This window comes from Falco cherrug, chromosome 15 (assembly GCF_023634085.1).
Source record: "Falco cherrug isolate bFalChe1 chromosome 15, bFalChe1.pri, whole genome shotgun sequence".
NCBI lineage: Eukaryota > Metazoa > Chordata > Aves > Falconiformes > Falconidae > Falco > Falco cherrug.
The window spans coordinates 15,672,622-15,804,206 of NC_073711.1; the positions used below are offsets into that span (position 1 = coordinate 15,672,622).

At 47.3% G+C, this 131,585-nt stretch overlaps 4 protein-coding genes across 12 annotated transcripts; 3 read left to right on the forward strand and 1 right to left on the reverse strand.

Annotated features, from left to right (window-relative positions):
* Window positions 1-461: 461 nt before the first annotated feature.
* On the forward strand, window positions 462-42,312 carry LOC102045848 (integrator complex subunit 6-like). 6 transcript variants are annotated; one of them, XR_008735204.1, is made up of 19 exons: window positions 464-722; window positions 819-896; window positions 19,729-19,878; window positions 20,395-20,484; window positions 20,792-20,975; window positions 21,828-21,956; window positions 23,960-24,123; window positions 25,234-25,386; window positions 26,990-27,122; window positions 32,996-33,090; window positions 33,837-33,947; window positions 35,629-35,844; window positions 36,329-36,452; window positions 37,025-37,167; window positions 37,530-37,761; window positions 38,530-38,922; window positions 40,785-40,878; window positions 41,298-41,675; window positions 42,038-42,312. XR_008735204.1 is itself a non-coding variant. In XM_055727235.1 (18 exons), exons 1-18 carry the CDS (start codon window positions 612-614, stop codon window positions 41,395-41,397), a joined length of 2,700 nt encoding a protein of 899 aa, XP_055583210.1. In that variant the 5' UTR covers window positions 464-611; the 3' UTR covers window positions 41,398-42,312. The 6 variants fall into 6 exon arrangements, 4 of the variants coding, with proteins under 4 accessions (XP_055583213.1, XP_055583214.1, XP_055583210.1 ...); XR_008735203.1 differs by having other exon boundaries at window positions 41,298-41,599; XM_055727235.1 differs by having other exon boundaries at window positions 41,298-42,312.
* A 10,216-nt stretch (window positions 42,313-52,528) lies between these two features.
* On the reverse strand, window positions 52,529-57,507 carry MMGT1 (membrane magnesium transporter 1). The gene is made up of 4 exons (XM_055727302.1): window positions 57,352-57,507; window positions 56,824-56,876; window positions 55,772-55,875; window positions 52,529-54,822 (listed from the first exon to the last, which is right to left on the reverse strand). The coding sequence occupies exons 1-4, from the start codon at window positions 57,431-57,433 to the stop codon at window positions 54,660-54,662; spliced, it is 402 nt and encodes a 133-aa protein (XP_055583277.1). The 5' UTR covers window positions 57,434-57,507; the 3' UTR covers window positions 52,529-54,659.
* Window positions 57,508-58,647: 1,140 nt separating this feature from the next.
* Window positions 58,648-83,732, forward strand: SLC9A6 (solute carrier family 9 member A6). Its single transcript, XM_055727303.1, has 16 exons — window positions 58,648-58,924; window positions 66,092-66,291; window positions 66,687-66,764; window positions 67,431-67,507; window positions 68,421-68,533; window positions 70,886-70,991; window positions 74,490-74,631; window positions 74,865-74,970; window positions 75,198-75,286; window positions 75,498-75,611; window positions 77,160-77,271; window positions 77,699-77,852; window positions 78,031-78,061; window positions 79,283-79,362; window positions 79,999-80,104; window positions 80,379-83,732. Exons 1-16 carry the CDS (start codon window positions 58,663-58,665, stop codon window positions 80,652-80,654), a joined length of 2,046 nt encoding a protein of 681 aa, XP_055583278.1. The 5' UTR covers window positions 58,648-58,662; the 3' UTR covers window positions 80,655-83,732.
* Window positions 83,733-98,027: 14,295 nt separating this feature from the next.
* Window positions 98,028-131,066, forward strand: FHL1 (four and a half LIM domains 1). Of its 4 annotated transcripts, none has more exons than XM_027800876.2 (6): window positions 98,028-98,250; window positions 126,885-127,066; window positions 127,763-127,940; window positions 128,397-128,566; window positions 129,141-129,327; window positions 130,084-130,947. In XM_027800876.2, the coding sequence occupies exons 2-6, from the start codon at window positions 126,911-126,913 to the stop codon at window positions 130,239-130,241; spliced, it is 849 nt and encodes a 282-aa protein (XP_027656677.1). In that variant the 5' UTR covers window positions 98,028-98,250; window positions 126,885-126,910; the 3' UTR covers window positions 130,242-130,947. The 4 variants fall into 4 exon arrangements, with proteins under 4 accessions (XP_027656677.1, XP_055583193.1, XP_005436092.1 ...); XM_055727218.1 differs by having other exon boundaries at window positions 98,074-98,250; window positions 130,087-131,066; XM_005436035.3 differs by lacking the exon at window positions 98,028-98,250 and adding an exon at window positions 118,512-118,619.
* The last annotated feature ends 519 nt before the right edge of the window (window positions 131,067-131,585 follow it).

Consider the following 131,585-nt stretch of genomic DNA (forward strand, 5'->3'; position numbering starts at 1 on the left):
ACAGCAGGGCTCCCCGGTCGTCGAGGGCTGTGCGGGCGGCGATGCCGGGCCGCGGCGGGCAGGTGTGAGGCATCGGCCCGGCCAGAGGGCGGCCGCGCGGTGACTCAGCCGCAGGGACCGGCCGGTCACCTGGGCGGGCGGGGGGCGGGGGTCTGTGGGGAGGCGGCGGTGCCGCCGACCGCCGTGGGCAGCCCGCGGGGCGGGGCGCCCCTGGGGCGAGGGGCGGGGAGCCCCGCAGAGGGGCGGGGCGGGGTGACAGGTGCGGCGCGCGCGCGCGCGCAGGGGTCCGGTGGCGGCGCCTCCCGCGTCCCTCGTCACCCCGCCGCCTCCCCGCTCCCCCGCTCCGCCATGAATATGCAAATGTCGGTATAATTGGCAGCCAATGGCGTGCGCGCTGGTCACATGGTGCTGGTGGAAGCTCAGGGAAGAGAAGTTGAGTCTCGGCGAACACAGGCAGCTCAGTACCGAGCCGCAGCGGCCGCAGCCGGAGCCGAGCCGGGGAGGGCGGGCGGACGGACAGGCGGCCGGCCGGCCAGGGGGAGCGAGTGAGCCGCTCCCCCCCCTCCCTCCTCCCCGCGGGGTGCCCGGCGGGCCGGGGCTCTGCCTGGACCATGCCGATCCTCCTCTTCCTCATAGACACGTCCGCCTCCATGAACCAGCGGGCGTATCTGGGCACCAGCTACCTGGACATCGCCAAGGGCGCCGTGGAGATCTTCATGAAGGTGAGTGCGTGGCCGGGGGGGGCCGCCGCCGCCGCCGCCCCCGCCCCGGTCGCCCCCTTCGCCCGCTCACGCCGCTTCTCTCCGCTCTCTCCGCAGCTGCGGGCCCGGGACCCGGCCAGCCGCGGCGACAGGTACATGCTGGTTACCTTCGACGAGCCGCCCTATTGCATCAAGGTAATAACCCCCCCGCGGCCACCCCGGAACCCCCGCGGCCGCCCCGGCCCCGCCGCGGGGCCGCCCTTGGCGTGGCGGCGGCGCGGCGCAGCCCCGTCCGGCCCGGCGGCGGCAGCAGCAGCCTGTGAAGATGGCGGACATTTTGCTTTTGTATGGAGGAGAGAGGCTGAGGGCGCTGCTGAGATGGAGGAGGGGGGGGGAGGAGACGGACGGGAGCGTGATTCACCGCCCCGGCGTGGCGAGGGAGGCGGGCGGCCGGCCCCGCTCCGCCTTCCCGGCCGTTTCTCGACCGCCTCCCGTGAGGCGGTGGCTCCGGCGGGGGCCGCGCCTCGCCTCGGGCCTCTGCCGCGGGTCCCGGCCCTCTCGCAGCCGTTGGGTGGGGGTGTCCCGGCCGGGCTGCGGGGGCACGGCGGGAGGTAGCGCCCTCCTGACATCCGCGGGACCTCCCGCCGCTCCGCCCGCGGGACGGAGGCGCCCGGCGCCGTTTGCCGCCTGTGCGCGGCGAGGAGAAGCGGCGACGCTGGGGCTGCCCCCTCCCTCCTGCACCGGTTTGGCGTGAGGGGCCCGTGGCCGCGGCTCGGGTGGGCACCTCGCTGCGGGGCCGTGGCGGCCCGGCGGGCCCGGGCTGGCTTCTCCCGCCTCGGCCCTGAGGCAGGCAGGCCCATGCCATTTGTCACGGCCACTGCGCCACAGGTTATGCCAAGAGCAGAAAAACATCGGGGCGCTGTGTCCCTTATACCGTAGCCTTCAACTTGCTGGTAGAAACGTTCATCTAAAACATTCAAATAAAGTGTGCCACAGGAAACATCATCGCTGTGGGAGCTTTAGAACCTTCCTGAACACTCCTGGGTTAGGGCTGTGTTTGCCACGACTAAGACAGTAGTTGTTGTAACCGCTGGGCCTTGTGCCCGTACTGCCAGGGCCGAAGAGTTTTGTGTAAAAAAAATTCCTTGCTGGTCATCCCAGAGAAGAAAAGAGAACCCTCTGTAGATCCCCCAGCTAAAACTTATGGAAGAGAAGAACTTTTAAAAGTAAGTGTGCTGACTGCTGCTGTCTATTGACATCTTTGATAATGAGGAAACTTAATTATCAGGAACTATGAATCTTGGCTCCTTTCATCAGCAATATATTTACAGAGCTAAAATGTACAGCCTGCTTTCCAAAGTGACAGGAGTGATTTAGTGAGTCAGTATTTACTGTTTGCTACTGCAACTTTTGTTTCCTTGGTAGAAGGTGTGGAAGTAATCTTATTTCTGTGAGCTGAAACCATCCTTCTTGAGTTACAGAAACCTGCTGTCTGTCAAAAAGCCTAGGTCTGCCTAGGAGAGAGGTTTTTTAGACATAATACACGCATCCTTTCCCCCATCCATGTTTCTGGCTGGATGCAAAACCCAAATCTTTGTTATCCCAGTGTGAACTGTACATTTGTAAGGGGTTTTTCTCCTAGTTTTGTGTTGGGTATTTTGCAAGTATACCTGTATTACATTTGAGAAGGAAACCTTTCCACTGCAGTGACAGCAAGCATACTGGTGATTTAATAAAAAAAACCCCAAACTCTTCTGCTGGCAGTGTGTGTGGTAATGCTACAGGTTATTACCACATACGTACTCAGATTTGCTGAGGAAGATCCTTACGTTTAATGAGCATCTGTGTACGTTCTAATGTACTAATGAGCATCTGACTGTGTTCCCAGTTTTAGTAAATAGTAATTGAAATAAATGGGACTGTGTGATACCCATCAAAGTATTCAATCTTGTTTAACATACAGTAAATGGTCAAGGGGGAAAAAAAAAAAAAGTATTGTAGTTCTTGTAACTTGCTAGCATCATTTCTTATGAATTTATTTTTCGATCTTTAGCATACCGATTTTTTTAAATCTGACCTTAAACAGTCTTAAAATATTTTTTCAAAACTTAGTAACTTGTGTAGGAACAGGCTGCGGCTCCAACAAATAAATTTATAATAATTATGATTACAACTCCAGTTGAACTATTATGTAAAGACTTCATGGCTTAAACTAGTGTGGTTAGGCTGTCATCGTGTCTCTTACTAGAGCAGACAAAGCTTTACAGCAACAGCATGATTTCTTCCCCTGTTTGAAGACATGTTCTCAAGACCTTTTACTGGTATTTTTGATGCTCCTCGTGTGTTTTCTAACAACCACAGTTAGGCCAGGAAAACTTTCTGATCTAGGCTATATTCTGTATGTTTTACAAAAGATGCTTGTAAAATAAATAAAGTTTAGTTTCTTTGCTAACGCTGCTATAGTCAGACACTTAATCTCTCTTGATTGATTTAGAGAAGGAGAAAAGAAACTTGACAAGTGAATGTTTTGCAAATCTGCTTTCCAAGTAAGTGCAGTAAGGTTTTGGTTAGTGGCTGCTTTAATGTCTTTTTTTCTTCATGATTTACACTAATTAAATTATATAACCTCACAGATAGTTCTTTAGGTTACCAGTGAAGCAACTGAGGGTAATAATCTTGTATGGAGTTGAGACTTCCTGGGAGGTAGAGGTATTATGGGAACTTCAGCTTGGATCAGGAGTAACTGTGAGACGAGTGAATTTTTTTTTTGTTTCAGAATTTGTTTACGTGTAGCCTTAAAGTGTTTTAAATTAACAGCACTGGTGCACTTTTGATGAGCAAGACTATCTCAAGAAAACAACATGCATATGGTAGTATTGTGCTAAGTGAAAGGATCCCGCTGTTGCACAAATGATTTCCTAAAAATACATGCAAGGTGATGTTTTTGGAACTCTCCTTAGTATAGAGGGTTTGAAATTATTTAGGAGACCTGTTGCTTGTGTTTTAATTAACTATAGCTTTCTGTTTGTGCTGCTTTTTAAAAATGGGACTATTTAGTCTCTGAGTTTGTAGTGTGGCTCTGCAAGGAACTGGTGCCATGTGTCTAAAGAGGAGGCAGGGTGCTGCCCTGGGGAGGTGGGGACAGGGAGATGGGGATGGTAGGAATCTCGGTTCCACTCCCGCAGCAAATGCCTCTGGAACCTTGTCAGCTGTTTTGCTCCTGGTTGTTACGTAATGTATAGATAATGATTTGTGACAGTAATTATGATGCAGCCATTTATAACTCTTAATTTGCTTCCAAAATACACTCCGATAAGAGACAAATATTTAATATTTTAAAAGCATGTTATGAAACATATAAATCTGTAGTTGTCAAATGATGTGATCCTGTATAGGTCAATGGAAAGATAATGTAATTTCTGCTGAATGTTGGGTCAGACTCTCACTTTATGGAATAGGAAGGAAAAATAATATGTTAACTCATGAGGAATGCTCAGCCTAATGTTTATAGTGTGTTTTTCTTCCACTGTGTTTGGATTAAAATTGTAATACGATGCTGTCAAATGAGTCTGTCACAGGCTAGTGGCATGTTAGCAACAATGAAGTGAGCCAGTCTGTTCTGATTTTGGTTATGTGGCACACTTGGGAGGCTAATGATACCTATAGTAAAACTCCTTTGTAACCAGTAGCATGTGGCAGGTGTCTAATACAATTAAAGCACTAGAGCTTAAATGTAGGTATTGAAGGAATCTATTCTGTGTGTATCCAGTTCTCTTGGGTGAGAAAAATGGGTTGCTTGCTGTCTGGCACAGTATTTGAAATTCTTGGCCTTCTAGCTGAGATAAATGCATTATCTGATTCAATTAATACGGTACCTGGTATGTCCTTGTTTTGAAGACTTCACATACAGGGACTGCTAGAACTCGGAGCTTGCTCCATCCCATCTGTGCTTTGACCTGGTATTGTGGTACCTCCAAGCCCTGTGTGCTGGTCCCACCCTTGTCATCCCTTGCTGTAAAACATAGCTGATTCCGACTGCCTAGGAAGGAGGGTGAAAACAGGCCAAGCGCATTACTGAGAGTTCTGCAGAGCACTTTCCCAGGCTCCCACAGTTTGTGGTTCAGAGACCCTTGCTGAGGGGTGGTATGTCAGTAAGGGCCTTCTGTGGCTTCTTCTATGTATTCACCCAGTTGCTTTTTTTGAAGTCATGTAAACTTTTAGCATTCTTAGCTGCATTTTTTTCCCTTTATCAAAAATACGTGTTTCTCTACACCGAAGCATATGCTACAGTATAAATGGACAGAATCTTAAGGCATTTAATGTTATCTTTTTTTCCCTGAAGTTGTGGTGCTACAGCAGAAATACAGGGAGAAGAGAAGAGTCTTCTCATCTGCCCCCTCGCCCCAAGCTTTTCCTGTTTTCCAGTGATGCAGAAAAGGCGGAGTGAGCTTTCAGCAGGATCTACCTAGATTTCTTTGTAAATGGAGCTTATTCCAAAAATCTCTACTTAAAAGGATTTTTTAAAAAGGAAAGCAAGGTTTGGCGCCTTTTTTTTTTTTTTTTTTACTTCTTGATTTTTGTTAAACCTCACATCCTCCAGTTTGTGGTCTGCTTGTGGATTTGTGCTGCAAATGGCTAGTTCAGGCCCAGGCGAAAAAGCAACAATGGTAGTCTCGTGTGCAGTTATTGATTAACTGGACTGCCCTGTTCACTTGTGACTGATACCTGACTGTTGGCAGTGACATGGCCTTTCCTCAGTGCTTGAGGAATATTATTTATGGTAGGATCACAGAAATAAGGCTTTTGTTCTATGTTTTTGTGAGATTCTGTAGTATGATCTTCATAAATGATCTGACCACGAGTCAGACTTAAAGAACTTAACTTACTCTGCTGAATCTGAAATGACATGTCTTTTCCTCTTTCTGTGATGTGTTATACTGAATTCAAGAGTCACTTGTGACTACACTATAAAAATAGGGTCCCTGAATTTGAGTGCAGAAATATGTACGTAGCTGTCTGAAAAGTAGCTCAAAATACTTAATACAGTTTGTGTGAAACACTTCACTGTTTGAGAAATGCAAGCTGGGGCTGATAGATAGGATGCCTTCCAGTTCTGTTGCTGTTCCCTGCTAGTCTGAACCTATGTTTCAGTGCTAAAGAGCTGTCTTGTGGAAGCAGCCCTTTGTGATGGGCTCTGAGCAACCTCTTCTGTTTTCCTAAAATTCTCATAAGGCGTAGCAGCTCAATGACGTTTGATTTTGGTGTTGGATTGGGATACTTTAGACACTGGAATAGGCATTTGTAGAAGGTTCTTTTAAGCATCTGTCAAAGAGTACTTAATATGAGGATAACCTGTTCATTTATGGTACTAAAATAGTGCTTCAAAACTGGGAGTCCATAAGGTCAAACTCGGTGAGAGACTACTACCTTTTCTTTTTAGTGGCACAAAAGCTTTTGCCTGCATTGTTTAATTCTGCTTTCACATAGAAGCTGTGCTGGTGTAGAATGTACCCAGTTACCACTGACTCTGCAAAGGGAGGTGGCAAATGAATGGACTGTGCTGCAAAACAGAGATGTGAGATCTATTTGTCTGTTTCTTCCAGAAATTAGTTTGGAGCTTCTGACCCTGAGCTGCAGGGAGAAAGAGAAACCCAACTGTGAAACCTGTTGAGTTTGAGGCAGAGATCATGTAGGCTGCCTGAGGTGATAGGAAATGCATTTGTGTGTGTTCTAACTTCTGTCAAGGAAGAAAACCGGAGGAATACCTAAGCTAACCTGTAGCAAATCCAGGAGTAATTTAAACTTTTACAGGAACCTTGAGACACCAAAAAACCCATCGGTTTTATATGCAAAAGGTCTGGCTTTTGGCAAATGCAAGTACTTGGTGGTCTGACCTACGCTGTGGAAAAGGATGTATGAACAGCTGGAAATACGGTTGGAGGTTTACAAGTTGGTAGTGAGTTATGCAGGCAGAATTGTTTGGTGCGAGGTAGATAACAGCTGCAGGGGCAGGAGGGAAGCTGTTATCAGAGAGGTGCAAAAGGGAAAGAAAGCTGAGGTAAATGGGAGAGGCCTGTCTTTCTCTTCAGATACGCTGTAAATAGTGTACAAACTAAGTGAACCCACTAGCCAAGCATTGTTGGAAGGACACTCCCCCACCCCCCCCACCCCAAACAAACTAAAAAAACCCTGCAGCATATAGTACTGAAGAAGTGGATTTAAGTGTAGATAGGATACACAGTGTCTATTCTTGATAACTAATTCAGGAGGCTATGTTCTGTATTTCTTTAGTAGAAGGAGCAAGCCATTACTGTTTTACCACTGTACAGATTTTGAGACAGTAATAGCAATGTTTTTGTTTTTCTGAACACTTAACAGCTTCCATTGCCTGTAAGTACTAAGCACACCTCTCCTCCAGTCCTGCAGTAACATCTTCCACTGTGCTTGGTTTGCGCTTTGTCATGGAATTTGTGCATTTTGGGAAGCCTGACTTTCAGCATAAGCTACTGGCAGGTTAAAGCCAACAATTGCTCTTCCTCTACTAAACACAATGAATTTAAGACAAGAAACAGAAGTCACTTAATTGTTTAAGAAGCACTCATGCAAGTCCTAATTGTCTAGTTCTTTTTTTACGACAAAATAAAATGCATTTAATACTGTTCAAGAATCCCCCACCAAACATATTTTACGTGCTCTTTTCTATTTAACTGCCTTATCACTTAAGTTTTTGAATGGTGTGTGCTCTGTGTGCATGCATGCAAAAAGATTTTTTTTTTTCCCATTAAGCATCTATTTTTGAGTTGGACAGGCAAGGCCAGATAGTTAAACGGTTCTTGTTGATGCATGTGGTAGGTTTTATTTTATATACTGTAGCGCATGTCTCGTAATCTGAAAAAAAAACCCTATTTTACTACAGACTTGAGAATTATCGGTTGGCATCCCTGTAGCAAGCATGCAATACAGTATTGTAGCTCCTTTTAGCTTATAAAGGTACTAAAAGAATTCCAATAGAGAGCATCCTTTAAAAAGCATGTTGCCTTTCTTGAGAGACAACATATTGAGTAAGTGCAAAGCATGTTAAAATGCTTTTAAACATTCATAAGCATGCTAGTCTTACTTTCTCCCTGTCCTGAGTGACTGCTGCTTGCTGTCCGCCTTTTGTTTGTGAGTTGTAGTAAATGGCCTTTTGCAGCCAGGGGTGTGATGAGGAGAAAGCGCTATAGTGAGAGATTTTGTACATGGTAATGTACCTTTCTCTTTAAAAATTGCAAAAAGGTGATTAAGGTTCTGAAAGGAATCTATTTTAAATGGAAGGGCAGTTCAGAAATTAACTTAATCATAAATGTGATCAGCTGAACTCTGGTTGACTGTCACTTTTATCATTGGTTTTTGAAGTTAGTTAAATACTTGAACTTGTGCTTTCACCTGCAACCTGTCTTCATGGGAAGGGAGAGTCTGTGTTGCTAGGCTAATTCTTAATGAAGATATTTTAACTTGCTCTGTTTCTACAGGAACCTACAAACTAAAAGCTTGCTTTTTCATCTGAAGTGGGTTGCTGCTTTGTACTATTGATGAGATGCCAGAGGCTTTGAATGGAAACCAGTATCTGTTGTTCATAGCCATTTGTTGTGGCCATTTTATTTTTTTCATCTTTTTATTTGGTTCTTTATTTGATCTTGGACACATTCAAAGATGTAAGCCCTTAAGACTACAGGATAAACTAGACAAAAGTAGATATGTTTGCACTAAGAGGCTTAACTCATCCTCAGTGCAAAGGTCGCTTTTATTTTAAAAATAGAAGCTTAAAATGTGGAATTAAACAGTTGGGCTGGATCCTCCCTGGTTGTATTTTTGTAGTGAGATGTTCCATAAGAAGAAAGGTGCTTTGTGAAGTTGGTGGTTCCTGTCATGTATAATCTTTATTGGCTGCCTCCTCCCCTTTTGTGCGTTTACTATTTGAGTTTCACATGTTTGTTGGTTTTTTTTTTTTTAAAGGCTTCTTTTTTGTTGATATTTACAGAAGGCCTAGGCCTTGTAACCTGGTTTTGTGGTGTAGCTAAAAATATGCCCAAAATATTTCTGTGATATCTTGAAAATGGGCATTTATTCTTTTTAAGCTTTGTGAAAAACTAACATCGTATTAAGTGCAGATTGTCTCACACTGGAACAATGGAAAAAGGTGCTGAAGGTTGCAGACACTTCTACAATGTTCACACTTGCGTATTTTTCAAAACAGCTTGCCAGAAATACCTGATTTGCTGCAATGGTGCAAGAGTGGTGTTCTGAGCTTATTGTGAACAAGGAAGGACAAAACTTTGTGCTGTCTCCTACAGTGTTTTCATACTTCAGACTGTTGGAATTAAATGGGAGAAAGTAATTTCTGTACTGTGTGACTTGTCTTCTGGAGATCAGTGCTTTTGGAGGGAAGAGCAGTGCCAAGTCCAAGGGCCCTGTGAGAAGATTCTGGATGTCTCTAGTCTTCAGTGACTCTCTTCTTCGCTTGCTATATTTTGAATGCTTGTATCCCTGATTTTATTTAATAACGTAGACTACAAAAAAAATCAATTGAAAGAACAGTTGCTGCTGTTCTGAATTTAAATGCAGATTGTTAAGTAATTCACTCTTGTGAATGTAGAGTCTTGGCATTTTTTTCTTCCTTCTTGAATTTTATTCTTAGTGTACCACGTAGTATGTAACTCTTACATTTCTGCCCCCTCCAAAAAAAGTATAGCAAGTACTAATTTAAAGAAATCTACTAATTTAAAGAAATCTTTTGCTTTGCATTTTTCTTGCTAATTTTAGAATAGTCAGAAAGTAGCTGTGTACTAATTGACATCAGCTGTAAGGAGCATGTTGTAGGGTTAAGATTTTAGTAAGGTGCCCATAGACTTGCATTGGTCTATATATTCACTCTGCAGAGTATTTGAAAGACATGGTTTCTTTTCATGTAGGATCTGGCATTTACAAGAATCTCTGAAACTTGAGAACTACTTACTACCAGATGAGTAAACCAGAGCCTTATTTTCTTTTAAATAGCTTTTTCCCCCCCCCCTTACTCTATATTCCTTTTTGCAACTAAAGGGCCAATCTCACATTTTACCCTGTTATTATGAGTCTTTGCTTGGGCTCCTATGCAGACTCTCCAGCAAAAGCATCACTAGATGTGTTAAATAATTATCCTAGGCTACAAAATCAACACTCCAGAACACCTTAATTTTGCTTTTTAAAGATGAAGATGATTGTTGATTTGCTTGTGTTTTCATAGATGTTTTTAAACTCTTTGAAGTGTAAAATAGCATTTAAAAAAATACACATTTTCATAAGGTGGATGTTGTTGAACAACTAATTTGACCGAAAACAAAGATCTACAGTGTAGTTAAGCTGGTGTTGCTATGCTTTGCTTGTAAGTGGGAATAATGCATTAGTATTGGTCTTCATAGCATGTTAGTGGTAGAGCTAATAAGTTTTTGTTAACAAAAAGAAAAGAGAAGGGGTGAAAAAAAAAAAAGTTAGACTGCTTTGTGGGAAAATCTACATCTGTTGAACCAGAACACTTGGTGCCCTTTGCTGCTGCCAAGTGTCGTGATGGTGTTGCTCACCGGCTGGGGACGTGGTGGGCAGCCTGGGCTGGAGCAGGGCTGGTCCTGCTGGGCGGCAGGCAGCCAGCAAGCTCTGGGGATGCGCATGGGCACTGTCTTGGGCCAGCATGAAGAAGGATGCAGGATGCTGTGGGGTAGAGTGAGGCAGTGGGTGTCTCCTTAATCAAAAGAGCTGAAGCTCAGAATCGTCATTTTTGAACGGGCCAGCTCTAGAGGAAAGATGTGACTTACCCTCCTCTAAAAATGCAAAACTGACTACAGCTATGGTACCAACTCCGCCAACATATTTTTGCTGTATCAGGTTTGAAGGTGAAATGGATGTTATTTGCTAGGCTAAATAATAATATAAATAAAAAAAATTTCTCAATTTGTGTTCCTTCAGTGAGTATTTGAATTTGTGCTCTGAAGTCTGTCATATTTTTTTTTTCTTTTCCCCTCCAGCAGTTCCTTGGATAGCATTTCAGACATGAATTAAGGACATTGGTTGATTAGATGACCCCCTCTAGATTCGTTACGTTCTTGAGATTCAAAGTAAACTTGTAATATATGTAGTGCTTTGGTGCGCTGCACTAGTTGTGTGATGTGCTTTTGGAAGGAGCAGGGAGGAATGTGACAGTTTTCAAAATGAGTGTGGATCATGCTGTGTCATCTCAGCTCTGGGCTGTAAAGCAAAGAGATCATCAATAATTCTCTTCCACTCAATTCCCAAAAATGTGCCATGAAGAATACCTTGTCCTGATAGCCCAAATTTTGTAACCTCTTAGGTCTTGCCTTTATTTCTTGCAATTTTTTCAGCTGTGCTGAGAGTAGGAAGGGACCAGGCAAAGGACAGAGCTGGGGGCTGAATGGCATTGGGAGCATGTTTGATAGTCTGGAAGAGCAATGGGTGCTGTGGGTAAATGTGGATTTTTTTGATTGAAACCTCCATGTTTCAATGGTTGTCCTCTCTACAGTGTTTGTTTTAGATGCGCCTGTGATGGTATTTCTAAAATGACTGCTATGTTTCTGAACAGAAGCCCATAGCCTCTTGTTTTGCTTGCTGTACTAGAGCTTGTAGGATTGTATGATTACATCTGTGTTGCCTCTCCATTAAGCTATTCTGTGAAACATAGTTTGTTCTACTTCAACTCTGTACTGAAATACTCTAGTTTGTTGAGTGCTTCTCAGAAATAGGTGTTTTTTTAACTGGATAGTGTTCCTTTATTTTAATAAAAAATGCTTTTTGGATCAAGGTGATAAAGTGATCTCTTTGGCATTTATACTTCCCTTTCTTCATGTGTAGTTCTTTCATCTTTGTGCAGCAAGAAGTGTGGTGAGAGTAGCTGTCAAAACACATGAAATATTGTTGACCAAAAAGCTAAATCCAGAGACTGATTAAAGGAGGAGCAGCAGGTAATAAATAAAAAGGTAGAGTAGGCTTTTTTCTTCCTTGCTTGGCATTGATTATTATTATCACTTGATGCCAAGCACAGTTTCCAGCTTTGAGTTGTTCATGCAGCATCTGTTAGACGTCTCTAACAGGAGAAGGTACTGCTTCTGTATAAATGCTAATACTAACAGGAGGCCTCAGTACTACTTTCATAACTGGAGTTAAAGAACCTCTCTACTAGTGTTTTGCATGGATACCGTGAGTTGTTCCTACAGGAACATCTTGAATTCTTCTTGATGAAAAAGCATTTCTGTATCTTTTTTTAATGTTGAATTTATCTTAAAAGGACAGTGAATCACATGATGTGGTTTGACCAAGGTTGTTTCTTAAGTGTGTGATTTTTTTGTTTGTTCTTTGAGGTATCATGGGGAAATACTTCTTTTCTATACAAGGTAATTGATGTAACTGATGGCCTGTCCGTAACAACTGGCACATAATGGACTAGAATGCAGTTCTGATCTTGGTCACTAATACATGCTTTAGAAAACAAGCTGGTCTAGTCTATTTTTCATTTATAATGAAATAATCTTTGGTGCACCTACAGGAGAGTTCAGCTTAGAAATGGGCAGTTGAAGGGGCTCTCCTGTGCACCTGAGTTCACCCTGCAGACCTGCCTTGGAGTGTCAGAACTGGATTGCTTTCAGATGAAGTAAAAGTGGAAGAAGCGCCCCAGCTGCAGTGCTGAGTCTACAGGACTATAGAACAGTTCTTGTGAAGTAAACCCCCTGAAATGCCGCCATATGGAAATGCAGCTGTATGGCTGTCATCTCCTCAGAAACAACTGCCTTGTTTGTTCTGTACTGCTTGCTGGCCTAAAGGTAGCCAGTGCATGACACATTTTTCCTTGCACTAAAGCCGTTTCCAGTTGCGTAGGGAAATATAATGTGGGTGAGGGGAGGAGGGATTCTGTGTTTGTTACCGAGGTACGTACTCTGTCCCAGAGAAAAGGGAAGAATTGTGGTGCTTGGAAGTAGATGGAGATGGTGGACAAGCAAAGTAACAGCTTTCTGGTAAAATCTGGTGTCAAAATATATCAGCTGTGTGGGATTAAAGGAACAATCTACTCAATGTCTTTATTTTTAAAAAAAGATGTATTTTTTCTAAAGATGTATTAAAGCAGTTTATGCTTCTCTGTTCTCTTGGAGATGTTTTACATATATTAAACTTACGTAACTTTATGTGACTAGGACTTAAGCAAGTGTTTTTTAAAAAATTAATATTTTTTTTATTAAGAAGTCCACGCTGGATTTAAAGCAGTGCTTGACCACTAGGTTTTGGTTTATGCATCCTACAAACCCAGCAGAAATAACTTCACAGGAAGAAACACTTAGCTTGCTGTTCACAACCCTTTAGCCTTAAAATGGTAGTCTGTTGGTCGCTAGCTGTAATGTAAGGAGGACCAAGAGATGCTTTTGTAGACTCTTCAGTGTACTTGAAAGCTGTGTGGGCTTATTTAGGAAACCTGTGAGTTGACTCTCCATTAAAATACTCCTCAGATGAGAGAACTGAGAAGGTGGGTTTTTGTGAGGCTGGTCTCATAGTAAATAGCAGTGTATAGGTATACGCTGCTTGAGCGATCAGGGCTTGTTTTTGTTGTGCCTGCAGCAGGTTCATGTCTTAATTTTTACCCTGAAACTCTGTTCCCTGTTCTGGAAAATGAGATTTCTATGTGAAAGTCTAAAGATAGTCTACCCTGGCTTGCTAACGAAGATGTATTTGTCTTTTCATCCATCCTTGCCCTTTGCCAAAAAGATTGCCAAAACAATCTTGCTTTGTTCCAGTGAAGTATAGAGGTAGAAGCTGTCTGTGATTCAAACCCTTATCTAAGGCAAGAGGAGGCTGGAAGAGTGGGGAATAGAACTAATAGAAATGATTTACAGTGTGCTGGAGAGCCTAACACAGTGATAGCAATTGCACGCAGCAGGCTTGGTCCCATCAAACCTTCCTCCTCTTCCTGCAAGCTTTGCATCAGACCATTAAGATCTGCTGATGTGCCCCCACCAGCACTAGTCCTCCAAATCCAGGACAGTACAGCCTGGATGCGAGCTGGCTCATTGTGTTCAGTACTGCCCCGATGATAAGCTGATTTCAGGCTTGTGTGCCAGTATCATTCTGTGCTGAAGGTATGCTAATCTCCTATCTCAGAGGTGGGTGTTGTGATGCTGTCCTGTGCCAAGAACAAAAAAGAATTGATCTTGCGAGTTTCTTTACTAAAGGCTGTTTGATATTGTGCAGTGACAGGGCTGGTATGTTGCATAAAAGTAACTAGAGAGCATAGGTACTGAAATGAGAGAAGAGTTACTCTGCAGCTGAGCTACAGGCAGAACCTGAGAGCTCTGTTGCCTCAAAAGTGGCATTCATGAGGATGTGGAAGGGAGTCAGTATCTGTAGGTATCTCTTAGAGCTATTCCTTCTGCCCCATTTGCACAGTGCAGACAAAAATTTGTGAGGGTAAATTAGTAGGTGATACAGGTTGTATGATGTTGAATTATTTTAGGACTTCTAAGTGTTAAATAAAAATGTACACAATGTTTATAGCATAGTCAGTACCTTTCTTCTACTGTGTGTTATTTCCAACTACTAAATCTCTGAACATCAAATAAAACATGAGGGTAGAGTGGGCACTGGCTGTTCTGTACTGCCAAGCAGCGTTATCCCATCCTTTATGGGGCAGGGAGACACGTGGTCCCAGGACCTCTCCTCCTCTCCCCTTTGCTAAGTTTTGCCATAACAAAACTGGGGTGATCAAGATAGTCTTTGTGTTTGCTAGAATTCCTCTTCCAAAGTTGCTGAAGCTGGGGTAGGGGAAGCTCTTAAGTTACATAGCAGGTATTCCCTGCTGCAGAACCCACTGAGCAATGCTGGGGCTGCGTTCAGGAGATTGCAGAGGGGGTGAAGGTATTTTGGTATTTGAGAAGCAGCCTCTTGCAATGTAGGGAGTCCAAAAGAATAATACAACGTAAAAATTATCTGTTCTGATTATTTGGAAGGCAAAATGCTCTGCTGGTTTCACTGTCTTCCCACAGTACTTGGAAATTCCATAGCAGGAACAGTTTCAGATTTCAGCAGCTGGATTTTTTTCTTGCCTTATTTTTTCCAAACGGATGTCACTGACAACCTAGGATGCCACAGGCATGTTATCCTGAACTAGTCTCAACTTTGCAAAGATGGGTGCATTTAATAATGGCTTGAATTATTGAGCAACTTAAATACTTCAATGAAATTGTAATTTCTGAAATGCAGTTCTTCTTTTTAGGGAGACATTAGCAGAACTTTAAAAATCTGTATGTTTAAATAAATACCGAGTGCTTACTGTAATAAAGGCTGTTGTGATTGGCATGCTAGATTGCAGGTTGTCTTCTTACTTGGAAGATTATTTTTAGTAATGTTACACTTTTTGAATCCGATCTGTAAGCAATCCATTGGACATTAAACTGCACAGTTTTGGCATTGCCTGGCATTTGCCAATAAGCTCCATCTTTGGGCATTGCCTGTAGAAGCACTGAAGATGAAGACTTGCAGTCTCAAAAGCACCAGCTCCCTGGATTTCATGGAGCTGGTGAAACCTGGAGACTCTGCTTTGGACCTTGTGCTCTCATGCCCAGCCTCTGGGTCTGCCCCTGTAGGCTAAGAAATAGCTGGAAACAACCATGCTGCCCAGAAATGTATAGTTTAAAAAAACCAAACAACAAACCAACAACTGACCAACCAAAAAAACTACAATAAAACCAGTAAATATGACAGTTAAGCCAGTGTAGCTGAGATTACAACACGTTTGTTACACATACGTAAAACTTGGTAATGTTTTACTTGTAGTTTGATATTGCTGTCTTTTGTGTGATAAAGGTAGTGTGGGCTGTGTTTGGTGTTATGTTGTGTGTCCCCTCCCCAAGCATTTTACAAGGTTCTTTTTCCTGTCTCCTTGCAACTGATATCTCCTGTTGTTTTTCTTAAATCTTGAAGGTCGTCTTAAGCTGATTCTGAATTGAGACTTTCTTTTGCTGCTCAGCTCTGTTCCTTTTGATGTTCAGTTAATCCTGGTTCTGGTTGGTGTAAATAAGACCTCTTCTTCACTAGATTTTTCACCTTGGTGTTTGTCTGAATGCTACATAATCTGGGCCTATTTTGCTGCCAAAATCAGCTATTTTGACTGTGCCTGCTTCTTGAAGCAGCTGAAGTGTTTCTGTAGCTGTATGGTGAAATAGAGCAGGGCATGGATTTGTCTAATCAGAAAAAGAAACGTTACTTTTTAAGTACATAATTTTTTTCAGTATGATTTGCTTGCAAAGCTGAAGCCAGGAGCTGGAAGGTGGTATGCTGCTTCCAGATCTCAGGGTTTCATAGGATTGTATCCAAAGCTTGCAGTTGTCAACACAGGCGGCTAAATGACAGTGCATTTTTGCCTGTTCTTGGCACAAGCAAACAGGGTGAGATTTTTGCTTATAATACTTGTTTTTTTCCCCCGCTACGTTTGAAGGTCTTTTGGTATGTGGATACAGACTAAAATTACTTGTTCATACAAATTGCCAAAGGAGACGCTAGTAACATAATGGCAAGGTAAAGGCTGCTCAGATTTGCTATTAATAAATTCTGGGCATAAAAGTGAGTAAGTAGGAATGCAATATTGAAGATTATGAGAAATTAATCTCAATGTTATAATTGGTTCATAATGTTTACTTCTGACTTACTAATTACTGACCTGTAGAGAATACATGTTTTTGCAGAATATGTTTGTATTTGGTCCTCTAAGGTTGTGGGGTTTTGGTTGGGTTTTTTTGGTTGGTGGGGTTTTTTGGTCGTTACTGTTTCTGCTGGCAAGTGGAAGCAGTGCTACATTAAAGCAGTGCTTTTTCTAAGCAGCGTTAGTGGCAATATTTGAATTTAGGAAGGATAATTATTTAATCACTTTAAAGTGCTTTGTTGAACTCATGAATATGCTCTGTGTTACATACTTGATTCTTTTTATTTTGCTCTAAGAACGATCCTACTGTATGTATGGAGAGGAGAATATACAGAGTTCTTTGGGGCTGGAGTTTCTGTCCCTGAAATACATGTTGAATTATGTACATTGGCTTGAGTCTTTCTGGAAAAAACATTTTATGGAAGTAGATCTTCTTGTCATTGATTTCGGTATTTTTAATTCAAGAAGGTTGTTTTGAGTATAAGGTAGAGAATGTAGTACATCAGCTAATTGTACCTTCCTTTAAAACTGGGTATGGAATTAGGAAATCTTGCATTTGCTGCTGCTGTTCTCTAACGAGTTGTTCTTCAGTGTTAAGTCTGTTTGTTTAAAAGGTGCGGCTCTCCTCAGGGTTTATCTGTAGAGATCCTGTGAGAGGCTGGAAGATGAAAAGTAGTTTTCTTAGAAGGCCAGATCAGTGGTGATCAGCTGCTCCTCATACCTTCAGCTTGCTTAGTTTTATGCATGGGAAAAATGGCAACATGTTTTGCAGGCAGTTGACCACACTGCAGCTAGATCAAACACAGTAGGAGTTGGAAGCTGAGCAAACATTGTTAGATGGGAGAGCACCAGAATCTCCAAATATCAGTGAAGACTGTTGCTGGTTATTTTACAAAGAAATACTCTTAAATTCGTTAGAATTCAAATCAAGAGTTGTAGGCTGGGAATAGAGTTTCCTTTGTAAATGTTTTATTTCCCCATGTGCTTTTCCAACAAAGTGACTGAAACAGCAGTCTTTGCTGGAAAACACCATTTGAACTGTAGCCTGGCTATTCCCAAGGAGCTGAACTCATTTGATAGGTGTTTTTACCAGACAAAATGAAGCAGTTTTACCTACATCTAGGGGTTCATAGAATTCATGCAAAAACATCTTTTGCAGTTGTTCACTTAAATTGTTTTAAGACAGACTTTTTCAGGATAACACAGATGATCTTGTTGGGATTTGGTGGGTTTTTTTCTCTGAAAAAAGATCATTAAATCACTTTGACTTCAAAACAATGACCCTGCGTTTGCACTTTGTTCTTGCCTTAGGCTGAAAGCACATGTGGGGAGTTGTCTGTGGCTCAGCTGATGAGATGCTGTATTTTGTTAAGCTGTCATTGTGAGTGGGTGTTGATGGTGTTTTATTAAGAATTACCGGGCTGATCGAACTACACTGTTCCTTTTGAGCTTCAAGGGCAGTTTGATGATACAGCTAAGCCAGACCTGCTGAAAGTGTTCGTTCTTTACTCCATTGCAGAGTTTTCTGTCTCTCTTGTGCTAATCTAAAGCCTGAGGAACTAGTCCAGGGAGCTAAACTTGACCAAAACCTGGGGTTTTTTTGTACCTGTTTATAATAATTCCTCATTCTGAAAAACTCAGGCTTGAGAACTCAGCAGCAGATATTGATCATCTCATGTCCTTCCTTTCTATTCCTTTCCTGTATTCATTTAGGGCTCTAAACTTGTCTACCCTGTGACCACCTGCACAGTCCACAGTGTGTGTACTGAAGTGGGATATAGTGATTTAAAAAGTACAGGAAAATCTGTCCTTTCAGGTCCTTGAACAGCATGGCATAGTCAGCGGGTGATTGCTACTGAACCCAGTGCTCCAGGGAGGAGAGAGTCTGCTTCACCCTGGAGGATGTATTGCTCAGAGATTGTCCCAGCAAAAGTCAGACTGTCTGAAATGATTCTCTCTGCATGTGTGTAATTAGGATTCCTCGTGGAGCCTGGGTGTATTCACTGCTCGCTTACTGCAAGAATGGTTTGGAGAGTATGATGTGATAGCAAGGCTGATAATGGAGTGAAGAGCTGGGATTTTCAAGCTTTGTTTCTCTTAGTTGAGGCAGCTTAAGTCCTCTTCCAATTTCCTGTGAGCTAGTGTTTTCTAAAATAGCTTCCTGACCCTGCACTGTACCACTTTTAAGAGAAATGTGAATCACAGCTGATGCTGATGTGTGTAAGCCCTGCTTGCCATAGGATCCAGAGTGCTTGGTAGGACTGATCCATCTTCATCGCTTTTTGCTGTTCCTTTGAACGGTCTGCGGGCTTTGTCAGCAATAACTTTTTTCAAGACCTCCAAAATTTCAAGCTGTGGTACTGAGACACTAAACAGTGATTTGGTTCTGCGTTACGTGGGGTGTTTGTGACTACTCCATAGAAAATGTTATGTTGGGAAGTAAGGACAGAAGGGTGTGGTTAGAAGGCTGGCAGTTGAAATACCGAGGTAGGAGAAAGGCAGGGGAGTTGTAATGCAGAAGTGACAGAGGTTGCTTGATACAGCGCATTAAAAGGCATGAACTGAGCCTGCAGGGCTGGGATGGGGGGAAGTACAAGAAAAAAGAAAAGTTGAGCAAGAGTCGTGTAATACTAAAAATAGCTGATTATGGTTTTTTTTTTTTGGTTGTGGTGTTTATTGTTTTTATATTCCTTCTACTAAATTCATATGCTTGCGTGCTTCCCACTTAGGGAAATTGTGAGAAGGGGAGGCTGTGACAAGGGGGCAAAGGTGACCGTCACTGTTGCTACTGCTGCTTTACCTTTCTTCTTTTTAACAGTTAAATTTCTAAGTCCTGCATTAGTACATGTTGCAAATACATCCTTTCTTTCCCTCTAGCCTCAATTTATGGAGGAGAGGATGAAAGGGGAATGGGTGTTTATTTGAAGAAGCAGCAACATTGTGCTGCTTGTATCTTAGCTATTACTTTGGCAGCTGCATTTCTGATTTCTAGATTTGACACTTTCTTCTAAAATATTCACATGCCAAATCCAAATACTTCTATTAATTGCATCACCTCTACGGCAGTTTTCAATGTAAGAGATAGGTATTTGCAGATTTGTTCAATTGCTCGACAGTGAGTGTTCTGCAAGCCTCCCGTTATAGGCTTAACTGTATATTTCACATCAAGTTGTGCATGTGTGGATTAGGTGCGTGTAGCATGTGAATGATGTAGTGTATCCATTAATCAGGAATACAATTTTTGATGGGGAAATAACTTGCAGTTGATTTCAGCTTGTTGCTAGAATAACTAATAAGGTTTTTTTGTTTTATGTATAGGCTGGATGGAAGGAAAACCACGCAACGTTTATGAATGAACTGAAAAATCTGCAGGCTTCAGGACTGACAACCCTTGGTCAGGCACTCAGGTCATCATTTGACTTGCTAAATCTCAATAGATTAGTGTCTGGAATAGACAACTATGGACAGGTAATAAATCTGTTTGTAGTCTTCAGTCTTTTACTTTTTCTATGTTTCTTGAAATTCTAGTGGGAGAGGGGGTTTGGTGGTTCAAGTTTGTTTTTGAGTTTTTTTTTTTTTTTTCTTAAATGTTGGATTTTTACATTATCTGTAGTTAAATGCCCTGGCTTCCCCCCCTCTCACGTTTGAAGGGTCCAGTTCTTTTGCTTTTGCCCCACTGTCATCATGAGTTTCTGAGTTCTCTGTATTACTACCAATTTATAGGCCACTTTTGTGAGCTGGAGGGGTTTCATACTGTTACTGGAGGAAAAAAGACTCGTAATTCTACAAATGTCTTTAGGATGGGTGTGTGAGTGCAGAGTAGCACATCTTGTACAGTTCTGTTTGGCTCCACACATGAAAAGAAAATTCCAGGGTTATTTTGAAAGATTGTTCATATTACTATTTATTTTATAATGACAAAAATACAAGTCTATAGCGGAGCATTAAAGTTACTCTTAGCATTCCTGTGCTTTTTGTCTCTAGGGAAGGAATCCATTCTTTTTGGAGCCATCTATTTTGATTACCATCACAGACGGAAACAAACTGACAAATACGGCTGGAGTTCAAGAGGAGGTAAACTTGCATTACATTCTTTCAAGTTATGATCTTGCAAGTTGGTGCTATGCTGAGATGAATATTAATTGTTTTTTCCTGCTAATTGTACTTCTGCTTCATCAGCCTGTTTTATGGAGAACAGAAACTAGCTATGCTGTCATTACCCAGTGCTTAAATTCATAGCCCATGTGGGTTTCCAGACTTCAGATAAAGTAGTGGATAGGAGAGAAATTGGGTCCTTTACAGAGGAATGAATGAATTTGGGTATTACGTTTTTACATAGTTTGCAAATACTTGAAAATATTCTTAAATCTTCTTTTATCAGCTTCATCTTCCCTTGAATTCTCCTTTGCCTGGAAGTGAACTAACCAAAGAACCATTTCGTTGGGATCAAAGGCTGTTTGCTCTAGTGCTGCGTTTGCCAGGAGCTGCATCTGCTGAACCAGAGCAGCTTGGGAGTGTGCCTACTGATGAATCTGCCATCACACAGATGTGTGAAGTTACAGGAGGTAACTGGGTGTTCCTTTGTTTTGGTTAATATTTGGCATTTGCCTTAAAATGTTTCTTTTCCTTTGATTCAAATTCACCTATGCCTGTTTTCTCCATCTGAATTGCTCAGTGTCCATGTGAATCTGTGTGGTGCTTTTTGAGCTTGGTTTCCAACATCACAAGATAACTTTAAAATAAAACAGTATTTCTGTTTCAGAGCTTATAAATGTGAGAGCATTTTATTAATGCACCAGTAGGAGGGACTGGAAAATCTCTTAGATTGTCCTTCCAGTGGCTGGCTTTGCTCAGTCACAAGATTTTTTTATTTAAATGTTGAACTGACTGGGACAAGTATTACTGAGATGTTAATTCTGCTACAGGGCTAATAGGCTGAATTTCATTTTAAAAGAACTAATTCTGGAGCCTGTTCCTTGATGTGTTGATCAGTTGGTTTTGTTTTTTTTTTAATTGGTGCTTGAGAAAAAATGTTGCTTGGCAGGGGGAAGTTTGGGCATGTATAGGAGTTGGTAAGGTTTGGGTAGACAAAATCAGATATATGACATAGACTTGGTGAAATTGGATGTTCTTAAGTACCTTTATAGAGTTGGCCTTGAACCAACCTGATTTAGCCTTAATGGCGCCTTTTATTAATGAATGAAAGCTCAGCAGGTTTGTGTTTTTTTTTTCTTGGTTATATTGCATTTGAGAAGTATGTTGCCTTTTATATAAAACTTACACAAAGTTTATTGCTATTATTTTGGATAAAACTGAAAGCCTTGGCAGTGTGACTTACGTAATAAAACATCTTCCTTTATTAAGATTACTCAAAACTTGCTTTTGTATTTTCCCTGTGTAATTTATCTCTTGCATAGGTCGTTCTTACTGTGTTCGGACACAAAGAATGTTGAATCAATGTTTAGAATCTCTAGTTCAAAAAGTCCAAAGTGGAGTTGTTATTAACTTTGAAAAGTCAGGACCAGATCCAGCTCCTATTGGAGAAGGTATAGTAACTGGGTTTTCTTTCCCCCTGGTGTTCAAGAAGAAATGTTTTGTATGCATGCAAATGTCCTTAAGTGTCTTCAGTGTCCTTCCTACCAGCTTCTCACTGTAGTGTACAGGATGCATCAGATGCTTAATACATTCTAATAAGAAATGCTTCAGTGGTAGTGTTCTGGTATCTAAATACCCCACATCATAATGGATGTGCTGTTCATAGCTTTTGAGTAGTTCTGTGTTGTTTGTTTATGTTTAGTCTCATCTTCGTTATATTTTTAAAAGTGTTAGTTTGATCCTTGATAAGTTAAATGGTGTCATAAGTTTGCACATACTTGTATGGATGATCTACCTGCTTGCTAGCTCACCTGTCACTCTTCCTACCTCTCTTCGGGGGTGGGGCTGAGGAAAGTGAATGTTTGCAGGAGGCAGTAAAGTTTGAATTACGGTATTGTCAAAACTTGGTTTTAAAATAATTAAATCCAGGACCAGTGTATTTAAATGCTTAAACAACTCTAAAGTAATCTCAATGCTTAATTTTCTGTATGCTTTCATTCTGCTAATTGATCACAACACAGTAAACTTCAATTGAATGTTAGCCACAAGTGAAAAACTGCGTGGAAAGAACAAGGAATTATTATGCTAGCTGTAAGTAAAGTGCATAACAGGGAAAAGGAAAATGCACTCTTAATGTGGAGCAGTTTTTATGATTTGCAGACATCATGCTTGAAAGGAAGGAGAGGGAGCTGACCAGTTCATATTTAGGAAATGAAGATGTTCCTGGAATGTCAGAAACATAATGGCTTTTAGGACCCCCTGACCATCCTAGCATAGCCAGCTTTATTCCCACTTCCATTTTTGAATCACCTTTTTCTTACTTGTATATATTTTTTCTCCTTTTGCTTATTTAAGTGTTGTTTTATTGGAAGGCTTTCCTATAACATGGTGCACGACAGCACCTCAGCAAATTCGTGTGTCTCTGTTGGCCTAAATGCACTCCTGTGTGGCAAAATGATTGGTGACATTTGTTGTTTCTTTTATTTTATTTATTTTTGTCACATTTAAGTGGTGATGCACTGTGGAAGTGCATCTATAAAAACACTGAGAGACTTTCCATCTTTACGGTAATTGAGAAAGTCCTAAAATAGAGAGAAATACGATGGGCTTTACCAAAGCTATAAAAATCATTGTGGATATAATGCAGAGAAACCAAACTGATGCGTAACAGAAAGGTGTTTTCCACAGTATTATTGACCAGTTGCCTAAAGCAAGGAAAAACAGTAATATAAAATCTTTTCAAAATGAAGATTGTTTAAATAGGTGATCTCTGCTGTGATGTTTGCTCTGAAGAGCAATCTTTGGAAACTACTGGTCAGAATCTGTACTACAAAATTCTTTGTCAGTGGGGAGTCTGTGCTGCAGTGGGCTGGGAGAAAATGCTGGTTGGTTCCAGTAGGTGGTGGTTTTTAAGTGATATTTGAATTCTTCCTGATCAAAAATGTGACAAAAGCTGCTCCTGCAAGATGCATCTGACTTCTCCATGAAACTTTTCTCCACTTTGTTTCCACTAATGGCAGCATCAGTCCGTGAGCTTTGCATCTGATGTAGAAAGACTGTAAATGCACGTGACCAGTCTCCACAGGTGCAGCAGAACTAAACCCGATAGGCTTGCTGTCGCCTATTAGATCTATGTCAAAGTACTAAGCTTAAGTAAATAGCGTTTTCTATAATACGTGAGTATACCTTGCTGCACTAATTATCTCATGTCTGTGCCACAGGAGCAGAAGGATAGATACGGGCAAATGTTAGCATTGTTTCTCAGATGACGCTGTTCTACACTTGGATGTATAGTTTTTTTCAGCCACTGATGTAAAGATCTGTATGTCTTTGAAACAATTGTAATGAAACACCTTATTAGTTGCTAATACAGAAATTTTGCTAGGAGACAAATGCATGCATGTAGCTTTTTTTTTTTCCTTTTTGTTGTTATTTTGCTTTGTTTAAATTTTAGATGGACTTGTTGATTCATCCAGGCCCATCAATTCATTTGCTTCTCAACCGTGGCATAGTTGTCATAAACTCATTTATGTACGGCCTAACCCTAAAACGGGTGTTCCTGTTGGGCACTGGCCAATCCCAGAATCTTTTTGGCCTGATCAGAATTCACCAACACTGGTAAGTAAAATAAGAACTGAAAAAAGGATGCTACACCTAATTAAACAGACTGAAAACGAATACTACATTAGTTTTTTTACTTTCTGCGTTTACTAATATGATCTGACTTTGCTTTAAAAGGGTAGTTAAAACTGTTTTTAACACAAAATGGTATAATCTAATGTTGATACTGTATGCTGTGTTTTTTCAATTTTTTCTTCTCATCTGGAAGGTTTTCTTCCATGTATGTGGTTAGTTAGTTTGGTAAATGGTTTTAAAAGATCATAAAACATAACTATAAATTACTTCACATGACAAATCATAGCCTATTAAATTTTAATCAAAGCTTTATAAAATGCATTTGTATAGAAAAAGGAGTATTTGGTTTTGACAGAAGATCAACCATGTTTTCTCTGCTTAGTATTAACTTCATATGTGGACTCTTCCTTCAATAGCAGGAAGAATTAAAACTGAAAGAGAAGGGCTACCCCCTTCAGAAAGCGGGGAGAAAACAGCATTCGTTTCTCCTTTTCGTACTGAAATACTCGTACATTTGGCATGCCTTACTAGCCTTTCTAAACATCTCTGCCTTGCTAGGCATGTTCTGTTTCTGTACTTTGCAAATGCTCAAGGTACTGTTTATCCATTCCCCCCTACCCCCACCCCTCGACTGAAGAGTAAAAAAAAAAATCAGACTTGCAGGGAATATCTGGGGAGATCTTTTGTGGAGTGCAGTTTCACATCTGTAATTCTGAACATCAAGCTGGGAAGCAGAGTTGGAGTTTTCTTTAAACCTGCCTGTGTTATAGGTTGATTGACATGGAGGCTTTTAAATACCACGATAAAGAGTTGAATATTAACCATGTTTTTCTCTTGGTGGGAAGAATGTGTGTATCAGTGTGTGGCTTTTTGGTTTGGGTTTGTGGTTTGGTTTTTTTTTAAGTTGGAGAAAAATATTGGTTATTCTGTATTCTATTGTGGAAGCTCGTTATGTTTTCTAAATAAAATTGTGGAAATGGAGAGTTTAAGCCCATAGGATGGTAGAATTTCTGCTTATGAATCTTTTTAAGAGAATTGATTTGTTTACCATAAATATGAGACAATTGATATGCTTTCCCCCCTTCCTTTTAGCCTCCACGCACAGCTCACCCTGTTGTGAGGTTCTCCTGTGTAGATTGTGAGCCAATGGTAATAGACAAGCTTCCTTTCGACAAGTATGAGCTTGAGCCTTCACCTTTAACACAGTACATCTTGGAACGAAAGTCTCCGCATACCTGCTGGCAGGTATTTGCCCTTTATTTGATTCTAGAAATGTAATGGGTATCTTAAGGTACTTCAGTCTTCATAAGCCTGGAAAATTGGGGTCTGGTTGCAGACTCTGCAGTTGATGATAAGAAACATGTCAAGGTTTCAGTTACCTCCTTTCTAATAGAATTATCAGGAGTCAGAATAAGTGTTTCCTCTACAGGCTTGGTAATCTCATTTAATTCTGTTTCTAGGTCCATCTCATTTTGCTAAGAAATGTGTCCCTCAGGTTCCATTTTTGGCTAAATTGAAATCCTCTGTAGGCTTCCATTTGCTTACAGGGAAAACCTAGCACTAGTTTCCATTATGCTACCTAATCAACAGCTGCAAATAATTTCCACTAGATGGTTGAAGCTGCTAATGGGAATTGAATGGAAGCTGTTGATCTTGTTGACTAGATTGGCCTTGAAGAGGTCAAAGTTCTGTTGCTGAATTCCTTTGTCACATGCTCCTTTTGTCAGTTTTTTAAGTGACTTGTTTCTGCATCCCCTGTAAAATAAGGCTTTTAATTCCCTTCTCAGTGGTGTTTTTGTAAAGAATAGCTTAATATGTACACCAGGCGTTCACTTAGTGTGACAGTTTAGCTGGAAAGATGAGTTTGGAGATGTCTTTTTCATGTTTCTGTTTTCCTAATAAACACTACAACTTAACTGAAAATATAATGTGCAGATTCAGAAGAAAAATGGAAGTTACTTTTAATAAAATTTCAGAAATGTCCTTTAAACATTCATAGATACATTATTTGCCTGTTAGTAAAATGACTGCTGTTTCTCAAAAACTGCTTTTCTTCTCCCAGCTACATAGCAGACCCTTAAAAACTAGAGAAATAGGCTCACTCTGATAGAAACTGTGTAACAAACCCTGTTTCTTATGCCCTGAAAAAATAGAGGAAACCCACTTCCTTTTTACTTCGAGGTTTACTTCTTTTTTGAGAGCTGTTTTTGGTTAGATGTGGGTTATTTTGACTGTCTCAATAAGAATACATACCGTCTTTATCCTGTTGAAATAGTTGTTTGTCTGTATTGCTTTTCAAGGCTAATACCCCCATATATATGTATTACATATTTTTAAAAAAGACAATTTTAAGAGTGTTGGTGCTTGGCATAATTAAAATATGTTTGTTGAATTTTTTTTTTGTTTTGCTTAATTGCTTAACTTTAAAATTTTATATTTCTCTTATCAGTGTTTTAAATTTTAGTCGGCTATTTTATGTTGGAAGAGTAATTTCAAATAGATTGTTTCTTAACATACCTTCAACAGATGTCCCCTAACCTATTTTAAATAATTTCAAAAACTTTTTAGAGCATCACTTCAAGGTAGTTTCACTAAAGCACTAAAGATGGTACTGCGAAGAGAATTTCCACACTGACTGGGGGTACACTAAATGTTGCAAGTCTCAGTTTTGTGACTGGGAGATGTAGGTGCATACTCATCCTGATGTGTGCAACCTCAAGCTTGGCTGTTCTTGACAATTTGCCATCTTAAATGCAGTTGGATTCAGATGGATTTTAATTTTTAAATGCCCTATGCTTAATATTCTTAATGTTCTTCTAATACAGTGATATCTCTTATTCTTTGTCAGGTATTTGTGAGTAGCAGTGGAAAATACAGCGAACTTGGCCATCCGTTTGGGTATTTAAAAGCAAGCACTACTTTAACCTGTGTAAACCTCTTTGTGATGCCTTACAACTACCCTGTTTTACTTCCGTTGTTAGGTAGGTAATAAATTTACATTGGACTGCCAGTGCAGCTACGTCAAAGTAAAAGCAAAACAATAATGATTGGTGTTCTGCCTTAGTTTGAGACATTATAAAATAATGGAGATCAGAGAGTAGAGAATGTTGCAAACTCTTTAACATAATTTGGGAGGAGAGGATTTTCATACCCCCTCTCCCTTTTTTTCTCTCCAGCAGAGGAGGAGAGCTACCTGCTTCCAGTGCATGTTTGATGCTGTTCACCTCCTAGACACGTAGCCTCTTCCTTAACCTGGAGTAAGCTTCAACCTCCATTCTTTTCCCTCATTTAGGGTGTGGTGTATCCAGGTTTTGCAGTTGCTCTTGTAGCAGCTAATTTTTTACTGGAAGATCAGATGCAGTGTTTGTCATGGGTGTTGGGAAGAGGGAATTCCCTGATGCAGTTTAGAGCAGTAAGGAGGAGTTAAGCAGTGAAACAGTCTACATTTCTTCCCTGCCCAAAGGACCAGTGTTTTTTTCACCCCCATAATGAAATTACTTTCTACAGGAAAGACGGTATGAAAAGGTGCTGTGTGTGAATAACTGCCACAATTATTGTGGTTATTAGGGTTCCGGTATAAAGGTAATGGCAGAAAGAAGAATTTCCTGGGTGCTACTAACCCTTTTAGTTGCAGATGCTGTAAGGCTTTGTCTTGTTCTGGTTTTTGTGGGTGTGTTTAGTGATACAGAGTAACAGTGGAGATCAAGAGAATTAACATTGACTCTGACTGTCTTACACAGATTTTTCCATTCATTTCTAGAAAAAAGAAGCCCCACAACACAGTTCAGGAATGCTTTTTCATAATGCTGGTCATAACAAAAAAAAGAAATTTGTGCTTGCTGATAATTTGCATGTGTCTTATATAGTTACCCGTGTAGCCTAATAACGGTCCCACAGGGTGCAAGTAGGATACTTCTAGACTAAATCAGCGTTTCTGCAAGTTTGTGGCTACTGAATTACTGCAGCAGATCTGCTAGCTGAAAAGCCATCACTGATACTAAATGAATTTCCCTATTCACTTTGATGTTGACATTTGCAGTTCTGCTGTGTCTTCCCTCGCAGCTCTTGTCTTCCCCCTGCCTTTTTTGCAGGGGTGTAAAGCTCTTCCTACTCTTTGGAGAAAGGCATTTTTCAGTATGTGTAGTGCTATTCTGCAGCTCAGTCACCTGGTGTCTCCCATCTTAAATTCCTGAAGGCTTAAAGGAAAATGCAGAGCTTCAATGTTGCTTGAGTTATAAAGGGGGTGCTTTCTTTAGGATGCAAATACTGTGCGTTCCGTATAGTTAACACAAACACATACACAAAGTGTTACATTCAGATCTTGTTCCAGGACTTTGTTTATCCTTGGTGTCTAAGGCACGGTGGAATTGAATTCTACAGAATATACATAAAACACAAAAGCAGATCTGGCCCCTTTTCTACTTAGCAGTGCAGAAAACAACAAAGGTGATAAACCAGTCTTTGATGACTCTCACCTGGATTAAAAAGGATGTGAGAAATTCCAAGCCCAGGAGAAGCCTGCTCTATTCGGCCACTGCCACCCATACTGCTGCATCAGTGTGGTTCTGGTGGCTACTACCTTACTGGTAGAACATTGTGTTGGAGGATTGGGACTTGTCTTGGGATAGTACATGGATAATCTCTCTCTGTTCCTTCTAGTGGCTCTTTCAGACCAAGCCGAAACCGCTTCACAACGGTATTATTTGCACTGTCTTATCAAGTGGCTTATATGTGTTCAACCTTACAAAACAGCTAGTAAGATGCTTAAGAATATTTTTTTCTTGCATTTTCGTTTTCCTTCTGCATTTTGAGCAGGGGAAGTTTTATTTCTGTTTTTGGAAAATTATGTAAGAGCCCTAAAGGACGAGTAAAATAGGTATGCGTGAGTAAGCTTGCAGATGATACTTGAGCAAACTGAAACAAGATGTAGTGGTCTGCGACTGAAAGAGGTAAATTGTACCACATCCTTCAGATCTGGTGATTTTATATCTCTGCTTCAGCAAGAGTGGATTTGGGAATGCTGTAGCTTTTCCTAGCTTGTATCTTAATGGGTCTGCTTTTAGAGTCTGAAGCTTTGAAAGGGAAGGAGCTAATTAAATGAGACTTTGTAAAACAGCGAAGCTGCACGGTCTGTGTGTTGACCTGACCCATGCGCCATGGTAATCTGACTGTCTTGACAAAAATTCTGGTCTCTAGCTCTTTTACAGAGGTAAGACAGACCATGTGGGATGTGCTGTTGCAGCTGAGAAGCTCCTTTTTGCTTTCATGGGAACAGCTAGAGAGGCCATATGAGTGGCTTGGGGTGGTGGTTTGCTCTGAGAACTGAGGAGGTGGGGTGCAGTTCTTGTATTTTTTTGTTTTGTTCAGTGTGAGGCAGACTTCTGAAGACCAAGGCTTTCACAGGCAGATGCTGACGTACTTTGCTGAGTACGTTTGGCCCACAGATTGCAGAAATTCCCTCTGGATGGATTGTTGCCTTTAACTGATCATAGCAAAGCTGTGATCGTTCAGATATCGTTCTGTTTAAAAGCAATTGTACAGCCAAGTTTATAAAGTAGAAGTTGAATGAAGGGTTTGAGAGTGAGCTTAGCAAAGATGAGGTGTACTTCTAAATGCTCCTGCCTTGCCTCAGATGTTTCTTTGGCTGATTGTAGCTGCGTTAATGGGAGGACAGGCACTGCTGGGTTGTCAGAGTGATTATTCCCTGGGATTGTCAGCAGAAGCAGTAGCGAGTGATGAAAACACCACGAGAAGGTGGTTGATACCCTTTCTCTGTGGGTCTAAATATGCAGAAGGACGAGCATTTAGAAAATGTCTGCCTGTGAAGGACTGCAGTGTGGATGGTTTCCTTTGATGCTTTTACAGGCTCTCCGAGAGAACCTGCAAGTAATGATTTTGTGTTTTGGAGACGAAGGGCTGTCTTTCTCACAAATGTGAACACAGCATGCTGTGGTACGGGGAGGGAGAGCCAAATGTTTTGAATCAATTGAAAAAGTGTGCCATAATACCTTTTTTAATGGTGGGTACTATTTCACATTGTAGTGCCTTATTTTTGGCTAGATTGTTTGCAGGGAAGGATACTGTTTTCCATGAACGTAAAATCATGTCTCTACTGCTTAAAACAAAAGAGTGTATCTGTTAGTGAAGAGGTATAAAAAAGCTCAGAGAACTATAGGAGTCAATAAGGAATAGTGGTGTACTTGCTCAGGTGGAATTTGATGTGGGTGGTGATTAAAAAAATAAGTTTTACTTGGGAGTTAACATGGTGCAAGCTGTCACTCAACTAGTCTGTTGTCACATGAACTGTTCTTGTAATTAGGCTCCAGCTGAACTACTGAAACTACCTGCTGACCATTCTCTCATGCTCTTATTTCTTGGTGGGTTTTTTTACTGTTCACTGAGCTTGAAAGTTCATCAAGCCCCCTTTTGTGTAGTTCTGGGTATTAAAGATGTGTATGGGTATCCTGTTTGTCACAATGTGGTGGTTTCGCACATTAATCTGAAGTGGATAAAGACTTTCACCACACAGTTTTAAATTGACTGGTCTGTCTGTAGTTTTACCTGATCTCTTGAACTGCTGCAGCTGTGGCCCTTTCCCAATTATCCAGTGCTTTTAGATCCCTCTGAGTTTAGAAGTGAAAGGAATTCTGCATTAAATGGACTATACAGAGAGTAGTACCTGAAAGTTAATAGATGGAATTCAAACTAACCTACAAAAGGATTTTACAACACTTTCGGATTTTATCTACAAAAATCTGGGATTTAATATATGAAAGACATAGTTAACTGGGTTACTGATTGTTTGCTTATTTATATAAATGATTATGTGCAGCCCAGGGCACAGTGGAAAGTACATTTCAAGTGCCTGTGTTGCAATCTGCTGACAGTGTATGTCTCAAACTCTCCTGGTAGAGGCAAGGTAAGATGTTGATGATGATGTTCTCTTTGAAACTTGTGGCTGTGTTTTACCACCGTGACTGCCTTCCTTTTAGAGGGTGAGTTCGTGCTCTGGGGATGCTCTCATTTTAAATAGACAAATCTTTGCTGAAGCTCTGCTTAGATTTGAGAACTTGGATAGCGAAGATCAGGGAGGTGCTTTTGCATTTGATGTCTCGGATACGGCTATGCTGTGGATTAAGAATCATAGCTGGCTGAGCATTATGAGCATCTGTGCTATTTAAGAGTAGTTGTGCAGTTGAACTGCAGGCATTATATACTGGTCCAGCCTTCACGGTGCAGGAAGTGAGACAATAATAAAGTGCTGATAAGAGGTTTAAGGTTCAAGGCGTACTTGTAACCAACTTGCAGACTATAAAATATTAGGGTGTACTATAGTACTGAACATTTTACATTTTGAATCTTTTTTTACTTATTTTGGGAGAGGGATATAGTTTTAACTTCCATTTTGCTGCCAAAAGCTAATAGGCCTATAGGATAAGAGTGGATGTAATTTTGTATTTGCCATATGTCATGATATCATCACAGGTTCTTCTGGATAATAGTGCTAAGCATATGGTATATTGAGATTTTAAATGGAGTTCTAACTTGTCCTTTCCAACTCCACCCCACTTCCTTCAGGCCAGGAAAGAGAACAAGTAGCATCTGTAGTGTGCTTTTTATATGTGATACAGAATTCATTTAGATTGGAAAATACCTGTAATTGAGTGTGGTTTGACTGAGAACTTGGAAAATTGTATCTTAACATCTGTTCGGTTTGTGCAGAATACCATGCAAGTCAAATTTTCTTCTCCAAATATATCTTCCTGAAAGCTCAGTCTGGAGAAAACAATTTCCTTGCTGCATCTGTCTTTCGCACACCCTCTTCTGTGCATCTCTGTCTCCTACAGCTCTCTGCAGTTAATTTTTGGACATCCCTTTCTCCAGTCCTGCATATCCTTCCATTAGCCTCACTTTGCCAGCATATTACAGCCCTACTAAGGAGAAGCTTTATTTCAGTTTATAATTTGCAATTTTGAATGATAAATTGCAGGATACTGTGTTTGTTTTTGATGTTCAGAGGTCACTGTTGCAGTTTATAGCATGCGTGACAAATAGGCACATGCTTCAACTCGGTGATCCCTAAATGACCATATGCACACCTCTAGTGCAAGCAAGGTATTTCTAAAGTGGTATCCAAAGGAAATAATCTGTCTGGTTGCCCCTCTCTTAAAGGGCAGCTGTTTTTGTAGCTAATCACTGTCTCTTATCTGTGTCCGTGGGAGAGTTTGCTGCTCTGGCAGGAGGCAGGCAGTGTGGCTGGAGGTACACCCGTTTGCTCGAGGGCAGCTGCTGCTGCCGCCTGCAGAATCCAGCAAAGCTGACTAGAAGGACTCCCTGTTCTGATGTTTATGGGGTTTTGCTTTTTTTTTTTTTTTTCTTTCCCTTTGATGCCCAAGAATTTTTTTTTTTTACTGGAGACCAGAATTCATCATACAGGTTGAACAAAAGAAAGCTGGGCTGAATACGGAAATTGAAGCAAATGGGTGGCGTTTGGTTTTATCAGGTACAGGGAGTCCCTGATGATGCCAGAGAGAGGCAAGGGAGGTGAAACGCTTTAACAGGTGGATCTGTTGCACCTTCTGTGTTGCAAGTAGTTGCAATTTAAGTCTGGTGTACCTTGTAAGTTTGCTTATAATGAGGACTTGTTCTGGACTGTCTACTGCAGCTAGGACTGGGGATTCACAATCCTTCAAACCTAAGGTTAAGAACAGTTTTTATGGGGAAGGTCCCCTTGGGGAGATGGGTGGAGGGAGAAAAGAAAAAGGGGGGAAACCTGGCACGTTCAGTTTTGGATTGTGCTAATGGTTTGGGACTATATAAATGAAACCTTCTTTTGTTGTTTTCCTTGTTGCAGATGACTTGTTTAAGGTTCACAAACTTAAGCCAAATTTGAAGTGGCGACAAGCTTTTGACAACTACTTAAAAACAATGCCTCCTTACTACTTACTGGTATGTTCCTTTCTCATTTCATCCTGCTGGGTATAATGGCTGGTGTGACCAGAGTCCTGTGCATCATACCTCTTACTAGTAAATTTTGTTTACATAATTAGCATGACATTTTAGGTAGTAAACGTTTTGCTTTGCAGAGGTATGTACATCAGGTCAAATGTTTCTAAGAAATAATAAATTTCTAGTAATGTTGAGTAACAGTAACTATATTAAGATATTAAATGTGTTCTCTGTACATTAAATGTTATATAAGCTTTGATCTAAAGTACTTCAGATTGTTCAGAGAAACCCAATTTGGCATTTTTGTAACTTTGATAAGGAAAACGCAGATTTGTTTGTTAATGAGGGTGTAGTGCTAGAATTTGGGAAGCTGATACTAAGAGAACTGGCTGGGCCAAATAAAGGGTGGGGGGAGGCACTGTGTCACCTTTTACATGTAGCTTGGACAATGCACCTCAATATGGACTTGCATCATCCCGGCTATTCTGGTACTGAAGCCTTTGAGTGGAAATTGCCAGCGGCACCACGCTGTGTGGTGTCTTGGTGATGTGGCATAACGTCCATTGCGAGCTAGTTAGACTACCAAACTCATGTCACATGTTATCTGAATAGACTTGAATTTTAGTGGCCAAAAGTGGAAAAGCTAGAGCACTAATCTATGTGCCTTAGCTTCCTGTAATTGATCTTATAAATTTTTTTTTTAAAGACTTATTCTCTTACTATTGTGTATTTTGTTTTCCTTATAGCCATTAAAGAAAGCCCTAAGGATGATGGGAGCTCCAAATCTGATATCAGATAATTTAGATTGTGGACTTAGTTACAGTGTTATCTCTTACCTTAAAAAACTCAGCCAACAGGTAGTATTGATAAAACCTTTGCAATTAGAAGTGCGTTGATTATTTAGTTTGTGGTAATCTTATTATAAAGCAGTTAATCCCTGTGGGAGTTCATATGGGTGTACAGCGTATATTAATTGAAGATTGGTGAGAATTTCCACCACAGATATGGATGAATCCGGAGTGGTTCTGTAGCCAGTGGTTGTGCCTTCTGTAAGTGGTGGAGAGGAGTGCGAAGGAGACCTTTTTGGCTATATTTTAACTATCTGCTAGACCATTAAACTCCAAAGATTATCACTGATTGGATTCATGACTGCTCTTGCCATTGTTTTTCACAGCTGAAGTCAGAGGCTTGCTCTCAGTCTCATGTTTATTTCCATGTGTGCCTTGGCAATGTGTATGTTCCAAAAAAAAGGCATACGTTCTTGTCCACGGGGAATAAAATCATAGCTCAAGCTTTATATTTGAGCTTCCTATTTCCTTCAGGTCAAATTCATTCTGTGTGTTAAGTGTGACCTGGTGGGAAATAGTCCTACGTATCTTTTTCTCTTTGTCAAGAATGCCATTTCATGTGCAACTGTCTCTGAAAGCCATGCCTGCTTAGCACGAATCATTCTTAAAAGAGTAGTTTAATGTGTAGAAGTCGGTGGGGAAGCAGTGCAGCCTTTAAAATCAGAAAGAAAAAAATCCTGCACCTTAAAGAATGCACAAAATACATTCCAAAAGCTTCTGAATTACTGAGCATCTATTAGACATACAACTTCCTGTGATATTTTGGTAACTTAATGATACGAAAATTCATATTATTTATCTGCAATATGGAGTTGGAATGGCTTGAGACGGCTATGTTGTTTTCACGGACATTCTTGGCACTTGAAACAGTTTAAATGTGTTGGATGCATTATAAGCTCCTGTATAGGGACAAGCAATTCCAGAATTCTGCTGTGCTCCTCCTGTCTTAAAATCAGTTTCCCACAAGCAATGAAGCAAACTCGGCAGAGAATGAGATCTGGGAAGTGGGTTGCAATCACTGTGGGTTTTGGGGTTTTGGTTGGTTGGGGTTTTTTGGAGGTATTGCAAGTGGGTAAAAATCTTACTTTGAATACAGTAAAAGCTTAATACAGTAAAATTATCTGTAACTATAATAAGAAATTTGTGCTAATTGAAGAAGTAATATGTTTTTAGAAAATTGCTGGTGAAACAAATTTTATTTCTCTTAAAAACTTTTCTCCCTTATGTTGCATACAGTACAAACTGTAGTTTGTAGGTTGTTACAAAAATGAAGTCTGAAATTATGTTACTATATCTGAACAATGCTGTTTAAGATGCGACTTTACAGTAACCTAAGGCATCCCACCTTCCTGCCCCCCTCCCCTCCCCTTTCCCTTCAAACATATTTCTTCAGGGACATAAAAGTAAGTCACAGACTTGCAGCAAAATCAGGGATATTCACAGACCTCCTACTGGCATATAAATTTAGATACACTGGCTAAATATTTTTCCCATATGCTAGCACATTAGGATTTCTTTCTACTTGAGATCTAGTCTGTGTAAATCCAATATATCCCTGGGTAGGTAGTTCTCCCGATTGAGAAGTTGGGAACTAAATTTATAGTTTTATTCTGCTAGTGTACTATGGGTGTTATACTGGAAATGTGCAATGCCTGCTGATTCTTTAACTGATGGTGTGATTCCATTTTAGACAAAAATAGAGTCGGAACGGATAATAGGTTCAGTGGGTAAGAAAGTTCCACAAGAAATTGGAATAAAAGTGAAAAATCACTCCAGTGGCCTCTCCTTGGTACACAGTAGGGATTTTAAGCAACTGCTGCAAGGGATCACTGGGGAATCTCCACTGAGACTGGCGGAAATGAATGTTAAAGAATTTGCTGGCTTCCACATAGGACTTTTAAACAAGGTAAACAGCATAGTGATCTTGCATGATTAAGCAGTTAATCTCATCTGTTTTGAATGGGTAACTTTTATGGACTTGGTGTAGAAGAAGGAAGTAAACACTTTCACTGAATTGTGAAGAGTGTAGCACAGACATAAATAGTGAGAAGAGTAAATGCAATTTTTTGCACTTGATTTTGGGGACACTGTTTGAAAATCCCGTGGTAGTAAACAAAGATTACTGTGTTTTAAGTGGCAGTCTCTGCAAAAGACAACTAGTGTTCATTGAGGAATTAACATGTTTATTGTTAATGGAGCTGAAAGCCCTAATGCTGAATAAGGCCTTGTTGAAAAGACAGTCATTGAGTCTGCTGTATCCAGTTATGAAACTCAGAAGTTACTTCAGAATAATTTTTTTAATACTTAACGTTATTACAGTTCATAGAGGAATTCCTCTGCATGAGGACTGATAGGTTAACTGAATGTTACCCATTTTGTTATAAAACTAGGATTTGAAGCCACAGGCATTCAGAAATGCATATGATATTCCTCGTCGCAGTCTTCTAGACCAGCTAACTAGAATGAGAGCCAATCTTCTGAAAACACACAGGCTTATCTTGGGGCAGGATGAAGGTAAGTAGCCACTGTTCTTCGTTAACCATTTGGTTAGAGTACAGCTATTAGTTTTTTATTCCCTGAAGTAGTGTTTTCTATCCTGAGTGTGGGAGCACAAGTGGACGTTGCATCATTTGTTGAGTCAGTCAGCGTCCTTTTCTGGACTCCAAAGGGGATAGAAGGAAATTCTTGCCTTCTGTCATGTGGGATGATGTGCTTGCTTTGAATTTTAAAAATAAGTTTCATGGCAGAGCTTTCCCATATGCTAGGGTTCAGTAGACATATTTTTTGTAGCAATGGTGGCTTAAAGGAGAGAGGGGCTTATGGCATTTTACCCTTGTTAGGTGCTGGTGGTCTAAGATGCAGTTGTTAGCATAGAAATCAAACTTGTTTATTTTTCATTCTTCTGCCAATTAAGTTCAACTCATGCCAGCTTTATTTTCAAAATTGTAGTCTTCATCTCTTCCTCCATAGTGAAAAGAAATAGTAATTTCTAGTTCTTAAATGCTGACACTTGCAGTTGAAGTGTGTGAAGTCTATATTGTCTTACTTTTAAGGTAGACTAAATTAAGCTTCTTGTTCTGTTGTAGACTGCCTTCATAGTGTTCCTGTTGCTCAAATGGGAAATTATCAGGAATACCTGAAAATGATGCCTTCACCCCTTCGGGAGATTGACCCAGATCAACCAAAAAGACTTCATACATTTGGCAATCCATTTAAACAGGATAAGAAGGTATGAGGAGCCACACTATCTGCTGTATCTTTATATTTAACATGGCTTGAAATAATTGCTGAGTAGATTTTACTCTCCCACAATTGCATTTGTTGCTAACCCTGGGTAGCTCTTCTATCATGTGCATCTTTCACGTGGTCCAAGAGAAACATGTAAAGAATTACACTGATTGCAGTGGCACTGGTCTGTCTCTGGTTACAGTGTACATTAGATATCTCTGTTCTGAGAGCTGTAAAGTGTTTTGAAAGTTACCTGGATTTTATCACAGAGGGACTTACTCCATCAATTAATTGATAGAACAGTTTCTATTTTGTACTGTTTTAAAATGTTGTGGTTTTGTGTGTGTGGTTTTTTTTTTTTAGGGTATGATGATAGACGAAGCAGATGAATTTGTTGCTGGGCCTCAGAATAAGATTAAGCGTCCTGGAGAGCCCAATACTCCAGCGTCACTAAAGAGAAGGCGTAGCATGTCACCACTGTTGAGACGGCCACAGTCACCACCTGTCGTAACAAATCATGTAGGTGGGAAAGGGCCACCCTCTGCTTCTGGATCCCCATCTTATCTGAACCTCAAAGGCATCCCAGCAAATAAAGGTATATTGAGTTGTAGTACAGCCGCTTGCATGGTCACAAGTGGGAATATCTGTGTTTTAAAAAAACACAAACAAAACCCAAACCAAACGCAAAACACCCCCTCCCCCCCCCCCCCCCCCCGCCCCGTGCCTCTGTGTGCTTTCTGAGTTGGTTCAAAAGGGTATATCAGTGTGTATGTATGCTTTAGTGTTACAAGAACTGAGTTTCTTTTGTTGGCCTAGATAAAAAGACTGCTGCTATAGCTAATGGTCTGGAATAAAAAAATAATTTTTATGTACCGTTTTTTTAAGAAAACAATACTGAACCTATTGCTAAAACAGTTTGGAGGTAGCAAGGGTTTCAGATCAGCTTTTAGTTCTCATCTGTGTACTCTGTGCTGGAGAAGGAAAGTTGAAATATGGTTAGGTTTTAATTTCCCACAAATACAGATTTTCTTACCCACCTATTGCAGCAGATGGAGTCGGAGGAAAAATCTGTTAGCTGGACTTGGGGGAAGGAAGGAGGGAAAGCATATAGTATGCCAGAAGTCATAACGTTGCAATAGGAATACAGAAAATGGTGACTTCATAATAGTGATAAAAGATGGTAACAGCCCAAAGAGAAGTATTCCTTTGGTTGTGTCAAAGGTTGAATAGAAGTATTGGAGAGTTCTTCAGCACTGTGATACCACTACACAGTACTTCAAACAAGAAAGGATACAGAACTGTTTCCTCCTGGTTTTTTGATACTGCAGTTACGCACTATAAGATACATATTTTTAATTTGTAGATACCAATAACAGTGTTGTCCAAGATGGCAATGGAGAGAAGAAAGCAGAAAATTGCCAGTCACTGGAAAAGGAAATGGATGGCTTACCTGTGCAAATGGCTGCTTCGGTTCCAGCTGCTGTGGGAGAGGATGAAATGTTACCCAATGACTTAGACTCTCTACCTGTTGAATTCAATTGTTTAAGCGAAGATGGGTTGGATCATAAACCTGGTACCAACGCGCTTGTTCGAGGGCCTCTAAATTACAGTGTGACTGGAGATGACCAAAAACGGGCAATGGAGTCTACTTCCGAATCTGTGCCAAATTCATTTAAAATAACACCTATGATGTTGGAGGGAAACAATGCTGATATCAAAATTAAAGTGATGAAAGAGGTTCGCAAACCTGGAAGAAGTAAGTTGTGGGTTTGGGTTTTTTTTTTTTAATTAATATATTACACATGGTGCTAGAGAGAAGACTCTTGAAATAAGGAGGTATTCTCAGTATACATACAACTTCAGATTCTGAGTAATTTCTGATTGCGTATGAGCAATGGAGGGACAAAAAAGGAGGAAAGTTCTTGCATGCTGGGCAGGTGAGTTGAAGTTTAGGCAGCAGTACTTGGGAAGTTGAGTGCCAAGTGACCTTGTTTGCCCTTGAAGGTAGTTTAGATGGTACAAATAGTACCCTGTGAAAGCACCTTTTAGAGGTTCTGGTTTTGTTACTGATGATCTAATGAGACTAGATAGACTGCCTTATGCTACACCGCACTTTGCATACGCGTGTGTAGGTTGCTCCGTGCCTGTCAGTACTTCCTTTGGAGGGCAAAGGCATATGTAGCTGCAAGGGTGCGGCTTGTAATATGTTTGAAAGGGAATCTTGACAGATAATAGTGAAGTGATACTTTTTTTTTATTTTGTGAGACAGTGTAATTACTGATGGAACACTTCGCAAACTCTTACGAACTGAAGACTGAAAATTAATTTATTTTTTTTCTTTTCCTGTAAAGTTTGATAACCCCTGAAAATCTAAAACGTTGTGAGGAAAGCAACTTGCCTCCTCAGCTTTTGTTACATGTTTTGCCTATAATTCGATACAGGATCAAAACCAAAACAGTAATCTGAAACTCCAACTAAGGTAGATGCTGTAGGTTTTGCCATAGGCATAATCTGTCTGGTTTTTTCTTAAGTCCCTTATGTAGTTTGTCTGAATTATTTCTACAAATTAAACTACTGAATATTTTTCTAATACATTGTCAAGTGCCAGTAATTAGTATAATGGACTGTTCTTAATTCTTTTGTTAACTCTGATCTTGCATTGCTTTGCCAAAACTCCATATTTTGTTGAGGCATATAGTCACTGTGGCAGAATGAGGCTACTGAGAAGTGAAGCCATTTTTATGTTGCATCTGTATTTCATTTTTAAGATGTTTTAAAACTTCCTGTTTGGGTATGTCTTTTCTTACTGTTTTACAAAGTGGCCTCATCTAATCTTATATCAAATTCATGTCTAGTAAAAGATGATGTAGAGTAAAATAGTACAATGTTCAGAATGAGTTACCTGCCTTACTGCAGAGTTCAAGTGGTCATCAAAAAAAGAAGCTAAATAGTAGTGGGTTAAATATACACATATATTCACATTTCTGACCGTATATCCTCTCTGTACCTGCTGCATCACTCTGAGCAGGCTCTTAGTCGCAGCACCATAATACCTTCATACTGGGTTCAACTTTGGAAAATACTGAACCAGTGCTATATTTTAATTTGTTTCTAATTTAATGTGCCCATTTCATTCTTTTGCTGTGGATGTATTTCCTGTGTACCATATTAACTGTGCTCACACCAAGCATTGATAATTATTCTGAGAGAACTAATCCTAACCTGTGCTTTAAGAAATGACAGCTCAAGGTTAAAAGAGGGCTTGGTTGGCCATATGTGCATATTAACTGATGACACTGTGGTCAGGGAGATACGAAGTTCTACCTAGCCTGCATTTTCTGAGGACAGATGTTTGTAGCTGCTGCTCTTAAAGAGAACCTAATTCTTCGGTGCCATGTTTGAACACCAGATCATCAGTATCACTTCAAATTATTGGCATCACCTGCTTTCTGTGCATAAAGCTAACGTGGGCTTTTTTTCTTGCCTTGCATGTATTACCATACACAGATGCATGAAACAGGGCTTTGTTTTTTCGTTTGGCTGTTAAGTTTTATTGCAGATGCATTTACAAGATTTATTTCTAATGTATGGTTGGATTTTTATCTTTTTTTTTTTTAGATTATGAAAAGATTTTCTCTCTTCTTGAGGAAGTACAAGGACCTATGGCAATTCAGAAATATTTCATTGAATTTGCTATCAAGGAAGCAGCAAGGTTTGTGTAGATACAAATTATTCCGAGTCGTAAATTAAATGTTAATTTAGGTCATGGTAGTAAATCATGAACTTCTGCACTGACAATATTTTCTTTTTGACCATACTTCAGTTCCTATAGTTGTTCTAGTGGTCAAGCTACCATTATATTTTTCGTAAACTGTCTTCACTTAAAGTTTAAACGTGAAATAGAGAGGTGGGTTGTTACTGAAGACCAATCCAAAATCTGGGTGGGCTGGGGAAGGGTGGTTGTATTAAACTAAATTTTCTGGTCATTCTAATGCCAGAAATAAAGCAAGCTCTTTCATACTGGAAACAGAGAGCCTTTGGTAATATGATTTGTCATGGCTGAATAGTCTTGAGTTATTCAACTGTATTTTTTGAAGAAAAAAATTAAATTGCTCTCCCTCTCTTCTGTAGGTTTAAAAAACGGGTCTTAATACAACACTTAGAGAGAATACTAGAGGAACTAGAGTTCAACAGCCTACCCAACAGAGTTAATCATGTCAACAGTAGATAATAATATACCAGCCAGACGAATATGGACCAGGAATGAGTTTGCTGTGCCGCAGAAGAGTGGAAGAGGATGTAGCTGCTGCCCTCACCATCTTGGCAGCCAAGTGATTTTACTGTCGCAGTCTGAGAAGAAGCAGTGGAGCTTTAACTTTAAGAACCTCTATCGGCAGAAGCTGGGCTATAACCTTAAGGATTTGCTATGAAAGGTGTGGCTTTTTTCCTGTGGAGGGTGCTATTTGCTCAACAGGCTGAAGAAAATAACTATTGCTGCCCCTCCTGCAGGTGATGAGAATTTACTCATTTGAACGCTGTCATTAGACATTTACGTGCTATAGGCAGCAGGTTGCACTAAAATGGGGCACTGTCAAATGCACACACTGTCTGCATCGTGGAGAGAGCCCGTGTGTTCCCCAAAAAAACCCTCCCAGAAACACCTGCACTGGTAAAATTGCATGTTGCCACCACAGAGACAAGGGTCCTGTTCCCAAGAACTGCTAGCCATGCCTTTAAACTTGAGATTCAGTGTAGATTGAGAGTAAAGAAACTGCTATTGTGTTAATGAAAGCTAAAGACAGCCCTGTGACTGTTACCACCCGATGGTCACTAAACAATCTACCTCAGACTCTCTTCTGTTTTGTCTGCAGACATTATGAAAGTGCACCTGAGGCTTCCCAGGTCCCCGACTTCAGTTCTCTTTCATCCTGTGAGGAGGACGGAGATTCTTCAGGTGGCCTTGGCACACGCTGTGCTTTGGAAGCACTAAAAGGAAACGCTTTTAAAAACGTGTATTTTAATGTTCATACAAAAGAGATTATTTTGAACAGTATTGTTACCAGATCACTAATTTGATATTTTAACTGTATAATTTTTTTGGAACATATGTATATATAAAATAAACCATTTTATTAATTTTTAATAAGTGCTAATCTGAGGAGTCTGTAGCGGGCAGCACTGAGTTCCTCCAATTACTGTTACCAACAGACTGCTAATATTTTTGTAAAACCAGTGAGTAGTGCAGCTGTACTGCAGCTGAACCTGATTTTGCATACCCTGAAACACAGCTTGTGGTGATAGTTGCAGAATGTGTTCGTGCCCTGGAGCACCTGCCCCATCACTCCGCTTAGCCTGCGTGGGGTGCACATTTTTACTCAGTATTAAAGGCACTAAGTTCCAATTTACCAAACCCTTGGTTACCTGAGCTAGTATCCTCTCCTCCGTTCCTCTTGCTGTTTTGTCCAAAGGTAATCTTATAGATCGCAAAACATACAAAGAAGACTGAAGCACCTGCATGTAATTATTTTTTTTTCCTTTAAAGCAGTAGCAATAATGTGCCAGTCGTAAAGCAGCTCTTTGGATAATTGTGTATTTTCAGTTGTTCACACGTAATATCCTCTCATCCTCTAACAGCTTTCTTTTGAAGACAGGTTGAAGTTGTGCTCATGTTGACTAGCTCTTTACCTCCTACTGCAGATATCCTAGAGATTCCAGTTGACTAGCCAGCACATGAGAGGCAGGGAAACAGATTTTAGCTGGTGAGCCTGTACTTCTCTGTTCTTAGTGGTATTTTTAGTATTAGCCAGCCTGTGAGACATCTTTTCCATCCTCTCTGAAGCAGTGGCCTTCTGGAAAGATGCAGTTTGACCATTGGAATTCTGCTAGTGAAATTTAAGAAGAAAACAAAATCCAGCAACAGCAAATCTCTGTCACACTGTTGTATGAATGAAGTGATATAGGGAAAGGCATTGCTATAAATGTACCCTAATTCTTCTCTTAGAAGTAGATTTTATTCTTCTGTACAGCCAAACATTTTTTTAAAAAAACAGAAATAGCTTGGAGTGATACAAAGGGGGATTCACTCCTTCAGAATCGTTGTCTGGAAGCTGTATGTTGCCATGATAGACCTCCCATGGCTAATGTTGGACTCTTCAAGGGAATTTATTTACGGAGGGTTAGATATACTGTGCATATCTCATTTTAAAATGGCCCGGTTGCGTGGATCAAGTTGCATGTAATACGCTATTTTTGAAATAGTAGGTGGTAAGAGGAGACAGCTTTCTTCAATATAGTTAATGGCTATTTAATTTTCTTTCCTGATGCCAGAGACAGTCACTTGATCATAGTGTGTCTGAGCAGGGGCTGAGCTCTTAACTAGTGACCTTGTTAGTATGTAAACCTGCTCTTCGACGTGATGCAGTTGGCTGCCAAATTTGCTGCAGGAAGCTGGTGACTTTCATTCACTTGTTTGGAATCTTGTACTTCAGAAGCTATCAAAATAGTCCATTTGACTACAAGCAGTGAGAATTTTTCCCTTACCCCACCATTATTTTATCTGAATAAATTGAAACTGGATCAAAATACCGGAGGGAAAGAAACTTTATAGTGAACTGGACATGAGTCTTCATAAGAAGGAAGGAAGATGTGCCGTCCTCACAGGTTGTGTCAGTGAAGAGGTGAAGAAAAAGGAGCAGCAGTAATTCATCCAAGAGCGCCAAAGTGTGTCCCGAATCGACCACAAAATGAACATCGCTTGCGTAGGAAACAGTAAATGCTCCATGACTGTGTTAATGAGACTCTTAATGGAGGTAACTTGTTGTAAGACAAGCGGCCGTGCTGGATGTGGGTGAAATGTGCGTTGAACGAACACAGCTGCAAGCTTTGAATAGCACACTTGGACGTGCGACCGGGACAGCCAGGAGAGGTTACGGGAGTGTCAAGGCTTGCCTTTTCTGGGTAGAGACCATGACCCCACAAGCAACAGCTGTGTAACTGAGAGCGTGTCTGGTCTGTGTGACGGAGCCTCTGCGCAACAGCAGTGTTCCTCAGCAAGGGCTCCGGAGACGGCACAGGTCTGCAAATACGTGTATGTGTGGATGGAGTCTGGAAAAGCTGTATGTGCTTTGCTCAAACCTAGATTTTTGAGCCCTTATCTAAGGTTGAAATAATGGATGTTCAACTGGGATCTTAGAAAGTGGGGGGAAAAGTCCAGCGTGCTGTGATCCCCGTAAGGAACATTGTCTTAACACTCCAAATCGTTAAGCGCTTACCTTGCTGCTGTGGGTAGAAGGGTTGTGTGGTACTGTGGAGTCTGGATAGCTCTGTGTTCTGCTTTTTTTAACTAGGTGTCCTCATTGCTCGTTACCTGTGTTTTTTCCCCTTGTAGACATCAAGGAGTTTTCCTCTTAAAATGAACCCGTAGCCATGCACCTCCCAATCCAGTCACTGATGGCAGATGCCTGTTAGGTGCTGCTGTTCCCAGTTTGTGTGTGCAGTGCGTTTACGATGGGCAAGTGTATTCTTGCCCAGCTCTAATCGGCGTCAGAAAGCAACTGTCACTTTCCAAAATAAAAGCTGCAGAGGCTGTTCCTGTGCTATGCTTGACTTTGCAGTGGTCAAGCAGTTGTGTATCTGCCTTTACAGGAAACCGTAAAAAAAAAAAAAAAACCAACAACAAAAAACCCAACAAAAAAAGCCCCAGACCTTTTTTCTTTTTTTCCTTGTTTTTTCCTTCCCCCCCCCCCCCGCCCCCCCCTTTTTCTTTTTCTTTTCCTGTTTTTCTTGTAGTTTTCTCCAGGTTCAGCCTCTAAAGTGGCTGGCTGAAATGGCAGCAATGTAGGGTATTAAGTTTGTTTCCATTTGTTCAGTTCTTTAATATCTACTGAGAAACTTCTGATGGAAAAAAAAATGGAAATGCATTGGCCAACAGAAACAAACTATTAAAAAAGCCTATAAAGCTAAAAAGTGTTTCATACCAGCAACATGGCAACATCACACATTTAGCAAATGGACTCTAGAACGCTTGTCTTGAAGAATATGCGACTTAGTTAAGCTGAAAACAAGGCCAAGACACCTCAAATCTGGCAGAAATGAGGTTTGGCAGAGATCCGAAGGAAGGATGTTAGTCATTGGATTTAAAAGAAGCTGCTGCTTTCAGGTTTGCAAAAACAAGTTGAAGTCTGTCTTAAGTGGAAAGGGAAGAAACTGGAGAAGAACAATGCCTTGGGATTTAGCAAGAATCTTGTGGCCTACAGGAATTGTTAAACTGTACTTCTAAATCTGGATCTTGTGATCATTTCGGGAAGGGAAGGCTGGACTTGTCAGATGTTCCTCATTCCAGTTTGACTGCAACCTGGCATGTTGTTTTCACCCTTGCAAGTAGACTGTTGGCTTGGCTTTAGCATTGGTGCTTTTCTTCTTTCATTCAGCACTGACAGTGTGTGCACCTGTCTCTAGGCAGTGGCTAAAACGGCCTGGAATTTTGTGGGAATGCTGTTGTCCATTGTGCAGGGAACACAGGTAGGGGCTGTGGATAGTCTGTGCGAAAAGCAGCTGCTGCTTGTGTGCTGTGAAAAGCCGGTTCAGCTTCCATCTGTTCCACTTTAGAGCCTTTGTTTTAAAAGTGTATGAGATGCTTCCCCGGGCTGGTAGTGCCAACCTGGTAACTTAGCAGCTGGTTACTCAGAGTTCAGAAGAAGAAGGTGTCAAGGAAGAAGTTAAACTGTTGGTACAGCCTTGTGCTAAACTCGCCAGAAAGCATTTTCATATGGAGTGGAAGAACATAGCTGCATGTGCCTTCCCTGAGTTGGCAGCCATGTGGGTTTGCCAGGAAAGGTTGGGACCACGTAAAGAAAACAAAATGAACCTTTACCATGAGTTGGGAACTACCAAAGCAGCTGCATATTAAGATTTTGAGCTTAGGCTGAAGCTCTTAATTTATGGTGAGGTCTTAAAAGAATAGTTTGGCCTGGAAAAGGCAGTGGAATGGAAACCTCTGATCAGATTTTTGCTGGAGATTTATTTGGTTTTTTTGAGAGCTTGGGGAAGTTTCATCTTCACATCCGCAATGGGAATTTCACGGCCGTTTCCTAGTCCTGGATCAGCTCCAACAGCAGTGGAAGTAGCTGGATCCTTGGCGTCTGTATGTGCTTGCTGTCATCTCAATCACTGTTGCTCCTCTAGTGCAAGCAGTCTTGCATAATGTCCCTTAAAATATCGGGCACCTCTAGCAATTTGCTGTAATCGAGTGCTCTGCTCGCCACTGCTGAGCAGCTATTTGTGGAGCATTTTCATGGTGTGTACCTATTTGTAAAACGCAGCCTTGCAGGATGGTGAAATGGGAGGAGAGGTTTATCAAGCATTTTGGTACTTCCCAGGGCAAAAACTCTGTGTGGTCAGTTTGGGTTTTTTTTTTTTTTTGTCTGTCATCTCCAAAGTGCGTGCATATTTAATGTTAAATTTTATTTGTAAGCAGTTAATATGTAGAATATGTCAAAGAGAGGTTCAGCTGTTTGTGAAGGATGGAGTTGGAAGGTTTCCCCTCCTGCTTCATCTTGTAGCTGTGACCTGCTGCTTGTGCAGAATTGGCCCTTGCAGAGAAAGGTGCTGGGCTGCGCTCAGGTTTTCCCTGGGGAGGGACTCTGCTCTGGAGCCATCCCAGGTCTGGGATATGTGACAACAGGCAACTGCCTCGTGGTAACTGGAGCTGGATTTTTTTGCTGGATTTGTGGAAACGTAGATACTGTTTCTTGAGGTGATGGTAGGAGTGTGAGCAGTTACTGTCTGGGCACAACTTGTAAAGCTTAGAAACCTCTTTGTGTAAACTGGGGTTGGAGTGCAGGCGGCTGAAGGTGTTGTGGTCGGTGTACGCTGCTGTAGTAGCTGCCTGGTCTCTTGGTAGTGGGTGCCTCAGGATTCAAGGGTGCTTTCGTAAGTAGGACAGAAATAAAAGCGAGCCCTCCTTGCCAAGACTAAAAAGTGATTAAAAAAAAAAAAGGCATTTTGCTGATTGCAGATGATGATAATGCAGCTGCTCAGTAGTGACATCCCAGCCATGGAAAAATAACATTGGTTCTTCAAGCTATTTTCCAGTCTGTGCAGTGTGTTAAAATCCTTCATGCACAGCTGGCACATTTAAGTTTGATTATGTTGTTGAAGTGACTGATCTGAGAGCAGCCTGGATCCCAGTTGCTTGCAGAATTCAAAAATAAGGTTGTTCCAATTCATCTGCAGTTGGTTATTTTGGAAGAGACACAAACTATCTCAAGTACTTTTAGGGCTGCTAATTAAAAGTCTTGTGGCAGTCCTCTGAGAGAGAGCGCCTTTAAAGATGGATGGAGGGACTTACCCAAGGTCATACAGTGTGTCACTAGCAAAGATGATTATAAAATCCATGCCCTAATTTGGTCTTGTACCCTGAATTATTTCCCTGGTGTTGAAAATCCCACCACAAAACAACACGGTGGCTGTGCTGGGCTGTTTGTCCGTGGGCTCCGACCTGCCAGCCTGGGTCTGTCACGGGGGGAGCGTGGGGTGGTGCTGGGGCAGGTCCCTGCAGCCAGCTGCCACGCAGAGGTGGCTGAAGTGGGTGCCTTTTGCTGGAAGTGCGCTTCTGGGGCTGGAAAAAAGCAGGAGCTTGGAAAGAGGGAGGCGGGAGGGCTGCAGAGAAGTTGCCCAAGCCTGTAGGCACTTGCGGTACTGCCTCTCCTTTAAAGCTGAGTTCTGGCTTCTGACCTGAGCTGCTCCGGTGTCTTTTTTTTTTTTTCTCAGACTTGTAAAAGTGTATTTTTAAATTCCGCTGACATCCCCTGGATTCAGGGCTCCTCCCTCTGCATGCCGGGAGTGGACAGAGCATTGTAGCCGCTACCCAAAATGTTTGGTAGCGTAAAAAGGAGATTGGTGGGGAACTGATGAGCTCTGGAAGAGGCTGTTTTAAGTGTATCATAGTGAGCAAATCCTCTTGCCGGGAGTATTGTTAGAAAACGGGCAGACAAGTGCGTGGCACTTGCAGTGCTGCCGCGGCGGTGTGGCTGCCTGTTTGCTGGCTGTGGGCAGGGCACGCCAGGGCTCCGCGTGCTGGCGAGGGATGCGGGGAAGGATGCTCATGGAGCTGCTGCTGCTGCGGCTATCTCTGCGGCTGGCGGCAGGTGAAACGGGGTGAGACTGACTCTTGGGAACTGGCTGTGAATTCCCCTCAGGAAAGGCGGTTGCTGGTGAGTCACGGCCCTGGCTGTGATGGGAAACTTGCTGGATAATAGGTTAAGTGATGGCTTTTTCCAGAAGTGCACACAACAGGACCCTGAGGAAGCTCTGACCTTGTGGGGCAGCTGAAAGCAGATTTTTGCCTGGGTTCCAGGTGGCCAAATTGTGCGTTCCTGTGGATGTGAGCAGCGCAGGCTTTCCTTCCCAGGGTCTGCCTTGCACCCCTGGGCTAAGCGTGGCCACTCTGTTGAGGCGAGAGGGGGCTGTGAAAGCAAGGAAACGAAAGGGACTGCTCTCGTCACGATAGGAAACCAGTAAGAGGCTGAAAATGCTGAGGAAAGCCTTGTCCCGTTCATCCCGGGGCACGGATACGCAGATGGGGAGCTGCTCAGAAAGGTGGAAACCTGCACCAAGCCGGTGTCCTTGGGGAGGCTGGTGCATGTGCTCCGTGTGGGGCTGGGGTCGGTGCTTTGCAAGTGGGCTGTCACGGTGCCACGTGCGGGGATCTCTGCTCTGCTCGGCTCTCCCTGGAGCCGCGTCTGACGTGACTCGCCACTCTTCTTGCAGTGCCTGTGTCTCTGCTCGCCCGTTAGCTGACCTCTGCTGAGCATCCCGTTGTGCTGCGTCCCAGAACGTGGTGGGCTTCGGCCTCAATTCTGGCCCTTTCGAGCTCTGCAGTTCGGGCTTGAGCATGAGAAGCAGAGGGCAGAGCGCCTTGCAGACCTGCCCTGACCACAGCTCCCATCACGCCGGGCTGGGGGACATCTCAGCCTGCCTTGGTTGAGGTTGTCCTCTCCTGCCAGCCCTGGCCACCCAAGGCAGCAGCACGGCTGTATGTGCAGCAGACCTGGGTTTATTTGCCAGCCCTGTCGCACCCCATAGGATATGTGGGTGCCTCCCGTGCGAGATGAACATGGGTCTCGCTCTGCTGTGGTTTTTCATGTGTGATCAGGAGCTGCTGTATTCAAACAGGCTTTGAGGTAGCAGCCAGCTTCTGCCTCAGCGTGGTGGTGGTAGCTTTGACATTGAAATGGCACAGCTGTCACCAAGGTCCCTGGGAGGCATCTGTATGGGGTGGGAGGCTGCAAATCAGCAGCAGCGCCGTGGTCTTGGAGGAGGGGGAAGTGTTTGGCCCCTTCTCTTCCCTCCCCGTGCTTTGCACTGCACCGAGGAGGTGGTGCCTCACTGGTGGGGCTGCCCTTGCTGGGGCTGAGCCCAGGCCTGGGGGTTCCTTGGTGGCCCCTGTCACGGGGTGGGGATCGTGTGGACACGGGGAAGCGAGCCGCTTCTTGGAGCGCCTGCCAAACTGGTTCCTCCAAAACTGCTCTTGGATGCTAGTGGCTCATTTTGTGCACTTCTGCATCCGGGATGGGGGAGTAAATGGCTGCCTAAGCATCTGCTGTGCAGGCCGGGCGCTCTTCCTGCATCCCGTTCTGCAGCAGGGACCTCCCAGGGACGGGGATGCTGGAGCAGCCTGGGGCTCAGAGGGCATCAGTGCTGGCCTTGGCTGGCTGGCCCTGAACTGCTCTAAAACATGCAGCAGAAATACCTTGGGGGTGGAGGGGAAATTTTTTCTTTTTTTTTCTTTTTTTTTTTTCTTTTTTTAAATCCAAAGTGCAGTCCTCTCGCAGCACAGCATGCCTCCAGCGAATCCCGGGGAAAATGGTTCAGCCAGCACCAGTGTGGGCACAGAGGGCACTGCCAGCACCACGGGCTCCGCCTGGCAGCAGGGGTTACACCAGGGATATGAACTGGGAGTAAATAGCTGCGTCCGCGTGTGGTCTGTGGGCTCCCCGGGACCACTGCTACCGGATGAGCCATTGGTTTGATAATCCAAATGTAACCTCAGATTTTTTTTCTTCTCTCCCTTTTTAAAAAGGCCTGGTAAGCGGTGCCACGGCACAGCCTGGGCCCCTGCCAGGGAGCCCTGGGGCTTGTGTTCCTGCCTGCGCTGCCAGGCTCCTGGCTGCTGCGCTGCTCCCTCAACTCCCGTTGGCCTTTCTTGGCTGGAAAAAGGATTAAGTTAGCAGGACAGGAAAATTAATTAGCTGCCATTTTAAGGATGTAGCTTTCCTTGCTAGTCCAAAGTGTTTTGAAATGACATTGTAGCACCGAGACCAACCTGGGGCTGGTTAAAGGGCTGTTACCTGCCGGACCGGTGGGTTTCCACTGTGGTTCTCCCCCAGGTGGTTACGGCTTCGAGGTGAACCTCAAGGCCAGATCAAAGGAGTGTTGTGCCTGCACTGCTAGTGCCGGCCGTGGAAAGCTGGTACCGAAGTTCTTCCTGCTTGTTTCACATTCAAAGTAGCTTTTCTGTGCCCTTCCCCTCCGCGCAGGCAGTGGGGGGCTGCAGGGCAAGCTGTGCCATCGCTGCTCAGATGGGGCTGGGGGACTGGGGGGGCTGCACACAGGGACCACTGCAGCCTCGGATGCTGTGGGCTGAGCCTCAGCCTTTCCGAATGGCCTGGTGGAAAACTGCCTCTTGGCGTAGGTAGCCCCCAAAAAGGAGCAGAAATGGTGCCGCTCTCCAGGTGTGTGTGTGTGTGTGTATCCAGCTGGAGGATGTCCCCACTGGAGGTGCTGGAGACGGAAAAGGGTGGCTGTGCTGCAGCATGGAGGAGAGCAAGGGAACCCAAAGCATGGGAAGCAAGTGATAAGGAAGCCAAAAATCATTTTAGAGTTAGAAATTGCCATTCCCTGCTTTCTCCAGGGAGGGAGATGCGCTGGTGCTCCAGGGGACCAGGAAGGGGCCGTGAGCCACCGGCTTTCCCGAGAAAGCCCTACTGCAGCAGTGGGGAGAGGGCACCCCGGGCTCACCCTCACACGCAGCGCTGACGGGTCTCACGGCTGCACTTTGCTTTCCTGCGCGGCAGCGCTGGTTCCAGCGCGCTCAGTCTCTGCCCACGCGGGGAGGGAGCCACGATGCTCCTCCGCAGCTCTCAGACGTGCGAGATCAGGAGCTACTGTCACAAGCGGTGCTACAGTTCAGCCCTCGCTGAACTCTAGGAAAAGGGGTTTCTGCCAGCTGTGCTTCCACCCCAGCCTCCGATATGGAAAGGGCAAGTGACAGCAAGAAACCTGACACAAACCGTGGTCCCTGTCTCCTCACCTTGTGAAGGTCTAAACGGCTCCTGCTCTCCTTAGCTTTAAACAAAAGCCCCCCCTGAACTCTCGCTGGCTGGTGAGGAAAAGCAGAAAAAAACCCAGCAAAATTAATGCAGATTAAACCTGCTACTCCAGCAATGAATGCAATTTATCAGCACATTATTTTTAGTATTTAACGTAGCAGAAACATCGCATCCTGCAGCCAAAGCAACTCAAGGCGCGATGGCAGTGAGGGCGCACGGGGCGAGGCTGGCATCTCCTCCTCTTGTCTAACCCGAGAAGCTCTTGGCAAAACTTCTGTTTTGCTTTTGAAGAAGGGAAGCTCCTCTGTGAAGAACTGCATGTTGCAAGGTAAGCACGAGGTAGCTCTGGGCGCTGGTTGAAGTGCCCCCTCCTCAGAAGGCTGCGGACCGTTTGGTTTTCCTTACCCCCGCTCGGTGCTGGATGCAGGCAGCCGCAGCGGCGTGGCAACGGGAGCCTGCTGCTCTCTCGGGTGCAAGCGTGATGGATGCTGCAGTTGAGCAAACTCCTCGAGTTCTTTGCTAACTTTTCAACCTCCCCCAACTGAAAAGCAGAACAGCGAGTGAAAAGCCGTCTTGCTCAAGCCCAAGATTTTAACTGTCTCCAGCCTTGCCAGTAGGCAGTTTTCCCCAGCGACTGTTGCAACACCAGACCTTGCAGGGGCCTGTCCCGTGGCTTGGCAGGGGATTAGCGCATGGTAGAAAAGCCTTTGCTATGGTTAAATGGAAGACAGAAAATACGTCAGCTCTGCCAGATACATTAATTAGGAACCTCAAAGGCAGGCAGATCCCCCAGGCTGGTAACATTTCCCTCCTAACTGTTTCTTTTAGCTACTTGTAGCGTGCTATTTTGATTCCCCCCACTGATCTCATCTCATAGCTATGAACACCAGGCCAGGCATGCACTTTCACACAGAGCTGCTGTAATTAAGGCAATCACTTCTTGTCAATGCTAGGCAGTCACTTTTAAATATTCGGTCATCAGGGATTTGCTGCAGCAGGCTCCAGGTTGGTCAGAAATAAACTCCCAAACACTTCAAGGATATCAATTTTTATTGAACATTGCAAGATCAATAAGAAAAAATAATTTGTACAGCTTTGTGATATAACCATTGCTGCTGAAGGGTAAGGCTACTTGTCTCGAGGAGAGACTGGATGCAGCGAACAGGGTGTTCCCGGTAGGACCCGCTCCCAGAAGCAGGTGATGTTCTCCACTCACCCTGTCCCACAGCAGCACCTTCCCCCTCGGGCAGCTCCACGTAGCCTTACGGTAGCACAAATGGGGCTTCTTAGACATGAGGGGTGAGCAGCCCTGCTCTAAGAGACCCTCTGCAAATGGCTCACTGCCCACCACAGCTGCGGTATCAGTCTGGTACAGTGGTTACTGACCTTCTGCCTTGCTTCTCCCTCCCTCCCTCCGCTAATTCTGTCTTTCCTTTGAGCCTCACGAGGTCACCTGGCCAATGTTCAGCCCTTTCCTCTCTGCAGCAGCTGTTGCACAGCAGCCTCCTTCCCCAAGGAAAGGGCTCTGTCCTCAATAGAGAGCTGACCCGGTAACTATTTTTTGGCGGCCTTTGGTGACTGCATCTGGCAGGAGCAGATTTGTGACACCAGCTAGGGGGGAGCCAGGACACTTTAGGAAGTAATCCTGCAGCTCAGATGCTTTGAGCTGGCAGAGTAACCCTTTCTAACCAAACCCAGATGCTTAAGAGTGATTGTAGAGCAGCAGCTACGGATATTGCTCTAGCACTGGGGCACCCACTCCATAGGACGGGCAGAGCTAGAAAAAGAGGCTTCGGTTTACACAGTATTTTTGCTAAGCTTTTTGCCTTTGACAGTTCTTTTAACTGTTAAAAAAAAAAAACAAAAACAAAACATTAGGACAAAAGGCTGAGTTTCTATGGTGGCAGTGAGACATCCTCAGACTAAGCAAAATTCTAGTTGGGCCCATCAGTATGTCCGACTGCCATCCCTTTGCTATGTCAGATGGGTGAAATGCCAGACCAAGAGAAATTTTAGCATTGATTCCACCCCTAAGGGGAGATGAGAATTTAGACATTGGTGAGAGTTAAGAACTGCATCATCTGTCATAATACATGAAATCAAGACAGTAATCTTAAATCAATGAAGGGCTCAGCTGGAAAAAAGAAATCAAACTGAATGGCTCTGCGGGCAGAAAAGGGCGTAGTTGTGCCACGACCAGTTGATTACTGCTGCTGTACTAGTGCCAGCAAACAGAGCTAGCTGCTGGACCCTACCCCTGGACTGCTGACAGAACAGATACTTCTTATTGATGCTGAGATACTTCTCGTAGAAGATAACTTGGGAACTTGTATCTGGTGCCACACAGCATTCAGCCATCTGATGAACAATCCCATATTCACAACCAAAGGAACATAAATACAGTGGGTACACAAGCTGAGCAGAGTAGATTATCCACGTGATCAGATGTGAGCTGCCTCCCCCGCACCGGCACCAAATGTACAGCCGCACCCCAGGCAACTTGAGGCAACATAAGACAAGTTTACCCTTAAACGAAGGAGGGCAACATGGAAATGATGTGATAATAAAAACCTGGGGGGGGAGGGGGGAACAAAACCCCAAACCAAAAACCTTTGCACAACTATTTTTCAGCACTGTAAAAAAATAAAAATGAAAGCAATCTTTCTGACTTCCTGTGCCTACACCAAGCAGGTCTCCCAGGCATCCTAAGAACAGGAGGCGCTGCCCCTTTTTCTGCTGTTAAGTGATGCAGTGCACACAGTATTTCTGAAGGAGTTTCATAAACTGTTGTGCAAGCAAACTGAAAAAATAAATAGCACTCAAACATTCCCTCTTGTCAAAGAACATTAATTGCAGTAAAAACTAGCTTGCTTTTTTGTTTTAACTGAAGTTAAGTCTGCTGCAACTTGGTTTAATATATGAAAATTTGAAGATGTGTTTCACAGCATAACTGTAGAATAATTTACACTGCATTGCCAATTCACAATTCAGTCATTTTCATTAACAGTGTACAAAGAAGGTCATTAGTTTATATATATATACTTTATAAAGTCTGGAAGATCAATATAAATACTGCTCCAGAAATTAAAAAAGTGTTTACATCCCCGACTTGAATATTACATCTCAGTGTCCTGGATTATTATTATTATAATCTGTAAAAGTCTTAGCGGCGCAGAGGTTCAAGTTTTCGAAATTTCAGTGACGAGCTGGATGACAAAGCATCTTGGTTTGAAGAAGAATTCACTGTGTCTGGGGACTGGAACAATACTCTACCACGATGATTAAATACATAAAAAGATGGATGGTTCCTTAATGTGTCAAATGTCCTTCAAAATAAATGTAAAAAGTCAACATCAATACTCTTTCAGAATATGGGGTTTAGAAGAGGTCAGTTTAAGGTGTACCAGCTTTTACAGACACAGAAATACAAGTTTTTCAATCCAAAACTCTTGCTTGCTTTGTAAGTTTCCTAAACCAAAACACAGAGGAAATACAAAGCCAAGCATGAAAACTACTAACTGCTCCATGTGCAGAGGCTGCCCACCCCACAAAGTTCACCCTCCTTCCTTGAGCCTAGAGGCAGTATCGCTGCACGCACACACACCAAACGTGCCAGCCTTCGTGCAGCTGGCACTTGTGTTAGTAACCTTGATGCTGCTTACTGTCACCTTCCTGTCCCTTTCTGTGCCTGAAGCTAAGGGTTTTAGGTAAATACTACAAAATACAACAACGTCAACTTTTGTACTTTTCACACTCCCCTCTCTTTTTGGAAATGGCCAGAGAGGCCGTGTCTGCCCATCCGATTTCATATCCTTTTCAAAACCTTGATTCAAAATCCCTTATTTTCTTAAAAGGCTTTCAGATATCCCACCTCGAGTAGTTTAGTGCTAAGATTCAAATAACTCAGGCTCTTGTAAGGAAGCAGAGAAAGAGCGAGCCAGGCACGCTGCCCTGTAGACTATGAGACCACCTCACGACAGCAGTTTGTGGCTGCTGAGCTCTTACTTTGCACATAGACATTTCATTCCTCTATGAACTCTGCACAGCAGGATTTTGGATGAGGAAAAGCAAGAAGTTTATTTAATTTGTTTCAGTTATCTAATTCTCTCTGAAATTCAAGACACTGTTGGCTTTCCCAGGTGTGACTGTTCCTCTCAGTGTAACTGCCTACAATGTGCGTTAAAGAAGAACTGAGCTAAAGAGCAACTATTTCACAGTGTTCTGTTTGTAGAGTAGCAGTTAGAGGCGTTTATGAAAAGAGGAAATAAAACATACTTATTTTTTAGTTCTGAAGTGGCATCCATGTCTTTAAATTCTCCCGCGATATGTGCTATCCCATAGCAGGTGACTGCAAAGGCTAACAGAGTCTGAAGAACTATCTGTAACAGAGGGAAACACAATGCAACACGCACATTTCCTGATATCTACCCCCCCAAAAATCTCATCTTTCAAACAAACAGTGTCTCTTGTGCTTTTCATCCAGTGATAGTAAGTGCTCTACAGAGCTGGGAAATTCAACAGTAGGGAAACTGAGGCACGGGAAGATTTAATACCCCACCTATTTAGCATGGCAAATCGGTGGCAGAGCTAAGAAGAGCTTCAGCTGCCTGACAACTGGTCTGTGCTGCATGAATTGAACCAAATCACATGGCTCCTCAGCGAGATCCCTAGAACAAAACACTGTGTCCTTGTGCACTTAAGGATCTAATACTCTTTCCAAGAAGCAAGTTGGCTGCCAGCACACACTGTGCAGCGGTGGCAGCTGCCGCTCGGTCCAAACACCATGCCTGCTTGTTGTGGGTATTTGATTTCCTTACCTTTCTGAGTAAGCAAAAAATGGAATGGGTAATAACTGAAGTGGAACTAAAAAAACCAAGCAAATAAAGCAAATAAAAACAACCTCTTCCCGAAGCAGGTTGTGCTGGGATCAAATGGGTGTGCAGCCACGCTGGATAAACAAATGTCAGCCAACAAAAGCCAGAGGGAGGAGGATGTTTATGCTGCAAAGAAGGAGATGGATGCAAAAATTCTCTGAGCTACATTCAGGGAATTCCTGGACAAGATGCTTCAGGGTAGTACTTGAGAAGGAGAGGGAGGTCTGGACCTGGGGCTTGTTCCCTCTGGCAGATGTAACACAGCACAGGAAGCTGGGACAGAAAACACGGGTCCTTTTTGACAGCAGGAGCTCAAATGAAAGTGCAATTTGAAAACTACCTCACCCTTTACTCTTGCCTATCACATTTTAAAAAAAAAAAAAAAAGCAACTGAGAGACAAAACTATCCGCACAGCGTTACACCTTTCAAACATTGTAAAAACTTAAACTTACATCTATGGGCAACGTTTCATCTTCCTTTTCTGTTAATCTCATGTAAGAACGATCTGCAAAACGGAAACACAGACACGCATCGAGCCCCCCGTACGCGCCCAGCGACACAAACCCCTCGCGAACTTGCGGCCGGTCTGGGACACGTGTCACCCCCGCCGCCCCCGGGCTGCTCCCGGTGCGCGGCCGGTCCCCAGCCCCGGGCGGCCCCGGCCAGCTGCCCCTCCCCCGGCCGCAGGGGAGGCAGCCGCGCTCCGGCGGCCCGGCCCGGCCCCGCTCCCCCCAGGCCCCGGCCCCGGCGCTCCGCCCGGTCCTGCCCAGCGAGCCCCGGCCCGCTCCGCCCGCAGCCGGCCCACAAGGGCAGGGCCGCCCCGGCCGCGATGGTGCTGAGGATGATGATGATGATGACGATGATGCCGCCGCGGCCCGGCCCCCGCCCCGGGCGCTCCCCCCGGGGGCCTCCCCGCGCCGCAACCCCTCTCAGGCGGCTGCGCCCGCCCTGACCCCCCCCCCCGCCGCCCGCCCACTCACGCTGCGCCGCCGAGAAGGCGGCGTGGGCCAGGGCGAAGAGCCCGAGCCCCACCAGCCCCTTCCACACCGAGGCGGCCGCCATCGTCGCCGCCGCTCGCCCCGCCGCCGCCAGGGGCGCCCCCCGGCGCCCGGTGATGGCGTCACGGGCAGGGGCGGGGCCGGGCCGCGCCCGCCGAGGGGCGTGGCTGACAGGGCGTGGCTTTCCGCGGAAGGGGGCGTGGCCGCGCCGCCGCTTTCCCACGCGGGACCGTTGGCCATTGAGAAAAGCCAAGGGGCGGGGGCGGGCCCGCGGGGGTCCAGCGGAGCCCTCGCCCCCAGGTCGGGCCCGCTCCCCTCCCCCGGGCTGGAAGCGGGGTCGTTCCCGCTCTCCAGGTGTTCAGCCTCAAAGCCTGAGGAGCCCGTGCAAGAGGAAGTGGCGTCCGGGGATGCGCCGCGCGTGCGGGGGCAGGACCCCCGACCCCAGCAGGGCCTGGAGCAGAGCAAGGGGACCCCGCTGCCACGCGCGCGGCCGAGCCTTCACGGTCTTCCAGGCCCCCGCGGCACCACCATCGGGGGCACAACAACTCTTTGCGGGTGTTTTCTACAAACCGCCTCTGAGCGGGTCACCGTGGCGTTTCGCGCAGCCCTCGCCTCACCGGCTGCACAAATCCCCCTTGTTTCTTGCCAAACCGGGCGGGAAGTTCCCCCTGGCCGCGGCTCCTGGCGCCGCCGCCCCCCAGGACCCCCCGGCTCTGGGGAGCCGCACGTGCTGCACCCCACCCCCCGCACACCCACCCCCGGCTCCCCCGCGTGGCTGTGCGGAGCCAGGGCCGGTGCGAAACTTCTTCCTTGCTGCAAGTCTGTTGGGGGGATAATTTTTTTCCCCTCCTCACGCTCTGGCTCCCCCTTGCGAACCCCGTTTTGCACCCTCGCGAGCTGCTCTCTCCCTTGTAGCCCCCCTCTCGCCAGCCTCCCCCCTCTGCCCCACTCCAGCCCCCGCGGCCGGGCTGCCGCCCCCCTGCAAGCCGGCAGCCCCCTCCCCGCCCGGGCACGGCTCCCGCAAGCCCTCCCCGCTCGCCTGCAACAGGCTTTCCGCCTTACGAGCTCCCAGGCGCCGCCCTCGCCCCCCGCCCGGCCGCTCCCCCTTCTCCTTGGCTGCCTCAAGCCAAAATACCCTTCTCTCCGCCGCAGAGCCTCCCCTCGGCCCGGCGGCACGGCGCTCCCTCCCAGCCCCGTCCCTATCCGGGCTCCCGGCAGCGCTGTCCCCGCCCCGCAGCGCCTGCGCCCAGCGCCGCTTCCTGGTGGCGGCGGGGCCGGGCCGGTACCGGGGCGATGGCGGGGCCGGGGCCGGTGCTGGCGGCGGCGGCGGGGCTGTGGGCGCGGGGGGCGGCGGGCGGGGAGGTGGTGGCGGCGCGTCCCGGGGCGCTGGAGGAGGAGATCGTGTCGGAGAAGGCGGCGGAGGAGAGCCACCGGCAGGACAGCGCCAACCTGCTCGTCTTCATCCTGCTGCTCACCCTCACCATCCTCACCATCTGGCTGTTCAAGCACCGCCGCGCCCGCTTCCTCCACGAGACCGGCCTGGCCATGATCTACGGTGAGGGGCGCCGGGACCCCCCCCGCCCCCCCTTCCCCCCCTCCCCGGGGAACCGAGGGCACAGCGGCAGCGAGCGCCGCCCACCCTGCCCCGGGCACTGGGACCCCCATCCAGACCAGTCCCTGCTCTGTGCTGGGCCAGCTGGGGCGCCTCGCCGCCCGCTTTCATGGGACCACCAGCTGCCCACCGCTCCCTCCTCTGGTGCCTGGTGGCCCCTTGCCAAGGGGCTGTGACAGGGTTGACGTGGGTGTCTGCGTGGGCTGAGGGGTGCGCGGATCCCCCCGACACGCTGCATCCCCAGCCCGATGCGGGGATCCCCCCAACACGCTGCATCCCCAGCCCGATGCGGGGATCCCCCCGACACGCTGCATCCCCAGCCTGATGCGGGGATCCCCCCGACACGCTGCATCCCCAGCCTGATGCTCCCATCTCGCTGGGATGGCTGGGCTGCGTGCCCTGTCCTGGCTGGCCCCGTGCTGAGCGTTATGTGGCAGCTGCTGGAGGATGGGTCGGTTGGTTCCCAAACCCTGGCTGTCGGGGGCTATCAGGGGCTGTCGGGGGCTATTGGGGGCAGGGGTACTCCATAACCTCTGGCGGTGAGGAATGGGTTGGGTTTTCCCAGGCAGTCTTGCAGGGTGGCATGGGTGAAGCTGGTGGGGTCGGGGATCACCGCATGCCGAGTGGCCTTGAAGCCACCTCGCGGAGCAATGGCAAGTCCTGCTTACCTGCCCCAGGGCTGAGAGTGGGGCTGGGGGCAGCACGGACCAGGCTGTGCTCTGGTCAGGAGTCTTGCATCCTGAACGCTGTGGCCAGGTGTTATGTTTCCACTGTGTGTTTAGAGGGCCTGAATTTCCAGAAGCTGTCCAAGAAGAGTGGAGAGGCTGTTTGGGGAGATGGTTCCACCCTTTGCCATGCTCAGCGACCCGCAGGGCCAGCAGCTTTATGTCCTGCTGCTCAGGGACCTGTGCACATGAGCCTCTGATCAGGGGCTTCCTCCTCCTGCTGTGCCGGGACCTCTGGGTGAGATGTCCCACACGTGTGCCCGTGGGTCGGGGGAGCGGAGCCATAGCTGGTTGGGTTTTAATGGTGGCCTGTGATTTACTGAGGTGACATGAAGTGGCCCTGCCATTGTATGAAGGTGCCGTACGTGGCTTTGCCCGCGTTACCTGGCATGGCTTGGAGTTCAACCAAACTAGGACTGTGAGTTGTGCTGGGGGAGTCGTTAACACAGCTATGGGTCCTTATCTAGACAAGCTACGTTGAGTTTAGGATTGGAAAGGTGTCTTCTGCTGAGTGCTGTGGTCAGTGGCTCTTCTCTGTGCTGTCCTTGCCCCTGGTTGTGGGTGATGGGCAACCAAGCTCCGTCAGAGCACCAGTGTGGGCCAGCCCCCTGCCCAGCAGAAAGCGTTGCTGTGGAGGCTATGGCTTGACCTATTTGGGTTGTTGGATTTTGTGATCCTACGTTTCGGTTCATTGGAAGTGTCCGTTCTGAACGAAGGGGTGGAGACACTTGCATCAGCCCAGAGGCACAAAATACTGGCTGCCTCTTCGCATTCCTGCAAGCCACCGCTGAGGGAGGTGCAGGCATCGCTGGCCTCCTGCCCAGGGCAAGGGTGGTCACCTCCCGGGGACAGGAGCTGTGCTGTGGGAGCACGTGCTTCCAGCACAGGTCTTCCTTCTGCTGCCCTGGAGCTCGCTGGCTCGTGGACTTTCTACTCCTTTCATGCTTTCAAACTTGCCATTAACCTTGTTCTTCTCCTGGAGTTTGCTGCTTCGTGGTCCTCTGTTCTCCCTGACCCACCTGAGTGCTCTCCTTTGCTCTCAGAGGACAACTCAGGTCGGTTCGGTCTCCTGCGGATTTGTAAAACAAATCTTTTCTGTCTGCTCTTTTGCAGACTGCACTTAGAGAATTGCTGGTGAAATCGGTAACATCACCCATCTGGTCATGCAGAAAATTCCAAGTTTTTCCCTGCTACCGAGGCTCTTGGCATTTGCTGCTCAGGTTGTGAAAGCTGCATAGGAAAAGGGATGTGTAGTTTCCCAAGGAATGCTGAGATGCTGTTTTACAGTGACCGCTTAAAAGCTGCAGGGAGCAAAGCGGGTACTGCTTCTGCTTCAGTGTCCCGGCCCCCTGCCATGCCTTCAGCCCCGGGGAAGTCCGTTGAAAATGTGGAAGTGTGGCAGCAGGCAGGCTGCAAAACAGACCCTGAGATCTGGGCGAGAAAAGCAATTTGGTTTTTTTCTTCTAATTAAAAAAACCCCAGCAACTAAAATAAAATTTTTGCATACTTCTTGCCGAAATACATCAGAGTTTCCTTTGTGTTTCTCTTTCTACTCTAAGTTACAAGCTCTGGCTCTGAGTGGATTTCTGTCTTACAAATCATGCTGTCACCTCAGAGTTGATGATCAAGAGCTGGACACAGGCTGGGTCATCTCAGGGTGATAGACAGTAGGTGTTTGGTAGCCCCTAAGCTTCATTCCGGTGTTTAAAATGAGGTTTCTGCCTCCAGGTACTCAACATTAGGATGGTTAATTGAACAATTTTGTTTCAGTTCTTCTCAGGGTCTGATTGTGGATGTGGCAGGAACTTCTGTAGTTTCCTTGTACTTGTTCCCACTTGGCCTCTGGATTACGTATGTCTAAATTGCTTGTTGTCAGGATGTCTTCAGTTGCTTGCTACATTTTTTCTTTCCTTTCGGTGTCCAGATTAATGCTTGCCTGGGGATCCTGTGCGCTTCCATTGTTGTTAAGTGCCTGGATGTGAATATATTAGTCTTCATTTAAACCCTTACCTCGGAAATGTTCAACAGCACCTTAAAAAAAAAAAAAAAAGCCTATGGGCTTTTATTCTTTTTAATGAAGTTGGGAGAAATGCAATGAAAATAATCTCTTACACTTTGCATAAAAGAACTCAATTAATTTACCAGCTTTGCCTTTAGCTTCTCTACTCCTTGCACTTTCAGCTGGCAGCTTCCTCGGTGTCAGGTTCCCTCTGCTCATCTCCCTCCCAGGGCTCAGTTTTGTAAAACTTCTGGCTGCAAAAGCATGTCGATACTGGCAGAGCGGCTCACGGGTTGCTGCTAGGATGGCACTTCAAGTGCCAAGAGAATTTGAACCATTTCCTAAGAGACCGTCAGAACCAGGAGGACCTACACGCTCCCCTGGCCTTGGTCCAGGTAGCCTGAGCCCAGGATGGGTTTGGGGTCTGAAAAACCTTGGCATCTACGTCAGGTTTGCCCCAGGTGCCTCCGGTGAGCATCATTAGGTGGCGGAGGGGGTCGGTTAAAGACCCACCGTCGGGCTGGAGGTAGGGTCATCTTAACGCTGGCAGAATAACTGGCTTTAAGCAGAGCAGCCCCGTGCTTCCCCTGTAAGTAGCTCTGGTGGTACCTCTGTGTCGGGAGCTGCTGGGGTGATGGCTGGCTGCTTCACGTGCGGTGCCCAGGAGCAATTTGTGCGGATGTATATTTGCACGTGGGCATCTTTTCCCACCCTGCTCCAGAGAGCTCTGGGAGCCTCCCAGGCAGCATGTTGCAGGGCAAGATAATATGCCTGATTTTGGGACCCCCAAGCACAGTGGTCTTGGCAGATTCTGTAGGTTTATCTGTCCCTTTTCCCTTACCTCATTCCTGGCCAGAGTGGGAATTTGGCTGTGGCTGGAGCACGGCCGGCACGCGGGGCAGGGAACAGCTGCCCGGGCAAGTGAGACGGTGAGGACAGGCAAGGGATTAAGAGTAGAGAGGAGGGTGAGTCAGGATCCCTTCTGAATTCCCAGCAGCGATGTCTGTCCATCCCTCCCTCCTTCCTCCTGCAGGGCCTCTCATCTCAAAGTGCTGAGCCTGGGCATTGAAGGGGTCACTGGGTGCACTTCCATCTGAGCAAAGGCAGGCAGCTGCTGCTGCTGGAGGTTTCTGGCTCCTGTGTGAAGATCTAAAATCAATTTTTTTTATTTTTTTTTTTTTGTTAAAAACCAGCTTTTTAAAAGCCACCCCAGGTAGCTCTGGAGGGCTGCAGAGTGCGGTGTGCCTGGTGCTGCCTGCTCCGTAGGAGTGGAGGAGCAGTTGCAAGGATAGAAGGTAAATGAGCTCCGGTCTGGCTTTCCTCCCTTTCATTTGACTTCTCACTGTGACTGTTTAAAGCTGCTTAACAGTCCTAATAACCCTTTGAAGCTCATCTTATCTCAGTGAAGAGTTTTGGTTGCCTGCCATGGTACCTTGGGGGTCATCATCTTCTGGGTGAAAGGAAGCCTGGGTGTTTTATCCCGATGCTGCGGTGCCATGCACCCCCCCGCCACATGCTCGTGTATATACGTGCTGTGGCATCTCAGTGTTCTTGACATCCTTGCCTTCATTTCTGTACTTATTATTTCTGGAGCACTGGATGACTGCAGGGAACAAAGAGGCTAGCAGAAAAGTAAGCAAAAGCATTCCTCTTTGGTGTCCCCCTCTTAGTGACGCTGGTGTAAAAGCAGCTCAGTGCAGCATGATGTTCCCTGGAGCAGCTCTCCTTGCTGGCCGTGCCTGGCTGTGCCGAGAGGGACCTTTTCTGCTACTGTCGGGGTGGTTCTGTACCAGCAGTGCAGTGCAGGGTGAAGCAGTGAGCACATGGTCAGCTGTGCATGCCTTAAAACCACCTGTAGCCTTGCAAGAGCAGCTCAGCTGCGCTGCAGAAGTGCCGTGTTAGACCAGGGACAGGGCTTTGGGTGCAGCTCCCGGGTCTGTTAGACCAGGGACGGGGCTTTGGGTGCAGCTCCCGGGTCTGTTAGACCAGGGATGGGTTTTGGGTGCAGCTCCCGGGTCTGTTAGACCAGGGACGGGGCTTTGGGTGCAGCTCCCGGGTCTGTTAGACCAGGGACGGGGCTTTGGGTGCAGCTCCTGGGTCTGTTAGACCAGGGACGGGGCTTTGGGTGCAGCTCCCGGGTCTGTTAGACCAGGGACGGGGCTTTGGGTGCAGCTCCTGGGTCTGTTAGACCAGGGACGGGGCTTTGGGTGCAGCTCCTGGGTCTGTTAGACCAGGGACGGGGCTTTGGGTGCAGCTCCCGGGTCTGTTAGACCAGGGATGGGCTTTGGGTGCAGCTCCCGGGTCTGTTAGACCAGGGATGGGCTTTGGGTGCAGCTCCCGGGTCTGTTAGACCAGGGATGGGCTTTGGGTGCAGCTCCCGGGTCTGTTAGACCAGGGATGGGCTTTGGGTGCAGCTCCCGGGTCTGTTAGACCAGGGATGGGCTTTGGGTGCAGCTCCCGGGTCTGTTAGACCAGGGATGGGCTTTGGGTGCAGCTCCCGGGTCTGTTAGACCAGGGACGGGGCTTTGGGTGCAGCTCCTGGGTCTGTTAGACCAGGGACAGGGCTTTGGGTGCAGCTCCCGGGTCTGTTAGACCAGGGATGGGCTTTGGGTGCAGCTCCCGGGTCTGTTAGACCAGGGATGGGCTTTGGGTGCAGCTCCCGGGTCTGTTAGACCAGGGATGGGCTTTGGGTGCAGCTCCCGGGTCTGTTAGACCAGGGACGGGGCTTTGGGTGCAGCTCCCGGGTCTGTTAGACCAGGGATGGGCTTTGGGTGCAGCTCCTGGTCTGTCAGCCCGGTCCCTGAGACAAGCCACCCTGTGTCACTGGTGTGGTGGGTTAGCAGCGGTGACTCTGCCTGCAGCTGATTCTTCTGCCTCTGCTCATGGTCTGAACGCGTGCCTGGGTGGCCCTGCTGTGCACGACATCCCCTGGGATGGGCGGCGGGGGCATTTTTCTTGGCCATAGGCAAAATGAGCAAATCTCATCCTGGAAAACCACTGTGAAGGGAAGAGAAGGCAAAAACCAGGTGGTAGATGGGGAACTGGCTGCAGAAGATGCTGGGTGTGCTGGGACTCCACAGCCTCCTGCCTGGCCATGGCAGAACTCCTGCCCAGGCTCTGCTCCCATGGGATGGTGGCAGAGGAAGAGCTGGGTGTTCTCCAGTCGGGGTTGTGCCCTGCCTGTAGGAAAGCACAGAGCAAGATCTTAATTAAGGCAACAGTAAAGCAGCAAGAGCATCCTAGGAGGCAAATGGAGAAGCCGCCTGAGTGTTGCGGTCTCTGTTGAGTTCCCACGTGTCTGAAAGCTTTTCATAAATGTGTGGTTCAGAGATGGGGTTAAGATCTGGGATTTCTGTGGCGGCTCAGTGCTGCCTTAATCAAGGAGTTTCCAAACCCTTTTGTGCTGAAGGCTACGTGGAAAGGTGTCTTGTGGGACATCCCTCCTCCCCAGCCTGCAGATGTCAAAAAGCTCTGCCAGCAGAGTGTTCGGCACACCGTGTGGGTGAGAAGGAGCTGGAGGAGCCTGCACTGTGTGAATACCATTAATCTGGATGCGAGACCTCAGAGCGCAGCTCATCAGCTGTGCTGCAAAAGAAAAGTGCCATATAAATTGCTGACTTGCAAATTAACCCCACGATACTCCTGCACAGCGGCTGAGCCGGAGGCAGAGCTGGCTCACGGGGCTGCCCTGGGGCTGCTGCTCCCGGTGCAGTGCTGAGGCTTGCAGGGGGGTGAGGACCAGACCTGGGTGGTCGGCCTGGATTGGGAAACTTCCATGGTTTTCATAAAACGGGGATCGCTGCGGTGTGGTGCGAAAGCTCCCGGGTGTGGGAGGAGGCTGTGTGGTGCTGCAGCATCTTGTGGAGGATGCTCACCATCCTCAAAGGGTTCATGGTGGTTGCTGCGTATTGGTTTTAATCCTCTACCAAAATGGAGGGTTTAATGGATTTCTGTAGTGGCAGAATGTGATGCCATCACATTTCCAGGTGCAGTGGGCAGTTCGGGCACACGTGAGCAGCACCTTGCCCAGGTCCCCAGCTGTGCCCCGGCAATACCAGAGTGCTTGTCCTAAGAAAACCAGCGTGCCCTCAATGCCAGCTGTTTGCTGCACTGGAGGGAGGCTCTGGCTGATTGCTGGGTGATTAAAAGCCTTCAGGACCAGTCTGTGGCTGGTGTTAGAAAGTCCACATGAGCATGAAGCATTTGCATGGCTCACGGAAGGACGCAGATGGTTCAGTACCGCTCAGGCAGTTTTGGACGGTGGTTGGGCTAAGCAGCTGAGCGAGAGGGTCAGGATCCTGACATGCCTGATGCTGCACCCATGCTCAAAGAGATTGTCCCGGGAGTTTGCCATGGCTTGTCTCACTGACACGTGTCCCTCTCCAGGGGTCCTGGTCGGTGTGGTCCTGCGCTACGGCATCCATGTCCCCAGCGATGTCAACAACGTGACCCTGAGCTGCCAAGTGCAGACCAGTCCTGCCACACTGCTGGTGAATGTCAGCGGGAAGTACTACGAGTACACCCTGAAGGGGGAAATCAGTGCCCAGGAGCTCAATAATGTCCAGGATAACGAGATGCTGAGAAAGGTAAGGGAGTCAGCAGCTGAAGAGGTGAGCAGTGCTCCCCCCTCCCTCCGTGGGGACCAGTCCTCTGTCTGCTGGATTAAGTGATTTTTTTATTATTTTCTTTTAAACTTCGGTCAGACTGTCATCAGCTATAAGTTGAACACAATGTAATGAAACTCTAGTTTCAGCTGATCTTAATTTAAAGTGTTTAGACTCTGGGCTGTGTCTCCAAAAGATCCCAGACACATCCTCAGCATTGACCCAACAGCATTTCATCTGTCAGGGGTACAAGGTTTCCTCCCGTACATTTTATGTGACATTCTTATTCGTGTTTTGTTTTTCAAAGTCTTTAACAAACCGTTTTACTGTTGGTTGTTTTTTTTTGTTTGTTTTTTTGTTTGTTTTTTTCTTAACAGGTGACTTTTGATCCTGAAGTGTTTTTCAACATTTTGCTTCCTCCAATTATATTTTATGCAGGCTACAGCTTGAAAAGGGTACGTGCCTTTACAGTGCCTATGTTTTTAGTTCCTCTGCCTCCAGAGCATTTTTAATACTTGGGAGTGCTATAATGCTTGCTCAGCAGGCCCAGGCTGTGGAGCTGGGTACAGTTTTCCCCAGGACATGTGGGATTGTAGGAAGCAGGAGGGGTCAGTCTTGTCTGCCCCTCTGCCCTGGGAAGGTCAGTGACTTCAGCCGTACCCAGCACGGGTTTGCACAGGGGGGGTTGAGGCCAGCTGGGGCCATTCCAGCCATCCTTGCTTTCAAAACACATAGGAGGGTGGGAATGTTTTAGGAAGCAGCAGCTCTCTGAAATGCTGATTTGGAAGGAAAGGAAAATGATCCTGCTTAGCTGGCGGGAGAAGGAAGGAGGAATGCTGCTGGGTTAGGAAATCGGTTCCCAGGACTGTACCTTATTAAACACACAGGTAGAAGAAAATGGTGTGTTCATGTTTATTAAGGCTGCATTAAGATCTGCTGGTCTGGCAGTGTACGCCGTGGCGCTGGGCACTGCTCAGCCGTGCTTGGCCAGCTCGTGGTGTCTGAGCCAGGTCCAAGTTGCTACAGACACTGTGTGGGTGCCTGTGCAGGCTTGAAATCAATGGTTAGCAAAATATAATTCGGGTTTGATATTTTATTTTTTCCTTGCCTCTTTCTTCTAGAGGCACTTCTTCAGAAACTTGGGATCCATCCTAGCGTACGCTTTTCTCGGCACTGCAATCTCCTGCCTGGTGATCGGGTGAGTGGTTGGAGCTGGTCGGGCTCTCCCGTGGGGGTTTGAGCCGTGCTCGGGGGCAGTGCCCTGAGACCAGAGCTACGGCTGCTAATCCCAGCCCTGAAGGATCACACAGGCTCCCTGCCACCGCTGCTCAGCAGAGGCCAAACCCACTATTTACTGTCCAAACTTCTGCTGCGTGGACAGGGCGATTACTGTCTGATTGCACAGTGATTTCTCAGCATCCCATGCAAAGTAGTTATACACCTGGCAAAGAAAATTTCACGCTTCTTTGAAGATTGTCTTGAAAAAACCAGTAACTTCAAATTAGTGAAAGCACAGCCCTAACAAGCGCGAGACACAAGAGTAGAGGGCAGGATCGTGAACGCATGTCCTGTCCTTACTTGCTGGGAGCAGGTGCCTAGCAAGCACAGATTGTGTTTCAAATTATTTATCCCGGCGCGCAGAGGGAGCTAGATGATTCCCACTCTGAATAGCAGCACGCAGGCTGGCGTAGGGTGTTTTCCACTGGAGAGTCCGGTGGTTTCAAGCAAACTCAGCATCCGCATTATCTATTCCTTGCTGAAAATTTCAGCCATTTCAAAGTCAGGCCAAGGTCATCCCACTGGAATGTGTTAATGTGAAACACTGCAAAACTTTCACAAGACCCCACAAGCGTGGCTGCTGCTTTTCTTTAGCCACGTTATGTGTGTGGAGGAGTTTCAGTCCCGCTGCTGTGGTGTGCGTGGCCTGACACTCGCCTCCAGGACTGTGGCTGTGGGCTTTCGCTGGGCTCAGCTCATCCAGTACAGTTCTTTGGTGTTCCTGTGTTTGGATAACTTCAGGGGTTAATCTGGCAAATTCAGGGTAATTGAGCCCATTTGAATGTCGTTTTAATGCACTGCAGAGATGAGTAATTGCTTCTTCTAATCACCAGCTCTGTTGTGTATGGCTGCGTAGCGCTGATGAAAGTCACTGGGCAGCTCGGAGGAGACTTCTACTTCACTGACTGCCTCCTATTTGGTGCCATCGTGTCTGCTACTGACCCTGGTATGTTACATGGTTTATTTTTCCCCCTCATTTTACCTCCGTTTTGATCTGCTTTGAGTTGTGGTGAAGCGGGGGAGAAAGTCTGAAACCCCTGCAAGTTCCCTCCTTCTGAATTTTGGAGTTTAATTTATTTGTGACATTCCTATTTGTCAAATTTGTCTCCGTGCCTTTTTGTTTCCTTCCAGGCACAGGTGATATCCCTTCCAAACCTCTGCTTTCCCGAACCTTGGTTTCCAGGGAGGTCCTGGGCAGCCTCTCTCTTGACTTTGCCGGGGTCTGGGACAGGTCCTCTGTGGCCCTGCCGCCCTGTGCCAACAGCAAGATGTGTAACGGGGGGAAGGTTCGGCTGATGGTTTTAGTTTAGTGATTTTTCTTCTGCTTCCATGTGGGTGGGATTTTGGAAGGGGCTTATCTAATTGAAAATTGATCTTAACGAGCAGTACTGAGGACAGTAGTGACATCTGGGTCTACTGATGGGCTTTATAAATCCAGACTATGAAGAACATGCCTCGTCCAACTGAGTTTTGCTTAGTTCACGATTGCTTTTACGTGGTAGCTGTTTGCATGTTCCACCCTCCCCTAGAACCACAGGACCACAAAAAGGCCTCTCTTTCTTCCTTCCCTTTGCTGAACAGGGCTTGAATTTCTTCCTTTGCAGCCTGGCTACTGCGCTCGAGGCCAGCCTGGTGGGGCTGGGGAGTGGCAGCATCTCCTCCTTCCCGATGTTACGTAGCTTTGGTGGATCTTTTTAAATGCAGATATTGGTCAGTTTTGCTTGGAAGGGAGAGGTCGCACACCTGGATAAACCAAACCTTCTGCCCTTTTGAAACAAGTGCCAGTGGCTGTCGTTTCCAGATGAACTGGGACTTTTACCTGCTCATCTTAACAATGAGTCATGTCTGTTTTCAAAGGCAAAATGAGGAGCATTGTATGTATATGCATATAAACAAGAATGATGCTGCAGAACATAACCTGCAGCATAACGTGGGAGTAAGCCGCATCTGTCTGCCAGGTGGAGATTTGAGATGTGTATTCCCCATGAGTTTTTAATAATTTATTTTTTGTGTTTCCCTAAGACTTGCCAGGTGTGCGGCTATTGCAGCTGATACTTTTATTATAAAAAAAATCCCCAAACCCAAACTTAAAAAATAAGGTAAAATCATTGCCCAACTTCTCCAAACGTGGGCATACATTCAGGCCACTGGTTCCTTTAGCAGGGAGCTGTTCCCACGTGGCTGCGAGGCCGAGCATCCTCCCCGTAACTTAGCCAGGGTGTCACCCTCGAGAAGGGGGCACGCTGGCAAAGCAAGGAGCAGCTCCCAGACACGACAGCAGTGTGGTAGGTCTGATGGCGGGTGGGCAGAGGCCAGGCAAGGACTGTAGGTAGAAGTAATGCTTAGAAATGCTGCAGACGGGCTGTCGGTGTTGCATCCTTTCTTCAGGCTTTGAAATGGGAACAAGAAAATCCCGCAGGTAAAAATGGAGCGTTTGCCTGGGCATAAATGGGTTAAACCCCTTCAGTGTGCATGGATGAGTCCCTGAATGCTGTTTTAAAGGACTTTCACAGAAGTTAATTGGAATTAGCTCAGCCCTCCACAGCAGTCTGAGCTGTGCACAATGCACCGTGTGCGACATCTTGCTTGCTTTAGATGTTGTGATCTTTTTGCAAGGCTGATACGCAAAATCTGCTGCATTTTCATTGTCTTCCTGGAGCTGCTGGATCGCGGAAGGGCTTGAGGGTACTCCGATCTCTGCCATGTGGCTGCAAATCACAAGGAACCCCCTCGTGGGGTTTGAGCCGATGCCTGGCTTTTTCCAGATAGGTCTGAAACGTTAACACATCTGTGCCGGCACTTGCAGTGTGTCAACCTGGGTTGAATCTGAGGATTTCTCTTGGAGTATCAGGGATGGAGGGAAAAGATAGCCATCATCCTGGATAAGTCTGGCCTTCTGCAGGTGGAGGAAGGCTCTCCTTGGTGTTCCAAGCTAACGGCATCCCAAAAGCTTGGTGACACCAGCTGGTGTCAGTGTGGTGTCATGGTCCAGTCCATGAGCTCAAACCCTCAGGAAGCTCAAGAGCAGAGTGTGCTCATATCTGCCCGCTAAAGACTCAATAGATCTAATGCCCGGGATGTGTTTTAGTGAAAGGAGGAGGAGGGAAATGATAAAGCAGATCTAAAAATGAAAGGGCAGAAGGATGACTATCAAAGGGAGCATGGGGGGTGGCTGGCACCATCGCAGCAGTTGCACAGATGTGCAGGAAGGCAGCTTTCTAAAAAGGGGCTTTTTGTCTTTGATTACAGTGAATTAATGGCACCTTTTTAAATGTCTTTCTATTTTTCTATTTGTCAGTGACTGTTCTTGCCATATTCCATGAACTCCAGGTTGATGTTGAGCTGTATGCCCTTCTCTTTGGCGAAAGCGTCCTCAATGATGCCGTTGCCATAGTGCTGTCTTCGTAAGTGTGTTCTGTTTTTATTTTTAATTGTTATGTATGTTACATGTCAGGGGGGACATGGGGGGAGCCACTAGGCCTTGCTCCTGTAAGATAGGAGCATTAGTGTTCGCAAGCACAGATTTCCTTATTAAGTGTCCTGGAAAGCTGTAGTGACCTTCTGACTCATTTCCTCATTGCAGACGGCAGCTTGAAATTGCAGGTTGTCCCTGCAACTTTGCCCTGCGTGATGGGAAGTTTTGTTTTGCTTTTATGGTGGTTGACCCAGCCAGAAGGAAGTTTTTATGTCCCTCTGAAATGGGAATAGCACCAAGTCTGCTTTTCAGCCCCAGGATCCCACTGAAACCCCTTGCTGGTGGCTTTGCTCCTGCCTGCCTTCCTTCCCATTCACAAATACCTGCTTTTGTTTTGGTGGAAATAGTTGGCAAAGCAGCTGTTCCCTTTCTCTCTGCGCTTTCTGTGCATCAAGAAGATGGTCCTTCTTACAGCCAGAGTTAATACCCTGGACTGAACACACGGGAAACTTGCTAGCTTTCTAAAAAATGTTTTATATTCTTTAATATTTTATGTCCTGTGCATGTAGGACGTATTTTATCTGCGTTTTCACTGTGTTGTCATCACGGGAATTTGTTTGGAAAGATATAATATCTGCAACGGTGACAGGTTAATGTATAGCTAAGACTAATGCGGAAAATATTTCTGGAATACATGTCACTCCAGCATGCTGGTTGCGTGGGTTTTGCTGAGGTGGAGGCAGCAAGTAACATACTGTGAGCTGTGTATCGCCACCCGCATGGGTTGTATTTACTGAATTGAATGTTTCTGTTGAGGTTTCTGGAACTGTTTGTATTGCTCGCTCTGGCTTTTGTGCTGGATGTGTCACTGCTAGTGCGAGAGTAAATGCTGCGCAGCCAGGCCGTGTTGAAGCAGTGATCCTGAGTGAGGAAGGGACGGGGTCTTTCAGCCTGTGCCGGGAGGTTCAGAGTGGGACTGGGTGGGTTCGACGTCAGAGTAATGAAATCTGTGGTGGATCTCCGCGCACGTAGGTGACGGCACAGCGCACAGCGATTTGCCTCTTGCACTGTTTTGGTACCAGCTTTGTAGCCGTTGCTCTGATTTCCTGCCTTCCTCTTTCCACAAGCTGAGTTCAATCCACCCCCCTCCCTGAAATAAGATAATTTGCACCAAACCAGCAGCTCTGAGCTGCAGCCAGCAGTTATTTTGCAGCCATGCTTTTGTGCAGACCGGCCCAGCAGCACGCTGACTTGCCAGGGGCGGCTCAGCAGGGAACCCGTACCCATTTTAAAGCTCGCTGTGGTCTTTGTCTTCAGGGTCCCCGTAAGCAGTGTAAGGCGGGTCAGCACGGTGGGTATCGGTCGCTGCAGGTATCTCAAGGGCAGCCTTGAGCCACCTGGACAGAACCACATCTTGGGTGCAAGGAGGAGGTGAGGACCTCTTGCACCGAGGAGGAGAGTGCCTCCAAGAGCAGTCCAGAGCTCCCGTTTATGGTTCCTCTTTTTTAGATTTAGCTTGGCGTTTGTCTGTTTCATGGCAGAGACGTAAGTAGGGGAACTGCCTGGGGATGGTTCTGCTCCCCCAAGCACGGCAGGACCTGCTCTCCAGTGAGGAGATGCAGGGGTGTGTTGGGAAGATGGGGAATGGGGTGGCTTCTGGGCAGGTGGGCTGTGTTGATGGAGGAGCTGCCACCGGGGTGACAATGGGTGGTGGGTCTCACCTTGTCCCAGGGGTGAAGAGGGGCTCCAGTCACAGCTGGCTGGGTGCCTGGGTTCGGCGGTTGCCCAGAGAAGCACTGTCAGCTCCTTGCACATGGTGAAAGCGGCGCTGCAGGCACTGTCCCCACGCCGGCGGAGGATGGGGAGCTTGGGGGACTCTGTGGGTCCCACCGGGAGCTGGGTGTCCCTGAGGCTCCTCTCCTCCCTGCCTTCAGTCCGGGACCCCCCATGCCTTTCTGTCCTGCCTGGTGCTGGCTTGCCCTGGCCTGGCGTAGTGGCGGCGGGGCGGTTGCAGGATGAAGGGGAATTGAACCCAGAACCGAAAGCTGGTGGGCAGCGAGGAGCCGGGGCTGCGGTTTGGGAGGGGAGGGGAGGTGTCACAGGGGCTAAATGCCACAGGGAGCCCCGTGGGCAGGGAGCGGGGAAGTAAAGCACACAAAGGGCAGCTGTGGATAATGTCTTATCAGCGATGCAAAAAGCAAAACCAGAAGCAAAACTGTAAGAGGTTAAAATGCAAAACCGACATCCAAACAGTCGGTTATGGAGGGGAAATGAAATCAGTCTGGATTTTAAAAACAAACAACCCCAAACCCCAGAATAAGAGCATGCTGGTGAATGGGAAGTATGAAATGGGGTTGACAAAAGAAATTAAATCACAGGGAGAAATCTGTGGCTTGCAGCGTAGAAGACAATGCAGAAAAATGAAATGTATTAAAAGCAAGGAAGTTTAGCAAGGGAAGTGACCTGTGACCCGTTGGAAAGGGGAGGATTGTCATTGTGTTGCAGAAAAATGTTTGTGTGTCGTTAGGGGGGAAGGCTGCAGGATGTGTGCGCTGAGCGTAACTTGAGGGATTAAACAGAAAATTATGAAAGTTCACATCCAGGAGTTTTAACAGAGCCAGCCGAGGGATTGCTAACTAGGAAGTTGATGTTTTTGATATGTTTACATCAAATAAAGTGATGTAAGGAGTCAACAAACGGGATTTAGGAGATGGATAAGGCCGCCCCTGTATCCCAGCCTTTCCAAGTAAAACAGCAAAACGGCTGGCGCAAGGCTCAGCTCCTCAGGAGTTAGGAGGGAGCAGGTTCAGAGACGGGATCAGCACGGCAGACCTATTTGCCATCTCATCGCAAAGGTCTGTTGAAGTTTGGTGGATGAAGGTAATAGCGTGGCTGCTGCGAACCGCATTGTGCCGTTTGTTTGCCTTGCTGCCCTGCAGCGTTTCACTTTGGACTCGGAGCAGTGCAAAATAAATGTGGTGCATGTTAAATGCGGTAAAATGGCATAACTTCTCCAGGGGATATTCACATCAGCCGCCTCTGTGGAGTCGATGGAGAAATGTAGGCTTCCCACTTGAATGCTTTGTGGTCCCAGATTGCCTGACTGTATAGAAAGGTGATGCCAAACCCCCGGAATACCATCATAAATGGCGGGCTGATGACTAGCAAATGTATTTGTGGGAGATCGTGCAAGAGACGGGCTTTGGTCCAATGTTCTCTAAGATCTAGAAGGAGCAAATGCAGATCCGTGCCCAGGAGGGGTGGCTGAACAGCAGAAAGCCAGCCCGGAGTGAAGGGGGTCCTGAACTCGCGGGGACGGGGTGGGCGTGCTGCCGCCGCATGCTGCAATCCCAGGGGAGTTTTGGAATCCCTTGGGGTTTGTCTCCCTGGTTTCTCAGGCTCGGTGTTTGCAGCGGTCGTAGCACTTCATGGTGGAGGTGCCTGAGGAGCGTGTTGTTCTTGTGTGTGCTTTCCCTCTCTCTTCCAGTTCAATTGTTGCGTACCAGCCAGCGGGCGACAACAGCCATACATTTGATGTCACAGCGATGTTCAAGTCCATCGGGATCTTCCTGGGGATATTCAGTGGATCTTTTGCAATGGGAGCAGCTACTGGAGTTGTGACAGCTTTAATATCCTTTTTGTTGGGTTTTTTTCCAAGTGTTTGCATAGCAGCTTCTTTTTTTTTTTGCTGTGCTACATCTCACCCAGGTGCATTGTTTCATGATTTTTTGCTTAAATTAATGAAAGGCAGCACCACAGCCTTGTTAGGGGCAGGCTGTGTAGTGTTGCTGTGATACGCAGCTGGATTTGAAGCGCTCTTAGCCTACAGTTTCTCTCCAAATTATCCTTAACCATCTGCAACGTCACCAAGTTCACCAAACTTCGGGAGTTCCCGTTGCTGGAGACCGGCTTGTTCTTCTTGATGTCCTGGAGCACGTTCCTGCTGGCTGAAGCGTGTGGCTTTACAGGCAAGCTCCAGCCCAGTCCTGCATCTGGGACAGAGATCGGCAGGGGTGATGGGGCTACGGTGTTTTGCTTCTCCCAGTATCAATTGCAGCCGGGGCTCTCCCTCTGCTTTCAGAAGTTTTAATTATTTTGGGTTCTGGGGTTATTGCATTAAGTCGCCTACACTGCTGGGGTGCAGCTCAGTTCCCTTTTCGTGACCAGGGGTCTAATGTGATGCTCTGCTCTCCAGGTGTGGTGGCCGTGCTCTTCTGCGGGATCACGCAGGCCCACTATACCTATAACAACTTATCTACGGAGTCCCAACACAGAACGAAGCAGGTGAGAGCTCCGCAGCCCCCCTCAGCCTCTCTGAATTTCAATATTTTTTCCTTCCCTCTAGCCAGAATTAGGTGTATCTGTCTTTCTACAGATGGATTTTACTAGGGTTGCTTCTGCAGAAGTATTTACTGCGTGATGGATGGGGTCACATGTTTTTTCTGTTAAATCTGTGTAATGTCTAACTTGCTTTTAATTTGTTTTTCTCTCTCAGTTGTTCGAGCTTCTGAATTTCTTGGCAGAAAACTTCATCTTCTCCTACATGGGACTTGCACTGTTCACCTTCCAGAACCACGTCTTTAACCCTACCTTTGTGGTGGGGGCTTTTGTATCCTTTGGAGCCCGTTTTACAAGACAAAAAAAAAAAAAAAGGAGAGGTGCCTCATTCCCAGTTTGTATTTTTCACTCAAATGTATGGGGCTTTTTTCCAGTCAGTCTAGATTTATTTTTAAAAGGGGATTTCTCCCATGTAGTGGTGCCTTTACTGGTTATTTTAAGGAAATGGAGGTTCTTTCCCAACTTTTCTGGTGGGGTTTTCTTGGTTTGTTTTTTTTTTTTTTTCTTTCCCATCTTCTCTCCTTTTGTGGGCATTCAAATCAGCTGCTGCAGGGACACGGCATCCGATGTAAATGTGGTGCAGCGTGGCACCAGGGGTGGCTTTGCAAATGGGAACTGCCTGGTATAGTCATTTATTTCCTCTTTTCTCTGCTATTCCACTCGGTTAACCCTTCTTTTGTTGGTCAAATAGCACAGTTAAAGCTGCAGTAGATGTCTCTGAATGATGTCATGAGAAAGATTTCCCCTTCTGTAGGCTGATGCTAACAGAAACAAGCTATCGGCCCCGGTATGTCTCAGAAAAACAAGGATTTTGAAGGAATTTTTTTCGTATCACGAGGAAGCTAGTTCAGTTGAGCAGAATTATTTTCACCCTTTGCCTGCACTGAAGCAGGTTTATACTGGTAAATAACACTTTGTTATCTTTGCCAGTGCTGGTGCATGGGTTTGCAGCGGGGTCGGCTGGATTTCCCTGATGAGCTTCTGTGGAGTTGCAGTGGGGTAAAGAGAGTGAAGAGCAGGGAAGTGCCGTTTGTGTGGTTAGATGGAAATTTTGTGCTGTGCCTCTTCAGTAGGAACTGGCTAACTCGCTGATGAAATAGCTCATTCATGAGAGAGATCATGAAATGTGTCTCTTATGCAAATTCATGATGTTCAGGAAAGAACATAAAAGCTGGAAGCATTTTCCATATTATTCAAGGCTGAGCTGAATACTGGCTCCAAGATTATTTTTGCCATCTGGGTGCTGGTATTAAAAGATACAGCTTCAAAGATAAAAAGCAATATGAAGGGGCTGGTGATTCTTGTATCTCGCAGGCTATGAAAACAGAAAGAGTATTAGATTATTATTTTTTTCCTTCTTAGCGGCTGCTGCTTTCATTTTACTGAATAATCTTTGGGAACGGGACTTGGCTCAAAGCTTGAAACCCAGCTGTGAAGTGTGGTGTGCTGGGGAATGTCAGAGGGGTTGTGGTAGCTGTGGTAACTTGAGCTTCACAGAGGACAAATAATTCTTGGGGTGGAAAACGGACCCAGCAGGGGAGAGCATACAGTGGGAAATGGTGTTTTTTCTCTCCCCTCGCTAGTCTAACCTGTCTTCTCATCATTTCCCTTGTTTATTTGTGCTTGTCTCTGTATGATATTCCTGATTTGCAATGCATGCTTTGCTTTGGTGAGGTAGTAACATGCTCTTCCCACAGTGCCTGGCGCCTCTGAGGCTCCCCAGCATTTCCATCAGGCAGTAGAAACTGGCTCTGCGTGCAGAGGTGGGATGCGATGGGAGACATAGGAAGAGCCATTCCCTTAACGTGTGCAAATACAGCTTGCTATCTTCCTAGGAAGAGCTGCCAATATTTACCCACTGTCATTTTTACTGAATTTGGGGAGAAGAAATAAGATCGGAACGAATTTACAGCATATGATGATGTTTGCTGGTATGTTACCGCATCTTTGCCTCTGACCACGTGGCCCATCTGCGCTTCCTTGCCCCTGAGCGCCTGGACATATTCCTTATTCAACTCTAAATCTCTTATAGGCAATGTCTAGCCGGGCAGGGAAGGGCTCCCTTAGGCTCAGTGGTGTGAGTGCCTTGGTTTTGAGGTGTAGGAGTGACTTCTCCTGCCCTGCGCTCCAGCGCACAGCGTGGGGCAGGAGGAGGGTTTGCCTTGCTGGGTTTGGAAGGAGTGGTGGTAACGCCTGCTTTCACAGCATTGCGGTCTCCTCCAGTGGTGGATGTCCCTCAGAGGGACAGGACCACACGTGGGCAGCACGATGGAAGCCCTGGGTGGGGAAGCCTGTGGTGGGGGCGGCCACCTGGGCTTGTGGGCTAACGCAGCTCCTCCGCCGTCCCTTCCCCCGCAGGGCTGCGAGGAGCCATGGCGTTCGCCTTGGCCATCCGCGACACGGCCACGTACGCCCGACAGATGATGTTCAGCACGACGCTTCTCATTGTCTTCTTTACGGTGTGGGTTTTCGGCGGGGGCACCACGGCCATGCTGTCCTGCCTGAATATCCGGTGAGTGGCACGCGTGGGGCTCTCCTGGCGCAGCGCGCCCTCTCCCTCATCCCACTCTCATCTCAAGGTGCTCAGTTTGAAGAGACAAGAGGAAGATCGCATCCTTCCCTCCTGGACCACGGCACGTACCCACCTGGCATTGCTTGTGCTAACCCTCTGCTTGTTTTTTGCTCCACAGAGTCGGTGTGGATGCGGATCAGGAGAACGTGGTGAGTGCGGCGGTGCTGGCAGCCTCTGTAGAGGGGTTCGCACTGTGCTGATCCGTGCAGGGGTTACAGCGAGAGCCCGTGAATGCCCGTCTGTGCTCCACTCCCAGCTGTAGGAGAGATTTTAGCTCCTCTAGTGAATGAGTTTGCAGTCAGCCCGAGCCGTGGCTTTTCTGTGCTCTCGGTGGTTATAATGAGGCTTGCTTTTATTCGGTCAGAGAGCAAGGCATAGAATAACTGCTGGACTGTTTAGTAAGTCCACATTACTGCTAGAATAGATTTGGTCTCTCCCTTGCTGGGTTTGAAGTAAATATCAATATGTGCATGACATGGAGGTGCTCTGCCTCATCCCAGTGTCCAGAGCAGTACAGAAATGCCATTTACTGACTCATTTAATGTAGCATCTTCTGTCCAACTTTTACCTGAGGGTACCCTCAACCTCTCTTTTGCCTCTGTGTTTCCTATGGGTAGTTATGTGGCAGCCCAGGAACCACCGACCACGCTGGGATAAATGCTGGAGCCCTGCGGTGTTGGGAGTTTTCCTGCCTGGTAGCCCCGAGCTGTCTCACTCGTGCACCAGCAGCTTGGTCGTGCTGCGGCTGTGGCTGGACTTGATTTTGGTGTGGGCTCTGCACCTTGGAGGTTCATTTTATTGAGAGCCATTTACTGAGCTGTTCACCTCCTGCAGAGAAAGCATCAAATGCTAAAGGCAGCCCAGAGCCCTAAATCTGAAACCCAGACTTCTGTGAAATACATAATTGTATTCACAGTCCCCTCCAAACAGTTCTATATTTTTTCTCTGACTAAAAGGAAGCCAGGAGTCCCCATAACACACAATTATTTGCACACAAAAATCTCAGGTGAGATTTGATGGAGGTTGGACTTGTCAGTCACTATTAAATGTGATGTCCAGATGCAGCTGCTGGCTCCGAGGCACTTTAAACCTTGGGGCCAGAAACAGGAGGGCTCTAGCAGAGAAATGGTCACTCCGTGCTTTGATACCACCTCCCTAAGGCTGTCGTACGCTGCTAGATGCAGAGTGCGGTGCTGGAAGCACCTGCTGTGGTGTGGACGTGCTTTTACCCACGGCAACCCAAATTTTTCTTCTGAAGAAGCAGTGGGAAGGTGCGTGTCTTCTTACGTTCCCCTGGGGATAACCTCCTGGCCCTGATGCAGGTCGTGGCACGTTGCCCTGCTGCTGTTTAATGTTTTGCTTTCCTGCAGGGTGTCCCGGAGAGCGAGAGGAGGAGTACGAAAGCAGAAAGCGCCTGGCTTTTCCGCATGTGGTACAACTTTGATCACAAGTATCCTTGAACGGCAGCTGGCACGTGCCATGTCACATCCCATCCGCTTGGTCAGCTCTGCTGACTTGGAGCGTGACTCGCTCCCTGCTTGGCAGAGGAGCCAGCCTTTATTTCCCATTACACCGCTGGTTTTTGATTTGCGCCTCCTCATGTCTGCAGCTGCAAGAAATGACCGTTTCCACCCACGGTCTGTGGGGTTGCGGTGGTAGCTCAGTTCAAAGCTGGGCTCGCCAAGGCTGGAAGCCCAGGGGCTCCTTGATGCCAGTAGCAGGTGCGCAGGAAGGGCAGGGGGGCTCCTCATTTGTGGCCCCGTTGCTCAGTCTGTGCCTCCCCTCTCTTGCAAATGCTTTGCCACGGATCAGCGGAGGAGCGATTTGCCAGGCTGAGAGGGACAGGGTGATGGGATAAGTGATACTGCTGAGCCTTTTCTCACCGGGACTGTGCCCTGGTCCACTCGTCCCACTGCGCGTAGTTGCATTCCTATTGCTCATCCCTGTAATTCTTGTGCTTCCAGGGACTTGTGTTTCTTTCCTTCCTGCGATTGCCTGGAGACACCAAGTCCCTCACCACTACCTCTGCACCCCACACTTGACTGATACTGGCCAGTTCCTCTTTCTTCCTTAACCCTCTGCACAGCTATCTAAAGCCTCTGCTGACACACAGCGGTCCTCCTCTGACGACCACGCTCCCTGGGTGCTGTGGGCCTATTGCCCGGTGCCTGACAAGTCCACAGGCGTACGAGGTGAGTCCATCAGTGTCCTTTCTGTCATGGTGTTGGTGGAGTTTGACATGTTTATGTTTCTGAGTAGCTTTTGGATGCTGCTCTGCAGCGTTGAGCTGGGAGCCTGTGGGGGGATCCGGTGCTGGGGCTGATGGATGGCACGTCTGGTTATGGTCACGGTGCAGGAGAGTCTGTGATTCGGTGCCTCTGTCTGCTTGTTCACCGCCACTGTGCGATTTCAAACACGGCTATTCAGGAGCAGTTAAACAGCCCTTTCCTCCTGTTCGTTGCCCAGAATCAAGAGCAGCTGAAGGACGATGACTCTGACCTCATTTTGAACGATGGGGACATCAGTCTGACCTACGGGGATTCCACCGTCAACACTGACTCTGTCGCATCCAGCGGCACGTCACGGCGATTCGTGGGAAACAGCTCTGAAGATGCGCTTGATCGGGAGCTCGCTTTTGGGGACCATGAACTCGTAATCCGGGGAACACGCTTGGTCCTTCCCATGGACGATTCAGAGCCACCGTCAAACGTCCTGGATAACGCAAGACATGGTCCAGCATAAGGTTGCTCAGTTTAATTGACAGTAATATTTGCATATATGATCAAGAAATATGTACTACCTAAAGTCTAATGCATGTCTCAAAATGTCTAAGCTGTATAAATATTATTTATATGGTGTCAGAAGAATATAAATATTCTCTGCCAAGCACTTGTGAAGAACAAGCTGCAAATTTAAGTTAAAAACTGTGTTGACTGCACTGTGTAGGGTGGAACTGTTTTAGCGTAAGAGTCTTTTGCACACAGTGAGCTTCTTTAATGTGTGATTTGACGAAGGGTGTAGTTCCCAGCAGGGTAAGTAGAGGAGCTGACTCCCTGTTCATCCTTTGAGCCTGGGAGAGGAGGGTAGGGAGGTGCTGGCGAGCAGTGGAAATCGCTTTCTATTCAGATGAGGATTTTTTTAATATTTTTTTTTTTTTTTGTCTCTGATATTTGGGTAGTCACATTTGAAATATCACAAAAAATCTGCCCATAGACCCTCTTGCCGGGCAGTGACCAGCGATGAGCTTGTTTTGTGGGAACCTGAGCTGGCACCTGGAGACTTTCTGCTTTTTAGGGACCCTCTGCCCAAGCCCTGCTTTAGCCGGCTAACGGCAGGCACCGGCCAAAGCTGACAGCACGGGCTGCGGGTGTCTGGCTGCTTGGCTGGGAGCAGGAGGGAGAGAGGGTTTGTGTCTGTAGTCACGTTTAGGAGGAGGTGACCCCACAGACACTACGCCAGGCATGCACAGATTTTAGAGCCGAGTCCATCTTTCAGTTGTGGCTCAAGCAGCTTTCTAGAACCAGGCGTCAAATCCTCAACTGGTAACTAAATTTCACGTTTGGGAAGCGGCTGTGTCTTTGTGCAAGCCAATCTCTTCTCCTGCGGTCACAGGCGTAGCTAAGATGTGCAGAGCTACCGCAGCTGCACACGGGGCCGTGGAGCCCAGCCAACCTTGAACACAAGCTTTATGGCTACAAAAAAAAGACACGGTACCTCCGGACCTCTCCAGAAGTGCTGAGCATCCAGGTGGTGCTGAAGGGGAGTTGTCCGTCCGTCCTGTATAGTCAAAAAATCATTGCACTTTGTTTAATAACTCCTTAGCATGCTTGTGTGTCTGTAATCCCCTCCCTGATCTCTCTCGTGTCTCTTACCATTTAATGATTTTTTTTGTTTGGTTGGTTTTATAAATTTTTATTTTCTAAGGAAGAGCACAGAACAATTTGCGATTTCACACTAGTGTTAAAAGGATTTACTCTGTCGTTGTGGGAATGGCTAAAAGTGCAGTGAAATTGTTAACCCTGACATCCTTCTTTTTCTCCTGAAAAGGGGAAATCACAGAAATTTGCTGTATGTAATTTTATTGTCTATTTTAGCTACAGTTTTGCTATACAAACCTTTCAGGGTTACTGGTGCACTACAAGCTCGTACTGGAGTTAACCTTCTCCAGAGAGCTTAAAGAGATGTTTAAAAAGAGAATATATGAAAAAGAGCCAGGTGAGTCCGAGCACTCACAGCTCCCGTGAGCTTTCCCTGGAACAAACTCTGCATCTGTCAGGATCTGACCCTGAGACCTCAGAGAAGTGTCCCCACGGCTGTTTTCCCCAGCACCACCTGAGAGTTGGAGGAGACAGAAAATACTGAAATTTTGAGTGTACATGTATAGTTGAGAAAATAAATCTACACTTTTTCTTTTTCGTTTTCTCAGGTCTAATGTAACATTGCCTTAAATTTATGGATGTGAAGCTGATTATTTTGGCAGTTTATCCCCAAGAAAACGCTTTCTTTTTCCTTCTGAACAAAATGTATAAGTGTTGCCATCGGACCCCTCTACGAGAGGGGTAATGCTCTGTTTATATTGAGATAGGGCATCTTCCTTGCACCAGTAAATGGCAGTCTCGCTGTTAACATAGCTGTTGGATTAGCGCTAGCCTCTTTGTTTCCTACTATGCAGGAATTCCATAAAGTGTGCATTTGATATGATGTCTGTAACTTAACTTCATGTGTTTAAAAAAAACCCCAAAAAAAGGAGGAAAAAAAAAAAAATAGGTACCTGTTGACTTTAGGTTTACCGCATCACTTCTACATCCTGTTTTTTGTTTGTTTTGCCTTTTTGAAGAGGTATAATAAATAACTACCTCTTGTTTTTTCCTGTATAGTCTGACTATGAATTCAATTTACGAAGCTGGCGTTGGTGCAGCCGGAGGCACAGCGTGGCTCTGCTCCCCCTGCAAGCCCCGGGTCCCATCGCAGGACCCGTGCAGCGGCGCGGTGCAAGGGCAGCGCAGGGCTCCCTCCCGGGCCATCCTCAGCTGAGGTGCACATCTGCAGCCCAGCGCTGCCGGGTGGCTGCAGCATAAGGTTTTAGCATCACCTTGGTAGCATTCCTCTCTTTCAGTCGCCCGTTGACTTCAGTAATTTATCCACCCTCTTTAAGCTTGCCAACTCATTACCGTAAGCCTCAGCTTTTGAAGCCAGTGACGGTTCAGTTAGTACACTAAAGAAATGCAAGTATTTAAATGATGATTTTGTGGGTTACCTGTGAGCTCTTATGATCCATACATAATATAGCCAGGACTGTTTTGAATGGTCTTGGTGAATGAATCTAAGTTGAAATTCAAGATTGATTTAATACCTGACTGATACTCATCCTCAGCTGATGATTTGCTTTGTCCTGCTGCAGCAGAGGATGCGCGAGTGCCTGTTTTTCAGATGCAGAGCCCTGATGGCTTGCCTGCTGCAGATGAAGTTCAGGGTACCTTGGAGAATCAGCCCCCGAGACCTTTTGCCAAATAGATAAGACAGCGCCAAGGAGGCAGTTTACAGCTCCCACGAAGATTTAGAGAAGGTGCCCTTCCGTAAATTGAATTTTCATGGTTTTTGCACATGAAAAAGCATTGTAGGTAAAGTTATGATTTGTACTGGTACTGTCAATTTGTGTGGTAATGGCATTAACCCCGTAGTTGTGGTGTTTGTGCAGCTGATCTGTGATAGCTGATGATCACTGTTGGACCTTCTGTTTACACTGACTAAATCCTTTACTGTTGCATTGTACTGTGAAAGAAGGATTATGGGCCTATAAAAGTTTTGGGTTTTGTTTTTTGTTTGTTTTTTTTTGTTGGTTGTTTTTTCTTTTTTTTTTTTAATTCTGGAATTGTGTGTACCGTTTCATTAATTCACACAGAAATAAATCTGTAGCAAAGTGACGATGTGCCACTTGACCTTCTCCAGACGAGTTTGTTCCTGGCCTTTGGCCAACGGGTAAGGCGGCAGCCATGGATGGAGATGCTGAACCTGGCGGGCTGGAGGGCAGCCAGGCTGGGGTGCACACCTCCTGCCTTCCCCCCCCCGGCTCCGGAGACACAGCCCAGCCCTGGGACCGTCTTCCCTTGCAGCAGCAGGTGATGGGGAGCAGAGACTCCAACAGGCTCCGTGAACAGCAAAACCCAGTTGGGGGTATCACTCACACTTGCCCTGGGACAGAGGGTGGACCTGCGTGATAGGCATCGCTACCAAGTGTTTGCAAAATCGAGGCTCCTGAGCTTTTGTGGGCCTTTATGTCCTGTTTTTGTTGAATTTGCAGTCGGCCTTGTGGCAGGTGATTCTGCCCCGTCTCCCATCTGTACGATTTTTTTGGTGCTGTGTGCGGTTGGAGCAGCTGGAGAGGTTGGTTGTTCAAATGCTTTACAATCCTTCGATACAGAGGGCACCTCAGAAACTTCAGGAATCTGTTTTTGAGGGCTTTGGTTCACAAAGGACAACCTTCATCTTTTGAATGCTATAAAAATACATCGTTCATAGCTCTGTATCTCTGCAGGAGGGTAACCCCTGAAACCTAGTTAAACACGCTTGTCTTCCATCCATAGCAGCGGATAGCCGAGGGAATGTCTGTTCTGCTTTCCAAAGGGACCGTGGTCCTCACGCGGCTGCAGCTCACGAAAGCGCTGTGAGTCTGCAGGTGAGAAGGACTTGTCCCGTGTCATGCTGGTCATGGGTGGCCTCTGCTACTAGAAGTCACAGGAGTAGGACAGGAGACAACCGTGTTTTATTTTCTTACTGTGAAATGGTGCTAATTCCACCGTGCACTCTCACACCTCAAAATCCCGATAATCAGAATAAACACCGCTAATGCCGCTGTTCACATGCCATCCAGCCCGGGCTTGTGTCGTACTCGGGCACGTAACTAAAACAAACAAGGATGTGATTTAGCAATTGAGCAAATGCCTTTTGGCAGCTCTTTACCCTCACAAACCCTCAAAAAGAAGTGCAGCACACCCCTTACACGTGAATTGCTTTGTTGAAGTAAGGTACGATTCAGGCCCTTGGGCTCACCGTTGGTGAGGGCTATCTCCAGTGCCAAAAACGAAGCCGGGACCAGCCAGCGTGCAGGCAGACATCCTCCGGGATGGGCTCGCTGTGCCACGAACTGGCATGTTGTTTCAGCCATGCAAAAAGGTTTTGGATAGGTGCTGTTCAGCGGCACTGGAAGCAGGGATGAGGCAGATCCCTGTGTAGCCTGGGGAGGGGGATTTGCACCCCAGGTAGGTCCATAGAGCTGCCGCTTGCTGAACAGTCCCCGTTTTATTCGTTCAGCTCAATCTGAGCTGATGAGGGACAGCTTTCAGTCAAGCTGTCGGACCACCCGGCCACGTTCATGTGGGGGTCAGTGAAGCGCCGGGAAATGGGCCAATGCCTGGTGTCTACAGCCTCAAAAAAAATCACAGGGCTGTTTTCAGAGCAATCCTGTATTCCCGTGCACTCGGCTCTCCGTCTCCACGTCGTGCTGGGGAAGCGCTTATGCGAGATAAAATTAAGAAAAGCAAGCTGTTGATTCTTCTTCCTTATCTCATCGTGGCCTGCAAGGAGCTCTTGTCCTTGCTGGGTCCTCTAGATGGCAACATCGGGAAGGACAGTAAGTGTCCATCGCTGCTGTGTCCCTGCAGGTCCCGGCAGGGCAGGGGCTGCCAGCCCAGCCCTGCTCCAGAGACCCTCCCCATCCCCTGCCACGCTCACCCTGCCTTAGGCACCATCCAGCTCCAGCCTTCAGCTGCCCAAAGAAGAGACCCCGTCGCTACACCGACTGCTCTTACACCCTGAGGCCCTTTGCAGAAGCCACCACCTTCTCAAACATTCAGGGGTCTGGAGGCAGCTGAGGCGACCTTTTGCTTGGACCCTGCATCTTGCTTTCCTCTTTAAGGTCAGCTGCTTGTTGGCATTTTTTTTTCCCTGTTAGGCTTTCCCAATCAGGAGTTTAGGGCTGATGGTCACAAGCTGGTTGCAGTATCAGTTTTAGCCCCTCAGAAACAAGCTGTAGCCCTTGCTGGAGCTGCTGGCACATCTCAGAGCTGGTTCAAGCCACACATGCAGCATCAATCCTGCCAGGGCCCCATCCTCCGTGGCACTTCTCCCTCCAGGCTCCTCAGGTCTCCCAGGTAGGGCATTGCTTAGACTTTAAGCCATTCCCAGCACTAGAATTTGCTGTCATCTGCAGCTGGTCCATGGACATGATGGCTGTTTGCACTGTTGCAAGGGGACTTTTCTCTCTGCTTGGCTCCTGCTCGTCACAGCCCCCAAAGAATGTTTGTCACTAGCTGTGGGGAGTATTCTGCAGAAAACACCTTGGTGAGATTAAGAGAGGAGGTGGGGGTGGAAGTGCCTCTCAGGTGCTAGTTAGATTAGATGCCCAAATATATTCTTACAATATTAAATTATAAAAAATCTTTTGGCCACATGTGTCTGTAATTGGAGAGTAATTGGAAGACAAGGCAAGTAAAAGGGAAATGAAGAAATGGTGTCCTTGCTGACAATCCCAACAAAATCTGCCAAGTCGATGAGAGAACCCAGAGGCTCTGGGAGTGTTTGTGTACCCCTGTGTCCAGTGCAAGTGAAGCAACAATGCCTGCTGCTTTCCATCTCCTCTGCTCTCTGCTGAACTGGGAGCGATGTGGCTGTCACTTAACATAAAGGCATTTACAACTCACCTGGTCCCTTCAACCATGTTAACAGCTGATTTGCACCTTGCTGGCAGGAGCAGCACTGAGGACAATTTGGCTCCCAATACCTTGATGTCTCTGCCATGGCAAGGAGAGCAGCACAGCAATGCAGTGGGTCTGACGTCCCTGAAGGCTCTTGTCCCTCGGACAAGCCTGATAAGAAGCAAGGAAAGTCTTGATGTGCTGGCTGCTGCAGAGGTGAGAGCATTACTTTGGGATATATAGTTCATCTTGGTGTTTTTCCTTACTCCAGCCCTTGCAGTCCATGTGGGATGCCTCGGTCACAGGCTACAAGATTCCTTAATGACTGCAGGAGAGACTGTAAGGTTCAGGACTCTGGGGTAATAGAGCCTTAAATCTGTTGTCCAATATTTAGACATGTGTATATACAAAACGATTTGGTCTTCATTAATTGGCCTTTCATAGGAAATTCCACCAGCTGTTCTCCTCCAAGGGGTGCTGGAGATGCTCCAGCCCCGAGGAGCCCATATATGGTTGCAATCTCCTAACCCCGTGTGTTTCGCAGAATAGTGTGGTCATAACTACTTTTAAGGATATGTGTGAACGTTGCTCCCTTTTCTGTATGCATCAGCTCCCAGGAATGTGGACAAAGTTAAAAAGTGTACAAATTAAAGCTGTTGGGCTTTACACAGCGTGTCAGCTCTTCTACCTGCAGCAGCAGGGTTAGTTACTCTAGCCTACCCACACGGGTGCTGCACTGAGCTGGGAAGGCACCACAGTGCAGAGGATGCTTTGTGAATAGGAAATTGCCAACTGGCTGAACATCAAGGCATTTTGCAATGTAAATGTGCCTAGGCTGAGACAGCAACAGAAATATTTTCCCTTGCCCTTCCTCCTCCTATAAGCACATGCTAAACTACACCCAAGAGCTGCAGATACCCAGCAGCTACCCGAGTCTTTTTTGTCTGTGAGGGACTTCTGTAGCCTGAGTTCTGCCTGATGCTTCTGCCAGGGACACCTTCCCCCTCCTCCCTGCTCTGTAGCCTGGTGTCTGCAGCCCATGGCTAGCTCCTGCTCTGTTCATTCTCCAAATGCCGCAAGAGGAGCTGTTGTCTCCTTCAGTGCTGGTACCAAAATACACCTTTCCTGCTTAGTATCTCCAAGGACATAACCTTAAAGACAGCTAAGGGCAGTACGTCTCCCACATCCCCACAGCATCCTCATTCTCTGCAGTGCCTTGAAATATCTTCTCTGTACCCTTTGATGATGGATGGCTAAGTCTGCTCTTCTGTGATACGGCTTGCTCCTAAAATTCCCAGAGGCGTAAGAGGAAGGAGAACAGATGCAGCATTGCTTGTTCTTCCCCTTTCCCAGGCAGTTAATATTAATCACTGGTGGGTTTGGATAAGTTGTGTAAATTCTCCCAGTCTCTGAAGCTTTTGAGATGTGTAATAAGAGAGAATTGGAAATGCCTCTGGATCTCAGTGACAGAAGGGCCAGATCCAATACACACTCTTTCCCTTTGCCAGATACTTTGTCATAATTTTTTAGGTTTGGAACAGACATGAACATCCTAAAGCTGTAGCTAAATTACATCTGGTGGAGTGGTCTGAGGTCACTATTTGCATTGGTGTCTGTTTCTCAAAGTGCAAAATCAAGGATTCCTCTGACGAGGCAGGTCAAGGCACCATCCTGCAAGTGTACAAGGTATGTCCAGATTGCTTTCCACTCTGGGACTTCAGAGCTGCGTCAGCTGCTCACATGAGAATTTCCAAATTCTTACAAAAGGCAAATGATTTTCCCTTGTGACTGTGACTTTGTTTCTGCTCTGCATGGGCTGGTTCACCAGCTGGAGCTTTGTTGCTGAGATATTTGCTGTCGATAACATGCCTCAGCTCTGGGTCAGATGCCTTAGAGGGCTGAATGCTATTGTCCCACTAGAGAGAAGCCAGCGCCGTTTGGCACAGTTACACGCCTAAACTCAGCTCCCATCAGTGACTTGTTGCTTCAGCTGGAATCTGTCCGTGCTCCGATGACAGAGCTGATAATAGACTGATGGCACTTGTGACAAGGGTGTAGGGGCCGAGTAAAAAATTCCCTGGAAAAAATGGATCATCCTGGCTTTACAGATATTTAATTTGAGATGCCATAGCTGGCATTGGGCCCCAGCAATGCTCACAAGACTGAATTTCATTGCCCTAAGGATGAGAGCCCAGCTGGGGGTCGGGCAGTCGTGCCCAGAGGCACTGGAGAAATTGTGTTCACAGCAGCATGGAGCTGGCTGGGCTACAACGTTCCGCTGGTCTGGGGGGCGGTGGGCAAATCTAATGCTGCAGATACCTCAGAATCAGAGCAGGATGCATTGGCCCCTTGGGCTGGGGACAGGAGCATCTGTTGTCTTCCCTGGGAGCGGATCTGACCCAGGACACTGAGATGGTGGGTGTTATGGTCCAGCTGAAAGTCCTGAGCCACAACAAGCAGGACAGTTAATACCTGGACTTCTGTGGCTGGCCATGCTCCTGATGAGAATGAGGAAAGCCAAGGCGCAGCGTGTAAATATTTATAGCCCAGTTACCAGGTTTCATGTTTGGCCGGTCCCTCTTGGCTCCTACCACTTGATGTTTGTGGCTCTGAGTTGCCAAGGACACTCAGGGGGTTGCTGGAGGGGCACAAGCCTCTCTGAAGGGAGCCGGGGGTTGCTGCGGCACTCCTCTGAGGTAGCCAGGCCAGCCTGGCAGCACCCAGGGCATCGGCTGACCTGTCCTGGCAGGGAGAGCCGGTTCTAAACACCGTGCCACATCACAGCAGCGCCCGCTGCACCCACCCAGCACCTGCATCCCAGCCAGCAGCTCGGGGAAGGGGGGCACAAGTCACCGATGAGCCCCCAGAAGTCGGTCTAGAGTGATTTTCACTGCCCGGGCCAGGTGTATGTGAAGGAGGTGGGAAGTGCACGTGCAGCACCCAGAGCCCTTTTCCTGCGGGGGGGACGGCTCCAGCACCCCTTGCTGTCGCGTGCCGCTCTCCTGAGACAGACTCCTTCATCAAAATCTAAACAGCCTCTGCATAACTCTCACGTTCTTCCTCAAATCCCGACTCTCTAATGCCAAATATTTTCCCTCGCCGTTGGTTCAGTTTCTTCTTCTGTTTCCAACCCTTGCTTGAGCTGCTGAGGGGAAAAAAAAAAAATCACAGTCTGTTTTTACTGAAGACGTTTATTCAGCTTGGAAATGGCAGGAAGACAGCTCCTCTATATCCATGCATATATCTGAGATCTTTCTCTTGAGTCTCTTTCAGCTTTGACTTCAAATAATCTTTAAATCACTTTAGCAGAATTCAAGCAAAGAAGTGAGGTCTCTCATTTTCACATAAGAGGTGATTGCTAGAAAACTTGGTTTAAACCAAAGAAAGCACAGCCATGCTCCCTTCATGCCAGCTGAAGTAAACCGGTTGAAAATCCCATCCGAACTGCAAGGAGAGCAAAAGTCCAGCGCAGACAAATTTCCTTCACGGCTGGGTATCATGTCTAAAATCTTTTGGTAGAGAAAGCTGCCTGACAGCTATTTACTGCAGCTCCTTCAGCACACTGAGCTCAGGAAATTGCATTCATAATTTCCTTAGTGCCAAAAGGTTTGTAATTTTCCCATGACTATTCCTTTTTGTTGTTGTTTGTGAAGCAAAGCCTTTGAAAAGCATACACAGATTTACTTTTTGCCTAACTATGAAGTTAACACGAAGCATATAGTTTAAGGAGATACTGTTCACTTGATTTGTTTGACACAGGGAATGAAAAAAATTGTTTGGCACAGGGAATAAAAAAACCCCCAACCTTATTTGTGACTAAGCCTTCCATAAACAGCCTTATAATTTTAATATGATATTTTCTAGCAAAGGGAAAATTGGAAAATTGATCTGACAGAGAAACTAAAAATACAGTTGGTGCTGTAGGACACAAGGAACGTGCAGAAAAGGCAAAAGGGGTGATGGGGCTTCTCTGTTATCATCAGCGGAGGCCTGAGTAGGAAGTATGAGTCCCAGTGCACTCATATATAAGAAAAAGACTTGACTTTGATTTAGCCAGAGGCACTTCAGTCTTCAAGTCAGTCCCAGCCCCTGGGCCAGATTGCATCCATGTCCTTGGACAAACGGCTTCTTTCTTCACTTTGGCCCCGGTGTAGCCATGGGCGCATCGTGGGTAGTTTAGGTTGGTACCTTGGAGCACACCAAATCCAAGCCTGTGCACGGCTACAGCTGCCATTAACTATCTTACTAAATAAGGCTTTCGCTGACATTAATTGTGAGTCACACAAAATCACTGTGCAAAGAGCCAGAAAATCATTTGCTAAAGGCTCCGCAGCCTGAGGCTTTGCATTCAGAGGGATGTGGACACGCTGACAGCGGGCAGGGGAGCGGGCTGGGCTGTGACTCCTGCATCCCATCCCATGCCTGAGTGGAGCGGACTGGGAGAGGCTGTGGCAGCAAAGGAGGTTTGTGTGAGTCCCTTGCAGTAATGCCATGTCTTCAGCTATGCTTTTTGAACATGAATCTCCTCCATGGGGTGATTTTACATCCAAAAGCTCGTCCTCTTTCTACCTGTCGTCGTAAAACCTGCATTTCAAACCGCCGCCGAGCTGCTCGCATGTCTTTGATAACATACCTCCCTAGGAGAGACGTGGGGAGCAAACAGTGTTATTATGTCTTTTTGTACGCACAGGAACCCGAGGCACAGTGAGACGAGGTGAACCTCTCCAGCCTGGCGATGTAGACAGGGCAAAGGCAGCCCCAGACCAGCTTAAGCGAGGGGCTGTGGGCACTGAGCACCACTGCTCCGTTCTGGAGTACGTCCATAGTGTAGCCAGGAGCCCTGGAGCCAGGCAGGTAGTGCCTGGGGGACTGGTGTTACGTGACTCAGCCAAAGTCAAGCGAGAAGTTTATACCAGGATGAGAAATTTAATTTGGGTCCCCTGAGCTGTAGGCAAATGCTGTAAGTCACAGCCCATGCTGTGCCTATCGCTTCTCATGTTCGTTGCAATGATCGAATCCAGTTGCATTTCTTCATGGTCCTCAGCTTTCTAATTGATTTGATTTTTAGCTGCAGACTCAAGCAAAATGAAATTTGTCATGCTTTGAAAACCTCCTCTGCTATTAAAACACTTATTTTACTTACACTAGCCTGTGGGTACCTTGAATTAATTTTTTTTTTCCAAGACTAAAATCTAAAGTTAAAATTAATAAAGGAGCCTAATTTCAGTCTGATGCCTGGAAGTCATCTTTTCAAATCCAGAACGTGAAACTCCTGGTGAGCCTGAAACCAAGGAAAAAGACCACTGTTAGGGTAATTATGCAGAGTAAGATAAAGATAAACATGTTTCAGGTGTCCATCATACATACCATCATAAATCCCTTTGCTCTGTTAAAAGTAAACCTTTGTATTATATTGCTGTTGCTTTACCTCATTGCTATTAAATACTTTGTTAAATCTCTCTGGATATGTATCCACCCAGTAATTAATAATTGATAAAGACCAAGAACCAAACCACATCTCAAATTTTATCTGTTTTTCTTAGGCAAATACTCAAATATTTGATGGATTTCTGTTGTTGAATGGCTGGCCAAGGTGTTTGCTGGAAGGGCCAAAGTCTGGAAACACTTAAGCAGATTGTGACCCAGCAGTTGTTCAAGTCAATGGAAATTTACTTGACTTGGACAGATGGTGGCTCAAAAACTTCAGTCGTAGCAGTAGTTCTGCAGGAGCAGTTACTTGTCTGCCCGGACTGCTGCCCATGCTGCAGCCTCTGGGCTCTGCTCAGGATTAGACAGGGTTTACACAAGTGATGGGATCAGATGAGGCTGGCATACGGGGGTGGAGGGACAGAGGTGTGTGTGCTCGCCGGGCTCCCACGTCCCGTGGGTGCGTGCCCATGTGGAGTGACACCCGGGCCACAAGCTGCCTGCTGCTCCCACGTCCCTGCCTGCGATCCAGCAGGCAGCGGAAACGACACCGGGATCCGGCACATGAATGTGGACGGAAACACTGGGGTTCAAATGACCACAGAGCAGAAAACCTCGAGCCCTACCCTTGGCAGAAAACCTGGTGCGTTTGAATAGCCCCCTGCAGGCTGCAGATAAATAGCTGTGTCTGCTGCCAGCATTCCTTGAAAACTTATATTGTTGCTGGAAAGATGCTTGGAAGCCTTCGTTTCTGTTGTCTTTTTGAAATGTAGCCTTGCTGGGGCCGGAGAGTCAACAGATGGGTCCATTTTTTTGGGGCCCGGGTACATCATCTTTTATAAATGGGAGTCACCTTTGTAATTTTCCATGCACAGAAGGAGCAACTTGTACTGGGAGAAGCATTTTGGCCTCTGCCAAAGGACGCCAAGCGGGCTGACACGGCTGCTCCTCTTAATCTGATAGCTGAGCCAGCCCTGCAGTTGCTTTTTAAAGGTGGGAACAATCTCTCGCTAGATTCGTTCTCAAAGTGCAGGTTCTGGTGTCACTCAGGAAAGTCTGAGTAGTGGTGATGCCTTGAATAACGTAGTCACTGTCGTTACTCATGGGCTTATGTGATAGTAGCTTTTCAGTGGGCGGTTGTCCAGTTTTTGGAAACCTCTTTTGATCCGTCGATCCAGGTTGGCATTGTAGGGCTGTGCTGCAGACACACTTTGACACGAAATGGTGGAAAGCTGAGCAGTTTTATGCATGTCACCCAATACAACCACAATTTTTTTTTTATTTTTTTTTGCATCTCACTGTCCTGCCCGCTGACTTCAGGAGAACTTCCTACTTCATCCTGTGCTGGTTTGTACAACTACTGATGAAGATGAATCCATCGACACCCCTCAGCAGCAATTTGACCCCTCGCTCCCATGCACGTATATGATTTCCAAACCACGTTGACAGGAAGAATTAGAGTGGATGCAAAGGCAGGGAGCCGACGGATGGCCTGGTTTTTTGCAGAGGTGCGCCTGGCAGCCTGGCTGCTCCCCGCTGAGCATCGCGGGACGTGGCCAGCAGGTTGCGATGCTTTCGTTTGCATCGACTTGGAAAGCAGCAGGTTATGTGTTTAAACTCCATGGAAAAAGGGTTTGCATCACTGATGTTTTAACCACACCATTATAAAACCTCCCACAACCCCACCCTTACTCGCTCCCTGAGAGGAATGACTCTGAAATGTTTCAGCTTTTCCATTACTTCGCCTGCCTGGAGACTTTTTGCTAATGGCCTGCGAGGCAATTAGGCGGTTTCAGGTGAGCCCCAGCTGCTCAGGGTGAGGAATCAACTTGGCCACAAGTCATCCCCCACGGCAACACAATGGCGGGATGGTTCAGGGGAGGGGGATGGGACACAAGGGACATTAGCTCTATTTCCCCAATTCTTTTTCTCTTCTCCCTCCCCTGCCTCCTTTTCTCACATCTCCTAAAGCGTCTCCCTGCAGGGTGCTGCATCGGGGCTAAAACCAGCCCAAGCCAGAGGACAGCTTGAGGGGGGAAGCCATCACTGGGGCCTCAGGGGATCAACTTTCCATTGTGACTCTTCTTTCAGCTGGGAGGCCTGTTGTGGGCCACCGGTGCTTTATGTACCGGTAGGAAACCAACCGGTCCAAAACAGGGCACAATGTGACTTCCCCGCAGCCTCAGGGACAGCCACTTAGGTGGCACAGGGGCCTCTGCGGGGAATGCCTCCCGCTCTTGGAGGCTGGTGAAAGGAGGTGGCTGTGTTTACGTGGATGAAGCCTGTTAATTAGGCAAATGTCAGGGCAGTGACCCCGGGGAGCCAGTACGGCTGGGGCAGTAAGAAGGTTTGTGATGGCACCTTGCCCCCCAGAATAGCCGCATCCCTCAAGTGGCCACACCGGAAGGAAAAAAGGAGGAAAAAGAGCCCTTCCTAGCTGTTTTGGATGAAGGAGCAATGTTGCTTGTGAGAAAGGAGGCCTGTCTGGAGACAGTTAATGAAGGGGAGTGGTAATTACTCTCACCTGTAGCTGAGGGGAGAGTGGAGGCAGCTGTGGGAGGGAGGGCAGAGGTGCTTCCCTGGCACACAGGGAGGAGGAGGGTTTCTGCAGGGAGGTCATCTCTCTCGGCATGGAGAGCTCTGTGTGGCCATGGTATCCCACAGAGGAGAGGTGAGTGGGTGGCTGTCACTGCTGTCAGCCCTGGCCTGGGGACACCATGGGTGGGCTGCATCATCCCCAGTCCCTGGTGTGTGGGAACCAGGGCAGCCAAGCCCACCCAAGGGGTGTGTGAGTATCATTCTGCATGGATTCACCCTAAAATGCACGTGGCTTTCTTCCACAGAGCATCAGCTTGTAAAAACCGGCCTCGTTGCGTGAAAGACTTTCCTCCTGTCTATGGCTGCAGAGGGATTGAGTGAAAACAGTATGGAGACCCACAGGACGATGCGAAATACATCTCTGTCTTCGCTGGTGTGGACGAGCCTGTGCTCTCAGGTGAGCCCTTTGCTTTGGGGTAGTGTCCTACCCCTGCGGGGTTTCTTGCAGAGTGCTTGGCTGTAGAGCAGCTTCCCTGCATGACTCTACAAGCTCCACAATTTCCAAATAAAGTTTCCTAGCAGTTAGATTTGAGTGAGTAATTAAACTGACTTGGTTTTAAGTGCTTCTGCTCATAGTTCACTTTGTTTGGATAACTAGTCAAGGATATATTGGAGCATTGGAGTGCTTTTTCTTTTTTTAAAATGTGTTGTGTTTGCCAAAAATTAATGTGCAGGGTAACTGATTATCTTCCTTAGCAAGCAATGGTGATAGGATGGGGCTGACTCAGAGTTGTCTCAATCCTTTGAAATGAGTTGTGTCATTCTTGCAGTTTATTCTTGTTTAACCAATGCTTTGGCAGAGATTTTTATAGTGCTATGTTGTATCTGTAATACAGCAATGCCCAAGTGCCTTTTTCTTGACTCTGGTTGCTTGCTGTCCTTGCTTTCTAAATCATATTCTGTTCTTTTCCAAACGGAATAAAGCCACTGTTGCAATATGCATGAGGTTGAGTGCTTATGTTCTTCTCTGTCAGGTATACTGGTCATTTTAAGTCTGCAGACTTGAGGTCTGATCCTGCAAACACTCACTTGCTGAGAGAAGCAGCAATATTGAAGGTGGGGTAGGGCACTTGCTCTGTGCCACGTGCCTTTGCAGACCTTTATTCTGCTGCTTTTTTCTGGATGTGACATTGTGTCCCTGGGGCTGACCAGGGAAGCCAAAGGGGACCTGGGGGATGCAGCAAGTGCAGGATCGGGCCTCGAGCTGTGATCCAACGACAGCAATAAGTTACTCAAATAACAACTTGCTCTGCTGTTATCAGTGAGAGGCATGTTAAATAGATCAGTTTGGTATTTAGCTGCTACTCTGCAAGGCCAAGAGACACGCTGCCTTGGACTTGGTTTTGATGGTAGCTGGTTTTGGGATTTGACGGTGCAATCTGTAGTTTGTGTTTTATGTGGAAGGCCTCTAATATTTTTAAATAAGAGGCAGGGGATGCTGATAGCAGCCTGATGATGTTCCCTGCAGATACGGAATGCTTATGCTGCTGGTGAGCTGCAGGTACCTGTTGTCAGCGTTGTTTTCTTACTGGTGCACTTGTGCTTCTCCAGGATGCGTAACACGGTTGTGATCTTCCAAGATGCATCTGCAAAGGTGCAGGGTCGGTTCCCACATACTCCTATTCTTTATTGCAGGGGTAATGACCAATCTCTGGGGAAGGGGCATTAACTAAGCTCCACTGGTACAGGTGCTCCTGGAGCAGGGCCCTTGCTACTCTTGTGTCCTCCTACTTCTGTTTATGACCAGAAGCAGGAAGGCTCCTTCATTTGAAGGAAGAAACCCTGCAGGAGGTGGCTGCGGAGTAACTTGCCCCTGGTGACATTTTTCTACAGCTGTGCAAAACCTAGTTTGTCTTTTTATCCCCACATTCTACAGCTTTGGTTTCTCCTGGAGCTCTTGGCTTGATTTATCTAATAGGGAATGTTCTGTCTGTCCCATCCTTGAGGGATCCTCGTGTCTGTGATCTCTCCTGAGTCCCAGAGCTCTGCAGCTGCATTCCTGTAAGCAACATCATACCTCAGGGGCAGGTGGCTTTTGCTAATGTTCTTGTTGGCGATGGTTGGTTACAGACAGCCACTAGAGAAAAGCTCGTGCTGATGCTAAATAAATGTTATGCTTGTTGGGAGAGCTGTTGGAAAAATGAGCTAGAAATGGTATTTGGATCCCTTTGAAAATCAAACGTAACCTTCAGTCCATAATGATAAATAATGTTGGTGTTTCATATCTGTATTTTATTCGTGGCTGAAGTTGCTCTTGGCAAGTGGTGACAGTTTGAGCTTGAACCTCCCGTCCACCTGATTTCTTGTCCCCTCTAGGAATGTTGTTAATATGGATGATGCGACGTTGGAAGAATCTGTGGGATTTACCTGTTGAAAGAATAGAGACACACAGAAATACAAACGCTTTTTTAAAGAGTGTGTTTGCCCTTACACACTAAACAAAAGAATTCCTTGGCTCGAGTATAATGATCTGCTTTCCAGAGATACCAGTGGTGTATCCACAAAATACCCACCAGGATATGCAGCCTCTCCTGCCGTTAGTCAGAAGCTCTGTGGCTCTCCAGGGCACCACAAAAGCCTATTTGTAGTGCAAGAGCTCCAATGCAAGCACCTCCTTTAAAAACCCAACTTACTTGCTGGACCACATATCCAGTAGCAGAAGTGTGGAAGAAAGTAGGAAGACATAAGAACAGGGGAAAAAAAGGGGGGGGGGGGGGGGGGGGGCAGATAAGGGATGGGGAAAAGAAAACAGATGTGAATGTTGTCAGGTCTGTCTGATGTGATGCAGCACAAACAGGAAGATTTGCTTAAAAATAGGAATGACTTGCTACCTGCCGGTACTTTTTCTCATATCTGCTTTGCAGAAAATACTCCTCTTTTGGCTTTTTTTTTTTTTTTTTTTTCCTGCCGTGCTCTCTTCAGCTGGGCTCTTTCCCTCCCTGCAGGCTGCTGACTTGAAACGCACCCCTTCTGTTTGTTTTCTGTCCTGGAAACCCTGTCTATGAACCTGAAGGTGACACATATTGTAACACAGCTGCCAGGAAAAGCTTTAGCTTTGAGAGAGGGCAGTTTGGATGGTATGGGAGGCTGGTGACAAATCTGCCCATGAGCAAAGCTTTCTACCACGTTTTCCTGGTGTGAAACAGACTGGGAGCACAACTCCTAGCACTTTAGGGGTAGTAAGCCTTGTGAGTTCCATGGGTCCCAGTAACGGCGGTTTGCTGTCACGGGGAAGCAGGGGAACGGCTATGCTGGCAACGTGCCATCGCTGGTTGGGTTTTCCTGCTGTGGACGGTGCAGAGGCCCTGGGAGGAGCAGGCTGTTCCCCACCTCCCTCCAGCTGCTGTCCAGGCAGGAACGGTACTATTGGCTGGACTCACGTTTTTTTGCAACGCGCCTCCCTGCTATAAGTGGCAAAGCAGCCGCTGTCCCGCCAGCTGGACACCCCAGCCCAGCCGCATTGCCTCCACAAGGCTGGAGGCACGGCCCTGGACCAAAGCGCTCCTGCATCCATCCTGCTGCCGAGGTGCTGTGCACAGCCGCACGCCGAGCTTGGTCCATCCCTTCCCTCCTCCAGGCAGCAGCCGCCTCGCAGCAGCTCCCAGGCTCGCCGGCAGCCAGTAAGCACATGCCTCGGTCTCTCCCTCTTGAGCATCATCTCGCTGAGCAGGGCAGGGAGCGTTTCAGCATCCCACGCTTTGCAGATCTTGGGATTTCAGGGCTTGTGCTGGGTCTTTTCTCTGCCTCGTAACTGCTCTGCTGGGGAAGGGTTGGTGAGAGCAGGGCTGGGGAAAATGGGAAGTCTGTGGGTGTATAATGTACTTCTGATACACTCTTTCTAGCAGGCGTTTTCTTCATGGATTGCCCGAGTTAACCTTAGAAACTGCCTCTGCTTTACGGGGTGCTTTGAAGGTGGGATTTATCTCAATTCTTGCTTCAGATTTCTCTTGCATCCTCTTTTTCTGATACACCTATTCCCTCCTGGAAGGTGGTGGCTTTGAAAGTACAGGCAGCCACTGGGGTATAAATACAGCTTTTTCTCTTTGCTTCCCAGCCGAGTGGGTTGTTCAGGGAGTGTTTGCAGTGGTACAGAGCTGTGTAAGAGCTGTCAGCTGTGTGTTTTCCTAGGCAGGCAACCAGGTGTGCCTGTTTGAAGCTTTTAATGTCAGCTGGGGAGGAAACGGCTGAAGCAGTGGCTGTTCTGTGGGCTCTCAGGTGGTGCGATGCTCTTGGAAAGTGAGGGACAGTATCTGAATTGTGGGAGCAGGCTGGCAGTGACAGAATTGGGGAATATGGAAATGCAAGCTTTTACCTGATGTGGCTGCTTTTTAAATCGCTGCAATCTAGCACGTGCAAGGGAGGGAAATGATTAAAACAATCCACCTACCAATTGCTCTTTTACCTTGTTTTGAGAGGAAGAGTGTTTTTTTAAAACAACAAAAAAACTTCCGAAAGGAAACTGATTAAATTCTTAAACCATGATGTAAAAAAAGAAAAAAAGCTGATCAAACAACCAAATATGGCTTTAAAATGTAAACTTTCTTTTTTAATGATAAAAGCACCCACACACTTCAGTGACAAACCATCCTCTCCACCGCCGCCCCCCCCTCAAATACAGCATTCTTGAATACAAACCAGTTCTTAATTTGTCCTTAAAGAGCGCAGTGAACTCAGTATATAACAATTCATTCTTGACTAATACCTGCTAGAAAAATGTGGGTTAGGTGTTTCAGAGCTGAGACCACAAGTGCCAACCCCCCCCCCCCCCTGCCCCTTGAGCTTAGTCCAACAGAAAGTAATTCCTCAGATTTTGGACCGTGGCTCTGAGGAAACCAGTTCAGGGCTGGGGTTTTACAGGTGGTTTCTGACTTGTACTGCTCTTGGGGAATTTTGGCTGGGGGAGGTTTGTAGGATTGGGCTCTTGAAGTGTTTCTAACAGGAGAAGTTATTCCTTGCAGTGAATGATGGCTTGCCTCCACGTATGCTGGTATAATTCTCTGCCTGGATGTAAATAATGGCTGCTGCTCAAAAGGAGGCAATGTTTAGGGTACTCAAATACCTGAAAATAAACACTCTCCAGTCCATCTTGTCTGGCCTTTATTTTGGAAGCATCCTTTCCATCAAACTGTACCGTGAATGGAAAATCCAGGCATATAGTACAAAGCAGCTGGTGGGAGCTCTGCCAGGTCCCTGTTCACATCCATGAATAGGGGAACAATGCTGTAGGATGGGCTCTATCTCTGATCTAAACTCATGTCATACGAATGTGACCATACAGTCCACACTCATTGCACTAGGATATAAAAAAAACTTTAAGTCACTGCCCTCCTTGCCCCCAAGGAACAACTTGCTTCCTTTGGTGTAACACCTATGCGAAAAGGAGGTTGCTCAGTGTTAGTAGGTATCCCGCAGCCCTCTCTGTGCTGTGTGCCTGCTGGTGGAAACTTGTGCTCTTTGGTGTGGTCCCTGGGTACCACGGCTGTGATTACCTTCCCCATCTCCATCTTGGAAACGCCTCCTTGCTGTCAGTACATACGGGTCCTGGCTCTGGGTGGGTACTGGGAAATGGTTGAAAATTCCAGTGCTTCAGTGGAAAAAACTAATGATGTGAGCCAGGAATAACATTGTCCCCTCAGCAGCAGCCTGTGTGAATTATGTCCTTTTACGTTTACTCCCCGTCCGGTGGATGCACCGGGGGATTTAGGTGTCAATGCCTTAAAGAACTCTGGAAAATTCCTCTGGTCTTTGCTGATGAGGCAATCCAGTCCAGCCTGTGTTTAGCATCTTCCCCTTTTGTGGTGCTGCTGTGACATGAAGTCGCAGTGGCACTAGAGGCGGTAAGGTAAGCCTCGCCACCAGCAACGTGCAACGTTTGCTCAGGCTTTGGGTATGCTCCTACATCAGAGCAGCTTCCTGGAGAGCAACGAGCTAGTGCTGGCTGGCTGGTGCCAGGCTTCCTCCGGGGTCACACTGAGATGTGGGTGTCACCAGCAGATGTGTGGAGGGCTGAGCTGTGCAGCTGGTGCCTGCCTCTCACCCTCGTGGTCCTCAGCCATTGTCACCTGATGCTGTGCATGTAGGAGTGCAAAGGTAGCAAAGCTGAGATTTCAGAGGCCGTTCTGCAACTTTAGCTATGTGGAATCACTGTTGCTTGAAAAGGTAACGTAAATAAAGTCTGTACATTAAATCTTCTCAGGCCTGACCTGTGATTTTTATAATAAAAAATGCATTGCAAGTCAAAATACTTCACTTTGAATCACTGGGATCTCTTTTTTATTATTATTTTTTTATTTTTATTTATTTCTCTATTATGGAAGATGCGGATGGGGAGAGTAACAAAGCAGAAATATCTGAGATCAGTCATTTCATGTCTGATTTTGGCAGAGCAAGTGTGGGAGGAAGAAAGAGACCTCATGTTTCATTTAGATACCCTGATTTGGAGAGGAGTTTTAAGCAGATGGCTTTTGAGACACTAGGACTCTAAAGGATTAAATGTGGTTTAGATAAATGCATGCTTCCACTTCTGCAGCATGGTTTTAGAAAGACTGTACCTTATTGTTCTGGTTTCAGTTCTTTTATCCTTGGGTCCAGTAAAACCCCTGTTTGCAGCCACTTGGCTGGGTGTAGAAGCAAAGGCACTGGGGCTTCCCTGGAGTTCAGAGACAAGATATATAGCCCAGCATGTTTTGACTCCCTGATGTGCTTTGACTGGGGCTCTCTGTAGACAGGCAGCCCAAAACCAGCTCTGGGGATGTCTCCCCAGCTGGTTTCTGTGGGAATGAACTGGAGCTGAGAGGCCCAGGCTAGTTGGTGATGAGCATTTCTCCCTCCTAACCCCCTGTATCCAAAGGGAGCCTGCCAACTTGGCAAAAATACTGTGGAAACTTCGGCTCTGGAACAACGTGTAAATTAGCGGAATAAAATCACTTAAAGAAGGATTAAGAGTTGCTGGGTGCAGGGAGGTTGTCCTGCGGTGGCTAGAGGCAGTCGCAGAGTTGGGCTGTGATGAGGGCTACCTGCTGGGGGGCAGCCTCAGCCTGGGTGATGCTCAGCCCCATGGAACAGGCAGAGCGCAAAACGAAGGGTGGCAGGGGAAACAGAGCCCTGCCCCAGCTTCTTCCCCTCATTCCCAGGGGATGCAGGTGCTGTGTGTACCCTCACCCTCCCCAGGCCCACAGCCAAGTATCTCCTACCAGAGATGGGCTCGTTTTGCTGCTCAAAAGTATTTCCCGCAAAGGCTTTGCTCTGCTCCAAGCTGCTATGTGGAAAGCCACGAGAAAGCAGTGTCGGTGGGGCAGCGTCCAGCATCCCTGCGTGTCCCTGACATGTACTGAAGCAGGTTTTGGCCCTTGATGCTTTCAGAGTGATTCAGGAGTGTGTGGTGCCAAGAACGCTGCCAGAGCAAATTCCCACTGTCGGAGCAAGAGCGCGCAGCGTCGTCTGGGGCACAGAGGTGGGTGGATGGATGCTCTTGTGCTTCTCCAGCTTTTTCATCTCCCCCTGAAGAGATGGCAAAGAGCCCTGTCCTGCCATAGGATGCAAGCCCTAAAAGGACATTTAGGGCTTTGGAGCTATTCAAAAGCAGGGTAAGGCTTGCTTTATAGCCACGCTGGAATGGGATGGGCAGGGTCCTGAGGAAGTATTCTTTCAAAAAAAGGCTGTATTAAAGAGTGCCCTGGAAAAGGTTGGAGAGCCAGGACAGAGTTCCCGACAGTGATGGAGCTGCAGCCCAGGGTGGAAGGGCTGGTATTTTGCTGTGTGCCTGACTGGAAACTTGCAGGCAGAGTTACAATTTTGGTTTGGATGCTGTTACAGAATTGCATTGTTTTGGTAAATAGGAAATTCAAAACCTCTTGACTCTGGACTGGTGTTTTCAGAAGACCTGCTCGTTCCACAGATGTGCCTGATTTTTTATTTTTTTTTTTTATTATTATTCCTTAAGGTGACCCTAGTGATTGACGTAATTTGGGATGCATCCCTCTCTTCCTCCTGCTGGGCAGAGCCGGCTGTTTGGCACACGAGTAGGCAGTCAACAGCCGTTAACTGTGAGGGATTAAAAGTGGTGTGACATGGCTGCATTTGTGGTCTGTTGGCATCAGTTGTCACCCAGACCTCTAATGAAGAACAGGAAAAAACTCTTCCTGCTGGGAACACGCGCTGCAGGGCAGCTTTTTGGCTTCCGTGTTTCTAATATCTTTCCACCCCTGGAAAGGGGAAACTGGAGCAGAGTGGAAGAGAAGAGACTAAAACCTGACTCACAGGAGGCTGCCTGATGGGTGTAGCTTGAGATTTAATAATTTGGACCAAAATGTTTCAGAGCCAGTTCACTCGTTGAACTGCAGAGCAACAACAAGACAAGCCTGTTCTCTCTACTGTGATACAGGTGGGGAGGAAGAAAAGGTGAAGTAGCTAAAAAAAAGTTTTCTCTCCTGGAAAATCATCCCACTCCTGTATTTCTTCAAGACATCAGAGACCTTCATGCTTTATGATTCTTTGAGATAGGGGGAGCTTCAAATCAAATGATGGCTGGCTCCCGTGGCGTCTATCTGCTGGGATGATGGGTTTAAAAGACCACTGTTAACAAGCACTTGCATGTGCTGGGTAGGCCGAGGGAGTCCACTTGGGAGGCATGGGTGGTCCAGGGAACTATAATCCACCTATTTTGCTTCAAGCTAGCTTTAATGCTGAAGTAGCCACCCCAGCATGTTAGGGTTCTTGTGTCACACCAGTGTCTAAGCAACAGAGGACTTCAGAGCTTCTGGCAGAGCAAGAATTGCTCTCCACTGTTTTGCTGGCCAGAGGCAGTGAAAAATCTGCTCAGTCCTCCAAAACTCTGTCTTATGAATGAGGGTGCTGGACGCGCCTTTCTTCTTTTGCTAAATAAAATAAAGTGGTTCATTACACTGAACCCATGGCTGGTCCAGCCCACAGTGATTGCTAGCTGGCTTTCCTGCAGAGGTTTGGCTCTCAGCATTTCCCCACTGCCTTCATTTGGGAATGTTCAGGTTTTGTGTGCTTCCAGTGGTCCCTGACCGAAGATCCCCTTAAGAGTAACGATGAAAGTGCCCTAAATATAGCTTCCCCACTGATGATAGGATGCTGGGGTGGGAGAAAATAATGTCCTTTCTTTTAAAGAAGTGCCCCAAGTTGTGGGAACCATTCTGACTTGGCAGGCTACTTGCAAGGCATTTGCTCTTTGTTTAACTTGGGACTGGCTGCCCCTGGCAGTTGTTATCATCATCCGCCTTTCTTATCTGCTCTTTTCTATAATAAACACTGGAGCAAAGGTTTGGAATTAGTCATTTCTGAGGCACTGCCTGCCTGCCTTTCCAGCTTCTGTCTTACCGTCTCATTTTTGGACTCTTGAGCCTTTCACACTTTTCTGTGCCTCTTGGTTTGCCCCTCTTCTCATTGCACTGGCATAGCAAAGAGCTCTTTAAAATATCCCGTAGTTTTGTCATCCCCAGGACTGCCTGCATCCCAGAAGAGATGCTGCCCTGGGACAGCTCTGTGCACTCATGCTGCTGCTGGGTACTACAGAGATTCTAGCGTGATTTACCTAATTCAGCCGACGGGCTGGGTGAGTGGTTCTAGCTGACGTCTGTTCAGATGAACAGCCCACGGAGGCGGTGTTGGGATCTTGCAAGCATCCTGGGGACCTGGCACCACGTCCTGCTCTTTTAGTACAGCATTAGTCGCAGGGCAGCCGCTGGTTCGAGGGAATACAAACACAGACAGCACCTCCAGAAGCACAGAGATGTATGATCCTTGTTCAGACATCTGAGTAATTCCTACTAATCTGCTTCCACTTCAAAATTCCCTGGGGATGTCTAAGCGTTGACTTGACATGGTCGTCTTCTGACAGTACCATAGGAGAGGTGGTAAAGAGCAGTCCAGGGTGCAAGAGTCTTTCCCTCTCTCTGGTCTCATTTAACTTTAAAAATACACAGAGCTATATATTTCACTCAACACATGCAAATACTGTTTCCTATCTACCCTTGCTCTGCCCATTGAAAGTCAGTCAAGCTTCCCTTCTGGGACAGCCTGCCTGGTAAATGCCACTGGATGTATAACAGATTTCAGTAGATTTCAGCGCTGCCTCTGGAAAAGGCGTGGATGGCAGCATTGGAGCAGGATGGGAGCACAGCCCCTGTTCACCCTGCAGTCGGTGGGGATGAAAATCTGTTTAGTTCTGTCCGGATTTACTTTGTTTGATGTATGAGTATGTCATCCACCTCTTGCCATAATCTCCCCTTCTCTCTTACACCGTTATTGCTATAATGATCTTTAGCTGAAGGTGGAAACTTTGACTCTGGATCCATCTCTGTGGTGGGATGATTTTTTTGCAGTGGGTAAGGGACACAACTTGCCTGCTTTCATTTCAGCAGGCTGGGCTGGGGGCTTAGCCATGGATTATGTATCTTGACCAACATTTCAGTTAGTGGGTTGAGCTGGTCAGGGTAGAGTTTTTCTTTCTTGCAAAAAAACCCCAAACCCTTTGTTAAATGTAAGAGGCGATTTGGGCAACTTCTGAGCTGTATTGTGGCTCAGGTCTAGGTGTGACAAAACCAGACATCGCCGATCTCGTTCGAGCACTCTACACATTGCAGATCAGAGCAGGCAATACCCTGGGTTGGTGCTGCTTCTCAGTGCCCTTTGTGCTGATGCATGTGATGATGAACGGGGGGGAAATTCCTGCCCAAGAACATAAACTAGCAGCAAGTCCTATATCTGTCCTGTGTCCTCACAGTCCTGACATGTGAAATGATACTGATGATGGCTGGTGTTAGTGGATATTCTAGTGTCAGACCTTCCTGATACTTGTTTCAGGGAAAGATTTTGGGATTTCTAGCTGGAGAGGATTGCAGACAGCATCTCCTGGTTTCTCTGATGTGCTGGACTAAGCTTTAACACCTGTCTGGTGCCTGGGATGGCAGGAGGCTACCATGTGGGGTCACCTGTGGTGTGTGTGAGCGATGGCCATGCCTCACACCTCTTTTTCTCAGTTTTCTGTCACTGGGGTCAGGCCCAAAATCAGCTTTCCCTCTGACCTCGAGAGCTGCTAACACAGCCCATCTCCATAGCAATGGCTGTAAATACCATCCTCCACACTCTTACACCCCAGGCTGTGCTGGTGCTATGATGTGGTGAAACTCTCTGTGTACTTCACTAGACACTGAAACAAACAACCTATAAATCTGTTACAAACCAATGAGTAATTTGTTTTGGTTACCAGGGAGATTGCCAAGTGCAAATTCAACCTGAAATAGCAATGAGCTCATCCTCTGAGCAATGTTGGTGCCTGAGCTGGAGCAGCCGGATGGAAAGGGAGCCAGCACCAGTAACGCTGTCTGCTCCACTGACATTTGGATGCTGTGTGAGCTGTTTTGCCAGAGAGCTTTTGCCTTGTAAACGAGATCATGCAGGGGATAATGCATGATGCTGGCTGCTGAGCCTGGGCTTTTACAGTTCCTGGAAGTGTGGCAATGACATTCCTGGTGGGACTATGGCCTGGAGAGCCCTGGGGTGGGTTAAGGTGCTGCAGAGGTGACCTACTCCACCACCTCCCCTATCTTTGAAACCTCCCTGGGTGCAAGGATTGTGGGGAAAACTGAGATGCTTGACGTGTAGGTTAGTTTAAACAGCTAGTTAGATAGGTGTATCTGACAGGCAGAGCTTTTCCTCTGCTGCCGCTCCAGGGGCTGCAGCAAGGACTTGGATAATCCTCACCACCTTCTGCAACATATCTAGGGCTGGAGCTTAGAATTTTGCATTCTGCCATTATTTCACCCCGAAGTGCCCCCAGTTTAGGTAGATCAGGACTTGACTTCTGAAGCACCGATGCTAGAGGGTTTGGCAGCTTTCTGTGTCTGCCTGTCCCTGCAGTTGCTCCCAGGAATAAGCCTGCAGGCGACACTAGGTGTCAGGAGGACCTGTGCTTGGACAGCCGCTGGGATCACCTCCTGCCAGGGCACAGCAGGGTGGTGTGGGACCTGCCCCTGCAAGAGAGACGTGGCTTTGGTTGGGGTTGGAGGGGGCTCCGATAGCAGCCTGCACCTCTCTCTGCTACAACAGAGATGTTTCCAGACATACTTGCAATGAATTCACATTTTCTGAAGAAAATAAGTTTTTTAACTAAAAAAAGTCTGTCTGTGGGAGGAAGTACTGCTTGTCCCTCTGCGTTAGGTTGCTGCACAGGGGTTGCTGGCAAAGGTGTGGCAGTCGTCTCTGCTGCTCCCTTTTCTTGGTTTTTGCTCCCCGTTGCTAAGTTATCAAACACATAAAATTATGTAGAAATACATCAGCATATCACCTGGCAGCTGTCTTGACAAAGGAACGCATAAACCACTTCCCAGAGGCCCACTGATGGATTTCACCAAATCTTTTAAAAGACATGGTTGCCAGTGGCTGAAAACAAATACAATTATCAACAGCGCAAATGCAGAGAAAGGCTGAGCCCCTGAAATGTAATCCACGAACCTACTCACATGGTACAAAAACACAGTCTTTTTTTGGATTAACCTCATGGCTTTCTGGAGCAAGGGATGAAGGTCGCATCTATAATAAAAGGCATTGGTTTCAGTAGGGGTATTTTTGTATTTTGGAAGTCTTTTACTATAATTTTGCAAGCGTGGAGTGATCTGTCTCTGTGTTCTTGTGAGTCCCTTCCAGGCCTGTGGGTGGATTTCTTCCAGCTCCGTTCTGGAGCCATGTGAGAAATGCTTTGGTGACATGACCAAGTCCCTCAGCATTCAGAAGCAGCTCCGTCACAGCCACCAGTGCATTCAGCCATCAGCTCTAGAGAAGGGCTTCATGAAACCCTAATACTTGGAGTACGTTGGCATTTGAAAGACCGTGCTTTTTAATGTCAGGAGTTACAGCTGAGTGAGATTTGGGTGAGAGACCTGAGTTCAGCTGCAGGTCTCTGTCTTTTACAGCTGGCAGAGGGTTGGCAGTGCTGTCAGTGGGTGCCTGGGCCACCCCAGTGTGGCCCTGCAGCTGTGACTGCTGCATAGCACAGCCCTATGCCCCAGCCCCTGTACTACCCCATAGCTGGCAGGCAGCTAAAAAACCTACAAATGCCCCCGTGGCATTCTATCCCTGGCTTTCAGCAGAGAAAGAATGCCACGGGGGCATTTCTAGGTTTTTTCCACTTTCTTTGGAAGTGAGACACAACTTGTTTAATGAATTGTTTAATGTGGTGTTTGATATTCCTTTATGTCACCTCTTTTCTGTGGGGTGAAGCACAGGACTCTAGTGTTTGGGAGTGGGACAGGCATCCCTGCAGGTCTGCAATGTCTCTCTTCCCCATGTCCTCCCCCAGTAGCGTATCCCCACCCCAGCATTTCACCTACTTGGTATTGAGGCGCGTTTGCTTTTGGGCCGACTCTGGGCAGCTAAAAACACTGCTGTACTCTGCAAAGCCTGGACTTGGCCAGGGTCAAGACTAACCTTGCCCAATGCTAGCGTAAAGCAGGCAAGGCTTGCTCTAGCACAGCTGAGAATTTGGCTCAAGGAGTAACTTTATCAAAGGGACAGTAGAGTCCTTGCTAATGCAGGAAAAGTCCTCCACGGTTTGGAAACCTCACCCCTTCCCCATTGTCCTGCAGCATTCCCAGAGGGACACGGGTGCTTGTGGGCTCTCACGCGATGCAGCTGCACAGGCTGGTTGTGGAAGCAAGCAAGCCACTGTTTCACATCTGCTTTAGCTTTTTGACAGTTTTCTCTGGCACTTGTGTGCAATTAGCACTGCTTTTTTGTCACATGGAGCTGATCCTCTAATAGTTTGATTTGGACGGTAGTTTGACAGCTAGCAGCAATTGTATTGAGAAGGGCTGTTTCCCTTTGCAGACCGTGTCACTCGTTATCCCTGAATTTATTGTCTTGCTGCTACATAAGAAAACAAAATAATTTTTTGGGCCTGGATCCAGCCACAGAGCAGAGGAGGGCTTAATCAAACACATAAGTGGTTGTACCAACTCCAGTTGGTTTATTTCTGTGTTTAAAATCAAACACTCTTCTAAGTATCTTATTTTTCTTATTCAGAGTTTGTGTTTAGTAGGTGTAACTGCCCATAGACTTTGCCCGTTACTCCAGGGGTGAGCACAGATAGAAATGCTGTAATGTGCAGTGCTGCTATGGGACCCTCAGTGGGAGCATGGGAGAGGAGGGGGGACCTTCTCTTGCCTCTGATCACCCTGGCCTGCCCCTGTGGAGGTGGGGGATGAAGGTATTTGCTGTTTCAGCAAATGAGAGGCAAATTAAATGTAGCAGCTTAAGCAATCTCACCTCCCAGTCCTGCTTTTGCCTGAACTGTCTCTCGCCAAGTATTAGTCTACCGATCCTAACGTTTTCAAAGACACTAAAGCAACTCAAATTTTGCTAGGTTACCCAAAACCTACGGTGGGATTGTGTTAGGGGGGGACAATTCCCCTGCCTCCCTCTCCGAAACAGCCTCCATCCTGCAGGCGATGACACTCAGCTGGGCTACCACAAGCCAGGGCAGGGCTCTGATAGCCATTCTGGGATGGGTCTCTCTAGCTTTGGCTAAAATTGAATCCTAACGCTGATGAAAGATTTAAAGATATTTGTTCCTTTTTTTTACCATTTGAATCGGTGTTTTCTAACCAACCCCGCAGAGCATGCTTTTCGGTGTAGCCCCTGCCCAGCTCTGATCTGACATGATTTCCAGTGAGACCTGGGATCCTTATCACTTTATGAAAAATGACCTGTACATTCCTGTACACATAGGCACTTTGAAAATATTATCCCTGACTCCAGAGAAATGGCTCATACATTTTAATGCCGTTATTAGAAACTGAATTGACAACATTTATCCTCGGTGGAAATTGTCGTGCACCTCAGGGGGAAAAATATGCAGAAAGCACTGGTGGAGACTTCAGAGAGCTCTCATCACCCTAAGCTGTGTGTGCTTTCGGTGCAGTGTTTCTGCTGAATGACAAGAGCAAGGTTTGATATATGCCAGAGAAAGGGGAAAGCACAAGTGCATGGGCCAGCCAGCGTCATGGGGTGAGACAGCACTGGGGCTCAAAGCATCGGGACAGCTTCTGGGGTGAAAGGCAGAGTGCCCCCAGGCCTTGCACGGTGCTGGGGAAATGTGGGGTGCTCTGGGCTTGTCTGTCCCAGGGTGCTGGGGAGGTGTTGCACACAGGTGCTATATTTGCTGTCTTAGTAAGCATGGAGAAACTGAGCTGGGTGAGTGCTGGTGTACTGGCATAGGAGTGAAGTGCTGTTGAGATGCTCAGATTGGTGAAAGATGCTCTTGGGAGAAGCGGCAAGGAACTGCAACAAAAAAAACCAAACACCAGATCATGTTGCTTTTAACTTTTTTTTTTTTCTTTTTTTTGTGGTCAGTGAACTTGCAAGAACCAGCCTATCTCAGCTCCTCTCAGGGCACATGGCCTCTGAGGAGGACTTCACAAGTGGCTGCAGGGCATCGAGGCTCTGGGGTTGCTGAGCTGGGAGTGCCTTGCTCCTGAGTGTGGAGGGAGGAAGAGGGACACCGTTGGCAAAATACCCCTTTATCTCCGGCCTCCAGGCTCTTCTCAAAGTCTGGCTGACTTACCTGGTTTTGCCCGAGTCCTTAGTCGCTTGGAGGTCAGTTTGGGGAAGAGCAGCCAAGGCAAGCTCAGTAGGATCAGTGCGAGTGGTCTCCTAGTTGGGCAGGGGCTCCAACTTCCTTGAAAAAGGACAGAGGTGAAGAGCCTGGCTGAGCAGCGGGATGTGTGGTCGTTAAACGCACAAGGCTTTAACGAGAGGCTTGGTGGGCTGATTTGCAAAATACTAACACGAATGGTGGCCGAGGTCAGCTCTAGCTACAAGATAAACCTAGGCAAGGCGGAAAGTTAAATGGCATCTCTTTCGGCAGAAGAAATGTGTGATAACACAGGACCAGAGCAAGGTGTCTTGGAAGGCTGCACCGCGGCTCTGTCTTACAAGCGAGCACGTGCCTGTGGGCATCCTCACCCCACGCTGGTGGGTGTCTTCTCCTTGGCTTGTCCTGGAGAACATCCCCAGCCTGTCCTGGAGCATGTTCCTTAGCACGGCCAGCAAGTGCCCATGTGATGTGGTGCCAAAAAAGCAGCTGTGGATTTGAAGCCGTCCCACGGTGAAGGGTTTTCACTTCTCCTGCCCTTGTTGTTGGTGCAATGTGGCCCAGCCGGGCTGAGCCTTCATTGTGTCGGGGTGCAAGGAAGTCCACCCCTTCTTCCATTTCAAAACACACTTATCTGAAGTGGGAAGTTAAATCAAACCCTCCCAAAATCGGAGGTTTTGAGAATCACTTTTGTGACCAATCCACCCCCATTGGAGGGGACTTTGCAGCTTTGTTTTTCCTTGTAAAGAATGCCCAGCATATGTCCTGACAGTTAGTCAGAGTGCCCAAAAATACCCGTCAGCCCTGCAAGCTGATCTCCTTCAGCTCTTGGAGCTGAGACAGACAGAGGGTTATGCACTGGGAGGCTTTGGGAAAGGTTATTTTTAAAATGGCCACATAACAAGGGTGATTTGGTCCTTTCAGTCACCAGCAGTGTCTAACAACTGAAGGTGTAGATAGCCAAATGCTAATCTTGCTCGAGGCGACTGTCGTGCACCCAGGGTAATGGGCTGGTTATCCTGCTAAACCCCTACGCCAAGGCTCAGCTCTAAATCAGCACTTAGGGCATGGCCCCGGCGCCTCTGCCAAGTCTGGGCGGTGCTTTGATGGTGTGCTGGATGCCAGAGAGTCTTCCCAACTGGCATGCCAAGGCTTGGAAGGGCATGTCCTTCTCATTGGAGTGGTGGCCTGTCTCTGCCCTTAGCCAGGCAGCGTGCTTCTGCCCAGCTGTTTTTTGAGAAGCCTTTGCTTTACCCTTCTCTGACCACCTGAGCTGAAGATTTCCGTCATCAGTGTCTCCCAGTGGTGAATTTCTGGAGGATGTCTTGCCAGAATCACAGTCAGCCATTTCTTCTGCTCTGAAAATAAAGCTCTTTAAGGGGAAACACCAAGGCTTTTTGGTCTTGCAGAGCACTGCTTGTGCGGGGTTATGGCTTGGTCCACCGTGCTGTGGGGGCAAAGGAGGGAGGTTTGCAGAACCATCTGACCAGCAGCTGCCCGGGAACACGATGTTTTACTAGAAAACAGCACATCAAAAGCATTCCCAGCACTTTGGAGGAAAAACTTGGGCATAGCCTGCAGCTCCTGCCTTGCAATTCTTTCTTGCTGCCAGGTCCCGTTAAATGAACACAGGAGGATGGCAGAGCTACTGGAAACCCATGTAGGGGATGCTGGAGAGCACGTGTCTGGCTAGCTGCTAATTTCTGGCTTGTGAGTAGATTTCCAGGGAAGGTGAATGACCCAGCTTTCAAGCAGTGATGCAAACTAATAGTTGAACTTCCTTCCACGCTCCCCACAGTGAGCTGTTTAACTTCACTGGGAGAGAGCATCGCTCAGCCAGTTGCTGTGCCCATGAGAAGTAATTGAAAGCAATTAGGAGTGCAGAGAGAGTGATGGGGGTTGTGAAATATTATTTCAGTGATAGCTCACTAACAACTCGGTGAAGCCCCGACATGAGCATTTATTGTGTGGGTATGATAGGATTATATTGCTGTGAGTGTTCATCAGACTTCATCTTTCCTGGAAAAGACTGCCGTGCTGCCTGGCTGGGATCAGCATGGTATTTATTTGACAGGGACTTAAGTTACTTTTCTCAGCTCTGAAGCCAGGGCTAAGCCATTGGGGGAAAGCTGTGACTGGCAAATCTTTGCCTCATGTTTGACTCCACCGGTCATTCCTCCTCCACGTGACTGCATCCGAACGTGGACAAAGACAGACCCCTGCAGCTGGCCAAAACCTCCCTAAGGAGCTCCACTGCCCTGAGCGTGAAGCTTTGTGGAATAACTTGGAGAACAGCTGAGTTGTGGTGCAGCTTGCTTGGCCCCAGGGAGGGCTCCTCTGAGGACCTTATCAGCTCTGGTGGCAGTGCTGGTGGTACCCGAGAAGTATCACGCCCCTGCCACCTGTGAGGGCAGGGTGCTGTGCGGCTGCGGTGCTGCAGCCACAGCTCCTGGCACTGCGGTGAGCAGAAACCCCAGGGCTCCTCGTGGGAGCTTGGATTGCAGGGGCCTGGCCAGCGTGGGTGAGAGCGTGGCACTGCTGGGGCCCCGAGATGCTAACCTGGATGCTGTCCCCATGGCTCCTGTGTGGCTGGACACGGGCTGCTTCCCCTGCGCCTGCTGGCTCATCTTCCCCGGTAAACGCCGCACGCCTCACTGCGGCACCCCTGGCTGCTTTTGCGGTAAATGAGCTGATTTCTGCTCCTCTCATGGCAGATGACCTCTGAGGAGGACTTCACACTGGGCTGCAGTGTGTTGAGGCTGCTTTGCTCAAACTGGGCCCCGCTGGGTGGGTCTGTGCCTGGTGCAGCTGTAAGGTTGCTGGGAAGGAAGGAGGCGAATGCTGGGTTTGAGGCTTTTTAGCCCAGTTAAGGGCTTAGTGCTCTTAAAAGGTATCTGAATCAGACCAGTCTTGGCAGCGCATGTGGATCTTTCTCCAAAGAGGAGCAAAGGAAGTCTTTGTTGTGTCTCCTTAGGGCTGGCTGATGTCCAGGCACATTCAGATCTGTTGTTTTCACCTTGCCGTTCATGCAAGGGGGTGGCGGGCAGCCTTGCGAGCCTCCCAGTCTGCTGCCTGTGTGCTCACATCTCCCTTCTGCAGGCTGAGTTGAGGCAGAAGGACATGGGGGAGACGGAGCTGGAAAGGGAGAGATGGCCCAGGTTTAACCTAGTGTATTTAAGACTAATGCATTTATCTTTCTAAGCTATTTAAAAAAAAAAAAAAATCATCTTCAACCTTTTGGGACTGTCCCTTTCTGAGCTTGTACTGAAGATCTGAATCTAACTGCAGGGACCACAGCAAGCACTTGGCATCCTTGCTGCTGGAAGATGGAGCTGGCATCTTATCTGTGACACAGCAAAGAGCCACAGGGAGCAGGGACAGGAGGAAATGGACTTCCTTGTGCAGTTGATTCAAAGCCAGCCCTGTGCAGCACCTAGAGTTGCTGCAGCCTCTTCTCACCCCGGTCCTCTCTGGAGCCTGCAGGTCCTGGGGCAGCTGCCATGGGTCTGTGTGGTGCCTGCACCCCACCATGCTGCGGCTTCTCTGCTCCAACCCTGGGATAGCCATGGGCCGGGACAGAAGCTGAACAAAGCTTTGGGTCTACAAAGCAGCTCTTGATTTATGTGCAGACGTTCCCCCCAGGCCTTGGTGTCACTTGGCTTTCAGCAGCAGCCAGAGGTCTGCCATGTCAGCAACAGGTGATGGAAAGAAGTGCCAGTCAGGAGCGTGTGTGGAGGGGAGCCACAGAGCAGATGGCAGCGGGGAAATAAGTTTGGAGCTGCCATGGGAATAGTCCTGGAAACAATCCAGCCTGTGGATGGAGGCAGATGGGAAAAATGCAGTTTATATTTCTTCCCAGTTTTTCTGTTTTTCAGAGGCCTTAATTTCCAGCTCTGTTATCTCTTGACCATTCTTTCCTGTCTGTTACTACATCCTCATCTTTATTTTTTTGTTTCTTCTTATCCTGCCTTCTTTTCCCCCTTTTGTTCATACTCGCACTACAGCTGAGTTCATGAAGGGTTACTCAGCCTGTGTCCGCTTCCTTATAAATCAATTCCCGGTTCCTCTATCCCTACCTCCATAGCTGATCCCAAAAGCTTCCCTTGGCACTGAAAGGGGCAGCACACAAATCTGACCCAGCTGTGGGCTGGAGCTCAGCATTGAAGAAAGGAAAACGCGCTGTGTGCTTTTGCCATGTGCTGCCCCTTTCCTCCTCCACCGTCCCCTCCGAGCTGGTTGCCTGAGGGCACGGGGCTTGACTGATGGCTGGTAGCTTTGTCCCCTCTGTCACTGCAGTGATGCCCTTTGCTCTGGATGTGGGTACATCCCCTGTGAACCAGCGTGTCTCTGTCTTGCGTTTATGTGAGTGCCTGCAGGATGCCTCACGGGTGCGGAGGTGCATCCTTGTATGCAGAACGGGGGAACTGAGCCAGGCTGAGCCTTCTGAAGCATGTTTGTGACACTGCAAAGAGAAACTGGTTTTGATCTGAATTGGCTGTTTGAAAGGACTAGGTGGAACCTCCCCATTTTGGCTCAGATGTGATTGTGGGTGGCATGCAGTATCCCTGGCTTGGGGGGGGAGGAGCAGGGGCCATCCCCTGGCAGCCCTCTCCGGATGGTCTGCAAGCACTGTTCTGCAGTGCCTTTCATCAGCGCGAAGCCAGTGCTGGGAGCGGGAAGCACATGGGATACTGAGTGCTTGGAGGGCTGGATCAGCCCCAGGTGCCAGGCTGGGATCCCAAACCTACCTGGCATTTCTGTGTCAGTGGGGCTGCTGCCTCCTCCATCCTGCTGATGGACCAGCTGCAAGGACAAAGGCAGACTTTTTCTTGGAGAGCTGTATTTGTGTCCTCTCACCTTTTAAGCCCAACTCCTTTATTGGTTGGTTTCCTGCAAACTCTGTCTTGATATTAGAAAAACAAAAAAGCTTTAAAAACATGATTTTGTTCCTCAGAACATGATGGCTTCATGATTTAAAAACATGATTTCTGCCTCAGAATAGCCAAGGGAGGTTTAACTGGGGTCTGCAACGGGCAGAAGGAGTGCTCTCTGCTGTGGGTGAACACACATTGCATGCAACCTAAGATAGATTTAAAATGTAAAAAAAGGCTAAACCTGCTGTGTCGTTACCTGAAAAGCAAGAAGTGTTTGTATGAATGGTGAGTGGGAGCAAACCTGGATGTGGACCTCTACCCCCGGTGCTGCCTGGCACAGCCCTGGCTGATGGTGCTGTGCCGGTCCTGTGCTATCCAGTGGCATTCTCCAGCTGGAGGGAGAGCATGGAGTGTGCCCAGTGCCTGCCTGCATGACGGGGAGGGTAGGGAGCAACACGGTGCTCTCGTTTTACGGGCAGCCCGGTGAATGGCTAGTGTGCTTCTCTGCGCAGGTTCAAGCTGCATTGCTAAGCAGTGTGTATGGAAGCAGAAGGTACAGCGTTACCCTAAGGGGTGGACAGGTGCTCCCCTCGTGCTCGTATTTACTGCTGCTTGCTTCTTTCTTTGATGATGGTGACTAATAGTTCATCAATGCCTGGGTTATACCGGCTCTATTTAGGACTTTCTTCCCGTTGAGTGACAGCAGGATGTGTGAGCAAGCTGAGACGCCCAGACCTTTTCTGGCAGGATTGTTGGGGCAAGAAAATACTCTGGAAACCACAATGTGAATCATTTGTCCATCCGAGTGGATGACACTATGTCCCAGCCACGGCGCTTTGCAGTCAGACCCGTGTGGTGGGATCAGTGTGTCCACATCAGCTCCCTGGAGTCCTGAAGAACCTACAGGACAGGTTTAATGTTAAAAACATGAAAACCCAAGCCTGCCTGCCCTGCTGTGCACTTGCTGACTTGTTTGTAGCACTCTTCCCTCTGGGACTTGCAGACGCGTGGTGCCTGGCTAGAAGAGAAGGGCTCAGATGGGGCTGCCGCACCTCCTGGCTGGAGCACTTTCCCTTTCCTGGGGGGTTTCTGCTCCCTGCCGTGTTTCACAGAGCAACTATGTCCCTCCTTGGCAGTTGTGCTGCACCTTGCACCACCAGTGCATTTAATCACCTGGGCTTATTGGACAAAGGGGAGCTTGGGAAGATGATGAGAATTGTCCAAGGTCATATGGCTGAACCCAAAAGCGGCCCTGTCTTCTCAGTAAGGGTTGTTCCCCACCCCGTTTCTGCTGTGCTTGCCCAGCCGGTCACAAATTCAAACAAAATGGCCTTTTAATTACAGAGGCTTTGCAGCGAGCTGTGCCATGAAATGTTTCTCCAGGGAGTTTCATGGTGAAGCTTCATGAAGCAGGGCTGCGTCTTCCTCCTGTTGTTTGGTCGAGCTTCCTCCCTCCCACCTCCTCCAGCCCATGTTGTCGTGCTGCAGACACACATGTATTCATGCACGTGAAATATTTTGATGGCCAGGTGTCTGTCCCTACTCTTCCGCAATGCTGTCAAACTGCTGCTGACTTGCAAGCCGCCTCTGGGGTAGGACATGGCAGCTGCTGACACTGCACAGCAATGCTGTTCCATCTTTTAGGACAGGGAGCAAAGGTTACCATTTCCAGTTGAAATACAAGGGAAATACTGTGGGAAGTAGGAAATGTAGAGCCAGGCAGGAGGGATGCCAGTGCTTTGTGTAGGGAGCTAGAAAGGAATGAGAATGGTTAATGGTGCAAACTCTACATGCATTGCCAAAAATGAACTCATGTCTGTAAATATTACACTGCGAGCAGCAAGATTAGCACAGGAAAATACCAGTTGTTAGGGTTCCTGTTACCATCTGAATTATGCAAACAATTTGCTTGAGTTTATAGATGAGCTGGGGCAGAATAACGTTGGGTTTTTCCTAGCCAAAGTGTTTCAGCGTGCTAGTATTTTAGCATGTTTTCCAGCCTCAATCTGCTCTACAAGTGAATCCACGCTGAGCTCTTTTGGGATGGCATGCTGTCAAGTGTGGCCTTTTCCAGGCCACGCTGGAAACCTGGAGATACTGGGATGCTGGTGAGAGGTTGCCCTTCAGCGTGTGCTACCCGGGGGCCCTAAGATGGGTGCAAAGGCTCAGGGGGTCACTGAGCCTGGTGCTGGGGGCTGTGCACAGCCTGCTGCGTGCGTGGGAAGTGGAGGTGTTCCCCGCCCCTGGCTGCAGCAGGGCCACTGGGGCTGGAGATGCTGATTGCTGTGCGGAGGCCAGACACCACCGCGATGGGCTCCCTGGAAGGAATGATAAACATTGGCTCTTCCCAGTGTCTGTCAGGGAGGTTAACTGACTTTCCCACGGCCATGCAGTGAGTCAGTGTCGAGGCGGGATTAGCAGCTGGGTGTCCCTGGCCCCCAGCCCTGAGCGTGCGCTGCCACCAATTGCATAACCTGGAGTGAGCGTGCGGCCGCAGGCTGCGCGTCCCCGCGGGGCGAGCTCTAAGAACCAGAGCTCCCGCCACTCCCGGTCACATCCCGGTCACGACTGCGGTGGGAATAGGTTGGTTGGAGCCACGGAGTTGGGGTCTCCCAGGGAGCTTTGTGGACACCTGAGTAAAGAGGACAGAGGCACAAGCCAGTGCCCTCTGTAAGCCGTGTGCTGGGGAATGAGCCCAGCCGCCGTGTTAGGTGCTAGAGAAGCCCCGTCATCATGAAACCTGGCTTTCCTAGTGCTCCCGTTCAGGGACTTGCTTCCTTCAGTTAATGCCTTGAGCTTCCTTAGGGTAAAAGCTGGAGGAGGACCAGGTATGGTAATTTACTGGCAGTAAAACTTCAGCATGACCCTCATGTTGAAACCAAGTCTAACCCACCCGTGAACGTATCTCTTGGTACTTCTGTGGGCTACCAGCTGGGTCCCCAGGGGTACAAGCCACATCCTTTCTAGGTTGTACCTGTCTGGTACAACCCCTTGCTGGTTTCTGGGACTGCAGCCCCCCCAGCCCCCATGGGGCTGTGATTCACCTCTCGCCTTCAGCAACGGCACTGCGGAATTCATGTTGGGTCTGTAATTTAGCTCAGGACTGTTACGAGACACAATCTAGCTCTAAAGCCAAGGCCAAATAGTACTAGCATGGGGTCAAGTTCCTGAGGCACACTCTGCCTTTGGGACTAATTTGGGTGCTGAGTAGCTGAGCAGGTATTTACATGTTGCCTACAGAGACCTAGAGGTCTCTGGATCCTATTCTTCTCCCTTGGATCACCTAAAATGGTAAGAATTTTCAAGGGGGATTAAGGTTGTGATCTCTGTGGAGGGGAGTGGACATCTGGTAGGAGCCCCGTCCATATTAATAGCCTCCGTTTAAATGTATGTTATCAAACGGGGCAGCTCCTAATCGGCCAAGAGACTGTGAACTCTGTTCGCTAAGAGGCTGCTGGTGACTTTGGGCTGTTAATCATGGCTTTCCACAGGCACACAGGTAAAGTGGACGTGGTGCCGAGCGTTGTGGGAGAAGCCCTGTGCGTGCAGTGCCTGGTAAATGGGGACAAAGGTTTGCTAGCAGGCTCCTCCATCAGGGAAATAGCTCTTGGATGTGGCCTTAAGCCTCAGTAATCTGCAGCTGTAATTGATGATGGCAAATGGGCTTATAAGCAGCGTGGGGGACTGGTGCTGGGAGCGTGGTTTTGGTGGCAGCCTCATCTATTTGGTAAAATGCATTGGATGGTAAGTGCTTTTGTATCTGCTGCTGTGGGAAGGCTGGGGCTCAGCTGTTTTTTTGAGGAAGACTAGGTGAAAACGGGGGACGATGCTCCTCCTTGCAGGGAGCAGGGGAAACTTGTAGCAGAGGGGAGCATGCAGAAGCCCAGTGTGTAAACCCAGGTGGTTTGCTCTGCTCTGCTCTGGTGGGAAGTTTGTGGTTACTCCCTCTTCTCTGTGTTTGGCTTGTAGATCAAATGGGATGACCCTCACCAGTGATAGGAAAATGTAAACTTTTCCTTCCCATTAATATTGACAGGAACCTTGAGAGCACATTTTGCATGTCCCCCGTTGCACAAAGATGTGTTTTATCTTCCCATCTGTGACTGATCTCCTCTAGCCCTCTAATTACAGATACCTGAAAGCCTTTCAGGATTTTTACGATCTTATCTGATTCTTAGAAGATGACCATATTTGTGTGCACAACCCGCACATCTCTACAGCCACATGACAAAATACAATGGCAGGGGCACTGCATCTCTTGATGAGACATAGCCCGAAGGGTGCACGTGCCTGGGGACAGGACAGGGTGGCAAGTTTGAGGGGAAGGTCCCATGGGCATCCCATCGAGCTGCAGCACACCAGGAGCCAAGGGACAGTGTGCTCGTGAAATTTGGTTTGGAACATAGAGGCTCTTTAAAACTGGGGAGGAAAGTCACAGCATGGTGTTCAAGCTCACGCTCAGCCTCCCAGGACAAGGCAAGAGCAGGCTTCTTGCATGGCATGTAACTACGTAGGATTTGCTTCTGTGATGCAGACAGACATTACTCGAGGTACTTTTCTGAGTAAAATCTGATTTCTGTAGTACCATTTTTAAGCACCTCAAAGGTGTTTGAAAAGAGAAATCCATTCAATTAAAATGTAAGAAGACTTATTTTTTTAACTGAGCTCACAAGAGTGACGGATGCTGTAGCATCCTTTCATTATACTCCCCGCTGTATCTTTGTCTTCTTCCTCAGGGGGGGTATCCTCTGGAGCAAGGACCCATGGATTTGATGTTGTGCTGTAATATAAAATGCTAAAGTGTCTTCTGATCAGATGCTGCGGTTGGAGTGCTGCCCCCCCCAAGTTACAATGTGTTGTCTGTTCCCACACGCCACAGGGAGCCCCGCTCTCTGGGACAGCTGTAGTGCCTGGCCTGGGGGGGTGAATCCTCCACAGCAGGAGAAAGGCTTACTACGTTGGGCTCTTGGGGGCACCTGGGTATGAGAAAGGCATTCAGCTACCGAGGTGGAGGCAGATCTGTGCAGAGCTGGGGACATAAGTGAGGAGTCTCAAGGGTCAAAGCTTAAGGCAGCTGCAGAACGGCTCAGCTACTGAGCAGGACTCTCTTGCTTTAGCTGATTTGGTTCATTTTGCAAGGTTTGGGCTTCGCTGCTTAAACTCTAAGTGCTCAGCATTACTCTAGGCAGTGGTGCTGTGCACACGGGGAGCCTTGTTAGCTTTAGCTGAGCTCTGTATTAAGTGCAAAAGCAAGCCCTGGGGGAAGTGTTTATGGGGCTGGGGTGTGTTTTTTAATAGCATGTCCCTACTTCCCCTGAGAACTGTGAAGATTTAATAATGATTGGGATGTGCTCAGACATGGTGGCAATAGGACCGTAGGGAATGTTTTTGGCAACTGCCTGAGGAACTCGGAGCTGTTCTTGGTCTAAATAAAGAAGCTTCCATTTTATCAACAGACTAATTTTTGAATTATGGAGTATGAGACTTGCACGTGCCCCAGCCTGGCAATGGAAGAGCACAGCTCTCCACTCGTTGCTGCCAGCCCCCCCAGCAAAAATGACCTGCAAATGATTTCTTTCTTTCCTTTGGCTTTGCAAATGTTTGTTGTCCGGAGCAGCATGCCAGTGACCTTGAAGTGCAGTCCTGAGTGTTTCTTTGCATCTTGGATTAATGGGACCCTTCTTTTAAGGGTATTCCCTGGTATTTATAGCAAACCACTTGACATTGCATAGAGGAGTGCTGAGAATAGTACCCCAGGTGACAGGCATGGGGATGCCAGGTCCTGAGGTGAAATAGGCAGGTGTAGCCGATGCCTGGCGGTGCGGGGGCTGCGTGTACTCAGTCTACTGAGAAAAATAAAACTGATGGAGAGTCAAAGAGCAATTGCTCTTTCCCTTCCATATTGCCATAGAGTATGCAGCTGTGCATAGGGCAGAGGCTTAACACGTTCAGCCTCATCTTTCCCAAGCGGCAGAATAATCCCTAAAGTTTAGGTACAGTTTCCCTGGTTGTTTTTAGAGACCACACCTCAAGTTCTTCTTTGGTGGTTTATCACATCTAAACATATTCCCCAGAGACATTAACACATATCCTGTGCTAAGTGCTTTGCTTATCAGCTATGCCTTCGGCTCCCTTTCCTGAGCGCTTGAGTTTCATTTGTTGTGCAAACCTCTGCGACGCTGCCTTGTGGTACACAGCTCCGCTGAGCCGGGACGGGCACAGGGGCGATGGCAGGCAGGAACCGACAAAAAAGGCAGGGGATTGTGTTAATGCAACAGCTTTTGTGGGGTGGCACTTCTTAGGTCTGTACTCTTCCTGTCCCAAAACTTGCCATGCTGCAGGGTGCAGACGTAGCCCAGATCCCGACTGCTGAGCTGGGGCAGTCCTGTGCCTGCCCCACAGCATACTGTCAGTCTGCCTTGAGGTGCGTGGAAGCTGGTGGCCCTGAACATTTGAGATCTTTGAAAGATGAAGGCATGGTTGTTCAAGGGCTGAGGAGCTGCTTTTGAAAAGCAGCAGATGCTCTCTGGGGCAAGTGGCTAACTGGCACCTCTGTGGTCAGGTAAATGTTAAGGTTGAATTCCAGGGCATCTTCATGCCAAATACCCTGATACTTGAGAAGGCCACTGATCTGGCCAGCTGCCCTCTGGCCAGCTGTAGCCAAATCCATCAGGGAGCTACATTTAGACAGCACCCTGCCAGGGCTGGTGGGAGAGGGACACCTTGCTTAAAGGGAGATTAGTTTCTGGAAGTAGTGCTGGATTTTTCTTGAGCTCTTATTTTTATTGAAGGTCCCCTAGGCTATTTAAGGATGGGCATGTACTGCACTTACCCCTCTCCCCAGCAGCCTGCACTCTCTTCTCACCTGCTTCTCTCCAGCAGAACACCCTTTGCATGTGGACGTCAGCCTGGACCAGAGAATAGTTCCAGTCTGCCCATAGTTTTCTTGTTTTCTAAATCCCGTTCTGTGGCCCCAGACTCAAGCTGCAATGAGGTTTGGATCAGTGCGTGGCCTCAGGGTATGTGATTTTCCTGGGGTTAAGCAGGAGACACTCAACCAGGCTGCCAGCTCTGAGACGCTGTAGTCTGGTGTAAAGGTACAGCCAAAGAAACTGTGTTCAAATAACTTGCAAGCTAAACCAACTGCGTGTACTGCTGTAGTTTTAAGCACGCCACTGAGGAAAGAAGCAAAAAGGTACAGCAGTTGTGATTTTAGTGATTTGATGAGTGCTTACCCTGAGTACTGCGTTGCTGTAGCGTGGTTGTACCACTGGTGTGAATCCCTACTGCGTGCTCAACAGCTGCCGCGCAGCTTGCTCGGGGAAGCTATGCAGTGTGCACAAAAATAAAGGCCCCAACGAAGAGCAAGGAGGAGTCATGGTTTTTCCATACAGCCAGTGTGTCCTTAGGTTCATGACTTGCCTTTTTTCCAGACAGCAAAGACAGGCTTCAGTTAATATAGCTGGAAGCTCTGGAAAGTTAAGCTGTGGGGATATGGTGGAGCTGGAGGGTGAACAGGTTATTAAGGAGATAAACATCTCCAAGGCATGATCTGCTGCCAACCAGGCTTTAGAAGTTTTATTTATTTATTTTTTTTACACAGCACCACTAATATCTGTTCTGTCTACCTTCTGTGAGAGGGGACAGGACCACTTAGGGGAACAGGAGTAGGACGCTAAATTCATCTTCCACAGGGCAGCAGAGCTCTGAGGTCACTGTGGACATTTGCTCCACTCTGGGAAAATTATCTGGGTGGTTCCAGCAGAGCTGCTACCAGTGCAGGGCCCTGCTGTGCCACAGACTGACAGCTTCTGGGGTCTTGTGCGCCAGCCCCTGGGCAGGATGTTCCCGTGGGAGGGTTATAGGAGATGGTCTGGCTGATGTGGGCTCTTGGCGTGGCATGGGTGAGCAGAGACGGTGAGCAGCCAGCACGTTTGCTGGGACAACGTGGTCAGTGCATCTTTGTTGCAGGCAAGAGGATGGTGGCGCCTTTCCCGGGTCTGGATCAGGAATGATATTGCTGAGGAAAGAAAGCTTGGAAGCAAATTCATGCCCTAGCCTACGTATGAGAGGGGCTTTTTTGGTCCATGAGGTGGCACAAAGCAGGCGGAGGCTGGCCTGTCTGCATGTACAGCACACCTCCCAGGGCTGTCAGCCCCAGTGCTAACTTGTCTGTGGAGCTTCTGTGTGTGTGTCTCACATTAGTGCATGATGCATTACATGGGAACACAGGTTCATGTTACTCCCTGAGCCCTATGTTGACGATTGTGTGTTCTAGTTGAAAGCAACCCTAAACCTGAGATCAGGAGTGTTTCAAAACCATTTGCCCTGGACTCTGTGCAATTGCACTTCTTCTAAATAAAACCCGCTTGCCTGATAAAGCTCTGCAGAGCTGGCGGTGGCTCACATAGTTTCCATGTTTCCCAGCTGTTTATTTGTTTCACTTACTTGAACCAGCAAAACACAACCCTTGGTGTAGTCAGCAGGATATGGCCGTCTCCTGACCTTGGCCGTCTCCAGACCTCAGTCCCCTTGGGGTGTAATTCCTGCCTGCTCGGCATCCAGCCCGCTTCTGTAAGGTTTAGGGGAAGGGTGTGAACCTGGTCCCCACCTCTCCTGCAGCCTCCCTGTGTGATGATGCTCCTCTCCAGAATTCTAGCCTGCTTTCTGGAAGGGAAACGTTCCAGCTTGTTCTGGCCTGACATTGTTGAAAGAGTGACAATGAGGAGACAGTGAGATGACTCTTGGGTTTAAAAATCTGCTAAGTAACGGCATGAGTCCTGTCTCCTGCCCCAGCACCTTTCATTGACTACCCAACAGCTGCCTGAGCCCAGAGCTGTGGCAGAAGAGCTCTGAAATAACAGCAAAACAGCTATTTGCAGGCAGGCACCTCCCGGGGCTTTGCACCTGGCTGCGTCAGGGCTGCTCACGGTGTGCTGCCAGCAGCACGTTACTCTCCAAGTAAATAAAACTGGGTGGGCAAAGGAGATGGCGAAGGCAGCAGCCACCCGTGCTTCTTGCTGCAGTGCCTGGGCTTGCTGGGCAGGGCTGTGCCCCGGTCAGGATCGGTCGGGTTTGCCGTGTGCTCACCTGGCGACGTGCGCTTGCACTGGTGCCTCTGCCGCCCAGCCCTGCTCCTCACGAAGGTGGCAGCAAGGGTCCCTCAGCCCCGGGGGATTTCTCACGGTGACAGGTCGGGCCATGCAGCTGATGGTAAATCCAGAGCCGCTGGGGTGGGCAAGCGTCCAAGAAGAAGCTGCGTAAGCAGGTCCTCACGCCGTACCAACACGGCAGCCCTGCTGCACAGCACCTTGCAGCCGAGGGTGAGCCCAGCGGGGTCCTGCTGATCCCCGCCCCCCCCCCCCCCCCCCCCCTTGCCAGGAGGGTACAGCCAGGAACGGTGTGCCCTCTCTGCACCCCAATAGCCCCAATCTCTCTTTCAGCTTATAAAGGTGCCGTGGTGGGGCTTAGAGCAGCATGGCTGGAACGAGCAGCCCTTGTGCTGCGGAGCTCGGTCAGGAGCCCCTCAGCTCCAGGGCTGGGTGGGGTGCTCCGGGCTGAGGATATGTGATGGGGGTGCTCACCGCCTCCCCCTCCTCACAGCAGGAAGCAGCAGCCATTTATATCGCCTGACCATGTCCTCCTCCCTTTCTTGCTGGTGCTGCAGCTCTATCAAGAAAATAATAATTAAATTTTCCTCTTGGCAGCCCCCGTTGCCAGACCACTGCCGCATCTCCCGTCGGGTCGGTGGTGGTGCAGGAGGTTCAGGGCTGTGTCCTGGGTTGCTGGCCGTGCGGGGGAACCGGGGCGCTGCCGTGCTGGGGGCTGCAGGCGTGGGTGGCAGCGGCAGGGATGGAGCTGTGCTTCTGGGACCCCGTGGGCTTGCATAATCCTGCCGGAGCTTCTGCAGCCCCCTCGCAGGAGTGGTGCTGGCTGCTTCTGGGGAAGGGCGTGGGGAAACGGAGGGAGCTGTTAGCAGGAGCTGTCTGGGAGGCTGAGCCTGGGCGTGCAGGCTGGGATGAGCGTTTGGGGACAGGGTGTGAGTGTGCACCAGTGGTCAAAGTGGAAAATCCTCCAGTCAAGAGCCTCCACACCCACTGCTGTGCTGGCTCCCTGGCCATGGTGGCATCGTGCCTCGGCAGAGCCCTGCTGGCACGAACTAAAGAAGTATCTTTACATGTAGGGAGATCTTTTCTTGCTTTTTTCTTATGACTATGTATGTGAAAGCCCAGTGAAAAGAGGAAGCTGGAAGCTGCACAACTATCCAGCACAAAAGGCCTCAGAGGGCTGCAGCTGGCTGCGGGCTTAGGCTGGAAACATGGAAACTATTTTGCTGTGCTCATGGTTGGCGATCTCTGCGCACAAATTATGTGGTGCTTCAGCCAGCACCTCGCCAAGGCCTGCAGTGGGCTGGCCGCTATGAGCTAAGCGGCTCTCAGCGCATGATCAGGTACCGTTATCCCTGCTTGATGTGAAATATGTCAATAAAAGAGTCTGGTATCCTTCTGCTTAAGAAGGTGACGGGGAAAGACTGGGGTGGGACTCTGGTCCCCCTGCCAGCCAGCAGACCCTGCAGTGCCGTGCTCGCCGCGGGCCGGGCCCCGGGAGGCAGAGTGCTGTGGTTTGTGCTCGGCCAGAGCCTGTCCTGCCGCTCTGTGGGCAGAAATTTCACATTTGTGTCTTGGATGGCTGTCGGGAGAGCTGTACGTGTTTGTGCTACCAGGGCATTGCTGTGTTGGGTTTGCATGGCGAGGGTTTGGTAGCGGGGGGGGGGCTGCAGGGGCGGCTCTGTGAGAAGCTGCCAGAAGCTTCGCCCATGTCCGATGGAGCCCGTGCCAGCCGGCTCCGAGACGGACCCACCGCTGGCCCAGGCTGAGCCCAGCAGTGACGGTGGCAGCGCCTCTGGGGTAACACGGTTAAGAAGGGGGAGAAATGACCTGTGGAAGAACAATAATGGCGAGAGGCGTGAGAAGTGGGAGCAGCAGCCCTGCAGCCCCCAGGCCGGGGCAGGAGGGGGCCGGGGGGCTCCAGGCGCCAGAGATCTCCCCCTGCCCTTATCCCGCCCCAGGAGCCCCTCGCTGTGTCTCTGCCCCCGGCCCGGCTGAGCAGGGCAGGGACAGGGCGGCCCGGGGGGCACCCAGCACCCAGCGGGGAGCACCCAGCACCCAGCGGGGGGCACCCAGCACCCAGCCGGGCTCAGCCCACCACAACTGCTCATGCCAACAGCAGCGGCAAGCAGACGCGTCCAGGAGGCAGAGCAGCCCCTGCCCTTGCTGAGCTCCATGGCACAGCCAGGACTCAGCCCATACGGCCTTACGCTGTAGCCCACATTTTTCTGAGACTTCATGGTTATTTCTTTTTCTGCGTCCTGAATGGCAGTGTGTGACCCGGGACATCCCAGCTGCCGTCTTTAGCAAGGGTACAAGTTTCTGGTTGCTGTGACCAAACCCAGGTTGCCTACTGCACCCAGCCTCCCCGAGCGTTTGTTGGCCCAACATACACCCAAGCTGGAGGCACCTGGAAAATGCCAGTGCAGTTGGTAGAGCTGTGTGTCTTATAAACCACTGACCTGCCCGAATGAAACATTGCCCCTAACTGTGCTTGCATGGAAGGCGCTTTCCTGCCAACAAGCCCTGGAGGAGTGTGATGTCACCACATGCTCACTGTTGACCCATCTTCCTGATACTTATTTGCGTAGCTCCCCAGAAGCTGGAGCAGTGATCAGGGCTTCCGTGCTGTAACGTCACCCTCTCTCCTCCTGCAGGGCCTGGCAGTTACACTGTGGGCACCATGTCGGAGCGCTTTGACTGCCACTACTGCCGTGACCCTCTGCATGGGAAGAAGTACGTGCAGAAAGAGGGCCGCCACTGCTGCGTCAAGTGCTTTGAGAAGATCTGTGCCAACACCTGCATTGAGTGCAAGAAACCCATCGGAGCTGACTCCAAGGTGAGGGCTGAGCAGTTAAATGGGTGATGAGGAGACATGGGGCAGATGCTGATAACCCTCCTGTTTGTTTTCCTGGCTCTGGTCTGCTTGCGAGCTTCTGTGTGAGTCCTGTGGCTGATGGGCCATGTGCTCCTTGGGCAAAGAGCCAGAGGTTCTGGAGCACTGCAGTAGGGATGCTCACGATGGGCTCCTTCTGACAAAGAGCTAAATTCAGGGTCTAGATTCAGTCACGTGAGCTGCTGGCAAATGCTGGATTGTCCTGAAGAGTGTACTGCAGGAAATCCAGCTTGCCCAGGACTTGCAGAAATCCCATCTGGGCGAAACACTCAGGAACCTAGGGGTCTGGTTTCTGTCAGTCTGTCAGATGTTTATTGCTTCAGGTTTATGGCAATAATAACGTATACCTGAACCAGAGGGAACTTGATGACCGGAGAATCTCACGCTTACAGAACTTCAAATCTCAAAGCTGTTGGTTTAAAGCATCTTCTGCTACCCTGGAACTCTGAAGTGAATGTGATTCTGTCAGTGGGTTTGGTTTAATGTCCTCCCAGCTGCTTGCAGACGAGCTGCACCTCCAGCCACTGAATGCAGACATGCTTAGGAACCTGTCCTTTGCTGATGAGACAGGAGCTTGGGTTTAGGGTTGCTCAGCAAGACAGAAGGGCTTATTGCTCACTCGGTTTCTGTTCATTTCAGGAGCTGCATTTCAAGAACCGTTACTGGCATGACACCTGCTTCCGCTGCTTCAAGTGCTATACGTCCTTGGTCAACGAGCCCTTCATGCTAAGGGAGAACAACAAGGTTTGGTGCAGCAACTGCACGGCCACCGAGGATGCACCCAGGTGTAAGGGCTGCTTCAAGCCTATTATTGCAGGTACTGGTGCCAGTGACAGGGGTACGACTGCCAAGTTCTGCTCTAGGGCACAACCGTAGCGGTTTATTGCGCTGTGGAAGCTGCAGTCAGGGGTATGGGCATCATGGTGGAAGGCTGGAGCGCCACAAAATGGTGCAAGTTTTAACTCTTGCTCTTACCTGTCCATTTTATGCAAGCGTTGAAAGGCTGCTTTGCAGTTAACCCTTATATGGCTAGTTCACCCTACTACTGAACTACTACTAGGCTACAATGTCTGACAAATATTTTAAGAAAATCTAGAAGGTCCTGGCTAAAGTCTGATGCAGCAACTGACAACTCATCCCTTGCCCATGTTACAATTGAATCCTGGGCATAGGTATGGACAGGTCTTGCCTACAGGTATGTTACATTGCACAGAGCGAGGAGCTTGCCACCAGTCCAAAATCCCATGTAACAAGTTATTTCTGTCTGTTGTAGGAGACCAAAATGTCGAGTACAAGAAGATGGTCTGGCATAAGGACTGTTTCACCTGCAGCCAGTGCAAGCAAGTGATTGGATCCGGGAGTTTCTTCCCCAAGGGCGATGACTTCTACTGTGTCTCCTGCCATGAGCACAAGTTTGCCAAGACCTGTGCTAAATGCAAGAACGTAAGTCCTTCCACTTTGCAAAGGCAGCTGCCAGAACTAGCTCTCACACATCTTTTGGAAGCTAGGAGAGCAAACCTGTAGGCTTATCATGCTGAAGCTCTACCACTGCTTCTTTCCTTGAGACACTGGTGCAAGCAGCTGGTGGTATAATAATGTGAGAGCTAGTGGTTCTTGCACATTACAGCACCTGAGCAGGGGCTGTAGGGTTAGCCGATGGCAGCTCTGCCGAAACGGAGCGGGCACTGGTCTTGTAGGTGCTTTGGGATGGTTTAAGCTATGTCTAGTAGGTATTGTGTCTTCAAGCAGCAACACTATTTTATAAGATAGCTGGTTTACAACTTTGGCAACTGATTTGTGTAAGTTGCAGTCACTGCAGGTAAAATTATGAAAGCTCCAGGCACGTAGGATTTCATGCTGGAGGAACTCTAGCGTGCTACACTATTTAATTTTAATGAAAACTTCCAAGAGATCTTCTCCCTGACAAAACCCTCTTACCCTACATCCCGTGCCCGCATCACCTCTCTCTTTCTCTCCCTCCCAATTATAAAACGCATCTCTGCTCTTTGCCTTCTAGCCCATCACTTCTGGAGGCCTCACTTACCAGGAACAGCCTTGGCATTCGGAGTGTTTCATTTGCTCCAACTGCAAGAAGCAACTGGGCGGGAAGCGCTTCACAGCTGTAGAGGATCAGTTTTACTGTGTCGAATGCTACAAGGAGTGTGTTGCCAAGAAGTGTGCTGGCTGCAAGAATCCTATTACAGGTATGTTGGATTAAATGCAGCTTTGATGGCAGTGGGTGCTTAAGGTCAGAACAGCAATCCCCAATGACACGCAGCTCAGAGGCTGCTAACACCAGAAGCAGGTCTAGTATCGCAAAGTCCAACCCCAGCAATTCACATGTGATCCCACCAGAAGCCACATGCGCTTGCTGGGAGGAGCCTGAGTAACTGAGCTCTTCGCACACCTCAAATTTACCACCTTCAAAACTTCTCCGACTAGAACGGCTCCCAACTTTCATGTCTAAAAAGAGCAGTGGTTTATTGCCCCAAAGTGACGTTTGCTTCTGATGTATCTTACAAGTAGCAGTTACTGGACTACAAAGCTGTGCCCCGAAATGTGCACACTATCCTGCCAGTCCCCTGCGACGCATTCCATTCTGCATTTTAGCGCATGGATCCGAGCCCATACCAACCGGTAGGGCATTTAGTCCAACCTGTCCTTGCCCTACATCTTGATCTTTCCTCCAGTTTGACTGTTTCCTGGAGAAAAAAAGATCCAAGGGACAAATGTTATTGGAGACACAAGCCACACAAGCCTTATGCAAAGCTGCCTGTTCCTCTAAGAGCAGCAAACGATGTGGTTCAGTTGCGATATTGGCTAGTATTTTAAGCATGCAAATATGGTCTGCAAGACTACAGAAGCACAGGACCCAGTAAGAATGGGATCTGCTGTTTGGTGGGCTAACCCAGCCAAGGGAAAAGCTACTATCGCCGTCCTATAATTGTTTTCTCTCCTAGCAGGATTTGGAAGAGGAACCAGTGTGGTTAACTACGAAGATGAATCCTGGCACGATTATTGTTTCAAATGCACAAAGTGTGCCCGTGGTCTGGCCAACAAGCGCTTTGTTTGCCATAATGGAAAAATTTACTGTGCTGAGTGTCCCAAACGACTGTAACGAGCAGACAGCAACTGCTGTAAAATGGATGTTAGAGCCCTGCTTTCCAAAGCAGTCCTGGTAAAGGAGCAGGTTTTTGCATGTTAATGATTTTAACTTCTTCCATTTTAGTACAAAAACTAAAGTAGCTTCAATACACTTGGTTTGACTTCTGAAGCTCCTGCAGTACAAAAGCATGTAGCGTTGCAAAAATCTAACTTTGTTTCCAAATAACTCTTCGTGTAAAAGCCTGAAATGCCGTTAGATTTAGCATTAGAGATCTCCATAATCTGCGTGTGGCTTAAACTAAACCAAAGCTAGTTTAAAACTTGTCTGGTATCCGTTTAAGCTTGGCACTTAAATGAAGTGGGTTTGACAAGGCATGCACCTCAGCGATGTAAAGATTGCACCCAGGATCAAACAGATCCGTTATTGTGCTTTTACAAGCACAGGTACATTACATACATCACACCATTAACAGCAGCTCAGTAACACGTACTTTAGCTTACCCTACCATACCAAATTGCACCACGTGTATGGAACGGCTTCATTTTACATATAACAGTGTTTTGGTAGGATGACTCAGCTTTAGTTAAGTTTCCATAAAATTGTTTTAGTCTTGATTTCCGCATGGTTTGCGCATCAGCTTCTTTTGTATCATTGTTTAAATGAGGCTGCCTACATACAATTATTAATCCATTAATAAGTAGTAAATCTTTCAACTACAACAAAACTTTCAACTACAACAAAATGCATATGCATTTAGAAGTGCCTTAAAAATAGCTCTCCTATCATGTCAATGTATGACTTACCATTTAATAAAAGTGAGAGTAGTGCCTACTTGGAGTCCTACAGTCTGGAAAACTGTTTTTTCATTTTGCCGTCTTACACGACTGACACCTCTTATGGCTGAGCTGCTGATATCAACTCTCATACACTGAAACCGGCAAAGCAAGAAGTCAGCTGTTCTGCCATAGCACCCTTAAATAGCTGAGGACCAAAGCAACAATTTCCATAAACTAATTCATTTTTTTTAATATATAACTGACATGGGACCATCTGCCAGGAACAGCTTGTGTGAAAAAGCCCTTTGGAGAACATATGTACAGCCACTGTCCATACACAATCTACTACCCTTCAGCAAACCAAACACTGGTTTAAGGGGTTTTTTTCCCTACAGTTGTGAAATACAGAAACGGCTACCAATTGGATGCTGTTCCAGTCATTCCCTTTTGTTCACAAGCACCTCTCTGAAACAAAGAACCCTTGCAAGAAAAACAAAAGGCAGGCAGATAGTCACTGCTCCACTTACCGTTAGAACAAAAAGAAGCTGGTACTACAAGGCAAAGGCTTACGGTGAAAAGC

Bases quoted from the DNA above. Each gene is read 5' to 3' on its own strand.
- FHL1 (XM_005436035.3), top strand. From the start codon at position 118,598: ATGGCTTTCCACAGGCACACAG. The intron at 118,620-126,884 runs GTAAAGTGGACG...CTCCTCCTGCAG, and splicing joins GGCTTTCCACAGGCACACAG to GGCCTGGCAGTTACACTGTG. The intron at 128,567-129,140 runs GTAAGTCCTTCC...TTTGCCTTCTAG, and splicing joins CCTGTGCTAAATGCAAGAAC to CCCATCACTTCTGGAGGCCT.
- LOC102045848 (XM_055727235.1), top strand. From the start codon at position 612: ATGCCGATCCTCCTCTTCCTCATAGACACGTCCGCCTCCATGAACCAG. The intron at 24,124-25,233 runs GTAAGTAAAATA...CCTTCCTTTTAG, and splicing joins ATCAGAATTCACCAACACTG to CCTCCACGCACAGCTCACCC. The intron at 37,762-38,529 runs GTATATTGAGTT...TTTAATTTGTAG, and splicing joins AGGCATCCCAGCAAATAAAG to ATACCAATAACAGTGTTGTC.
- SLC9A6 (XM_055727303.1), top strand. From the start codon at position 58,663: ATGGCGGGGCCGGGGCCGGTGCTGGCGGCGGCGGCGGGGCTGTGGGCG. The intron at 67,508-68,420 runs GTGAGTGGTTGG...TCTAATCACCAG, and splicing joins ATCTCCTGCCTGGTGATCGG to CTCTGTTGTGTATGGCTGCG. The intron at 75,287-75,497 runs GTGAGAGCTCCG...TTTCTCTCTCAG, and splicing joins CCCAACACAGAACGAAGCAG to TTGTTCGAGCTTCTGAATTT.
- MMGT1 (XM_055727302.1), bottom strand. From the start codon at position 57,433: ATGGCGGCCGCCTCGGTGTGGAAGGGGCTGGTGGGGCTCGGGCTCTTC. The intron at 55,876-56,823 runs GTAAGTTTAAGT...CCTCTGTTACAG, and splicing joins ATGAAACGTTGCCCATAGAT to ATAGTTCTTCAGACTCTGTT. The intron at 54,823-55,771 runs GTATGTTTTATT...TTTATTTTGAAG, and splicing joins ACTTCAGAACTAAAAAATAA to GACATTTGACACATTAAGGA.